Source organism: Magnolia sinica, chromosome 6 (assembly GCF_029962835.1).
Source record: "Magnolia sinica isolate HGM2019 chromosome 6, MsV1, whole genome shotgun sequence".
Classification (NCBI taxonomy): Eukaryota; Viridiplantae; Streptophyta; class Magnoliopsida; order Magnoliales; family Magnoliaceae; genus Magnolia; species Magnolia sinica.
Window position 1 is genome coordinate 64,082,094 of NC_080578.1, and position 144,179 is coordinate 64,226,272.

General features: G+C 39.1%; 1 protein-coding gene across 2 annotated transcripts; it reads right to left on the reverse strand.

The window, feature by feature from the left end:
- Nucleotides 1-14,260: 14,260 nt before the first annotated feature.
- On the reverse strand, nucleotides 14,261-102,428 carry LOC131248813 (uncharacterized). 2 transcript variants are annotated; one of them, XM_058249284.1, is made up of 13 exons: nucleotides 102,237-102,421; nucleotides 102,061-102,081; nucleotides 101,862-101,962; nucleotides 101,707-101,764; nucleotides 100,167-100,210; nucleotides 99,977-100,057; nucleotides 78,358-78,428; nucleotides 78,160-78,270; nucleotides 75,940-76,022; nucleotides 75,018-75,234; nucleotides 47,367-47,450; nucleotides 29,310-29,425; nucleotides 14,261-14,708 (listed from the first exon to the last, which is right to left on the reverse strand). In XM_058249284.1, exons 1-12 carry the CDS (start codon nucleotides 102,256-102,258, stop codon nucleotides 29,356-29,358), a joined length of 963 nt encoding a protein of 320 aa, XP_058105267.1. In that variant the 5' UTR covers nucleotides 102,259-102,421; the 3' UTR covers nucleotides 14,261-14,708; nucleotides 29,310-29,355. The 2 variants fall into 2 exon arrangements, with proteins under 2 accessions (XP_058105267.1, XP_058105268.1); XM_058249285.1 differs by lacking the exon at nucleotides 14,261-14,708 and adding an exon at nucleotides 49,238-49,332 and having other exon boundaries at nucleotides 102,237-102,428.
- Between the last annotated feature and the right edge of the window lie 41,751 nt (nucleotides 102,429-144,179).

The window sequence follows — 144,179 nt, forward strand, 5'->3', positions numbered from 1 at the left end:
TAAATAAGAATGGAGAGGCCAAATCCACTAAAAAGTCTTGTGGGTTAAGCTTAACCTACAACATGATGTGTGTAGCCGTTTTAGTATATCAGCCAAAGAGGCTATACAGTCAGTGTTGGTTTTTGAGTAGTATTTGCAAGTGATTCTGATTATCAGGTTAATAGACATTTATGTTGTATAAGTGACATTTATAGATTGTAAAGACTATCATGTTCACAAATATAGCACTGGACAAATAGCTATTGCGAGCTCTATCCACACACAGATACACACAACACTAAACAAATAGCTAGAAAGAATATAGAAAGAAAACAGAGCTCTTGGAAAGAAGATAGAAAGAAAACAACCTGGTAGGTCTTAATCTTCAAGCTTTATTGTAACTATAGGTGTTACGATTGTAGGTGAGTTCAAGTACTCTTCCCAATGCAGAAACATTGCTTCCCATCAATTCCATTCTCAATATAGATGGGCTTACCCACTTTCTAATTACAATCATTAAAAAAACGTATAATGAAGGTTTTATTACAATTCACTGTCCTAACAACATAATAATACTCTTAGGATTAATAGTTATATAACATTACATTTGTGGTTAGAATGGTACTCTTGAGTTGGTGCATTATGGAAGTATTTGAAAGTAAGATGGCCCACCAACCTTGCCCCCTCAGGTGGGAGGCATTCCAGTTCTTTGGGTCATAACTTGTTGTCTGTTGATTTCCTTGTTGTGGTCCACTTCCTGACTGAACTGGTCTAATTAGTGGTCTTCATGGTCGGGCCCCCACCTTGTGCACATCTCAGGTGCTTGTCAATGAGGAAAGTCAATGTTGTATGCGAAGTTTCGAACGACGGGATGTATATTTTGTGTGTATTGCTATTCTGTTTGAGGGAGGAGCTTGTTTTACTCTCTCACTTGCTGTTATCTTTTCTTTCCTTTCCCACTTTTCCAAACCAACTCTCTTTCAGACAACATAATAAGAAAACTTTTCACTGTAACTAAATGTAACTAAATGTGGCTTCAGACAATTGAAAAAAAAAAAAAAGGCTTGTTCTATTTACTTATCCATTTGTAGCCCGTGGATTGGATGGTTAAAATTGCCTCATCCGTGTCGGCTAGCTAGAGCACTTTGACTTCTTGTATTATCTGAGGAAGATAGATCAGACATGATGTCTCCTGTTAAGGAAAGATGATACATTAAGAATTCCTTTCACAGCATTACTTTACTTATTCATTTGTAGCCCGTGGATTGGATGGTTAAAATTGCCTCATCCATGTTGGCCAGCTAGAGCAATTTAACTTCTTGTATTATCTAAGGAAGATAGATCAAACATGATGTCTCCTATCAAGGAAAGATGATACATTAAGAATTCCTTTCACAGCACTACTGTTTGAAGCAGCCCATGTGATTCTCATTATCAAGTTAATGGACAATGGGAATGGTCCATCTGCGATGGTGCATGGTGTACTAATGGTCTACATTATAGATGATGAACGGGGTTAGCATAGGCAAATTAGCATACGAAACTGACTCGGTGTTGCAGAAAAGTTATCTAAATTATAGATCTGAATGTTCAGCCAATACAAGTGTAAGCATAGAAGCACTTGCATTCTATGGTTGAGTCAATCTATTTTGTGTTGTTCTCTTAACTGGAAACTCTTGATGAAAGTGGTCTTGTTTAATTATTATTATTTTTTCTTTTCTTTAAATGTTGACTCAAGATTTTAGTCCCACCAGCACAAATTATACCAGAATGGTTGTATTTTGATGAAAGTGGTCCTCCCCTCAACTTCGTTTACTTAAATTCTTAAGTTTTGTTTTACTTTGATGGTTGTATTCCATTGATGATTGTCCTTCTGTGTATCTCTTTGAATCTTGATCTACGATGTTGTACTTGAATTTATCTTCTGCACTTGCATCTCGTATAGTTTCTTGAATTGTGAATGCATTCTTATTATATTGTTGATAGCCTAAATTGTGGAATAAAATACCACCCTCTATAACGAACATGAAGATCTAGTGAACTCTTCACATACCTTAATGATCAATGGGAATTGATGAGGACAGATCAATCTCTATCACATATCAATGAGGGTTGGAATAATTTAACTTATCACGACTACCCTTACATAGCCTCCACATTTTAAGAGTTCATGTCTCTTTGAAATATTGTACATATGTAGCGTGGTCCAAGGGAAGCATCCCTTCAATTGAACTGATCACAAATATTGTAGGGTCCACTAGTATGTTCAATCAAATAATCCAACAATCAAATCCAAACCATTTAGCAAGTACTGGGAGCATCCAATGGTATAAAACTCAATGGAACTAGAGCCATACCATAGGGAACAATTTGGATGGGGATGCTGACAATTAAAAACCTTTCAGATGTGTGCGTGGGCCGCCCTGTTTTGTATATGCCATCCAATCCATTCACATAGCATAGTTTAAGGCAATCCGGACCATCCATATCAATGACCCATTTGTGAAGAGAGCATAATAATAATTAAAAAAAATCGATAAGGTAATGGTAATCATCTGATTTTTGCCTTTAAATTTGGCGTCTGACTATTTTACTTTTGACCACCTGATAGCCATTAATTGGATGGTTATGATTGATTGATCAGCGTGATTTTAGCTATTGGTGACCTCCACAGTGGGACCCACAACTTTGATGGTCTGAATAGTTGTACATCAGTGCACATGTCAGGAGGATGAGTCGCCACCATTTTTTTAAATGGTGCAAAACGTAAATAAACTCACATCCTGTGGGCCACATGAAGAGGCGCTCATGATGAACTCTTCACTTTTTTTTTTTTGAAACGAAAAAATTGAACCCTTGATAGAGTGAAATGGAAGAACATGGTTCATGTAGCCAACCCCAGCTAGGCTTAGATGATGATGATGATGACAACGATGATGAGAGATACAAATACAACCAACTCACATGGCCTGGTCAACTTCAATTTGAAAGTTTGTGCGTAAGAGTGAGCCCTCAAGATCCGACGGTCTACACAATATGAGACCTGCACAAAGCCGAAGATGAACTGTTCAAATCTAGCGGTCTATCTAACTACTACTGGAGCAAATGGGTCTAATCAGCCATCTGATTCTACGATACAGATGGCCTTGGATTACGATCTATGGCTTAGATCATCCCAAGAATAAGCTAAATGGACAATTTTCAATATATTACTTTCTTATATTTACTCTCGTTGTTGCTTAATATGTTATTCACGAGAGAGCCTCTTCCCATTTATAGGGAAGGATGGGGAATTTGGATGAGACCAGAAATTATCCGTTCTTATCCCTATCTCCTCATCTAAATCTTCATTTAAAGTTGAATTTGAAATTCAACTTCAAACGGAAGAAAGAAAAATGATTAATAAAAAGAGGTCAAACCTTAAGGGACCCACCCACTAGTGATTCCCCACCAATGGGCCTCACTGGCCCATGTCCAACATCTCTCACTCGATTACATTGTGGGATAGGCACTAAAAAATTTATCCATCTAACTCGCCTAATAATAATCAAAACCAAATATCGCGATCAAAAGAATCAGAGGCGTGAGAACAGCTGGATCACCGTAATCTTCTCATAGGTTTAAGTACTAACTGACCACCTAAATAGTACTCAATAACCCAAGATTTACAATGCCTGTTCTAGTCCGCATGACCACACCAAATGGAGTTAACTCCTAATCTGAAGTACTCGGCCAACATACGCACTCATCCAACTTATCGAGTTATTCTGAAAACTCGATTTTCACAAACTTCAACTTAAATCAATTTAAATCAATACTTATATATATATATACACACACACACACACACACACACAATTAAGAAAGAATATCGTTTGCAAAAGTTTATAAAAAAAAAACTAGATACTACCAGCAGATAAGTCTCCTAGTACGTATTTATAGTTATAGAAATTTGGTATAGCTGTTACGAGATCTTCCCCACATAGATGTGTAATTTGGAATCAATCAAGTTGCTTTCCTAGTGCAACTAAGTCTGGTCAATCAAGGACATTTCGTCATAGTATATTAAAATAGCGACACTCAATCTCATCCTCCTATAAACAAGAGGAGGGTATCTAAGGACATAAAGAGTCAACTATGAGACTAGCTACTCGATGTGCTTGGACTTTTGTTGGTGTTTAGGGTCCTTTGCCAAGTCAATGACAGAAGTATTGTCTATCTTCAGCGATATAGGCTGATGAACACTCGGTACAACACCTAGACCTAGTAAAAATCTACGAACCCATACACACTCTTAAATCGCAGCATAACATGCAATGTACTCGGCCTCCATATATGAAAGAGCTGTGGATGTCTATTTCTTACTTCACCATGAGATAGCTCCCCCTCTAAGTAAGAAGACATATCCTAAAGTAAACTTTCTCTCGTCGACGTCATTACCCCAAGCATCATTAGAAGATCTTTTGAGCTCGAGACTTGTGCCTTCATAATACAACATTAAGTCTTTTGCTCCTCTGAGATAGCAAAATATATGTTTGATGACTTGCTAATGAGACTATCCTGGGTTACTCTAATAACGGTTGACTATGCCAACTCCATAACTAATATCTGGTCTGGTGCAAAGCATAACATACATTAAGCTCCCTACTGCTCTTGCATAAGGTCACATAGTTAATTTCTTGGCTTCAGTCTGGGGCACGATTTTCTGTCTAACTTGGTAGCTTTGTCAATAGAGATTTCAATAGCTTTTGAATTTTTCATTCCGAATCGCTCTACGATCTTTTGTATATAGGTGGCTTGAGACAAGCCTAAGAATTCCTTAGGGCGATCTCTGATGATTTTTACCCTGAGAATAAAGTTGGCTTCACCAAGATCTTTCATCTCAAAGTTTGAAAATAGTCAATCTTTAGACAACATCAACAATTGCATGTCATTACCAGCTAGCAGTATATCGTTTACATATAGAGATAGTATCAAAAAAGATCTTCTAAAATGTTTTATGTATACACAATGATCTTCTTCACTCGTTGTGAATCTGAAAGTAGTGATGGCTAAGTGGAACCTCATGTACCACTGTCTTCAAGATTGTTTCAACCCATAAATAGATTTCAATAACTTACAGACTTTCTTTAGATGTTTTTTATCTACATAACCCATGGGCTGTTACATGTATATTTCTTCATCCAAGTCACTATTTAAGAATGCGGTCTTTACATCCATCTGATATAACTCTTAGTTTAAACTTGCGACAATGGACAAGATCATGCAGATTGAGGAGAATTTTGCAACAAGTAAAAAAGTCTCATCATAATCAATGCCTTCTTTCTGTGTGAAATCTTTAACAACTAATCATGCTTTGTACTTGTCCACTGCACCATCTGCCTTTCTTTTGATCTTTAGTACCCACTTATTACCTGGAAGACAGATATACAAGTTTCCGGACTTTATTCTTCTTTATAGAAGCGATCTCTTCGTCCATAGCAGTCACCTAATCGGCTGAGTTAGAAGATAATAATGCATCCTGATAAGAATTAGGTTTACCATCGTCAACCGCAACACAAGAGAATGACTGCCCCTCAATATCGAAGTATCTTCGAGGAATCAATCCTCTTTCACTTTAATGTAACTTAGGAGCCTACTGAGATGTTCTCTCACTATCCTGACGAACTATAAGAGCATCATCATTTTGAGAAGCGGAACTCCTGCTCTCCTAAGATACATCAAAAATTTCAAATTTTTCTATTGTAACATTTTGCTTCATTCAGTTGGGGTATCTATCTTCGACGAAGGTCACATCCCGAGATTTTATCTCAATCCATCGTCCATGGTCCTCATAAACTAGAACGTATCCCTTTGAATGGTACCTTATGAACACGCATTCAATGGTTTTACTACCAAGTTTACTTTTATGCAGGGCAGGCAATAAAACATATCCCAAAGATCCCCAAGGGCATAGGTTGGCTAGAGAAGGAATCCTCCCAGACCACATCTCATATGAGGTCTTAGGAATAGATTTAGATATGACTCTATAAAGGATGTAGATGACTATTAGTAGTGCGTCTCCCTAAAATATGGTAAAGAGATTGGCTTGTGCCATCATCAATCTAACCATGTCCAATAGTGTCCTATTCCTTCTCTCTGCAACACTATTTTGTTGTGGAGTATAAACCATTCTGTATTGCCAAACAATGCCAATGTTTTCACAATATGATTTGAACATTTCAGATGTATACTCACCACCTCTATCGAATTGAAGGATTTTAATATTTTTCTTAAACTGATTTTCTACCTCAGCGTTATAACTAAGAAAGCAATCAAAAGCCCCGTATTTGTGTGAGATGAGATACATATATCCATAGTGCAAGTAATCGCCAATAAAAGTGACAAAGTATTGACATCCATTTGTAGCATGTATATAAGGAATTGTTTATCGAAGTCTTCCTGAACACATAATGTTTACAAAATAGTAAATTAACTTTAGATAAGGAATCTAACAGACCAGAACATACTAGTCTTATCATACGATTCTTTCCAATGTGACCTAACATTACGTGCCACTTTAGAGATTCATATAATACAGTTTCATTCGACTAGCAAATAAAGCAAGATGTGCATTATCACTATCTATGTCAAAAATAAATAAATCTGAAATTAAATTTCCTCATATAAAGATGAGGTTATCGAGTCTTAAAGAAACTCGTGTCCCGGAAAAACGAATATCAAAACTATCAATTAACAACCTAGAAAAAGAAATTAAATTCCGACGCATGTTCGATGCATAAAGAGTATCGCGGATGATTATTGTTTGCCCTATGCATGTATGGAAATGGTAAACGTCAATCCCTAGTACGTCTTCAACAACATTATTTCTCATATACACCTTGTAACCTCCCGTAGCTACAGGTCAAAATTCCTTAAGTCCTCAACGACTTTGTGTCATGTGCTTTATTGTGCCTAAATCCAAAATCCACTTGTTAGATATAGTATCAACGAAAAGGATTTCAAAACAAACGCCTACATAAAAAGTATCTAGTGACTTAAGAATTACCATTTTTTTATGGGCACTGCCGGACATAATGGCCAGAGTTTCTACAAACGAAGCAGATTATGTTTGCCTTTTTATGATTCTTCTTTCAATTCCCCTTCTTGAGATTTGGAGGAGGTATTGCGGACTTCTATCCTTGGTCATTCTTTTTTGCCTTCTTACGAGCTATGTACCGATTCTTGTTAGCTTTTCGCTTTTGGGTCTCTGCTGTAAAGGCCTTGGCCAAACCTGGCTAAATTGCATTCATTTTAACCTCTTGTGCCAAATGGTCACAAAAGTCTCTGAACACAGTAATAGAATTAGTATGGTTCATAATCATTTTGATTGGGGCCTAAGATTCAGGCAAGGAATGGTGCATTGCTATTATTTTTTGATTTTCAGTCAATTTACACCCCACATTCCTAAGGGCACCCATCATCTGCTCCATCTATAGGACAGCCGACTGGTATCCCATATTCCTGTAATCCTAATTCCATGGCCTAAACTTTTGCATATGACTTCTGTGCATAGGCATTTGCCGGTGCTTCCCAGATCCCTTTAGCGGTGTTATGCACTTCATACGTCGGTATGAGTTCTTTGTGCATTGTGCTAATTAAGACATTATGGGTAGACCAATTCGATTTATGCCACTTATTGTAGCGGTTCATTACAGCTATATGTTCTCCTAAATTTCCGTTCTTAACCAATATAGGTTCCTCTTGAACCTCATCGAGTGTATGCAATATGTTGTACTCGTCCAGAAGGCTTCGTACTACGCGGGACCAATATTCATAATTATTACCGTCGAATTATTGACCTTTGAACGGTTTAACGATTAACGCTTTGGTGGTTATCTCTACATTACATCAAGTATCATTACTTAGCTATGATCTAATGTATTGGCACTAATCATCAACATTTCTACGTATTATTCAAATTTTCAAGGTATAAAAGTAGTCAACTCATCTTAACGAGATCTGAAAGTCCACATACCTGAATGGGCAGTATAGATCAATTAAGCTCTTATACTTAAGATGAATATGATGCTTTTATAATAAAAAAAAAATATTTGTATAATGTGCAGCCTTCCATTATTGGTTACATGCATCATTTGATGGAAAAGACTTAACTCCCACTTAGGTTATGCATAACCTCTATATATAGGGAGCATTCTAGCACTAAGTTTTCCATTTTCTAATGAAAATTAGGCTTAGATCTAATTGCATCAAGTATAATTATATCACACATATAAATATTATCATCAGATTTTTTTATTTTTTAAAAAAAAGTGCTTAAATATAAAGAGAGTTCTATCATCACCAAAGATCATGTCCATTAGCAATGGATTCGATTATTACCGTTAATGATCACCGTTGATGATGGATCATCTCATCAACATTGATCATTACGATTTATGATGCTTCTAATCACTAATGGTCCCTTAATCAATAGTGAATTGAAGAATATATCAATGAAACTATATTCACATGCATGCATACGTACATGTAATAATCAAGAAACACGTGAGATATACATTTTGCTTGTCTAATGTAACGTCTCAGAAAAATCCGTGTAAAGACCCGAGTACCACCTCAGGCAGAAATTACCCAAGACCAAACCCTTTAGAAATTAGGTTAATATTAGCAAGTGTTAAACTAGAGTGCTTGTGAAATTAGCACTAATTATTTTAAATATGATATGTAGGATCCAAAACGTGCAGAATTATTGACGCTACATTACCCTGAAATCTAGAATCCGTCATTAAACCCAGTTGCCCTCGGGAGCATCTTGAAACTCCGTATCAGACATGGACCACACGTCGAAAGTCCGATTACCCCGAAACTACACGTATATGACGGCATTACTGGACTTGACAACCCCTTTAGAAATCAAGTCCTAACTGTGTCTAGAAATGCACAACTTGAGCCCAGAGCGAAGAGTGTGAGAAACTTGAAAATATTTAGAAATAAAATCCAAATTTAAGTAATTTGAGTCGTGTCACTTGCGGGTCAAATATAAGGATTCAGACCGTCATAATCTGCCCAAATACATCCTCAGATTAGGAGAAATGTCCCACACATGTCGATGTACTTGTGGTCCTGATCGAGTGACTGTGACCGTTGAACTAAAACTGGTCCGCCACAGCTGATCTACAAACCCGATCGGAACGAAAACTCACCCTGACCTAGATCCATGGTCAGGGAGCTTAAGTCCGACCGCACGTAGAAAAGAGGCCACCAGAAGTGCTCCGTTGGACCGGAGCGGTCCTTATTTAGATATAACCTAAGTATACCTTGGCCCTGGGGCCATTTCTATCAAACCTGGGCCTATATAAGGACCTTAAACCCTCTCTCTCTCACCCCATACGAATTTGAGAAAACCCTAGGAAAGAGAGAAGAGAAAAGAGAAAGGAAAAGAGTGAAAGTGAGAGAGTGAGTTGGAAGATCTTCCTAGGATTCGATCCTATTGCTCCTTGGCCTTAGCTACCGCATCTGCATCATTAATCCGGCGATTCCGACAACGTACTTGGGTAAGAAAACCTAATCCTAATCTGTTTTAGGGTTTCAGATAGTGTAAGTTATGAAATATCTAACCTAATTTATGCTATAGGTAGCCAATCTGCCGTAGACAAAGACTTAGCTTTAAAACTGAGTTCATTACGAGTCTATCGGCGAAAGGTGCGGACTATAAATGTATAGGTTATGGTTTTTAAGGCTTTCAATGTCAGTTAATGGTTTATTATTGATGTGGGTGGAATTTCACATGCCAAATGTGATGTTTGTATCGCGTTTCTGATATATATGAACTATATTGAGTTTAGTGTATTCCATGTATATGTACAAAGTATCGTATACGTATGAAATTTGAACATGTGTTTGCCATGATTAATTGTCGTATGTTTATGCTAGTTGTATGTGTAACAACTCCTTGATGAAAGGATTTGCCCTAATACGTGCTATACCCAACGTACATAATATAGGTAGGGATATGTAGTCTAAGTGTTTGTAGAAATGTCTGAATGATCAGGCATGTAGTAAATTGTACTTTATACGGGCGTTGAGAAGAGATTCTCAACTACCATAACGATGTGTATGATTTCCTCCATGTAACTTACATTCTTTGTCCGTTTACTTAAACAATGCTTATGTGTGAATTCATGTTTAAGTTGAAATCCATCAAATGCTCACATGCTTGTATGATTGGAATTATTGATCCATTACTGTTCTGATTAGCTGTATGATTATCTGTTATAATTGAATGTGTTTGGGACTACAAAATAGTCCAGGTAATCGGTAACAGGCACTGAATAGGTGGCTGAGGTTGTCTCGCCACATAAGACGTGTTCGATAAACCCGAGTCGTACCTTGGTTGTTGGCAGTGGTTAGGCCACATGAAGTGCTTACGCACTTCATGTCGGTCAATTCAACATGCGCTCGTACTAGTCAAGCTCGTCAAGTAACCCGATTGACCCGATGTATGTTCACCATGTATGGACGCTACTGCTTGAATCTAAGGTACCAAACTCACCAGTGAAAACCCTTTAAACCTTGGTATCTCGATCCGCTAAGACTCATAAGCCAGGCATGGTGGTATGAGACACCGTGGTCGAGTTGTCGACCTACGCTGGGGTGACGAGCCTCCCTGTAGTGACCAGTGAGCAACCCAGACTCGTGAGCCAAATACGGTGGTATGGGACACTGTATTCGAGCTGTCGGCCTACACTGATCAGGTAACGAGCCCTTTGTAGTGACCTCCAGTATACTCTGAGACTGCGTAGAGGCGACGAGCCTTTCCGTAGTAATAAGAGTACAAACTAGGCCTGCACTGATCAGGTGACGAGCCCTTTGCAGCGACCTAGAACCGTAACATCGTATGAGACTTACTAAGACTAACGACCCTAGAATGGATCATCGTTTGGGAATTAATATAAGGGAGGTACCTTAGCTTCCCAATCCTGCTGTATGAAAAGAACTAATAAGAACTTAGAAATCACACTCATACACCACATTACATGTGTCGTTTGGCGATGTGTAGAGAGCACGAGGAAGTGACTGACATGCGCGACCGTTAGATGAAAATCGCTGAGGGAGTGCAAGCGAGAGCATGCATCATTTATTCATACCATCCTGCATTAATCAGAGTATTTAGGGATGTTCGATTGTATTACTTTATCATTATTGCTTGACTGAATTGATAACATGTTAACCTTTACTTTATTATTCCACTGAGTTGATCACTCACTCCCACGTTACGGGACGGTGTTTTAAACACCAACCAGACCCTGTTGTAGGTCCTGACGATGGCGCAGCCTGCGAGGCGGAGCCGGACTTCGAGGATGATGAGGAGGCATTCTCATATATGCACTATTCAGGCGGGTTTACATAGACCGTTCTGAATCGTCGGGGCTTCAGGGTTATACTTGTAGTGGACTATTATATTTTGACATTTTGTAATTTCAAACAATGCATGTAATTATTGACCTGGCAATGCACACATACTTTGGGGACTTATACTAATTTGTAAACTTATATATATTTGTTTCAGTCTTCCGCTTGCTTATTACAACTGTCCCTGGATTATGTTTTGCAGTTTTGGCTTAATCTTATTCATGTTTATGCACTAATATAGACAACATTTAAATCATCATTAAATATGTTGCATAAGTAATGCGTTGGAACTCGGGAGTTGAACTCTTACTCGACCCCTGATTTTCAGGGCGTTACATCTAACTATAAAAATGTGTAGCTCACCTTAAATGATTACATTCATGATACTAATATATCATAATCAAGATTATAAAAATTTATTTATTATTTATTTATTTTAATATATACATCGATCTTTATCATTTCAAGAAATCTTAACCGTTAATCATTAAAACGGACGACATTATAGGTTAGATCTTTCTTTTAAAAAAAAACCCAAATCACTTCCTACTACTTGGTTTAAATCAACCCACAAATGGCTGATTAAAAAACTCTTAATAAGATATACTTAATCTTTAAAGAAAGTGAATTGGGCTTCTATTACAACCCATTTGAATTTATAGATTAATATGGGATTCATATGAGCTTTCCAACCACTCATGGATTGCTTATTATGGTTCCTTTATTTTTGATACAAAAGGCATATTCGAATAGTTTCATAAAAATGCTACTGCATGAATAAAGGGTCCAAGTCCATATATAAGTCTACCTGACTAAGGAGGCTTTAGACAACAATTACTTAGATAAAATTGTTATCTATTGATTTCACTAAATAGGATTTCAGGCCTTCAATAGTTATGGAATACTCTGTAGTAATTTATCTACGGTAGTAAATATATATCTCAATCCTTATTATTCAAAACACGGGGCCTAAAAGCGTCACCAAAAAAATGGATTTCACTAAATGGGATTTCAGGCCTTCAATAATTATAAAATAATTGGTGGTAATTCATCTACAATAGTAAATATATACCCCAATCCTTATTATTCAAAACATGGGACCTAAAAACGTCACCAAAAAATGGATTTCAATTACTGATGATTTAACTTTTAGTTGTCCATTTCGTACCCATCAATTTGATAAGCTAATTTTCTGGGCCATTAAAAAAAAAAAAAAAAAAAAGGATCTCACAATTATAACAGTGCAGATTGATACACATTCTAGCTACATATTCATTAGAGGAACATGATAAACCTACATCGTCATCAGTCCCTTATGATTACTGTTTCATAAGAGATAGGTGGTGCCTATTAAAAACGCTTCCTATAAAAAATGCCTTTTTTTTATTCGACCCTCAATATTGCCGTTATCATTAATTTCTATCTCATATCAATTTATGGTATGCCATTATATTTGAGCTTAATCAAATCTCCAATGTTTGATTTTATTAATCCTTAGGATTGACTCCCTTTAATAAATAAATTTCTTCTCAGGTCAATAGGATGTAAATTCAAATATCGTTTATTTGATATTACGATTATTATTATTATTATTATCATCATTATTTAATCCCCATACCTCAAGAATAGAATAAATAATAATAATAATAAACGAATATTTAAATGATCGATGTATAATTAAAATAAAACATAGACTATAATAAAAAGGGCCACTGACCTTTCATAATTAAAACAATAAATCAGAGATCCGTCATTGAGTTGCTCTGATACCATTGAAAGTTTGTGCGGAATTGTGAGCCTACAAGATCTGATGGTCTACATGATATGAGACATCCACAAAGCCGAAGATGAACAGTCCAGATCTAACAGTCCACCTAACCACTACTAGAGCAGATAGGTCTAATCACCCCTCTGATTTTACGGTATGGATGACCTTGGATAACAGTCTATGGCTTAGATCGTCTCAAGGACAAGCTAAATGGACAAATTTCAATATATCACTCTCCTTTTTTTACTCTCATTGTTGTTTAATATGTTATTCATGAGAGAGCCTCTTCTACTTACAAGGAAAGATGGGGAGTTTGAATGAGACCGGATATTATCCGGTCTTATCCCTATCTCCTCATCTAAATCGTCATTTAAAGTTGAACTGAAATTCAACTTCAAACGAAAGAAAGAAAAATGATTAATAAAAAAAGCCCAAACCTCATGGGACCCACCCACTAGTGATTGCCCACTAGTGGATCCCACTGGCCTATGTCCAACACAATCTTGGCAGGAACAGCAAATCAAAATCCTAAGTTGGGTGTTACTATTTGCCCTTTAACCTAAGTACACTGCCTCATGGAGATGGAGATTACTTCAGCTGGGGCCTTACATGGATGAAAGCCAAACTTGAGCAATTATACAATTTTTTTTTTCTTTCAAAAATACAGTTTAGGTAACTAGGATTCTAACATACTTCCATGTCATTTTTTATCCATCTGCATATTCTTCTTCTTCATCATCCCTCATTTTGGCATGATATTGTGTTTTACTTGTAGTAACACCACGAGAATATTTAAAAAAACAAGAAAAAGAAAAGAAAAGAAAAAGAAAAAGAAATGGAAAGGTTTCCATAGCACATTCTACCAATAGAAAAGTTTCTTCCCACTTGGAAGGACAACATCTTTGAAGACATCTTTAGTATTCTGGTTTAAGGGCATTTTCGGATTTCCCATGTTAATTAGGGGGCGTATCATGGAACTCATAAGCAAGCTGACCTATTGGCCCATCTACTTGATGGAGCTTGTATTTTGTTTCTGGGATTTCGAATGTTGACCTTCGGTTGGTTGTGAATATAATAGTGTTCCCCTCATTGAACTTACTGTTCAAATGTAAAGAGCTTCCAGCAACTTCCGATTTCCCAATCTAGAACCACAAAAATAATACAGCTGATACCAAAGAAAGACCAGATCTCTAGCTTTCATGGCAATTCTAGGAAGATAAGAATTACATGTCACAACTTCCTCAACAATACCATATAGGGAACCATAATGTCTTCCATCGAAAATGAGCAAATCCCAAGTGTTGGTACTACATCAAATCGGTAAAAAAGCAACAAGCTTATCACCGGATATCATGGCCACCTACAAGATGAGTGTCTGCTGCCGAGTCCAAGTCATGGATAGAAGCTTATCACTGTATATCATGGCCACTTGCAAGTAGAGCATCCCAGCAACGAGTCCAAGTCATGGATAAAAGCTTATCACTGTATATCATGGCCACTTACAAGAAAAGCATCTGCTGCTGAGTGCTAGTCATGGGGAAAGAACACCCTACAAAACAAAGAGGCCTTCGTCAACAGGAATGCAATTTCCTGCAATGCTTCAAGAAATAGAAACAACTAGCCACAGCCATGAAAAGAATATTCATCTTGAATGAATGAGACCCGAAAGAATTTCAAAAATTTGAAAGAGACTAGCTAAAATATATGGAATCGATTTTTTGAGTGAACTAAATTGGTTGCTCAGGGGTGAAACCTTTTTGTCAATCACATGCGTTTATGTGTTAGGGAGTCAGTTGAGCCCTTGGAAGCTGAAGACTAAAGACACATGAAGACTGGAACATCAAGGAAGTGAAGAATATATATATGAGGTGCCTTGGTGACCCTAACATTGCCCAAAACAACCCTTGAACTTGTAGATGATCATGGCCCAATAGGTAAACCTTGTTTGATCATTCATTAGCCTTAGAAGCCCCATTTAAACATGCTTAGATAGGCTATAAAGGTTGTGAGTTGCTGTTAAACCAAACCAACCAAAACAACAGACTCGTAGGTGTTATCGATCGATCCTCAATCAATCAATCGATAAATCGAATTCGAGCGATCGAACATGGCCCAAATCGTCCCACAAAGAATTCTCTATAAGCTGGAATTACAACCAATCAGACCGGCCGATTTCTGTCTATTTTTTTTACCGTTGGAACTAGATTCCTTTATAAGGGGCATACGGGCCTTCGGAAAAATGATGGTTTTTGAATGAGTTTGAAGCCCAGTGTATCCCAATACTTCATAACAATTTTAGGCTCTCACTTTAAGGGATTTAAATAATCTTGCATGTGTTTAATCACTCTAATGAGCACTCCAAGCTCCTTATAAAAATGAACTTATTTCCTAGCATTCTTTAGATGATAGATACCAATCCAATAGGAAAACTCTTCGTCTTTCAAACCTCTAGAATACTCATTTAGGTGAGTTCTCATTTGAAAACCAACTAAGCCTTTAGTCGTAGGAGATTCAACCAACCCCCTCTCATTACCTTGGTAGCCTCATTGGAGCATTAATTGCAAGGTAGTCGATTCAAGGAAGCGGAAGAAGACCGACTTCAACGTTTGAGGGAGCATAAGGGGAATTGATTGGAGCACGGGAGAACATCGATCAAGCAACCCAAGCACAGCGCATCAACAGGACTCAATCCGATAAGTTGTCAATTAGTGAGTCCATACTCTCTTTCCTTGTGTAGGATTGAGGGTAAAGGTTTGTGACCCAAACTCGATAGGTTCTTGTGTAAGACCAATGTTCTTGTGTATGGCCGAATTCACTGGACACTGTTGTGTATGTGTTAGTCTCCGTGGGAGCCTCCGGCGGGAGTAAACGTAGGTCCTTTGACTAGGACTACGGTTATTGGTTAACCGATAGAAAACCAATTAAAATCTCTTACGGAAGCCTCAAATGGGAGTGTATGTTTGGTAGGTCATTGTGCAGGGCTGTATAGGTTAGAGGTGAACTTGACTTAAAACCTCTAATAATGAATACTGATACACTAAAGGAGAGTGTCCACCGAGAGTGGAGTAGGGAAACCAAATCACTCTATATGCTTGTTTTTGCGATTGTAAATTGCGTACATTTCTAATTACACTTAAGTAATTGATTGGTTGAATTATTTGAATGCATGGGTTATATTGTATGCTAGGTACTCAACTTGTGAAGCACACACAAGTTCACTATCAAATATAGACTAGTTGCTCTAATTGGTATATCATTGGTAGTCTATGTGATTGGACCGACCTTGGCTTGGAAGCATTAATGTTAAGTTGCCTTAGTTTAATTTGGTATAATAGTTTAAGTAAACAATTGTGATTTGAATTGGCATAAATTTTCAGTGGTCATATTCCCTCCTCCGCTAGGACTTAGCCATTCATTCCTTGGCTCTGCCAACCTTTTGCACGTGTATGCCGTGGTAGACAATCCAGGCAATTTCAGGGAGTTCATGTATAATAGAGTTGGCCACGCCAGAACATCAGGTGGGTCGATGACAAATTCAGAGGAAACATTGCAAGTTCAGCAATAAAAATCAACGGACCTTGGTTGCTCAAAGCAAGGGCAGACCATGGTGAAAGAATGTGGAAGTGGCAACAAAAATAAACATAAAAAGTAAGATTGTCAAGGTACATCTGCATGAAGTATAATCAAAGAATTCAATGTCTGTATCTAACAAACACTTCCTTAAATAGAGAATCCTCCACATCATTGACCTCTACATGCATGACTAAATGACATATTTGAGTGAAAAGAGATTTTGTGGATATCATTAAAGCGAAAAAACAAAGGTTCCATGATTCTGAATTTGACTTTGCTACCAAACCAATACCACACTAGGAATTACGGAAATCAAAGAGACAGGCCTGGTTGATTTGGGCCCAGATTTTGTAGTCATACTTGGCCCATCAAAGTTTTGATTTGGAGTGCACCTGGTTTGATTTGGGCGCAGATTTTGAATCAGTCAGACTGGCCTATTCAAAATTTGATTTACTCAGCAAGTGCATTGACAAGTATACTTAGAATACCCTCAACGAAGAGACTACCTGAGAAAAGAAAATTGGTCCTTTGCTTCCATCTTGTTCGAATGCCCCCATCTAACAGGATGCAGGAAGCTTCAAATCACACTTGCATAGAAGAAGAGACCTAAAGTGGGTCCTACTTGATCACTAGTGGCAGAGAAATCTTTTTTGAAAGAAGTGCAGAATAATCTTCACATCAGATTATATGAATGATTGTGCCTAGAAAAAATTACAACAGTGTGCTATTGGGTCATGTTTTAGTTTTAGAGTTACTATTGGAGTTTCTTGCATGGTTAGTTACAATTGTTTTAGGGGAATTTTCCCCTTCTTTAGCTATGCTTTACAATTCAGATTCTGAGCTTGTTTGGAAGCCAGGGGAAAAAATGTTGGAAAACCCATGGAAATGGAAATGGAAATGAGTTTTTTTTTTGTTTTTTTTGGTGGAAATGAGTTTTTTTTTTCTTCTATTTATCCACGTAAAGAAGCAACGCCCAAAAACGCCAAAAGGAGTGGTGAGAAGGATTTCTTGTGTGAGTGATGTAAGGGGTTATAGCTAGCGACAATAAGGGAAGAAGCGACATCCTCAGAGGACGGAGATGCATCGGGAAAAAGGGAAATGGTATCTGGTAAAAAGAAGATACAAAAAAATGGAAAGAAAATGCACTGCTTTTGGAATACCCAACCTTGTTTGTAGAAGGTTTTCCAGAAGCATGGAAACCAGTAAACTTCAAGAGGGTCTTCTCGAGTGCAAGAATAGTTAAGGAAATAGTAATTCCTCAACAAAGAAACTCCAACGAGAGCAGAGCGTTTGCATTCGTCCGAATGAGTTTGGAAGAGGAACTGGTAAACGTAGTCCATGAACTCAATGCAGAGAGTTTGGGGGGAATAAATTGAGAGTTCAGAAGGTGAGATATGGGCCAGAGAGGAACAACGAAGTCGATACAGGGGTCAATATCCTTGAAATGAAAGATGGAGGTACAAAGAACAGCTATATCGGATAGTTCGGGCCCTTCGAAGATAGTTACAGAAGCGGCAGCAGGAAGATCTTTCAAAGACGCAGTGCTTAACAAAACAGAACAGAGAATCGAGGCAGCAAACGTTTAAGATGATTCAGATAACAGATAGGCTTGGAGGGCAGTTACAGAGGAAGGACCAGAAGTAAGGATTCCTACAAAAGTTCTAGACAACTCGTGGAAGACCTTTGAGCATTGCTTCACAGTCGTCGTAAGACCTGGAACAGGAGAAACGGATCTTCTAGAATGGCTAATCTGCAATTGTGATGGTATAGAGGAAGAAGATTTAATCGCTGAAAAGCTACAGGAGAATGCAATGTTAGTATCATTGGGATGCCAGGAGCATGCTGAAAAGGTTTCTTCTGTATGCAGATCAAACAGAGATGGTATAGTCACAAAGATTCAGAAATGGGAGAACTGGTCAATTTTTGGTTGGGAGGAACATTGGTATCAAATATGGTACAATTTTATTTTATTTTATTTGTTTGGGTTAACATGTTAGCACACACTCCACTGTTAGCCACACCCCGACTTACCAAGACCTCAGTGTTGAAATGAGGTTATCTTCACTCAGTCTACCACTTAAGCTATGGATCTGTGTGTATATTGTACATTCCTTTGGAATTTTGGATTGATGACATTATAAGACAAATCAGAGCATGTATTGAATCGGTGGTGGCCATCAATAGTCGCACTGACAGGAGCGAGGAGTTGTGTTTTGCGAGAATACGAATTAGAAAGAAAAATTGGAATTGGAAGTTCCTGAACAGGCGGCTGGTATACCACCATAATGAAACTGCCTTTGATTTTTTGTTTACGGATAGGATTTCTGTTGGCTTCATCGGGATGCTCGTGTAGTTTGTTAACACAGTACCCGATTTCAATTGGGCTAAAGGTTGGTCCCACAAAGCTTAAGGTGGAAGTGTTACAGGAGCAGGACGATCTACAGAGGACTGAAGGAGAAGAGTGATACTGTCTGTTAATGATAGCTGGTCGAAAGAATGAAGAAGGAAGTCCACATTCCTACTCCAATGGAGCACCATATTTTGAAGGGAAACAGTGTCACTAGATTACTAGCTTTCGAAAAGAGGGGGAAAGCTTTTCGCTGGAAAAGTTGACACACGGCAAAAATATCAATGATTTTCAGACACGTAGAAACAGTATTAATGAAGGGGATGAAAGAGTCGTCTTCCCCACTAATAATCTTCTGACACGTGGAAAGCTAACCAAAGGCATTAATGAATCGATGGTTTTTCAAAGCCCGAGTATACATGCTAATACTCGGCCTCGTGCGGAGAGTCAGACACGTGAAATTTTAAACCTTAGTTTCGCACAGGTGGAAGATTGCTTAAGCCATTCCACATGCGACAACCCTTATTCTTTTAATCCCGTATACGAATCAAATCGTCCAGAACGCCTGATAGAAAAACAAAAGATGAGTCCCTCTTCGACTCGGGCAGAGTAGAGAAGTCCCCACCTACAGCTACTTCCTCTCCAAAACGAGGCCGTGCATGATAAAAGCAGGAGAGATCCTCGATGGAGATGGCGACGATGGAGTGCGGTAAGTGCTCAGTCGTGGATGATGATGTGGTTGTATGTGCTAAGAAAAGTTCGGAAGAAAGATATATTGCAAGGTCAGACAATTTCAAGAGTCAAATCCCGGTTGATAGACCTCAGATAGTTCCGTTTGTGGGAAAGGAGAAAGAGCTCTCTACAGGAGAAATCCTCATTAGACCTCATGACCCAAAAGAAGGGAACCCAAATAATGGAGGAGGATATTTTCAGCGTCAACATGGGCAGACAAGTTGGGGCTGGGAGGGTTCAAAGACCTAGAAACTTTAACCCCTTTAGCAATTGAGCATCAGTCGGGCACAATGGTGGCAATGGGCAGTAGGTTGTCACGGAATAACCAATTGAGGACAGAAATCTCATACCTGGCTAGCTGCAGACCAGAAGGATTACAACGGCACAAGGTATGAAAAGAATAAAGTTGGTAATGATGGAGGTTGTGCAGTTAGTGGGGGTCACCTTTGGGGACAGACCAGAAGATTATGTGTCCTATTTTGAGTTCGTTGAAGAAAGGGGAAGACTGATAATTCCAAATCAGGTCCAATTTTCTGTCAGAGATATGGTGAGCCTAGAAGAGGAAAACACAAATGCGGCCAAAATAGTGGTGAGACAAAGGGGAGCAATTAGTTGTAAAAGAAGATTTTGACTTGGAATGTCAGGGGTTTGAGCGTGCACAAAAACGAGAGCAATTCATAGATGTGTAAAAGACACAAAATACAGTTGACAACGATTTAGGAAACTAAGATGAAGTGAACCAAGGGCTGATTAATTCGATTTGGTGGGGTCAGCAAAAAGAATGGTTAGCGGCAGATGTGATTGGATCGGCGGGAGGTATATTAGTAATCTGGAATTCGACAATTTGGAGTAAAGAGGACAGTTGGACAGGGAATTTTTCGGTGTCAGTGGTGTTGAAAGAGAGGGGGTCCGGTTTCAGATGGTGTTTCTCAACAAAACGTCACGACGAGTTCTGGGCAGAATTGGACACATGTCATAGCAAGTAGGATGTTCTATGGTGTGTGGAAGGCGACTTTAACATAGTTCAAGTTCTTCATGAAAAATCAAATGGGGAGCAAATCTCAAGAAGTATGAAAAACTTTTCTGAGTGGATATTGAAGAATGAGATGATAGACCTTCCATTGGGAGGTGCTAAATTCACTTAGTCCAATGGACAAGCATTGCCAATAAATTCCAGGCTAGACAGATTCCTTATCTCCTCAGAATGGGGGGAGAACTATCCGTTGATTCACCGATGTGGATTGCCTAGATCTTTTTCGGATCATTGCCCAATTCTTCTAGAAGTGGATGAGGAGGATTGGGGGCCGCAACCGTTTAGGTTTGAGCTAGCATGGTTAGAAATCGAAGGTTTTGGGGAAAAAAGAGTGGAGTGGTGGTCAAAGGGGGCGCCGGTTATTCCCTCTAAAGCGACTGAAACAAAAAAAATAGGGGAGTGGAAAAAAGAGCACCTAATTGGCCAAAAGGAGGAAAAGACCAAGTTCCTTCTAGAGATTCAAAGAATTGACTCGAAAGAAGAGGACCTATCAGCAGAGGAAATAGCATGGAGGGAGGTGCATAGCGCAAAATACAATGCTATACTGCGAGAGGAAGAGATTAAATGGCATCAAAAGTCTAGGGCAACCTAATTGAAAGCAAGGGACAAAAATACCAAGTACTTTCATGTGATGGCTAGTGCTAGAGTGCGATCTAATAAGATTATATCGTTATTGGTGGACAGGGAAAGGATAGAGAGGAAGTCAAAGATTTGTGAAACTATAGTTAATTTCTATGAGGACCTTTTGTCTAAAGAGAGGAGACATAGGCTGACCCTTGATAACATGCATTTTGAATCAATTACGTTAGAAGCGGCAGATGTGTTGGAATAGGCTTTTCCTGAAGAAGGCATCAAGGAAGTAGTGGCAGAGTTGGGCGGTGATAAAGCTCCGGGGCTAGATGGATTTCCTTTGGCATTTTATCAGAAATTTTGGGAGTATGTTAAGCGGGATGTGTTAGGCTTCATGCACGAATTCTATGAGAAGGGCTTAATAGCGACAAAATTAGGGGCTACGTTCATAGCGATGATTCCCAAAAAGAAAGGAGCTGAATGTTTGAAAGATTTCCATCCCATTAGTTTGCCAGGTGGTCCATAAAAGATTTTAACAAAGGTTTTGGCATCCAGATTTCGAAAGGTATTGGGAGATGTTATCTCGGAGTCTCAAGGGGCCTTTGTGGATGGAAGACAAATTGTTGACTGTTTGTTATGGCTAACGAATGCGTCAACTCTTTTTAATTTAAAGGGACAAATGCATTGTTTGCAAGCTTGATATGAAAAGGCATATGACGATGTTGATTGGGCATTTCTAGATTACATGCTGGGTAGGCTGGGTTGTGGACCTAAATGACGCATTTGGATCCAAAAATGCATGAGATCGACAAAAGTTTTGATAATGGTGAACAGTTCGCCGAAGGGGTTCTTTGTCCCTTCCCGTGGGTTACATCAAGGCGACCCTCTATCTCCATTTCTATTCGTAACAATAATGAAGGCTCTTAGTAAAATGATTGATAGAGGTGTTTAAGTCGGTTTGGCTAAAGGTTGTGGGGTGCACAACACGAACTTTCAGATTTCACATATTCAATATGCGGATGATACGCTTTTACTATGCAAGGCGGACGATTTCTTTGTGCAAAATCTATGTTCCATCATAGTCAGATTTGAGGTAGTCTCCTGTTTGAAGGTCGAGATCTCCAAAAGTGAGATTTTAGGGGTAGGCATCTCCAAAGATGAAGTTCGGGCATTTGCATTACTATTCAGATGTCAGGAAGCTTCCTTTTCTGACAACTTACCTTGGCTTACCGTTACGCATAGGGAGACTGGCGAAACACATGTGGGCCAAAGTTGTCGAATGATGTGAACAAAAGATGTCCAAGTGGAAATCTGGGTACTTATCAATGGGCGGGAGAATGGTTCTGATTAAAGCGTCTGAGTCAACTCTTCCGGTCATTTCATGTCTCTCTTTAAATGCCCAAAAGGTCTATTCTAAATATTTTGGAAAAACAGAGGGATTTCTTGTGGAAAGGGTTGAAAGAGAAACAAAACTTCCATCTTTTGAAGTGGGATGAGGTTTGTAAGCCAACGAATCGAGGAGGTGTGGGGTTTAGGAAGTTAGAGGAGATGAATTTAGCGTTGTTGGGGAAATGGGTATGGAGGTTTGGGTCGGAGAGGGAAGCTAAATGGAGAGAGGTCATATCAAGAAAGTATGGGGTTGTGGAGGATCAAGACATCCTCACTGTATCGATCTTCTAACTTGTGGAAATCAGTGATGTCCCTAAAAGAGAGTGTGGGAGGGAATGGTTTTAATTTGGGAGACGGTAAAAGTATTAGATTTTGAGAGGATAGGTGGGTAGGAGATTTCAAGTTGTGTGAAAGGTTTCCATCATTAGTGAGACTAGCTAGGGAATGAGGGGTGAAGGTGAATAATTGTTTTTCAGTTACAGCTGATGTAGTAACTTGGGTTCCTATTCGTGGAAGAAATCTCGTGGACGAAGAGATTGAAGAAATGGTTCAACTCCTTCACTGTTAGCGAAGGTCTTCCCGGTGTTATCAAGGTATTCAAAATCGATTACGTAACGACCATTGTGTAACGGTAACGTTACACAACATTACGCATTACAAATGAGTAACACCCCGATCTAGAATTTTCGACAATAACAAACCGTTATGCCCTCGTAATGGTCGGAGTTTAATGGTTTAAAAACAATCATTTTTTTTTTTAATATAAAAATTGGCATTGCAGATGGTTTTTACAATTTTTCTCAGTTTTTTTTCATTGTGATATTGTTTCTAAGTTGATTTCGACCACTCTTGTGCAATCTTTTTTTTTTTTTTGTGGAGTGTGGATTGTTGCAATACATGTATAACCTTTAGATCTACACATGTATGTAATAAATAAGAGTTTTTCATCTGATTTTTTATTTTTTGCTAATTTTTTATGTCGCTTATTTTTGGAATGAATTGTGCCCATTTTATAGCTTTGTTTTTTCTTATAATTATTTGGGAGGAATGATGTTAAATGCTTATGGATATGCATTAGTAGGATGACAGCCATTGATTACATGAATTTGGGGCCAATTTGGGTGCATTCGAGTGGTCCCCTAAATCGGTGCTAGTATACATCCAAATTTAATTTCGATTTTTTTCTTGTAATTAGTTGGAAGAATTGTGTTAAATGCTTGGGGATATGTATTAGTAGGATGATATCCATTGATTGCATGAATTTGGGGACATTCAAGTGGTCCTGCAAATCGACAACACTATTCATCTTAATTTAATTTCATTTTTTTTTCTCATCTTTTAATTAGTTGGGGGGAATGATGTTAAATGCATACGGATATGTATCAGTGGGATCCATTGATTGCATGAATTTGGGCCAATTTGGGGGCATTCGAGTGGTCCTCCAAATCAGCTGCAGTATTTGTTCGAGTTTAATTTCGATTTTTCTCATAATTAGTTTTTTTTTTTTTTTGGTGTGTGCGTGTGCGTGTGTGTGTGTGTGTGGGGGGGGGGGGGGGGGGATGGGGGGATGATGTTAAATGCTTTAGGATATGCATTAGTGGATGATAGCCAATGATTGCATAAATTTGTGGCTGATTTAGGAGCATTTGAGTGGCCCGCTAAATCGAAGGTACTATTTACCCGAATTTAATTTCAATTTTTTCTCTTAATTAGTTGGAGGGAATGATGTTAAATGCTTAAAGATATGTATTAGTGGAATGAAGCATTCGAGTGGTCCCCCAAATTGGTCGCACTATTTGTTCAGGTTTAATTTCGCTTTTCCCTTAACTAGTCTATTATTATTTTATTTTATTTTCGGGGGGGGGGGGGCAATGATTGCATACATTTGGGGTCGATTTAGGAGCATTCGAGTGGCCCCCTAAATCAATTGTACTATTTATCCGAATTTAATTTCAAATTCTCTTAATTAGTTGGAGGGAATGGTGTTGGGTGACTAGCAAGTTGTAGTAGCGACTTTTGTTTTGTGAGCAGAAACAATGGCAGGCCAACTGAGAAGTGAGGATATTGGATGACAACATTGTGAGAAAGTGGGTGGGAGTAGGCACTCAATGTAACTACTATAGCAGATTAATAATTGGAGTCACACGAGCGAAACAACATTTGGCACGTCAAAAGAGGCAAGTCGTGGAATTCACAAGTTTGCCAAGAGAGGTAATGCAAATGATGTGGCGGAATTTGGAAGAGATGAAGGGAATAAGAGCTAGCATGCAAAAGAAAAGGCATGATGCTCTTGATGCGGCCTGACAAGAGGTGTTTGGTTCTGATTATATGGACTTTGGTCATAATGAGAATGTTGAGTCCGATGAAGATTCAAATTGGGAGGTAAGGAGGATGAGGAGATGGTGCATTGCGCACTACTCATGAAGATGAAAGGCATGGGCACATGTTTGGAGGGAGGGGATCTGTTCATGACATAGGTAGGGGCAGTGGGAGTGGAGCTGGGGGTGGGGGTGGGAGATGGGGTATGTTTGGTTATTGGCATGCCTTTAACTGGTGAGAGGCTTCACGTGCTCCCCTTGTGACTAATGATGTAGATGTGGTGGAGCCTGGGAAACCTTAAAGTGATCCGATTATGCTTAGGAAGGAGACGAGAAAGCAGGAGAGGTTAAAACAAATGTGAGGTAAAAATGCATTTGAGAAGCTTGGTAGGGTCGTGGCTACGCTATTCATATATGGCAATATAGCCCTAAATGTTGCTAGCTGCCCCTATTGGCAAGTGGAGATAGATGCAGCAACAGAGGCAGGCAAAGGAGTGAAGGCACCCACAGCTCGTGAAATTAGGGAGAAATGAAAAGATGTGTGGAGGCATAACTGGTCCCCTTGAGAACCATAGGATAGACTAGAGGATGTGTTATTGTGTGTGATGGTTGGATTGACTCAACTAGACATAGTATGATAAATTTTATGGTGTGTTGCCACTTAGGAACGGTGTTCCATAAATCAATTAGTTTTTTAAAGATGTTCCATAAAGCAATTGATGCATCGGAGGTAACGAAAAATGCAAATTATATTTTTTAACCTTATGAATAGGGATGAAATTGGAGAGCAAATTGTGGTGTAGATTGTCATCGAGATCAGTGAGAAAAAATGTTGATGGAGAAGAGAATTTATTCTGGTCACCATGTGCCGCACACTGCATCAACCTTAAAGATATTGGAAATAAAAATAATGTCACAAAATTGGTTGAAAGGGCAAGGCAAGTGATGACATTCATTTATAACCACAACTAGTGTCGAAGTATTGGTATTGCTACAAGTTTCGCTGGCCGTGGATACGGAAACAATATCAATATCGCCGATAATATCATTGATAACCAAAAATGTGGGGAAACATGGGAAAACGATGGATTTTTTCAGTGAAACTTCAAGAGATGCTAAAATACACATATTTGCATATTTAGGAAAAGAATTATAAAAAGAATGCATAGATAATAAGTTTCCATTTAATAGGGGCCTAAAAGCATGTGTTGTTGTAAGAAACCAGTCCAACCATCCATCCATCCATCCAAATATCTATCGATATTTTAGAATATCAACAACACACGATGCTTCACCAAGAAATCATCAATAACTGGAAAGGAAATGAAAGATTGTGGTCTCGATATCATCCATGTTGCGATATGATTGATATTATCGTCGACAATTTGAACACCGCATATAACCATGTGCCCACAAAAAAATTGAAATGAAAAGCATTTTAACAAACAATTTTTGACAATATTGATACATTGGTGATATTATCAAAATATCACCAATACACTTGGAATTTATATGGTCGAAAATCTTGGCAATATTGATACATTGGTGATATAAGCAACACCTAGAATTTACACAGTCGAAAATATTGGTGATATCAATACATTGGCAATACTTAGTAATGCATCACCGATACCAAGAATTTCTAAGACTACCAGTGTTACCGGTAACGCTGAGCTAAAGATAGAGATAATATCGGGGATATTGCGAAAATATCGAAGATACTCCAAACAATGACCACAACCAAGCAGTCACCATAATGAGGAAGTTCATGAAGGCCTGCAGTGACTCAATTTGCGACAAGCTTTACTACCCTAGAGAGTTTGTACGAGAATCGGGGAGTGTTGGGCAAGATGTTTGCTTCTCGGGAGTGGCTCAACAAAAAAAACATGGGCTGAAGACAATAGGGACACAAATTGAGATCATCACGGATAACAAACACTAAAAGAAAGTAATTTTAAATAATAATAATAATAATTTAAAAATAAATTTTTTTTTTTAAAAAAAAAAAAACCCTCTTAACAATGGAACCACTAATGAGAGTTCTTCAACTTGTAAAATCTGACAAGATACCTACCATGGGCTTCCTCTATAATGCCATTGATAAAGTAAAGTGTGCTATTAGTCATGATTGTAATAGCTATAAATATTACTAGAAGATGATTGACAAGCATTGGATGAATCGGCTTCACCACGAACCTCATGTGGCAGGTAATGTCTCGTGCACATTCAACATGCAATTGTTGTTAATAGTTATTATTAAGTTATTTTTTGCAAAATAATAGGGAGAAGATTGGAGAAGAGGAGAAGAGAGATGGGGGAAAAGGAAAAGAGTGGGAGAGAGCAACTAAAGAGCTCTCACTCCCCCACCACTTGTATTATTACATAAGGGCTAACAATAATAATATTTAATTACAAAATTGCCCCCTTAATCCATTACAAAACCAAGGTGCATGGGCCTAAAACTTAACCCAAAAAACATGGAACCCAAGAATCAGAAGTGGACCACCTAAATGTGACCACTCATCGCCACACATGATACATGTGGACCACACATGTGGTCTACACATGCTCAAGAAAAAAGACAACTAACAATTTTTATGATGTAATCATTAGTCTTTGTTTTCATTATTGTAATGTAGGATACTATTTAAATTCGATATACTGATATACCTCATCAATTGTTGAGGATGAAGAGGTTCGTGCCGGGCTGAAAAACGTTATAAAGAGATTGGAGCTCGACTTGGATTCACGAATAAGGGTGTTGAACGACGTGAGTACAAGCCTTTATTGGTATTTAATTTTGCTATTTTAGTACTTCAAACAATATTAATTCTTTGGCATATTGTCTATAATTGGAAAAATATGGACTTTGAATGGGTAACTTCTCCAATGCACTTACACAAAGGGTAATCTTTCAGACACCTCTACATAAGAAATTAGTGTTTTATTACTATTACATAATCGTCGAAATTGTTTTATTAGTGATGTAGAATGGTGTATAACATAATTTTTTTAATTAATTTTTTATATAGTTGATTGGTGACTTCATTTTGGAAAAAAAAAATGCAAAGGCTTTGAAAATTATAGTAGTGAAAGTTTTGAGCCAGATACCTTCCTCTAGTTGCGAGAGGAACTTGAGTTGTTTTGCACTCACCCATTCAAAGCAAAGGAATAGGTTGCAAGCTAAGACATTGGATCAACTTGTCTACATGCACTACAACATGAAGTCAAGTTTATGAAATGCAAAGCGTGTGGTGAACTTAATTGAAGAAGACGAATTTTGTCCAATAAGCTCTGATAACATTTACAATAAAGAGGATCCAAAAAAAAAAAAAAAAGGCTAAAAGAAGACTAAGCAAGTTGATATGCACGACCCAGTATAATGTGTGGGGTAGCAAGAGAGTCGTGCAATTGTTAGGGAGCCAGTGAGGGTTACAGAAGATTTGACCCAAGGAAAGAGTAGCAAAAAAAAAACCAAGACGGAATAGAGGAGGCTGAACTTGTGTACTGATTCACGATACAACCAATTAGGGGAGAAGCATCATGGCGAGGCCGGTATTACTAGTATTGGAGGAATTGAGGCACACATTGGACGACTTATGGAAATGGATATGACCATGGACAACATAGGAAGCCTATTGAGACACTTTCATATTGGAATAGTCCTAGATATGATCCATATAGAGCAGGTCGATATGGAGGATATAGATATCCATTTCTGGATCCGAGTAATTATTCGTCGCAATCTCACTCTCAGTCTCGGTAGTATTGAGCAGTATCGGGAGCAATACGGGTACAACTATGGTGGGGGCTATGGCTATGGATCTATTGTTGGCATTAGTAGATATTCTTACTCAGATTCGACACAGCAGATGCCTAGTGGTAGTGATGTTCATGATTAGTCATCCTCGGATTTCATGGACATGGTCTTTCCCTCTGGCTTTGGTTGTTGTGGATATGCGGCACATGTTCTATAGCCACAGCCAGATGATGATGACATGGAGGTTTTCATGGCAATTCTAGAAAGATAAGAATTACATGTCTCAACTTCCTCAAGAATACTATATGGGGAGCCATGATGTCTTCCATCGAAAATAATCAAATCCCAAGTGTTCGTGCTACATCAAATCGGTAAAAAAAAAAAAAAAAAAAGCAACAAGCTTATCACTGGATATCATGGCCACTTACAAGATGAGCATCTCAACAACAAGTCCAAGTCATGGGTAAAAGCTTATCACTGTATATCATGGCCACTTGCAAGAAGAGCATCTGCTGCTGAGTCCAAGTCATGGGGAAAGAACACCCTACAAAACAAAGAGGCCTTAATCAACAGAAATGCAATTTCCTGAAATGCTTCAAGAAATAGAAACAACTAGCCACAGCCATGAAAAGAATATTCATATTGAACGAATGAGACCCAAAGAATTTCAGAAATTCAAAAGAGGCTCACTAAAATCTGTGGAATTCAATTTTTAAGTGAACCAAATTGGTTGCAAAACTCAGTTTGCTCAGGGGTGGAACCCCTTGAATGGCTACCAAGATTAGCCACAACACTTTCACTCACGCTAGTATCAAGTGAGTTCATGTACAATCGAGTTGGCCACTCAAGAACATCAGGTGGGCCAATGACAAATTCGGAGGAAACTTTGAGAGTTCAGCAATAAAAAATGGACAGAACTTGGTTGCTCAAAGCAAGGGCAGACCATGGTGAATGAATGTGGAAGTGGCAACAAAAATAAACATAAAAAAGTAAGATTGTCAAGGTACATCTGCATAAAGGATAATCAAAGAATTATCTGTCTGTATATAACAAACACTTAAAATAGAGAATCCACCACATCAATGACCTCTACAAGCATGACAAAATGACATATTTGAGTGAAAGAGACTTTGTGGATCTCATTAAAGTGAAAAAACAAAGGTTCCATGATTCCAAATTTGACTTTGCTGCCAAACCAATACCACACCAGGAATTAGGGACATCAAAGGGACGGGCGTGGTTGATTTGGGCCCAGATTTTGAACTGGTCAGACTTGGCCCATCAAAGTTTTGCTTTGGAATGCACCTGGTTTGATTTGGGCCCAGACTTTGAATTGATCAGACAGGCCTATTCAAATTTCTATTTGCTCAGTGATTGCATGGACAAGCCTACTTAGAATATCCTCAACAAAGAGACTACCTGAGAAAAGAAAAATGGTCCCGCTACCATCTTGCTTGAATGCCCCCATCTAGAATGATGCAGGAAGCTTCAAACCACACTTGCATAGAAGAAGATACCTAAAGTGGGTCCTACTTGATCACTAGTGGTCAGAGAAATCTTTTTTCTCTTTCTGAAAGGAGTGGCAGAGATAATCTTCATATTAGATTATATAAATGATTGTGCCTATAAAAAATTACAACTGTGTGAATGAAGAGCCAGTTATTATTGGGTCATGTTTTAGTTCTAGAGTTACTATTGGAGTTTCTTGCATGGTTAGTTACTATTGACAATCTTTGCAAGAGGAATATGGTCCTTCGGAACATTTGTTTGCTGTGCTATAAAGATGCAGAATCCGTGAATCATTTGTTCATCCATTGTTGCTTTACAAGGGACGTGTGGAGTCTTCTTCTTCATTCCTTTGGGGTTCTATGGGTTTTCCTCAATCACATAGAATATTTTTTTTCTTCTTGGCATGTGGGGGGATAGGAAAAATGGATAAGAGGAGGTGAAGGCTAAGTTTTGTTAGCCATTTTTTGGGCAATTTGGGGTGAAAGAAATGAGCGATGCTTCGGGGATAAGATGAGAGGAGTTCCAGATGTTTGCGGTAGGGCTACTCTTTATGTTAAGGAGTGAGCAGAAGCATAGAGTGGCTTGCTCTTCATTGTCTCATTTTTTGGGAGGGCGTGTATAGTTGTTTTTTAGTATATTTGTATTTTTAGGCTGCGGCCTTTCCTAATGGAATATAATCACAGTTAAAAAACAAAAGTTACAGTTGTTTCAGGAGTGTTTTCCCCCTTCTTTAGCTATGCTTTACAATCCAGATTCTAAGCCTGTTTGGAAGGCAGGGAAAAAAATGTTGCAAAACTCATGGAAATGGAAATGTGTTTTTTTTTTTTTCCTGGAAATGAAAATTGTTTTCCTCTATTTGTTCTCATAACGAAGTTTTCCGTGGAAATTTTCTTGTGCCCTCTTCCTACACCACTAAAACCACCACAAAACATTCGATTTGGATCATAAATCAATTGAGTATAGTGAGAATTGGGCAAGGTTTGGCTAGGGCATCCCTCAGAAGAGACACACTGCAACAATGCTCAGTTGCTGTGAGAAGTAGGCAAGGGTTCCTGCGCCATTCTAGATGTGGGTGGGTAAAGAAGCTAGTCCAGGAGAATAGGATTTGTCTTGCCATATGGAATATAGGAACATTGACAGGTAAAAGCATAGAGTTAGTAGATAAAATGAAACAAAGGAGAGCTAACATAGCTTGCATTTAGGAGACCAAGTGGAAAGGGCCCAAAACCAGAGAAATTGATGGATATAAACTTTGGTATATAGGAAATGACAGTAATAGAAATGGTATAGGGATAGTGGTAGATAAATGTTTCAAGGATAAAGGTGTAGATGTTAAGAGAGTAAGTGATGAAATTTTATTAATAAAACTTGTGTTAGAAGAGGGGATAATCGACATTATTAGTGCATATGAATAAAGGGAACGGTTAAGAGGATAGAATCAAGAGAATTCTGAGAGGATATGAATAGACTAATGCAAGGAATTTGGAATATAGAGAGGAATAAAGGATATCTATAGGAGAAGATTTAAATGGTCACGTAGGAAAAGAAACGAGACAGAGGATGCCATTCCTGTGGCATACAATTTAGTTATAGCACACACATTCTTGGCATGAAAATTTTCACTCTTAGTGAAAATGGACCTTCACTCATCTGATGGCAACATTGCACCATCCTAGGACTATCTTTTTTGCCTGCGGTGAAAGTTGGTGACAAGCTTCAATGATTTAAGTGCCAGGCCGATTAGTAACGCTTTTGCACCATGTGCAAAACCCTCTGGGCAAGACTACTAAGATAGGCGCAAAAATCCCACCGTTGAGAAAATCAGGCCCCACAAGCCTATAAATTCCTCGGCACTCATTCCAAGGACAGAGACAGTCAGAGATATAGACACACAGAGAAAAGAGCAATTTTTTTGCGACAAGGAGCTTTAAGCGCAAATGCTCACCAAGGTGAGCCTCACATGCCTGAACATTTCATTATGCTCCAATGGAAGGACCCTACGCAACACACATGGGTCTTCTAGGGTAGCCATATCACTATACACCAGGCCAATAAAGGGGGAGAGTTCAGTGTTATGGCACAAACCTATCACGACATCAACTACATATTGTGGAACTCATCCCTAGCTCCTCCTCTAAGGACTAAAGGAATGCAACCTTGAGACCAACCTCTCTCACAACCTGACTCTCTATGCTAGGGCACAAACTTATTGCAACATCTTCTGGAATGAGACTTGGACCTGGCAAGACCAAAACATGGTTAGTGTGGGTATGGGTGTTAGATATGTGTGCCATGGAAAGCCAATGATTTATATGTTGATCAATTTGGTTTATTGATGACCACTTATTTGTATGGAATATTCTTTTCCTATTCATCATTAATTGTGCATGGAACTCTTGGATTAAATATGTTTAGTGGGTAACGGGATGTCCTTATGGAATCTCTTATGGATTCTTGGAGAAAGAATGAAGTGGACACAACAACAACCACTATAACTACGGGATAGTTGTTTCTCCATGGTTCTTGAGTACCTTAAATTCCATAACCATTGCATCAGATTTTGGGACACGGGATTAGTTTTGTGGTTATCCTCTTTGTGGAACCAATGACAAGTTAGGATGGATTAATATCCACCATCAAGCCTCTTTTAGCCGCTGCCCTTCTCCACAGAAGAGTGTAATTGTTTACTTGTTTTATGAGTAACTGTTGGGTTCGATTGGACATTCGCATTGGTGGATTATATCAACTCTCTTAACTGAGAGACCCATCATGCTCAAATTGGCTTTGACTTGATCATGTGCTAGGCTAGTAGCCTTGACTAATCCTTTGACCTGAGGTCATGGAGGGATGAACATTTTCAATTATTAGATCAATTTCACCATTAAAGGGGTTTGATTAAATTTGATGGAGATACAATGGTTAGATCTATCTATAAGGGTGTGGAGCACCATACTAGTATTTCACATGAAGCCTTAAGACTCCTTATAAATAGATCTTATCTCCACAATGGAAAGCCTAAGGGCTTCGACCTTCCCCCCAAAGAACAATAATAAAAGAGAGGAAGAGGCAAGGTATTCAAAATCAGTTGTGTAACAACCAATATGTAAAGGTAACGATAACGGTACACACCACCATTACGCATTATGAGGGAGTAATGCCCCGATTCGATTTTTTTTTTACTATAATAGAGCATTATGCCCCGTAATGTTCGAAAAACAATCATGTTTTTAATATAAAAAAACTAGCAGCACGAATGCCTTTTTTTTAAACATTTTTCCCAAATTTTTCATTGTGAGATTATTTCTAAGTTCATTTCGACCTCTTGTGCAATATTTGGAGATTAAAACACTAAATCAAATCATCTTGGAAGAGCCAAAGCTATAGGGACCAAATTTGAGGAAATTAGAAAAAAAGAGGAAAAAAATACTATTTGTTTTGTTGTTTTTGCTAGAAATCATTAGATTCAACGTTACCACAGCAAATCACCATATTTTGCTAGATTTATGGTCGATTTGGTGTTATTTTTCTAATTTTCATTTTTTAATATTTTTAAAAACTTAACAGAATTTTCCACATTTTTTTTTTGGAGTGTGGGTTTTTGGAATACATGTATACTCTTTAGATCTACACATGTATGTAATAAATAAGAGTTTTTAATTTGATTTTTTTTTTTTTTCTTGTAATCAATTGGGGAAGATGATGTTAAATGCCTAGAGATATGCATTAGTGGGATGATAGCCACTAATAGCATGGCCAATTTGGAGGCATTTGAGTGGTCCCCTAAATCGGTGGGAGTATACATCCGAATTTAATTTTTATGATAATTAGTTGGGGAATGGTGTTGAATGCTTAGGGATATGTATTAGGAGGATGGTAACCATTGATTGCATGAATTTGGGGACATTCGAATTTGTAGATCGATACTAATATTTACCCGAATTTAATTTTGATTTTTTTTTCTTGTAATTGGTTGGGGGGAAAGATGTTAAATGCATATGGATATGTATTAGTAATATGATAGCCATTGATTGCATGAATTTGTGCCAATTTGGGGGCATAGCGATCCCCCATATCGGCTGCACTATTCGTCCGAATTTAATGTCAAAATTTTATTTTTTTTCGTATAATTAGTTGGGGGGAATGATATTAAATGCTCAAGGATATGCATTAGTGGGATGATAGCCATTGATTGCATGAATTTGGGGCTGATTTAGGAGCATTCGTGTGACCCCCTAAACTGATGGTACAAATACAATTTATCAGAATTTAATTTCAATTTTCTCGTAATTAGTTGGAGGGAATGATGTTAAATGCTTAGAGATATGTATTAGTGGAATGATAGTCATTGATTGCATGAATTTGGAGCCCATTTAGGGGCATTTGAGTGCTCCCCCAAATCGAACACATTATTCATCCGAATTTAATTTCATTTCTTTTTAATATATATATATATATATATATATATATATATATATATATATATATATATATATATGGGAAATGGTACTATAAGGTCGAGCGCATAGAACCATAATATAAGGTCGAGTCGTGTCTTAGTCCGAACCATTGGATGATAAATTTTCAAAATATACAGCGAAGATGTCATCCCCAAAAAAAAAAAGCAAAACGGGATAAATCGGCATTATACAACCTTGGGATGCGTTGCCGTCACCAATTATGTGGTCCTCCATGATACATGTGTTATATCCATACCGTCTATCTATTTTGAGATATCATTTTAGGGCTTGATCGTAAAACTGAGGCAGATCCAAACCTCAAGTGGACCACGGCATATAAAGCAGTGGGGACAATGATGCCCACTATTGAAACCTTTCTACGGCTCGTCATGATGTTTATTTTACATCCAACATGTCCGTAACGTCACATAGAACTGGATGAAGGGACTAAACAAATATCATCTTGATCCAAAACTTTTGTGGCCCCAAGAAGTTTTCAATGTTAGGCGTTCAATCCCTACTACTTTCTATGTTATGGTCCACTTGAGCTTTGAATCTACTTAATTTTTGTGCTAATGCCCTAAAATGATTTTTCCAAATGGATGGACGGTGTGGATATAATACTTATATCATGGTGGGGCTCACGGAACTTAGCAACGGCAACACACCACCAAGGTCGGTGGCGTGTGGCACACCAGCCTTTCCGCTTCCCACGCAGAAGGGGATGCAGATTAGACACTGACACATTGAGTAGCGAGTCGGCTACTGAAGTGACGTCACCAAGTTCTGTGGGCCGCACTATGATGTATGTGTTATATCCACACAATCCATCCATTTTTAGATATCATTTTAAGGTATGAACCAAAGAATGAGGCAAATAAAAATCTATAGTGGACCCCACCAAAGAAAACAATGGGGAGAGTGATTCCCACCGTTGAAACTATCCTAAGGCCCATCATAATGTTTATTTGAAATCCAACCTGTCAAAAAGTTAAAAAAGACATGAAATAAGGGAAAACACAAATATCAATTGATCTAAAACTTTTGTGGCCTTTTAAAGTTATTAATGGTGGTCGTCACTGTCTCACTATTTTCTGTGCTGGGTCCACTAGAGCTTTGGATTTAACTCGTTCTTTGGATATTGCCCTAAAATGATCTCTCAAAATGGATGGAAGGTGTGGATACAAAACATACATGATGGTGGGGCCCACGGAACTTGGTGACGTCACTTCAGTAGCTAGTCTCGCTACTCAACTTGTCAGTAGCTAATCCGCGCCTCGTGGAAGGGAGCAGATTAGGTGTGGCCTCCGCCTAACATACGAAAGTGCATCCTCATCGTGGGGCCCAACTTGATCTACATATTGTGTACCCACACGGTCCATCTGTTTTGGAAGATAATTTTAGGTCCTGATTCCAAAAATAAAAAAGATCCAGTTCTAAGGTGAACCATACTATCGGAAACTGTAGTGATTGAATACTCTACCATTACAAACTTCCCATGGTCCACTGTAACGTTTAAATCATGCTTATTTTCCATCTAACCTATTGATACATTACATAAACCTGGATGAAGTAAAATAAAAAATACATCAGCTTCATCCAAAATATAAATGGCCCATTAATTGTCAATCACAACCTTTTGCTATGGTTTGGTCCACCAGAGAATTGGATCTACTTCAGGTTTTGAATCATATCTTAGAATGATCTATAAAGACAGATGGGTGGAGTGGATATAAAATTCATAAGTCAATGTGGGCCTACAATAAGGGCCGCACCGTCTTGGGTCAAGCCTGAGCCGCACCTAATACACTCCCATGCAGATAGCCTGTCGTTTGGATTGTGTGGGAAGGAATTTTTATCTACACATATATGTGGGCCCCACAACAAGAAAATGTGAGTAGTTAAATGCCTACTGTTGAAACCTTCCTAAGGTCTACCATTATTCTTATATGCCATCCATACTGTTCACAGGGTCATTCTTACTAGGATGAATTGAAAATAAAAAAATATTAGCCCAATCCAAAACTTCTGTAACCCCACCAATGTTCACCAGCAGACATCCATTCCTCACTATTTCCTGTCATGAACCCTCATTATTTTTGGATCTGCCCCACTTTTTGTCTCATATCCTAACGTGACATGAAAAAACAGATGGACGATGTGGATTTCTCACAACATGATGGTGGGCCTAACTAGCTTCCTATCACATTAAGCTTCCCTGAGAGGTTGTCACATATTCCCGTCACACCGCGCATTTTGAATGTTTATCATCCAACGGCTCACACTAAGACACGACTCGACCTTATGTTAAGGTTGCATGCGCTCGACCTTATAGTATCATTTCCCTATATATATATATATATATATATATATATATATATATATAGAGTTGGGGGGGAATGATGTTAAATGCTTAGGGATATGCATTAGTGAATAAGCACTGATTCCATAAATTTGAGGCTGATTTGGGAGCATTCAAGTAGTCCCCCAAATCAGCAACACTATTCATCTGACTTTAATTTAAAAATTTTGGTTTGTATTTGTTTAATATTATCTTGTTTTAATATCATAGATTTATATTCTAGAAGGTAAGGAGCTTGGTTCCTTTAGAAGTAGTTTGGGGTTATGGTGATTAGTGAGTTGTTGTAGTAGTGACTTCTGTTTTGTGAGTAGGAAAAATGGCAGACCAACTGGGAAGTGAGGATATTGGATGGCGGCATTGTGAGAAAGTGAGTGGGAGTGGGCACTCAATGCAACTACTTGGGCGGATAAATAATTGGAGGAATCACACAAATGAAATAACATTTGGCACGTCAAAAGGGGCAAGACAGGGGATGCACAAGTGTGCTAAGAGAGGTAATGCAATGAATTTAGAAGAGATGAAGGGGAAAAGAGTTAGCATGCCAAAGAAAAAGCAAGATACTCTTGATGCTGCCCAACAAGAAGTGTTTGGTCCTGATTATATGGACCTTGATCATGATGAGAATGTTGAGTCTGATGAGGATTCAAATTGGGAGGTAAGGATGGTGAGGAGATAGTGTGCGTGCACCACTCATGAAGATGAAGACCGTCAGTGCATGTTTGGAGGGAGGTGTATGTTCATGATGTAGGTAGGGGCAATGGGAGTGGCAGTTGGGGTATGTTTAGTTGTTGGCGTGCCTTTAGCCAGAGATGTCACATGCTCCCCTCACAACCAATGCTGTATATTTGGTGGAGCCTGGGAAACCCTCAATTGATCCAATTATACTTAGGAGGGAGACAACAAAGTAGGGACATTACAACAAATGTGGGGTAAAAATGCAATTGAGAACCTTGGTAGGGCAGCGGCTAAGCTATTCATATGTGGCAGAATAGCCCCAAATGTTGCCAGCTCCCCTATTGGCAAGTGGAGATAGATGCAGCAACAGAGGCAAGCAAAGGAGTGAAGGCACCCACAACTCTTGAGATTAGAGATAAATGAAAAGATATGTGGAGGCATAGTTGATCCCCTTTAAAACCATATATAAAAAAGGAGATGCGCTATTATGTATGATGGTTGGACCAAGTTAACTAGACAACATGATAAATTTTATGGTGTACTACCACTTAGGAATGGTGTTCCACAAATCAATTGATGTTTTTTGAAGGATGTTCTATAAATCAATTGATGCATATAAGGTAACAAAAATGCAAATTATATGTTTACTCTTATGAAGACGGATGAAATTGGAGAGAAAATTGTGGTGTAGATTGTGACCGACAATGAAACAACGTATAGATCAACAAGAACAAATGTTGATGGATAAGAGAATTTATTCTGGTCACCACATGCCACACACTGCATCAACCTTATCTTAGAAGATATTGGAAATAAAAAGAATGTCACAAATTTAGTTGAAAAGGGAAGGCAAGTGACAACATTCATTGATAATCATAACCAAGTAGTCACCATGATGATATTTATGAAGGAGAGAGTTACTTTTAGGCCTGTGACAACTCAATTTGCGAGAAACTTTACTGCCCTAGAGAGTTCGTACAAGAATCAGGGAGAGGTGAGCAAGATGTTTGCTGCTTGGGAGTGGCTCAACATAAAACATGGATTGAAGACAATGGCTGAGGTTACGCAGACCATCATCGACAACAAATAATAAAAGAAAGGAAAAGACATCCTCTTGACGATGGAACCACTAATGAGAGTCCTTAGGCTTGTAAAATCTGACGAGACACCTACCATGGACTTCCTCTATACTGTCATGGATAAAGTGAAGCTTAATATTCATCGTGATTGTTACAACTATAATGATTATTAGAAGATGATTCGCAAGCATTGGACAAAGTAGCCTCACCATGACCCATGCGGCAGGTAATATCTCATGCACATTCATCATGCAATTGTTGTTATTAGTTATTACTAAGTTATTTTTGTAGAATCGTAGGGAGAAGATTGGAGAAGAGAAGAACAGAGATGGAGAAAAGGAAGAGAGAGGGAGAGAGCAACTAAAGAGCTCTCATGCCCCCACCACTTGTGTTATTCGATTAGGGCTAACAATAATAATGTTTAATTACAAAATTGTCCCCCTTAATCTCTCACAAAACTAATGCCCATGGCCCTAAAACTTAACCCAAAACACATGGAACCCAAGCATAAGAAGTGAATCACTCATCACCACATCTGGCACGTGTGGTCCACACGTGCTCAAGATAAGGACAAATAACAATTTTTATGATGTAATCATTAGTCTTTGCTTTCATTATTGTAATGTAGGACGCTATGTAAATTGGAGATACTAATATGCCTCATCATTTGTTGAGGATGACGAGGTTCATGCCAGGCTGAAAAACGTGATAAAGAGATTACAGCCCAACTTGGATTCGCAAAAAAGGCATTGAATGAAGTGAGTACAAGTCTTTATTGATCATTAATTTCGTTATTTTAGTGCTTAAAACAATATAAATGCTTCAGCACATTATATACAATTGGAAATATATGACTTTGCATCGGGCAACTTCCCCAATGCACTTACACAAAGGGCAACCTTTCAGACACCTTCGCGTAAGGAACTGGTGTTTTATTATGATTATGTAATCGTCAACATAGTATTATTAGTGATGTAGTGAAGTGCATAACATAAATTTCTTCTTCTTTTATAAACAGCTAATTGGTGGTTTCATTTTGGAGAAAGTGCAAAGGCTCTGAAAATAATAGCGGTAAAAGTTTTGAGCAGACAATTTCCTCTAGTTGCGAGAGGAACCAAAGTTGTTTTGCAATCACCCATTCAAAGCAAAGGAATAGGTTGCAAGCTAAAATACTAGATCAACTCGTCTACATACACTTCAACAAGAAACTAAATTTACGTAATGCAAAGTGTGTTGTGAACTTAATTGAAGAAGGCGACCTTTGTCCAATAAACTTGGATAACATTCACAATGAAGAGGACCAAACAAAGAGAGAAACACGTAGAAGAGGACGGAGGAAGTTGATGTGCATGGCCCATTATTACATGTGGGGCAACGAGAGAGTCGTGTAGCTATTATGAGTGAGGGTTAAAGAAGATTTTACCCAAGGAAAGAGTAGCAGTAGTGAAACCGAGATGGAGAAGAGGAGGTCAAACTTATGTTGTACTGATTCACAATATAACCAGTCAGGGGAGGAGCATCATGGGGAAGCTAGTAGCAGTGGTATTGGAGGGGATGCAACACACATCGGACGACTTATGGATATGGGTATCGAAATGGATATGACCATGGACAACATAGAGAGCATGTTGAAGTACTTTCATGTTGGACTAGTCTTGGATATGATCCATATGGAGCAGGTCGATATGGAGGATAAAGATATCCATATCTGGATTTGAGTGTTCTTTGTCATAGTCTCACTGTCGGCCTCAAGACTCTCAACAATATGAGTAGTATCAGGGGCAATACCGGTACAGTTAGGGTGGTGGCTATAACTATAGGTCTATTACTGGCATTGGTAGATATTCTTACTCTGGTTCAACCCAACAGATACCTTGTGGTAGTCATGATCGTGATTAGTCATCCTCGGATTTCATGGACATTGCCTTTCCCTCTGGCTTTGGTTGTTATGGATATGTGGCACATGTTCTACAGCCATAGTGCGATGATGACAGCATGGAGGTTGAGCAACCACAGGCAACTCGATTTCATTATGCTAGTGACATGATCGGTGTGTATCGTGTAAGGTGTCCCGTATCGTTATCGGTTGGCGTAACGGTACCCTCCGAAACCGATACGGATACAGGAGCGTAACGGCGATACGGGGGCATAACGGTCCGTAACGGCGCAATTTTTTTTTCCCAAAAAAATATGAAAAAATATGGATTAAATCCAGAATATTCTAAGCATTCCAAATATGCATTCATTTATAAATTGGAACATGTTTATCGTGGTGTAACGGTCCACTCTTTGGTGAGAAGTTGTATCGGACTGTCTGATGAATTTATGAACCAGATAACCTGAATTTGACTATAAAATTCATATATTTAATTTCCTAACTATCTACTATCAATGATAGATATATAAGAATGAATGTAATATGAAAATATCTTACATTTAGGTGTTTGCAATTATTTTTAAGGGCCAAAATTCATGCATAAATAGAAAAAAAAAATATTAAAAAAATATAAAATGGCACCCCAAATATGTAAAATGCACATTAACATGTTCTACTATGATTAACACATCATATGGCATCATTAAAACAGCAAAAGAATCATTAAAAAATGATTTTTTGAATTTTCAAAAAAAGGGCCAAAATAAATGCGTAAATAGAAAAAAATATAAAATGGCACCCCAAATATGTAAAATGCACATTAACATGTTCTACTATGATTAACATATCATATGGCATCATTAAAACAGCAAAAGAATCATTAAAAATTGATTTTTCAAATTTTCAAAAAAAGGGCCAAAATAAATGCGTAAATAGAAAAAAATATAAAAATAATAAAAAATGGCACCCCAACTCTGTAAAATGCACATTAACATGTTCTACTATGATTAACACATCATATGGCATGATTAAAACAGCAAAACAACTACTAAAAAGTGATTTTTCGAATTTTAAAAAAAGGGGCCAAAATTCATGCGTAAATAAAACAAAATATATAAAATATATAAAATGACACTCCAAATCTGTAAAATGCACATTAATATGTTCTACTATGATTAACACATCATATGGCCTCATTAAAACAACAAAAGAATCATTAAAAAATGATTTTTCGAATTTTCAAAAAAAAGGCCAAAATAAATGCGTAAATAGAAAAAATATAAAATGGCACCCCAAATCTGTAAAATGCACATTAACATGTTCTACTATGATTAACACATCAAGTGGCATGATTAAAACAGAAAAACAACCATTAAAAATTGATTTTTCGAATTTTAAAAAAGGGGCCAAAATTCATGCATAAATAGAAAAAAATATTAAAAAATTATTAAATGGCACCCAAATCTGTAAAATGCACATTAACATGTTCTACTATGATTAACACATCATATGGCATGATTAAAACAGCAAAACATATTTAAAAAAAGTATAAATACCTATTTTTGACGAATTTCTGAAAAATGGCCCACCGAACTTTGATTCAAGAAAATTCGTAATATAATGTGTTTTTATGTCAAATACCTAGCCAAGGTTGGTCGAAATTAGTAGTAGAAGGAGTAAGAAACAGTTTGGAAGCAAGAGGTTTCAAAAAAACAGCAAAAACAGATCTTAAAATGAAAAAAAAAAAAAAAAAGTTACCGTTATTCGGGCGATACAGGCCCGTAACGGCCATTACGCCCAATAACAGGCCCATATCGACCGATACGGGTACAAAATCGGGTAACAGCCGATACGACCCCGAAATGCGTAATGGTTCCCACCGTTACCGTTACGTATCGGCCGTTACGGCCAATACATAACCCTTTTGGCACACCATGGTATCGTGTAATATTTTTGTAATTATGTTTGTTGTTTAGGCTTCGACATCATTTTCAAACTTATATTTGAACTATTTAAACTTACGAGTTCTCTTTATAGTTGATACTTCATGTATTAACATCTAATGGTTATCTGTGGTAAAATGGTTATATAAATATAATCAGTGTTCGAATTATCTCCGATATTATCTTTATCTCCATCTCAGCGATACCGATAACATTGGTAACGATACCAATAATGCTAGTAGTATCAGAAATTCCAGGTATTAGCAATGTATTGCTAAGTATCACCGACGTATCAATATTGCTAATATAATCACTAATATAATCGACTATGTAAATTCTATGTGTCGCTTGTATTGCCAGTGCATCAATATGGCCAATGCATCGCCAATATTTTCGACAATGTAAATTCTGGGTAATGCTTGTATCATAAGTGTATCAACGATATTTCAATAATATTGCCAATGTAATGATATCATCAAAATTTTATTTATTAGAAAATTTTTTATTTCAATTTTTTTCTTAGGCACATGGTTGTATGTAGTGTTCAATTTGTCATTGATAGTATTGATAATATCTCGATCTTATCAATATCACAACATGTGCAACACTAAGACCACAATATTTCTTTTCATTTCCAATTGTTGATAATTTGTTGGTGAAATATCATGTATTGTTGATATTTTGCAATATCGATGGATGTTTGGATGGTTAAATAGGCTGGATGGGATGGTTGGACTGATTTCTTACAACAACACATGCTTTCAAGGCCTCATTAAATGGAAGCTTGTTATGTATGCATTCTTTTTGCAATTTTTTTTTAATTTCTAAATATACAGATATGTACATTTTAACATCTCCTGAAGTTTCACTGAAAATTCCACTGTTTTTCCCATGTTTCCTCATATTATATTGTTTTCATATCCCTAGCCAGCAAAACTTACAGCAATACCTATACTTCAAACACTGAATATAATATTGTCTTATCACTACATTCGTGCTCATATAATCTTATTTGCATTGAATAATTCATAACAGATATTTAGGAAATTAAACGTTGGAGTTTTGTAGTCAATCTAAGCTTGTCAGGTTAATAAATTTTTTAGAGAAAGCCGAGACAATTCTTACCAAAGAATGGACAGTTACACATCATAAACATGTTTAAAACTAGAAAAACAAACACATATTTAGAACCCTCTCAATATTTGGGAATTTTCCCAATTCTTTTTTTTATTTTCTTAAAAGAATTTCAACCGTTATAGGGGCGTAACAATTATTACATCCCCCATAACGGTAATGGTTTAACGGTGACTATTATGGCCGGAATTACTGTTACGGAATACCTTCAGAAGAGGCGAGTGAAATCTCTCATTGTAGCCCCCCCCCCCCTCTCTTCTCTCATCACATGTGGTCCATCCTTGGACGACACTCATCCTCACATGCCCAAAGCCTTATAATGTGGACATGCGAAAGCTTCAAGGCATCCCTTCGATGGAGATAGATCAAGAAGAGACCTATGTTGTAGGAGAAGCATCGGATCTTCACACCATCAAAAGAGGATACAATCACATCACCTTTAGTGGTGCACTGCAGTATTCCTTCTTTCCTTTTAATAAAAATTACAAATTATAGACAAAAGAAGAGCTGTAGAGACCTAAGATCTTGCAGTTGTATATGCATGGTTATTTGAGTTTTTTGGGCTCTTCATTTCGTTTCCTTATTTAGCTTCCTTTCTCACTCATGAAAACTTTAATAAGATGCCTTTTTAAACCAGCCTAGTTCAGTGTGGGCCAATAGGAAATTACATAAGGATTTTATTCTAAGAGGGATTTCCATTGTATCGGAGGCCTATATACATCCTACAATGACCATATTTCTGAACCATTCTATATATTGAGTCATTAACTGTTGTCATAAAGGTATCAGCTAGTTTTTGGAGCTCTCTTCTACTTGGTAATTTCTGGTTTTTAGAAGGCAACTGGATTTGTATTCAAAGTCCAATATTTTCATCATGTGTGGTGCAACTAGGTGTGGGTAGAGCTATACACGAGTCGAGTTAGCTCGCTCGACTTGACTTGGAAAAGCTCGACTTGCCTCAGCTTGAAATTGGATTCGGATCGAGTCAAGCTAGTTTTTGGAGCTTGGAAAATTTTCGAGCCGAGTTCGAGCTTGCCTGAGCTCAACTCGACTCGGATCGAACCTCAACATGAATCGACTCGGATCGAATTGGCTCGGTGACTCGGTTATTTTGACATCAACGCTGCTCACCAAGTGTTTGATGAAATGACTCAACCTAGTGTTGTTTCAGGTGCATAAATTCTCTGTGGGATCAGCTGGTGGCAAGGAATGGATACAAAACAAATCACTACAAAAAATAAAAACTTCACATTATAAAAGATGTTGCCCGCCGAGTGTTTGATGAAATACTTGTAAACTGTTGTTATTGTTTTGCATTACGTGAAAAATTGAATATGCACTCTATGTGTTTGAGAAAATGTTGCACTGGCTTGAACTCGGCTCAAACTAGTCCGAGTTGCTGACCGAACTGAGCCAAGCAGGCCAGTCAGGCTCGAGGATCAAGCCGAGCCGAGTTCAAGCTGGTGTTAGCTATTGGCCGAGCCGAGTCGAGCTATGCCAAGCTCAAATTGGTTCGACTCATGTACAGCTCGAGGTGTGGGATTGATCTTCTTAAAGTGAGACGTATATTTTATTCCCTTTAATTAAGTTCAATTCACCTATTTGCTACATCAGTGAGCTTAGCAAAACTTATTGAAAGACCTTGAGCCATGTTTGGAATGGTGGAAACCAAAATATGGATATGGAAAACCAAACATCACATCAAAAGAAAGGGAAATGTGTGGAAAAGAATCACGTTAGCCGGTTTGTTTTACCCTATGTTTCAAATTTTGGTGCAATACCATCCGTATTGTCGGGTTAGTGATACCGACACCCCAAGTAATACAGAAAATTCCAATTCCAAATATCACCGATAATTTTGACACTGTCAGTGATATTTGGCACTACCGGCGATATTTTGGTCTCTGGACATAATACAAGTAACAGATATCGTCGATACTAGCAATAATATCGCCAATACTAGGGATACTTCTGTAAAATGCCGGAAATTTAAGAGAAAACAGGAGAAAATCCCAAACCTAAAAAATAAATAATCATAGTTTTTTTGTGGGATTTTGCTCCTTAGGTGATTTCGACCACTCCTTTGGTTTTTGTTGAATCAAAGCGTCAATTTAAGAGCAAGGTGTTCCGTAACGGTAACGATGGCCGTAACGGCCGCCATCGTTACCTTTACGATACGGGCTATAACGGCCGTTACGGTCTCTCTTTTTCATTTTTTTTATTTATTGAAAAAAACCCCAAAAAACATATATTTGCCCCGTAATGTTGATTAAAAAGTATGAAAACCCTGTATATGTCCCGTAATAGACCATTACGGGGCTATTATGGCCTTTATAGGGGATGTAATATGCTGTTAACGGCAATTACAGGTCATTTTTTTCCATAGCGGCTGTTACGGCCGTTACGACCCCATAATGTGTAACAGTTGCCACGTTACCTTTACGTAACGGCCTTTACGGCACACCACGTTTGGGAGAGAAATCTCAATTGGAAGCGAAGACAAGTTGGAATGAAAATGTGACAAAAGATCCGTAGAAACTTCATTTATTTCAAATTAGCAATGTCTACACATGATTCACATTCATTGACATGGATTTGGAACAAATAAACAACATTTGAGTGGGTGAATGGGGGAAATCCTAATTTCCTCCATATTTACTCCTTAAATTGGGAACAAATGTTTTATTACTCACATTATATGGTATTTGAATGATATGAACACATTTTCGACATAATTGCTTTGTGTTTTTCCAACAACACATGGTGATGGCTCCTATAAAATGAAAAGTTCTGTACAATTGTTTTTGTAATATGTTGATTCCTAAATGCATACACATGCTTTTTAACTTCTCCTGAAGTTTCATTAAAAAAATTCCACATTTTTCCTAATGTTTCCCTTAGTCACCAATATTTTTCTGACTATCAGCAATATCAATATTTGCTTTCGTATCTCCGGCCATCAATACATGTAACGATACCCAAACTCTGAACATTGGTTTTAACACATGATTTCCATGGAAATGTTACTAAATTGTCTAAAAGTGAGAGCCATCTCCCATATCCGTGGAAATCTAGATTACACTTCTTCTTCTTCTTTTTTTGAGGAAATGAAAGTTGCCATTTTTGGAGGAAAACCATGGAAATGGAATTTGATTTCCCTAGGATAAACTTGTTTTTGCAGACGGGAAACATCACAACTATGGAAACCAATTTCATTTCCATGGTTTTCCAGAGGATTCCATTAATCCAAACAGCCCCTAAATTTTGGATGGGTGTGGCAAAGAAGTGTCTAAACCTCTCCAAGACCATTGTAGAGAAACCATTCTAGCTGTAAGCACTTCTATCAGCTACATGCATTACCTACATACAAATTCAAAAGAATGCAAAATCTTTCCAGAAAAGGGGGGCAAAAAAAAAAAAAAAAACATGAAATCCAATTGCTGAAATTACCTGCAGGTGTTGTGGTATAAAGTCTTACTCAATTGATCTATATCAGCCACTCCTTTGCAGCCTGCCACCACCTCAAGGACTTGCCTGGATAGGATGACCATATCAGTCCAATAATAAAAGGGAAATACATTATGCAAACAAAAGTGTCATTTCTTTCTTACATAATTCAAGTAATATTTTGAATGCCATTGCATAACATATGTTGCTACAGGTAAGCTGGCAATTTAGGGGCCATCTCACATTCATGTAGCCTTGTCCTCACATCATGGGACTAAGAACTCACATGTCAATGCATTTGATGGAAGGAATGCAAAGGCAGCAACATATAACTACGACAGTTTGACGACCAACCCATATCCATAGAAAAGCATCTACTTCACATGGTAAATTGGCAAGTTCTGGAGTAGGTTATAGTTCTCTAAGACGTGCCAGATGCATATTTGTGTGAGGCATATTTATAGTTGGTTGGCTTGGTTTCACTTCAACTTGAACAAAGTTTCTTATCCACTTACTGAAAAATGTAGGGATAAAACCGAGAGAAAGAAATGATTGATTAAGGGTCTAAATGTACCAAAAATTCTTTCACAATAGCACAACTGCAGGGGCAGATCCAACTTCCAGGACAGTATAATGGCATCACCATCATAATCCAAGAGACTTGAACATGATCATTAAAGTCTTTTCAGATGTTTTTGGTACAGTAATGGGTATGGTTGACGAAATTGTATGATGTTGGACTTGCTAGAGAAAATGTAGAAGATACAGGATAGACAGGATAGACAGAAAGAAAGATAGATGTTAGGGTTGGCAACAAGTCAAGTCTTAAGGTCAACCCAATAGGGAAGGATAAGGTATTCACAATTGACCATTTAAGGAATAGAATGAATGATGCCAATGTTTATATCACATACCTGAGCGATGCAGAATCAGTGAATCTTTTGTTTGCGCACTGCAGTTTTTCGAGTCAAGTGAGTTCCCAATTACATTAGGCTTGCACCATGGGTCAGCATTAAGCCCATAACTTTTCACATTGGTTATGGAGAAGTTAATGAGGCAATGCAACAAGAGATCCTATGGTGTATGTTATTTGCAGATGACAATTTTGATTGACAAGACAAAGGAGGGCATAAACACAAAGTTAGATTGATGGAGGGGTGCTTCAGAATCTAAAGGATTTAAATTACTTGGACTAAAACAGAGTACATGGAATGCAATTTTAGAAACAACAGGAGTGGGAACGAGGAATTAGTTAAGATTGTTGATCAAGAAGTTTCCCAAAATAACCAATCTAATATCTTGGGTCGATAATTCATGAGAGCTGAGAGATTGAGAAGGATGTTAACCGTATAACTCAAGCAAGGTGGAAGAAATGGAGAAGTGCCTTTGGAGTCTTATGTGATCACTATGTACCACTCAAACCGAAAGGGAAATTTTATAGGATGGCTATAAGACTAGCCATGCTTTATGGGATAGAATGTTGAGCAGTTAAGGAACAACATATTCAGAGGATGAGTTCGGCTGGAACGAGGATGTTGAGATGGATGAGTGGCAAGACAAGGGACGGAAGGATTGAATTAGAAATGAATGCATCCAAGGGAATTTAGTAGCACCAATAGCTAATAAGATGAGGGAAAGTAGACTCAGACAATGTTCGAAATATCAGGCAAGTATGTTTCTCATTTTGGTTCACCTTCATATTTTTCATGGTCTATATCATTCGAGTTATAGCAGTCTTAGGGAATTTGTTCGGTGTCTCGAAGTTGTGATCTTCCTATTAATGATTGTGACAGCTTTTACAGGATACGTACCACCTTCGGGTCAGATGAGCTTTTGGGGAGCTACAGTAATTACAAGCTTAACTAGTGTCATACCTATAGTAGGTATCGCATTACGTATCACACCCTTGGGATACAGATACGTATCAGTTATCCCATGGGATATATCGGTTGTATCGCGTAATGCATCACTGTTGTTGGCAAGATGGGGAAATATTAGGAAATTGGTCGAATTTTTTAATGAAACTTCAATGATTGTTAAAAAAGACATCAACACACACTTATAAATCAAAACATTACAAAAACAAGTGCGCATAATAGGTTTTCTTTGAATGGAATCTTAATCTATGCGCCGTCTAACTGAATTGATGCAAGTATATTCAAAAGTCTATTCATATAATTTATAAATGTAAGAAGGCGTGTGGAAACACAAGCAATACATTCAAAAGAAAAAGAAGAATCACTATCGAGTGACATGTTTGATTTTATATTTGGACACAGATTGCAACCAATTTGAGAGAAATTGGGAAATTTTAATTTTAAAAAAAAAAAAAAAAAAAAAAAAAAAAAAATTGCGCAACTTGGCCCATCTCCTCCGCATCTTGAAATCAAAGCTCCTAATCCATGATTTTTCATGCTTTGCATGAAAAATCATGGATTTATAACAATTTGACACTGATTTAACATAATTTACAGAAAAAATGATCAAAAAACGAAAATGCTCACCGGATCGAACATGTTGGATAAATATCGCTACTTGTGTGTTTCGTATCGCACAGGTGGGATACAAGATATATTGTGGGATATATCAGCCAATATTGTCGATACTTAAAACACTAGACTCAGATGGTTTAGTCATGTGCAACAGAGACCAGGAACCGTGCCGGTTAGGAGTGAGTTGGTACAAGTTGAAGACTCTGAAAGGGCAAGGGGAAGGCCCAAAAGGATGTGGGTGGCAATAGTGGAAAAGACTTGACGACCATCCGATGTTACGGTCTAACTGAAGTTATGGCCATTGATAGTTGGGATAAAGCTTAGACGATGATGATGAGTTTTTCAAGCTCAATCAGGCAAAAGTCTTTTGTTCACTTCAGATTTGAGTGGGTAATGCGTAGTTCAGTCAATGCTTATCCAAGCGGAGCACGAGGGATGTACAAGGGAAGGTTCTGTGAATGGTAACTTTGCTTGCTGGTCTTCGGTCTATCTGGCATGAATGCAACAACAGAAATTTCTCGTATAAAAATCAAGTTCCTTAGCCAAGGTTCTTGTGAAAGCTAAGTGGTAGGTGGCAAGTTGGGCAAAATCATGGTAGTTCCTTTTGCTTGGGGAGGCTTTTGAGGTTCCTGAGAGGAGAGAGGGATCTCTGTTGTATTGAGTAGATGATTCCTTGCCATCTGCTCCTTTCTCGCTTCTGTTGTTTTTCAATTCCATTTTCTTTTGACAACAATTCGGTTACCATTCAAAAAGTTGAAAATGGAAATGTTTGCAGGGCCAGCAGTAGTAAGACCTATTTTCCTTCTGAAGCCTGTCACTACAAAGCATATATAAACATGGGACCCATTTTAGCAAACAAAAAACCCCATTCACAGTTAACTTAAAAACATAAAAACGACTAAAACTTCTAAAAATCCCATAATTATTGGAAACAAACTCTGGTTGTCTATAAATCAGACCTAGAAATCAATATTTAACCACTTATTTGTAATAGACAATTAAAAACTGTTGTTTAAAACTGATAATCAGCCCCCTTTTAGGACTTAAACATACAAGTTCATGTGCCGCCTGCTAAACAGGCCATAGGACCCACAATTTGGATCCTTCAAACCCACGTCTTCATCCATCACTTCTTATGGTCATCCCAGTTTGCATTATTATATAGAGGAAAGAACATCCCCGTGATTGTTAGCATTTTCATAACAACCTTTCAGAGAATATCAGGATGATTTTCCCTCTTCCTTGAGTCAATGCATTCATTTGCAATCAAGACGGACATCAACAAAAAGCCCTTGATGTTGAGAGATATTAAGGCCCAACAACTTAAGCCTTTTGGCCAAAGCCTTAGCAAGAATCCTATACAAGCTCGCAGCCAAACTTGTTGGGCAGAATTCTAGGCCCTCTCTTTTTCCCAAACGATGATGAAGGTAGTAGTTAAACCTCAATTAAATCTGCGCCTCTTTCATGAAATTCAAAGATGCAACCAAATAGGAAAAAGGAATATCTCAATTTGGATAAGTACCTTTTTCTTGAAGATCAAACCATAATATTTGTAATGCAATGGAAAAAAAGAGTTGTGAATTGATATCCAACCTACTTGCCATGATGCTAGAAATCACAACATTCCCCCTCTTCTTCTACCATAGGTAATACCAGTGTTTCAAATAGTGCCCGTAGCGTAGCGATAGTGTACACTACGTAGCGTAGCATGGCTATAGCGCTACGTAGCATCCTAAATAGCGTAAATCCCCTATAACATACACTACAGGGGTCGTAGCGTATGCTACAACTACGAAGCGCGTAGCATACGTAGCGTAAGCTACAACGTATTTTTTTACTATTTTAATTTTTTTATTACTTTTTTCATGTTTTCTTTGTATCTAATGTTGAGGAATGTGACACTTGTATTGTACTTGATACTTTTAACCTATGTAATTTTTATTTCTTTTCATAATTGTGACTTATGGTTTCAATTAGACATTATTAATTAAAGTGGTTTGCTTAGAAAATTGTTGATGTGATAATTATTTGATTAGGCTTATATATGTGGATTGGCTTTTGATAAATGATAACTAATAAATCATTTGAACATGCTTATAATTGATAAAATGAGTCATCTTTTAGGCATTTTTATATTTTTCTTTTCCTTTTTTCTAATATTTATTATATTTGTCCTATTTTTAAACTAAAAAATAGAAGTATTGTGTAGCTTACACTACACACTACGTATTTATGCTACACGCTATAGAGGGCTGAGCGCTATGCATCATGCTACCGCTATTCAAAACACTGGGTAATACATGCCGAAAGGGAAACAACTCATGTTTTAAACCCAAGGAAAATAATTCCATTCAAATAACCATCACAACTCCTTGCGGAAGTCTTTACATGTTTATATATTTATTCTCAAAGAAAGGAAACCTTAAGATAATCCTAACCATTTATTACTTTTAATAAGTGTTCGAAATATCGGTATCGCGTTATATATCGCACCCTTAGGATACGGATACGCATCAGTTATCGCGTGGGATATATCGGTTGTATCGTGTAATGTATCGCTGTTGTTGGAAACATGGGGAAACATTGGAAATTGGTCGAATTTTTCAATGAAATTTCAATGATTGTTAAAAAAGACATCAATACACACTTACAAATCAAAACATTCTAAAAACAAGTGCACATAATAGGTTTCCTTTGTATGGGGTCATAATCTATGGGTTGTCTAACTGAATTGATGCAAGTATATTTATATAATTTATAAAGGTAAGAAGACGTGTGAAAACACAAGCAATACATTCAAAAGCAAAAGAAGAATCACTAGTTTAGGTTACATACATGTTTGATTTTATGTTTGGACATAAAGATTGCAACCAATTTGCGAGATATTGGGAAAATTTTTATTTTTTTCAATTTTCTGCAACTCAGTCCTTTTCCTCTAAATCTCGAAATTGAAGCTCTCGATCCATGATTTTTCATGCAAAACATGAAGATTTATGGATTTGTAACAATTTGACACTGATTTAACATAATTTACAGAAAAAATGATCGAAAAAAAAAAATGCTCACCGGATCAAACATGCGGGATATATCTCACTACTTGTGTGTAGCATAGGTGGGATATATCGGCCGATATCATCGATATTTAAAACATTGCTTCTAATCCTAACAACCTATTCAAGAAATTATAAAAATGACCAAAATATCCCTTAATTCCATCACAACCATACACACCTTCTGAAAATCAGTCATAACTTACTCAAACAACATTAGAATCGCATAATCATGAGATCATTTAAAAGCTAACTCAATTGGCTTTCAAACAGGGAGAATTTCTTGTCATTCAAAAATTGTTTGGTACCTGAAGATGGCCAATTAAAGAAGTGACGAAAATATTTAGGGAAACTTGTTGAACAAGTCATACAACAACTAACTAGATGACTCTAATCTAGTCAAAATGAACATCCAAACCATTGATCTTCCATCAGACCAATCTTGACCCTCCCAAGCCCAAATCCTTGGTTAGGATAGTTGGGCCTAATCTCCAATCAACCAACTTGCATGTCCTAGATGAATCCTTCGATCGTTTGTGTAAACTTTTGGATGCATCATTCAACAAAGACAGTGTAATGCCATCTTTAGGAAAACCCCAACAGTCACTAAAGTCAAAGAAAAGCCATTGGGTCCTAAAGCTTTATCTCCATGTAGAGGGAGGGGAAGAGGGAGGGAGGGGGAGAGAGAGAGAGAGAGAGAGAGAGAGAGAGAGAGAGAGTGAGAGAGAGAGAGCCTCGCCACTTGGCTCTTTTGAGACCAATAGCACTAAAGGAGACCATGCACAGCGAAGGCCTACCCAAAGGTTCATGAAATAATTTTTATTTTTTTTTTTTAAAAAAAAAAAACAACAACAAAGCTTTTTTCAAGCACCTCATCTTCAATGACTCTATTCTCCACTGGAAACCTGGATATGTCATTCTTCCTTCGCCTCACATTGGCGATGCAGTAGAAGAAAGACATATTTTTGTCCCCTTTAGCCACCTCTCTCGGTTGGATTAAAAGAATATGGCAAAATGGATTCAGTCAATGAAGATGCTGCCTGCAAGATTGGATTAAAGAGAAAATTCTGGAATCGTGGAGGATTACTTTTCTTAGTGATCAACCAAGGGACTCACTCATCTTCGAGGATAAAAACCTTCTCATCCAGTTCATCATGAGTTTCCAACGAAGAGGGTGATATCCTCAGCTACTAGCAGGATAGAGGGTGTGGTGACATGTGTTGTGGGATTGTTTTCTGAAGGATTCAATTTTATTGCAAAAAGGAGGATGACAAGGAGTCATCCATGAAATAGAACAAATGGCCCAATGGGCTTCTAAAAAAGCCTCCCATCCCTAGATACATTTTCTAGATTGCCCCATTCCCACATTAGGCACTTGGCTTTAAGAAAGACTGCAGTAGGGTGGTTCTCAGAGCTATTGAAGATCCGATTGTTGTGCTCTAAGTCTAACCACACTGACCACAACTCAGCAAGCAGGAAGGTTCGCCACAACACCTTTCTCCTCTAGCATTCCATTCCCATGCCATACCAAGCATGGATTAACCCCTCCACAGATTGAGGCATTACCCTACCCTGAAGAATGAAAAGACTTTCCACCTAATAGATTGAACAAGCGAGCAATGCATGAAGAGGACAACCATTGACTATTACAAGGCCTCTTATTCTTAGGTTTTTTATCATGAAAACCTTGTTTTTAGCCATAAGCCACAAGAAGGCAGGAACACGCCAGGGGTGGGGGACATTTAAACTTCCAAATACAACTACAAGGGTGAGCGGGTGTGTGGCGTTGATGCCCAATTAATACCAAGTAAAAAGACTTAACTGTGAACCAAACCAATTTTTCCACTATCCAAACCCACTGATAGGGTTCCTCCAAATTCAAACTTGAGCTGAAGAAAGCTCATGAGATTGATCACAACTTCTATTGCCTTGTCACGGAGATTTCCTTGAAACTGTGGACACAAAACAATTTTACCCCACTCACATGAGACAAAACTGGAAATCAGGCCATTCTCCTCTACCAACCTAAATAATGAAGGAAACTCTAGGGATAGATTTCTATCCCCACATCAATTATCCACCCAAAATCTGACTCTCGAACCTTTCCCCTAATCTAAAGATGATCTTCCTTTTGAAATACTACTTTTAGCACTGCTTTCTAAGTGTCCGAAGTTGTATATCGAACTATGGATTTTGAAAACCACCTGCCTTCCTCTCCTCCACGTTTACTAACAATTACACAGTTCCATAGGCAGCCCTTTCTCCTCCCCAAGACTCCATAGCCATTTACCTAGAAGAGCCAGATTCATGAACTTGGCATTTCTAATTCCCAAATCGCCTTGTCTTTGTTTGGCTTACAGAGTTCTTCCCACTCACCAAGTAGAACTTGTTCTTGATCTACGCTCCTTGCCCAATGTAAATCCCTTCGGAGTTTTTCAAGCCTTTAAATCACGCTAACCTAGAAGAGCTAGATTCATGAACTTGGTATTTCTAATTCCCAAATCGCCTTGTCTTTGTTTGGCTTACAGAGTTCTTCCCACTCACCAAGTAGAACTTGTTCTTGATCTACGCTCCTTGCCCAATGTAAATCCCTTCGGAGTTTTTCAAGCCTCTAAATCACGCTAACCTATCACTAAAACATCGACATGAACATAATAGGCATACTTGAGAAGGCAAATTTGATAAACATGATTCTCACACACAAATAAATGACGACTCTTCCAACTCAATAGTTTATGTCCCATCCTTTCAATCAGTCTTCCACATATGCCAGCTTACCAATACAAAGAGGTAACCCAAGCGACATTGAAAGAAGACTACTCATAAATAAATAAATAATGTGCATTTTGTCAATTGAAGTTGTCAGAGGGCATCATGGCATCTCTTTACCTATTGGTCGGGTGTCTTATATAGTCGTTGGACATCAAGCATCTCATATAGCCAACATTGGTGTCATGGGTTTGTCCATGAGCAGTGATGGCATCATATAGCCATATAGTCAGCAAGGCGTCAGATAAACATTTAGTTACAAGGCGTCGACAAGCCAACATTTTGCAGAGCCCTTGAGCTCTGAAGCTAAGGAGCTTGAGTGTTTGGTATTTTGTTCGTGAAGGTAAATAGTGTATGCATGCTATGCACCCAAGAAACGTGCCATGCTAAGTAATTGCCATTAATTTCATTCTAGGTTCTGGTTTGGCATAGGCACTTAATTACATCACTAGGGAAAAGCCTTGATTAAAAGGTAAAATCAGAGAAAGCTATCCTTCTTGCAGGATGGCGTATTAATCCTAATCTATGATCCGTTGTCTATGGAGTGTCTAGATCTTTGATCAGTGAAGCTTGTGTTCCTCCCCACTACGGCCGTACCCTGCTACGACCAATTAGAGGAGATTACGTGTGATCTGTACGGATGCGCCTGGTGCACCCAGAGATTTGCAGATATGTACGAAGGAGATTTCTCGTTAAGCAGAGCCCAAAATGTATCAGGTGGTGTCATGCGTTACTAGAGTGGCCGAGAGGGAGGCGGTCGAGCTTGTGTGATTGCATGACAGGTGGTGAAAGAGGAAGCAAAGGAAGCAGAATGTGGGAAGTGTCTAGAAGCCAAGTAGTGGAGAATGGTTATAAAAACCATCAGAATGTAGTAAGGATCCAGAACAGTTGATCAAGGCTATAAATAGAAGTGGAATGCAACAAAGAAAATGGCCTCACACCAACCCAAACAAACCAAATCTATCTTTCAAATTATCCTGTTGATTTACATTCCTTAGTGTAATCTGTTACTTTCCTTGTTAAGTAAATCATATTCCTTAGCATAATCTCTACTTTCCACGCTCACTGATTTACATTCCGTAGTGTAATCCGTAGCATTAACCAAGTAACCGGTAATTCTAGTTGTAATTCGAGTTTACGCTCACGTGCTAGACTCAAATCATCCATTGAGGAGGCATCCTTCGGATGTTCTTCACGGCCTATTATAAGGATCTCTTCCTCATTTTCATTTCATTTGTATCGAAAGTCCTTTCGTACAGAAGGCAAAGGTGTAACCCATCATCAGAGGACGAGCCCCACCCTTTGAATTTCACCTGATCCAATTTACGCATTGAGCGAGTGGTTGAATAGGCGACCGATCTCTCCAGATCTCAGCCATACACTACGTGTCTGCCTACCTCAGCGCTCGGGGTCATTGTTGTTCAGTTCAAATTGGAGCCGCAATTCCAATTTTGGCACGCCTGCATACCCAGTGCAGAAAACAACAGCAAACAGCTTGCGATGGCCTTAGCACATACAAGTGTTTTGTTCAGTCACGTTGTCGGCTTATGCCAGAGATAAAGGGATGATTGCCCTCTAGCGCTTGCCTGATGGAGATAGGGCTCTCAGCACCAGACCTAGATGCCACATAGGTTTGTGCCCTAGTGCAGGAAGCTAGGCTATAAGAGAGACCAATCTCGAGGTAGTGCGCCTTTGGTCCTTAGATGAGGGACTATGGATGAGTCTTACACTAAGTCACGTAGCACAAAACTCCCCTTCCTTGGTGGCCTAGTATGTTGCGCAATGGCCACCTAGAGAGGCCTATTAGCATGGCATAGTGTCCTCCCAAGGGAATGGTGTAATGTTTAGGCAACTGAGGCTCACTCTGTGAGTGTATGCACCTGAAGTTCCATGTTGCAAAGGCTTCTTTGTTTGGCTATCTGTGTGTCTCTCTTTGTATATATTAGTCTTCAGATGAGTGTCAAGGTATTTATAGGCTCTGGGGCCCGATTTTCTCGGTAGTGGGACCGTTGTCCCTGACTTAGCAGTCTTGCTGCAGAGGGCTCTGTGCGTAGCGTAGAGAGGTTGTTGTTTGGCCTACTACTTGGTCATGGAAGCTTGTTGTTGACTTTTGGTGAAATGATGATGTCTCAGGATGGCACAATGGTGCCATCAAACACATGGGGCCCATTTTCACTAAGTCCGATAATTTCCATGTCAATAGGTGCCCCCCACTCATTTGACATGAGCAAAGTGGCGTTTGCATTGTTTGGTTCATCAAAGTGATGGGTTGGTGTTTTGCACGAGAGCGTCACATTGCATTCCGGCCACCAGCTACAAATAGCCAACCAATCTCTCATTTTTACCATTTGAGTTCTTAGCTCTCTACTTTCCGCCTAACAACAGGGCATAGAGTAGTGCAACAAACTTAGTTGTTGGAGCGAGCGGGCTCATGATGTGGCAAACTTAGTTGTTGGAGCGAGAGTGCTCAGGGCGTAGTGTAACTTGTTGATTATTACTTAATAGCTTATAGATGGTCTAATAGTCATTTAAATGTAATATAATCATGTTGTAATTAGGTAAGTACACAAATTATAATGAAATAGGTTAAAACAATCCAATCACTCATAGTAACTACACACACTTTATCATAATTTTTTCCAATTTTTTTCTAATTTCCCCCCTTCTGCATTTTTAATTTTTTTTTTTTTTACAAAAAAAAAAAAAAAAGAGTGGGTGATTGCATAAGCAATCAGGCCAACCCGATGGCTCAGATCGTTAATGCCATTTCACAACATTGCATGGCATTGATGGCAGAGCCTTCCTCCACGGTTGATGCCAAGGCTTAAGCGTTGAAACTTAATGTTTGTGGAACATGCGCAAGCGACAGAAGGCGATGTGTTGGTGTTGGAGTGGCTTTGTGCATGCACTGGAAGGCTATGACAGAGGGGACCTCTGTCAGAGTTGCGGTAAAGGAGCAATAGGCGCATGCTTCTTCACAAAGGAGGTAGTGGTATTGAAGTCGTAGGAGATTCAATCAAGGAGGATGGTACAGAAGCGATGGCTAACTTTGGCAAAGGCCATAGCTTTGCTGCAAGTTTCGGGGTATGACAAATGGTCTTCTGTTTTTGTTCAACGTAAACTTCTTTATTAGACAAGCATCATGAGGTGTAAACTTCATCGGGTTTACATTGAGCTTTGCCACCTCAACATTGACCGGATGTCTTTATCGTCCCCCTACGAGAATGGTTAAAGACCTCTCAAAGATACATCAAAGAGAAATGATAGGCGATTAGTGTTGAGGTCCTAGAGGCAGGCCTTGACAAGCGCTACACTAGCCATTGTGGAGTGGTATCTATACCTCAACTCCACAAATGAACTTCAATCAAGTTGTGATCTCTATGGTTAGCCAAGTAGTCCGCCTTATGCCTGTTGGCTTATGTCTTCCCCTTATTCTCTTCTTTCAAGTCAGTCGCGATAGTGGCTTCATCAGGCCGTTCAACGAATCACTTGCTTTGTAACAATTTCATGTATCAATGATGTGTTTTGGAATGAAATGAATTCACTTTTTTTATTAAAAAAAATAAATAAATAAATAAAATAAAATAAATCTTTCTTACATTGTTTGCTTCTTCCCTTGTTTACTTGTGTTGTAGCTTTGTCATGGTTGTCGCGATAGGTTGATTGCACAACAATGCATGTTTCGTTTGTTATGGCCTAACCGTAATCACAATGTTTGACTGTTGGGGTGAGGCTTGGTTACTATACAACACTTGGTTGTGACCAGTGTTCGAAATATTAGTATCGCACTATGTATCTCACCCTTGGGATACAGATAAGTATCGCTTATCGCACGGGATATATCGTTTGTATCGCATAATTTATCGCACTTTTTGGGAAACATGGGAAAACATTGGGAAAATAGTTGAATTTTTCAATGACACTTCAAGGATTGTTAAAAAAGACCTTAATACACACTTCTAAATCATAACATATAAAAAAAAAGGTGCACACAGTGTTCAAAATATCGGTATCGCGTTACGTATCGCATTCTTGGGATACAGATACATATTGGTTATCGAATGGGATATATCGGTTGTATCGTGTAATGCATCATTATTGTTGGAAACATGGGGAAACGTGGAGAAACATTGGGAAATTGGTTGAATTTTTCAATGAAACTTCAGTGATTGTTAAAAAAGACATCAATACACACTTATAAATCAAAACATTACAAAAAACAAGTACGCATAATAGGTTTTCTTTGTATAGGGTCCTAATCTATGCATTGTCTAACTAAATTTATGCAAGTATATTCAATGTTTATTCATATAATTTATAAATGTAAGAAGACGTGTGGAAACACAAGTGATAAATTCAAAAGAAAAAGAAGAATCACTAGATTAGGTTACATACATGTTTGATTTGATGTTTGGACACAAAGATTGCAAACGATTTGCAAGAAATTGGGAAATTTTGATTTATTTTTTTCCCAATTTTCCGCAACTCAGCCCATCTCCAACAAATCTCGAATTTTCGAATTTCAATCCTTTTATTTTCTATAAATCATGTTAAATTAGTGTCAAATTGTTACAAATCGAACATATGGGATATATCGCACTACCTATGTGTTTCATATCACACTGGTGGGATACAAGATATATCGTGGGATATATCGGCCGATATCATCGATATTTAAAACACTGGATGCACATAATAAGTTTCCTTTGTATTGGGCACTAAGCTATGTGATATTTAATTGAACTAATGCATATTTAAATTGAATGCATGACATTTATAAATGTATCAAAGACATGTATGAAAACACAACCAATTCATTGAAAAGCAAAAGAACTAAAAATTGAGAAAAATATACATATCAATGATGTGGACAGGTTGTGGCTTAGAACCACATAGAGTTGCGCGGTGGCTCATAATCATCGTCTTCATCTCAACGAGGCTGGGAATAGTACTGCTCCTCCATAAATCGATAATACCATGCCCAAGTCATAGTAGATTGGTACCGGTTAAGATATTCCCTGACATAACATTGATACTCATCCTCTCCAAACTGAATCAACACACCCATACGTGGGTACTGCGTAATCTTCACATTCTGTGGCTGATATGCATCTGGGAAGGGCACATATGAAGTTCCTTGGTATCCATATTGCTGGCCATATCCATATTGTTGCTCATAACCCTGCCCATATACATAAGTGAACTCCTGACCATAGTTGAAAAGCGATGTGCCGTAACTGCTAAAGTCACTTGCCACGTATCCACTAGGTCCATATTCATACCCATACTGTGGTACAAAAATCGAGCTACTCTCCTGTGTTTGTGATCCATAACCATTTTGTGGCATGTAACTCGAGCTCCCCTCCCTCGTCCGTGATCCAAATCTAGAGCCACCTTGCTCGTCACGAACGCATGTATCCCTCATGCATTTTGCCAAAAATCTAAAAGGTTCTGAGTCTGCTTTTTCTTCAGTAGCCTTTGACACTCATATGTCTTATTGTAGATAAGACGGGGACGTGGTTCTCCGAGACGAGAACCATGGTTAGGGTCCTGCGTGGCATGATCAAAATCTTCATCCCCAGTGAAAAGGCTAAGAGGCCTCTGATCCTGACTCCCACCCTCGTCGCCATCATCACCACTATCGTTATTGTCATCAGAGTCATCATCACCCTCATCGTTGACATCACCATTAGAGGTGGGCAGGACCCGACTCGACTCGAACCGAATGCAAGGGTCGGGTTCGGATCGAGTAGACCCGCCCAGATCTGAATCCCGACCGAGTCAAGTTTGGGTTACATAGTAACCCAATCCAACCCAATATGCAATCCAATCCGGTCGGATCCGATCCAAACAGAAACCTGACTCGAACCGGAACCAGGTACTATAAAATCAACTATTCTTTTTTTTTTAAACCTTTACCATTCATCTACCCTAACCCTACCCACGTCGACGCCGCACCGAACCCGATTGGAATCCAGGCCAGTCAGCAGCCCAGCACCCTATCTTCACCGGTCATCCTTGTCCATTCATCAAGTATGTTAATTTTATAAGTTTTTTTCCTATGTTTTTTCGAGCTCCCGATCTCGGTTGCAAGCCGTTGGTGGCCCGCCCTGGCTCGGGACCTCGAGTGCAGGACACTAGTGGTCCGGCCAAGCTCAGGACCTCAGTCGTGGCCCGCCCTGGCTCGGGACAGATGCGTATTAGCTACTAAACACGACAGTAGCGAGTCGGCCCCACTGTTTTCTATGGTGGGGTCCACTTGAGATTTTTATCTGCCTAATTTTTTCCATCATGCCATAAAATGATCTCCCCAAATGTATGGATGGTGTGGATATAATACATACTTCATGGTGGGTCCCGCCCTAGCTCACTGGTGGTCCGGCCGATCTCATGACCTCGCTAGCTCGCTGTCGCTGGTGGCCTGCCCTGGCTCGACCTCGGTGGTGAACTGTACTTCATGGTGGGTCCCACCCTGGCTCGCTGGTGGTCTGGCCAATCTCGGGACCTTGTTAGCTCGTTGTCGTTGGCGAACTGCCTGGCTCGGATGCAGCGTCTCACTGGTGGTCAGGCTGAGCTAACCCTAACCCTACCCTACCTTAAGCCTAAACCCTAAACCAAAAGCCCAAATCTTAATCCCTAAACCTTAAACCTAACCCTAACCCTAAACCCTTAACCCTAACACTAACACTAACCCTAATCCCTTAACCCTTACCCTAACCCTAAACCCTTAACCCTAACCCTAACACTAACCCTAACCCTAACCCTAACCCTAATCCCTTAACCCTAACCCTAAACCCTAAACCTAATCCCTAAACCCTAATTCCTAAATTGCAAAAGTGTTTTATTTATTTGAAATTTTGAATTAAACAATTAGTCGTAATTTTTTTGGAATTACCATTTACATTGCTTATTCCTTAGCTTCTTAGTTCTTATTGTGCATTAGGTAGTTAGCTTAATATGTTTGTATAATTGTATTACATTGCTTTTTTTGCTTATTTTATTTTTGTACATTATATAGTTAGCTTAATATGTATTACATTGCTTTTTTGCTTAGCTTATTATTGTGACTTGTGACTTGTGATTGTGAGTTAGATAATTAGTTGCCCATTTGAGGATTTCTATGTGGCCATGCATAGATATTGTGTGTTTTTGGTGCCATAGAAATCGCTCAAATTGTCCTATTTTGGACAGTTCAAGGTTAGATGGATAGTATGCTTTCATATAACATATTTAAATGTTCATGCTTGATCGGCGCTCTGCGCTCCATTTCCTCATTGATCTATGGATATATTTCTTCCTTTTCATTTCTAATGTCAAATATCTTCACATTGTTTAGATATTTGGCATCAGAATATAACGAAAGATCAACTTATCTGGAGAGACATGGGGAGATGCTGCCAAATTTTCGGAGTGGGCGTTTAAATGAGAATATAAAAGTATTATAATTTATCCAACCTTGGATGGGTAACTAATTTAGGGTTTAGTATAACTCTTTTCGCATTAGATTGCTAATACTAATATGATTTAGTATCTTTCAACTATTATGTGGCGAGTGAGGGTCTTTCCAATACCCCAGGCGATTTATCAGTTACATTATTGATGATCTTAGAAGATAAAGGATTAGGACTAGAAGATGAAGACGTGCCCATTGATATTAGTACCTCACAGTCACATATTACGAGAAAAGCAATATATATACATATATATATATATCAGTAGTATGGGAAGATTTTGAAGAAGTAACCCTGAAGAACGGCACAGTGAAGATACACTGCAAGTACTACAAGACTCAATATGCTAAGCAAGCAGATGGGTCGACCACAACTCTGAAGAAACACAGTCTAAAGTGTTTTTAAAAAGTGAGAACTCAGACCTCAGGGCAACAGACACTTTCATTTACCCAATCTTTAGTGGGTCCGTCACAAGGTAAATTGTCCATCTACAAGTATAACAAAGACCATGTGAATGAGTTGACGGCCAAATTTACTATTGCCAATGAAAGACCATTTCAGATGGTAGAGAGTCCTGCTTTTGTCAAATTAGCTAGAGGCCTTAACCCCAGATACGAGAAGGTCTCCCATACAACAATAAAGAGAGTGTGCATGAAGATGTATGAAAGCGAGAAGCTCAAATTCAAAGGACAGTTGCAATCGATTTCCCGAATTAGCCTGACATCAGATTTGTAGACGGCATCCAATCAACGAAAGGGGTATATGTCACTAACTGCTCAATACGGTGATGCCGAATGGAGGCTCTGCAAGAGAATCATAAACTTCCGTTATCTTGGGCCTCCTCATACTTGATTGATGATTTCAGACTACATGTACAAATGTCTTGTGGAGTGGGGCATTGGGAAGAAAATCTCGTCAATAACTTTAGACAATGCATCTGCAAATGATAGCGTGATAACGAATTTACGGAACCAGTTTAGAGCCACTGGTTACTTGTATTTTGGTGGAAAGATATTTCATGTTAGGTGTTGTGCCCACATCCTAAACTTGATTGTACAAGATGGCCTTAAAACAATTGAGCCAACGATCGTGAACATAAGAGTGTGAAGTACATATGGGGGTCACCTTCACGATTATATACATGGAATGAGAACGTGAAGCGATTGAATTTGTCATCTCAGAGAACAATGAAGCTGGACGTTATGACACGTTGGAATTCAACTTTTGAAATGTTGGATTCAGCGATAGCTTTCAGAGATGCATTCTTTCACTATGCGGAGCATGATAGTGTATCCTTGGTTACCTTATGAAGATGATTAATCAAGAGTTGAATCAGTTCGTAAGTTCCTTTCAGTTTTTTACGACACAATGAAGAAATTTTCAGGAAGCAAGTATCGAACAACAAATATATTTTTGCCAGAACTTTGGAGGGTAAAAGACATCTTGCACAAAAGCTGTAGTGGACCAGACTTTTTACAATTAATGACCATGGGTATGCAGTTAAAGTTTAATAAGAATTGGTCTGAGTGCAGTCTGGTAATGGTTGTAGTCGTTCTTGATCCTCGATACAAGATGTTCATAATTGTATTCATATGTAATAAGTTGTATGGTGAGAAGAGTGCCTCTGAGGTCCATAAGATTCGTAATGCAGTCAATGATTTGTACAATTTCTATGTGGACATCGCAAAAGACAAAACTCCTCAAGTGGGTTCTAGTTCTGCTGTTGATGAACCGCGAGAAACAATCAATGATTTCATGTCTTTCCTGGCACAAGTTGAGACTCAAACGCAGACAACCCAATCAGAACTTAAAAACTATCTTAAGGAGCCACTTGTAAAATACGAAGGCAGAGACTTTGATGTTTTGAACTGGTGGAAGATGAAATCTCGTGATTTACAATACCCTGTGCTCTCGTTAAAGGCACGAGACATATTATCAATTCCAATTTCAACTATGGCTTCAGAATCTGCTTTTAGTACGAGGAGTAGGGTCGTGAACAAGTATCAAAGCTCACTTACACCAGAATCAGTTGAAGCGCTCATTTGTACACAGGATTGGCTACATCCGATCTGGGGGAAAGGGAACTCTGTTGATGAGGAGGTCGAGGAAGAAGAGAGTGACAAGCAAAATGAGACAATACCTGCAACAATTACATGAACTGCAAGATAAGACACTGCCTTCTATTTCTCTTGCATTTGCTTACAAGTTACAGCGGGATATTTGTAATTATTTTTTGTGAGCTTAAATTGTAATATTTTATGGGCGGATGGATATTTCTCTCTTTTCATTTGCACTATTCAATTAGTTAATGTTGCTTAAATCTCATATTATATGGTTGGCTAATTCCGTTCGTTCATCACTATTACTTATTTATTTATGTTGCCTTAACCTAACCAAATATTTTTCTTTCAAAAAATACACTTGTAGATATGTCATCGAAAGATGATGATGCATCAGCAGATATTTGGGATTATGGAGTCCAAGTCTACTCCTAAGATGGAAAGATAAAGTTACAATGCAAGTTGTGTGGAAAACAATTTGTAAACAAAACAAATCAGCTGAAATTACATTTGGCTTGTCGGGGAAGAAACGCTGCACCATGTAGCAAAGCTCCTCGAGAAGTCCGGGATTTATTTGGAGCCATTCTTGACTCAAATACAAAGACTTTCTACACCCCTCCCTCTACAATTACAATCAATACAACCAGCTATAGAATATATAAAAGTAGGCCTATTATAAATGAAGAAGGGTTAAGCAGAGGAACTGCCTCTAGGCCCTCCACAGTTAGTAGAGAAGAAGAACAAGAGAGAATTTTAAGGGAACAAGAAAAACAATATAATAAAGATGCCATAAAAGAAAGCTTGAAAATGGCATCCAGAACCAGACAACAACATCCACCCCCTCCGAGACAACATAATGCTGAAGCAGGCACGAGTAAATCATCAAAGTTTCTTAAAAGTCTCGCAGCATTTTATAAGTGGTTGGGAATCCCGTACAAATCGGATCATAAAAAGCGGCTGAAAAAACTTGTTCAATCTATGAATGAGGAAGATGGGAAAACGTTTCTACAATCCGATTCAGCAGAGGTAAACGACCATCTTTTGGACACCTCCAGCTCGGAGTCAGCCCAAAGTTCTCCTGCAATTGAAGCCGTAAAAAGAAAACCAAAGGATGATTCTGGCGACGAAGGTGGAGGTGGAGGAGGGGGTTACTATTACGGACAAGGTTCCTCTGGTTACATGCCACACAGGCATTCATCATACAGAGGTCATTGAATGAATGAAAGTTTTATTTGTCTCATTGTCTGTATGTACATGTTTGGTTTATTTACTTTTGATTTTTAACAGAGTTTATTTACTTTGTTCGTTTTAGGGACGTAGTTTAGTTACTTTGGAAGTTGGATCTGTGATATTTTAACATAAATGGTCCAACGTATTGATATCATGCGTCTCACCATAGATGATGCTTCATGAAATCTCCCAAATTGAAAGATCTTACCTTGGATCACCCAAATAACAGTTGAATGACCCATTGCGTGCCAAGTGTGCAAATGTGTGATGGTTTTAGTTAAAGCTCTCCACTATCAATCTTCAAGTGCCCAACATATGGCACTTGTGTCAATACACAACAAAGACCTGCATTCACATTATGCTTCCTACACGCGCCATAGTTAGGGTTGCAACTCGGGTGTGTTGGGTGGAGTTGAGGTCAACTTGAGCCTAATCCGACCTCAATAGGAGCACAAGACCCAACTTGAAAATCCGGCCCAACATTTCTAACCCTAACCCCACCTAAATTCCTTTTTGCTCAGCCCACCATAAGAACCCAACATTATTTTGTGATTATTCCTAATTCAACCCAACCCAACATTAAAATTTAAAATGAGTCAATGACCCATTAACCCGATCCGAATTGTAGCCAACTTGATCCGAGTTGGTTTCTCTGACCGAGTCGGACTCGGTTCGGGTCAGCCCAGCCAAGACTCGGATCGGATTGAGTCAGGCCTGCTGGACTCGGTCCCGAGTCGGATCGAGTTCGGGTCAGGGAGTTGGCAAAACTGGATCGAGTTGAGTTGAACCTAACTCGGTCTGACTCGACTCGATGCCCACCTCTAATCACCATCACCGGACCCATCTGCTGCATCACTCTCTGACTCAGTATCGGTGTCAGACAATGTCTCCCCGCCACGTGTCTCGCGTGATAGTGACTGTCGTGGGCTGCCCTCCGACTCCTCATCAATGGGTCGAATGCCTCATCAGGAGACCTCTACTGCTCCACATGTGTATCAACATCAATCATTTGTGTCACTGCCTCCGCCGTAACATGTGGCTCTGATCGCACATCCAACATATCCAAGTAATCTGACCTAACCCACTAGTAAATTGGGTCCTCCTCATCCTCAACATATGCATGTTTTCTGACCGTCATTTGGTCCAATAGGCCTTCCTGCGCTTTTTTTCTTCCTTCTGTGCAGAGCAACCTCTCTTGTAACTTCATATTGTAGTGACAATACACTAGCTTCTGAAGCCTCTCATACCCTAGCCTAATGCGCTTATTTGTGTGGATAAGGGAGCATGTACTCCAATTCCTTTCACAAGGTGACGAGGACACCGTCTGCACAAGCACACAGACAGCCAGTCGCTGTAAAACCTCGCAGTCAGTCTTGTACATGGACCACCATTCACCTGTGTATCATAAAATTCTTTCATTAGTTTTAGATTTTCCAAAATAATATGAAATTTAAGTTTACCGCAGTAACTTGCATGCCATCATGTAGTTCCTTGACTTCACGACAAGGGGGCACCCAAACATTCCAACCGTGTCGCGGAATCTAACAATCTATTGATGGCATACAACAACCAGGATAAGTATGGAATGGTTGAGATGAAGATAAGGAGAATGTAAGAGTGGAACATATTTACCTCACTACTGAATGTGCATTTCCTCGTACAATCAGGGAATAAGTGATTGTACACCTCATGTACAACCACCCTCTTTAATGAATTGTTTTTCGTAGATATTCCGACAGTAGTGGTATCTGGGATTTAGGAAATACGTTGAAAACCAACATCTACACATCAATACAGTTGTCATTTATTATTGCATATAATTTAAAAAAAAAAAAAAAATTTCATATAAGTACTTACCAGCCTGATGTAGTGGGTGAGAAAGCATCATTTCCTAACGGTCGTCTATTATTGCATGCACCCACTTATATGCGTTGGGAGCTTTAGCCTTGATGGCCTCTTTCATCAGTTGTATGGACGGATACAATGACCCCATCGACGGATTTGTCTTATTGTCCACCATCCTCAACACCACATAAATGAGCTCTAGAATACCCACCACACTATGCACGTGATCCCAGAATGTATTTGTCAATACCAGCTCCTCGATTCTCCAAGTTACTCTCTTCACCCTCATTTTCTATTCTTTGTAGTCATGAGAGGCAAAAAGCTCTCGTAACCCATGTTTGTGTTTGAGGATGCTACTTGAGGCGATATAATTTGTAGCAAATCGTGTCGCCTCGGGGCGCACTATATCCCCACCACACCCCTCACGCATTGTGGCTAATAACCATGTATGGTTGGATATGAAGTTTGTGATGAGTCGTGCATCAGTAATGACGGCCTTCACCGACGGCCTATCCCCAATCGCCTCCAACATGAGATCAATGCAATGGGCTGCGTAAGGGGTCCAATACAGATACTTATTCTGCATATTCTTCCCCACCTTGACAAATGCACGCCCATTGTCTATAACAAATTGCGCACTGTTTCTCCTCCCAACATCTTACATGACATTGTGCATTAGTTTGTAAATGTAGTTCGAATCTTTAATCTTATTAATCACATCTACAGACTTAAGGAACATCGACCGTCCCCTGCAATAGACCATAAACTTTATGAATGACAACTTCGTCGGTCCGGTCCAAACGTCACACATGATAGTGCATCTGTACATCTCTCATGACTGCTTACATAAATCCACGTATGTCTTTATCTCTGCAAATTCATCATCCAATTATAATATTCATCTCTGCATATTCATATCCACTTATAATATTCATCTCTGCATATTCATCACCCACACTTGAGCTTATTAATCCATGTGTGCCACCCCCTCGTGTAAGATGGCCATATGCTTGGTTGTTGTCAGAAGCAACATTGGAGAGGCAAAGGCAGTGCAGTTTATCCTCGTGCAAGAGAATGAGTTGATCCATCAGGGATTCCTTAGATATGACAAGCAATGGCCATGATGGCAGTTGGTGACAGAAGATTGCTTCACAGGAGAATAGGCCAAAGGATGGCCGATGGTGCAGCCATAAGTTCAGGCTTGTATGTAGCTTTTAAGCCTTCTGTCTTCTGATACTCGTTGGGGAATGGGTGCTCCATGGGGATATTAGAAGCCATTAGCACATGGTGGTCGTGATGCTGCTGCAGTTTAGACTTGTGCATAGCTTCGAAGCGTTTGTCAATGGGACAATGGCTGATTGATGGATGTCATGTTGTCATAGTTTAGGCTCATAAGTAGCTTTGGAGAGATGTGACACATGAGACTAGATGGTGGTCATTAGGCTGCTGCAATTTGGGCTTTTGTGGGCCTTTGTAGCATTGCAACACTCATCGGTAGTACCTCTTAAAGAACCGTCCATTGACTGGGAAGCCGATGCCAATACCTTCGTGGTTGGTGACTCTATAGGCTCTATTAGAATAGACTTCCTAAACCATGTATGGTCTAGTCCAATTAACGTCAAATTTGGCACCTATTTTGTGAGTGATAATCATTGGTCGCTTGGTGAGCATTATGTTGCCCTTCTTGAAGGAGCGGTAACATACTTTCTTGTAGAAAGCTACAGATGCACTGGCCTAGTATAATTTGAGGCACAGCTGAGCATCAACTCATTTTTCATCGAGCTCGTCTAGCTTGGCAAGGCAAATCCCAGCGTTCTGGCTGTTGTCAAGCGGTTTCCTGTATCGCAATCCTTAGAGACGACACTTGCACTTCCAAGGGAAATATCCATAAACCAAAGCAAAAGGCATGGCCTTAGTGTGCATTTAGTACATGGTCTGGTATACCTAGAGCGCTTCGGGAAGACATTCGTTCTAATCTCGCCTATTCTTGGAGATGATTTCCTTCAGCAGCTTGATAATCATTTATTAAACGCTTCAACTAGTCCATTGGCCAATGGATGATAGCATGTGAAGAATTAATGCTTGATCTTGAACTTCTCGCACAGCTTCTGCATGGCAGCGTTTTTTAACAGCATGCCATTGTCTGTGATGATCCATTGAGGAACACTAGAACGGTAGATGATCTTATGACGGATCAAGTCAATGACATCTCTACCTGTCACGTGCTTTAGAGGCATGGCTTCAGCCCACTTGGAGAAGTAGTCCTTGGTGGTTAGTATGCACCGATGATCATGAGATGATACAGGATTTATAGGACCAATGATGCAGAGGCCCCACGCATCAAATAGCCAGAAGGAAACAATCAACTGTAAATCCTCCAGAGAAACATGAATAACATATTCGTGTATCTAGCACTGATGGCCATGCTTCGCAAAGTGCATTGCATCAGCTATCATCATCAATCAGTAGTATCCCATGTGCCTGACATGATGATACAAGTTTTGGCAAGCCTAATGCTCACCGCATTCTCCCGAATGGGCTTCTCATAGGACATGCCTGGCCTCCTGCTTGTCCAAGCATCATAGGAGGATGTCATCGCAGGAACGACGGTAGAGGATATTGTCGTGGAGGTCGAAAGCGATTGGCTCACCGTTGGGCCTCCATCTGTTGCTTGGGGTTTATCAAGGAGACGCTTGTACTTGATGCAATCAATGAAAGGTTGTCACCAATCATCAACTTCAACCTTGAGGCAAGAGATTGAATCTATTGGGAGGACCCCGTCAATTGGATTGGCGAGCGATAAGAATCATTGCTCCTAAATCAAAATCTTGAGGCAACTACCCATAGGTTGCGCCATTGTTGTGGCGAGGTTGGCCAACATGTTTGTTTGGCATTGTTACAACGAGAGATGTGTTAAATGCAGATATCTTGGAAGCACTCGATAAGTTGTTTAGCCTTTCAGTAATAAGGTACAAGCCTCGTACACCATTGACAATTGATTGATGATCAACTTGTAGTCATCGAAGAACCTAATCAAGCAGACCATCCCATGTGTAATTTCCAAACTGATAATAAGCGTGTAGTACTCCACCTCATTATTCGAGCATGCAATAGCTAAGGTGGAGTAAGGCATAAGATCCCGTTGAGGACTGATAAAGATAATGCCAGCACCAACATCGATTGTGCGCACAACTTCGTTGAAGGCATCTGCCAGAACGTGTGCTTCTTAGCAAGCAACACTTGCTCATTCAGAGGGACCTCTGAGTTCCGGATGGGCTATTAGGAAGTCAGTTAGGGCTTGTCCCTTCACAATCCTCTGAGGCACATACGTGATCCTTAAACGTAAAGAGAAGCAACGACTACTTGGCAAGGTGACCTGAAAGCATGGGTCGCACCATCAAGAACTCGATTGGATCAGCTCTCGATATCAAGATGATGCCATACACTTACTAGTGGTGTAGCGTTTGTGCTACAAAGACGAGTGTGGGGCATATCCTCTCAATCAACTAGTAGTTGTACCGTGCTCCCACCATGTGTTTGAGATAGTAAAGAGCATTCTCCTTCTCGGCATCACTGTTTTGAGCTAGGAGCGCGCTAAGGGAGTTTTCACAGGCTATGATGTAAAGGATCAAGGGCACCCTTGATCAATGCTGCTAGGATTAGAGCCTATTTAAGCAACTTCTTGATGGTGTCGAAGGAATGCTAGCATACCTCGTCCCGCTTGAACGGGACATCCTTCTTCATCAAGTGCAAAAAGGGTTAACGACAAATAGCCAAGTTAGAGGGGAAATGCCGAATGTATACCCATTTCCCTTAAAGGCTCTTGAGCTTTATGAGCATCTTGGGGTGGCGTTTCCTTGATTGTCTTCATTTTCACCAAGTTGATTTGGATTCCAAGTGGCAGATGACAAAATCCAAGGAATTTCTTAGAGGAAACCCCAAATGCACACTTCAACAGGTTCATGCGCAATTGCTTCTTGCAAAGTTTGAGAAAAACAGACCGAAGATGTTGACGATGCTTCTCATGTCCGTTGGAGTATATCACTAGGTCATCTACATAGAACTCAATGTATTTGTGCATCGTGTCAGGGAAGATGACTTGCATGGCACATCAATAAGTTGCATTGGTGTTCCTGAGGCCCAAAGGCATTACTTTGTAGCAGAATATGTCAATCAAAGTGCAGAAAGTCGTGGCCTCGTTCACGGGGGCCATCTGACTGTACTCAAAATAGACGTCCATGAAGGACATGGTAGAGTAATCGTTGGTGCTGTTGATTTAGAAGCTCTATGATCGACAATGAGGTCGTACTTCAGATAAACTTCGCTGAGGTTGCAAAAGTCTATGTAGACCTTTATATGTTCGTTATTCTTCTTGACTAGGAAAAATTTGGAGATCCATTAGGGGCATTTGACCTATTGAATGGTTTCGATAGAGTTAAGCTTCTTGACTTCCTCCTCGATCTGCGAGGTTAACTCAGGATGGAATCATCGTTGTGCCTGGTTGACAGGTTTCTTCTCCTTGGAAATATTGAGCCTATGGACAGCCACCTTGGGGTCCAAGCCCAATATTTTTTTAGTATGTCCAGCTAAAGACATCTTTGAATTCTTTCCAGAGATCAACGTATCTGTCAACCTCAACTAGAGGAATGTTGGTGTTGTTGTACGTGAGGCTTGACAGCTAAGGTTCACCCCTTTCAAATCATCGATGGTAGGCTGGTTACCAACCGGGATTCTTTTCAAAATATCATTGTTATTGATAATATTGGTTAATATAGCCGATATTATAAAAAATATCAACAATATTTGGAAAGTTTTTAACTGTCAGTAGTCTTAGTATCATTGACCTAGTGATACTGATAATATCGGCGATATTATCAATAATATCACGATATTTAGACACTCCTTACAACAAATGCAAGGCCATCTCTAACCAATCACTATGGTTGGAGGCAATAATATAATTAACCCACTCTAAAACATCTTGTTTTTCCCTCTTAAAAACATCTGCCACCAACCCTCGATTGTCCCCAAAGATATGGTTGTTCCCCTCCCCCACCAAGGGCCACATTATTGCCAACAAAAATAACCTTCATACCACCCATTCTTTGCCTCCTATTACTCCCATCTACCACACAAGGAAAAGAGCATTGATAGACACATGCATCACCCAATAAGTGTTGAAAATAACAAGAAATCTATCTCACACAATCCAAGCAAATGCACAGTGAACGAACAAGTGGTTCATCAACTCTGCATCCCTCAAACACATTATGCAACAATTGTGATCACCATCCCTCACCAACTCCGTTAATTAGAATGGAGAAAAACTAAACCAGTACACTCCCCTATCCACTTACACCGTTTGATGTCAAAAACTCATCTGCCTCGCCATATAGCAAAGGAAGATCCAATTAGTGTTTGAAATATCGGTATCGCGCAATGTATCGCACTCTTGGGATATAGATATGTATCGGTTATCGCATGGGATATATCGTTTGTATCGTGTAATTTATCACACTTTTTGGGAAACATAGGGAAACATTGAGGAAATGATTGAATTTTTTAATGAACCTTCAGGGATTATTAAAAAAGACCTTAATACACACTTTTAAATCATAAAATCTCAAAAAAGAAGTGCACATAATAGGTTTCGCTCTAAGCTATGCATTGTCCGATTGAACTAAAACAATTATATTCAAATATGATGCATAACATTTATAAATGTATCGAGACATGTATGAAAACAAAATTATCATTAGGGCAAAAAAAAAATTTAACCTCTGATCAATGGACAATTATTAAAATAAGACCATTAGACACAATTATTATTATGTGGGCCCCACCTCAATGTGTGTGGTATATCTACACAGTCCATCCTTCTTGCCAACTCATTTTAGGGCATGGGCCCAAAAATGAAGCAGATCCAATTCTCAAGTGGACCACACCATAAGAAATAGTGGACCTTAGGAAGTTTTTAATGGTGGACCACACCACATGAACTAGTGGTTAATGACTATTGAAAACCTTTTATGGGCCACAAAAGTTTTAGATCAAGCCGATGTTGCTTTTTCTTTTCATCCGATTTGAATGAGCTTATCAATAGGTTGGATGCTCAATAAATATTATTCTGGACACTAGGAAGCTTTTAATGGTGGAAGTTCAATGATCACCTTTTCCAGTGGTGTGGTTTACATGAAACTTGTATCAACTTCATTTTTGTGATCATATCCTAAAATAATATGGAAAAACAGATGGACAGTGTGGATGTATAATACACCTATCGAGGTGGGCCCTATGGTTCCCCCCCAAAAAAAAACTAACTTTTCCTTTTACTTTCTTTGAGACCATTCTACATTCACCTTCAACTTTGCCTCCACCACCACTTCCGCTACCATCTCCGCCATTCTCCACTATCTCAGTGAGATCACTCAACTTGAAAAGATCATTTGGGGTTTTCTCAATTCCATGTCTATGTTTGTTGACCGTGGACTCCGTGGGAATTCATTCCACTATTGTGATCTGCTCTTCATGTATTCTTTATTTTGTCCTCTTTGTTTGACAAAGAATTCTTATTCATTAAAAGAAATGCAATCAATGCCACAACATTTTCAGATTATGGACAGGAAAATAAAAAAGATGAAATAGTACAGATTCACATTCCTTCACAATCAAAGTAACAGTATAGGCTATCTAATCTGCAATTACAACATCATGGCACGAACTTTGCAAGACATGCCAAAGGAATGTTTCAAGTTACCTGACCAAACAGGGCTCATTACGACCTTTGACAGTGCAGTCCTGCTCATATTTCTCTTTCTTCTTTGAAGGCCACATAGATTTTACAAAATTTATTCCAGCATGAGTACTCTTAATTTCACAATATGGTGAGTCTGTCTCTATCATCATTCTCTCAATAGGAATAGCTTTTAGAACATCAAGATTCTCTGCCGTCTTTAAAGAGCAACCGTTGATACCTGTTCATCACCAGAAAAAGAAAAAGGAATATAAATCAAATGAACAAAAGAAACTGAGCAGATTTCTCTTAGCACCCTTATTTCCTCCATCCATGGAGCCAGGTGCCAAGAGATAAGGGGACGAAGAGAGGGCCCAGCTGATGGCAAGATATGGAACACCTTCAATGATCGTCTGGGGGGATTCCTACTAGACAGCCTATTCAAACCAAACCATAAAGCACACACCTCTGCTTCATTGGAATTCCTAACCCCTACAGGACCCGAAAAGGGTCTCAGCACTTCAACATTTTGTTTATTTTGTTATATTTATAATTTGATCCCAGGCTAGGGTTAAGTGTGGATATGCCTTGAGTGGTATTTTTGTACATTTGTCATTGTATCTTCCATATTGGTCATTTTACCTGAGGGACTGGCAGATGGTTTTCTGCATTCTCTTATTGTTACATAAGCATCAATTTTATATTGCATCTTTAACAGTAATGGAGGATTTACACATCATTGTATATTGTAGAACAGTCTTTAAGTCTACTCAATCTCTCTGGTATGTTTCTTTCCATTTCTTCCCTGATCAGTCATCACTTTAATCTTTATCACTCTTGATAATTTTCTACTGGTAGCAAGCCAACAAATCTAGTTCTACATGTTCTTGTAGCCTTTGCAGAGATGATATGGCATATAAATTCCATCCTGTGTGAGTAGTCTCACCTATAAATAGATTATCAAACAGTAAGAGTTTATCACGATCTGCAGCACTACCAGTAAATGAATGGGCAACCCCAGCAATGATCCTGTTAAACAAAAAGAAGAAATTTTATTATCTCTGTCTACATTAACATGCTATTTAGCCTGAGAAGGCAAAACAAGCTTCATTCAGCACTATAGAATTATCTATTTAGCATATCAGTTCAGCCTTGGAATATGAAAATATGTCATGTAACTGGATATCAAAGAAAATAAAGTAAAATAATAAAAAAAGTCCATGCCCAACCAAACACTGATGAATGAACAGAATGTAGCATGGTTTAAAACTTGATGATTGATTTGGATTCAAGTTGCATCGAGTATAGTCAAGACAATTGAGTCAAAGTTGCCTTAATGATGCATCCAGGCCAACCATCAAGCAAACGTACGAAACGAAATACAAGATTGGATCCCACAATTGGTCCAATTGAAGAATGAGCATCCAATTGATTTGTGGACCACACGAGATCAATCAAATGGTCTTTTAGCGGTCTGGTTGGAATGTGGGGCCCACAAATTCAATTTGAATGGGTCAAATACAGGAAATGATTGGACTGTGGGGTCCACAACCCAATCAAGTGGTTCCTTTTTGGGTCTATACGAACTGCAATGCACGTTTAGGGATTTAGTACCAATCGTACAACTCTGTAAAGTCATGGTTCAGCATATAGATCTCTTAATTTCCTTTCTTATTACAACTCCCAATGTTAGTTTGAATTAAATGAGTTATAAGAGGTCCAATAAGAAGATCTAGGCTTCGGAGTATGGAAGATCGCTTCTTGGGTGGTTGATCGGACCTCCTGATTTAAGGATTTGGACGCTTTTGTCCTTATTGCCCTTTTGTGTTTGTAATTGCTTTGTTGCTTATTATTATTTTCCGCCTTCATTTTGAGGTGGCTTCTCAATAAAAGTTGCCTTTCAAAAAAAAAAAAGCAGTCAAACCATTAACAAGCATGATGTTATTCTAGGCTATTCTTTCTAGAAAATTGTGGAGAAGGATTGTAGGCAACACAAAGGCAAGAGGGGGCCATATGTATGAGCATACCATGAATGTTGGTTGAATCTATTGGTTATTCATGTTTTCATTGAAAAATCATGGAGTTGGAGCATTGATTTTGAGATCCATTGGTTTGTCACGTTCTCCCTGTTTTTTACGAAGTTTTCCTTCAACCAGCTATCAATTGATATTAATTTCAAAGTATTTAGGAGTATTTGATGAAATAATCATCACATACACTGAAATTTCGAAATTTGAGTGAAGGTGGTCTAATTTGGGAAAAAACTGAGAAAAATTCAAAATGTAACATTCAATTTGAATATAGTTGCATTAGTTCAGTCAGACAGTACGTAGCTTAGGACCCTATACAAAGAAAACCTATTATGTGCACTTCTTTTTTGAGATGTTATGATTTTAAAGTGTGTATTAAGGTCTTTTTTAACAATCCCTGAAGTTTCATTGAAAAATTCAACTATTTTCCCAATATTTCCCCATGTTTCCCAAAAAGTGCGATAAATTACCCGATACAAACGATATATCCCGTACGATAACCGATACGTATCTGTATCCCAAGGATGTGATAAGTAACACGATACTGATATTTCGAACACTGGTTGAATGAAAGTTTTTTTTCTATTTTCTTTTTTAGTTTCCTGCAGTGGGATTCTAGCCTAGGACAGTAGTACTTCTAGAATCTAGTGGTGAGATCCCTTTGGTGCGACTCCTTGGGGGTTTCCTTTGGGGTGTGACTCCACATATTTATCATTATTCTATCTATTGTTATGCTGCAATTAAGATTTTTTTCAAGTTTGCAGCAATTATTTGCAGGATTGATATTCAATATAGGTACATCCTTGCTACATCACTTAACCAAGTTATAGAGATCTACTTCTGTTTCGAATTTTATGCAAGTTCTCCCCAATTCAATCTATTTTTAAGTTCTTGATTAAGTATTCTGACGTTTCCAGAAATCTAGCCAAAACAAGTTAGCGTCTGGTTGTAGGGAGGATCAAGCTTGAGGCTTAACTGACTCAAGTCAACTCATTCAACTTTCTACTCAACTCATTTACAGATGTAGCTATAAAATATAAGGAAATCAAATGTTAACAGTAAATTTAAAGATATACAGAGACCTGCCGCATCCAATTCCAAAATATAAGACAATATAAGCGATCTGGCAAACTCACCTGTTCTTATTTCGCGAAAAAATTTCACCAAAATCTTCCGCAGCAGCACGCATGTGCAAAAACATGGGTAGTTTCACAGCCTCCGCTAATTCAAACTGCTTCTCAAAATACCTGACAGAGAAGTCATTAATAGATAAACATGAAGATTATCTGCAAACAAGATCTTTTCTTCAAATTATATTCAATACATTAACATACTTTTTCTGGATCTCAGGTTGGCAAAAGTGAAGCCTATCATAGTCCAATCCACATTCACCAATTGCCACCACCTAAAAGTATCAAGCGCAGTTACTAGAAATAAAACATTGGAGTCGTAAGATTTGATGAAAGGAAGAGTATGAGCTATTTGGTGAGGAGTGTGTAGAAAGCATGAGATTCCAAAGTTAAATGGCCATAAATAGAGTATCAATGCAACTACTCGTGAAAGTAGAAGGTTGAGCAATTGACTTTTTTAAGTTTAGAACTAAGAAACCCCATCGTTTCTATTTTTTGTAATAAAATGTAATGAAGATCTGCCCAATTAAAGAATAGGACAAAGCCCCCTAACATTATTACTCAACAGAACACCATGCCTTGGTGTTCTGTTGAGTAATAATGTCAATATTAACTCATAGAGTAATGCACAAAGCACTATAGCAGTTTTAATTCTTTCAACAATATCAAAAAACCCCTAACATTTTTATGCCATTTTTGTCAAGACAACTTTTCAAGTCTACACAATTCAGCACGATCTTTGCAATAGAAATGCATTATTGTTGGCAAGGGTAGCCAAGAATTCTTTTTTTTTCTTTTTTTTCCTTTTTTTTCTTTTTTTTTTTTGGTGCCCACGTGTGTGGGTGGCAGGCGTGCATGGTTGTGGGGGTTGGTGGGTGCATGCATGGGTGTGTGTGTACACGTGTGTGAGGAATGATCACATACAAACATGGTCAACTATATGCGTTGGGCCCAACATGACACCTTGCCCATTGATTGTGCCCCAGTAAATAAATAAATAAATAAATAAATAATCACCACCAAGCCGATAAAACAAGCCAACTAAAAATTCAGGTGGGCCACACCACAAAAGACAAAAAAAAAAAAAAAAAACACACACACACACACAAAAACCTACAAATTCACATGGTGTCGCACACCTGAGCTTTGGATCAATCTAATTTTGGGGGCATCCCTTCATCTTGGTTAGGCTCAACCATTGTTCGAACTATCCCCAATATTATCTCCACCTATTCCAACAGCACCTGAGAGAAATGAGGAGGTAATAAACAATTTTGGATGAGCATGGATGAGCAGGTGGTTTCCACTCGCCATGGTGGACATCAAAAATTTCTAGTTAAATGGAAGAATCGACCTACATCTGACAGCACTTGGATTACAGAGTCTGAGCTACAACAGATAGATCCAGACATTCTCAAGCAGTATCAGAGCTTTATTTCGCCAAATGTGAATTCTTCCCACCCGGGGAAAATTGATGCGGACATCGCACCACCACTCTGTACATATCAAAGACGTAGGCATCAACAGGCTACATTGGCACTTTCACTTTAGCTAGGCAACTTATGGTGATCACCAGTGGTCATCGGCGAGCATTAGAAAAGCATGCATCGCATGGATCATATTTAGAGACCATCCCACCGTTGATCATGGTCTCCATGATCATCCATCCATTGGATCATCTTGTGTCCCATCATGGGGCCATCTGATGGTTAGATTATGTTGGACCCTTTTTTTAGTTAGTTCTTTTATGTTATTTGATTATTTGGACATTTTGTTTTGTGATTGGACAGTGGACATCTATTTGTTACATTTTTTTTTCCTTTGGGAGGGTAGATTAGATTTTTCACCTTTTAAGACATAATGGGTATTTTGCTTTTGTTAGTAAAGGGGCAGAAATGTCATTTCAATAATTTTTTTGAATAATATAAAGCAAGTGGGGCAGAGACATCCGACCCTAATGTGAGTTTGGAGAAAATCTTGAGGAGGCATTGTGGGAATCCCTTTCTTCTTCCTTTGTTGTTGTGAAGGCTAGATCTTTGGATAGAAGCTTAGAGGGTATGAAGTCATTCTATGCTTCGTCCCTAAGATTCTTCCTCTTCCACTTCATGCTTGATGAACCGTAGGTGATAGGTCTTTTTGAATCTTCAATCCTAAGGTAAGATATTTTCATTGTTTTCACTTGGATTTGATTTTACTTGATCCTACGGGCCACCTAAACCCATCTCCATTATTAACGGACCCGACCCACGCGTGGACCACACGATCAACCCACACGGGTGGTCGTACGCCACCCATGTGACTGCCACATGCACGTGTGGGGCCCACTTGATCTGATTTTGAGTCAATTGTCTTCCCTTGTCCACAATAGGCAACTCAGTTTCGGTCGTTTGCATTTAATATTCTTAGATCTCAACATTTTTGCTTTAAAACTACCTTGGTCCAACCCAGGAAACATCAAACTTTCATACGATTGCTACCCCTAGAGATGGTACCAGCTATACCTTTTCCTTTCACATCTCTAGGGTTAGGCCGAGACTCCTAGGTTTTGGTTTGGCTCCCGAAATTGGACTTGTTGGCCTGGGTATTGGTCCTGGCAAAAGAAGTACAAGAATCAAACCTCCCTCCATATTGTGGTCAGGAATACAACTCAATCTCCCGAGCTGCCTGATACACTTCCTCTAGGGCAGTAATCTAGCTGAGATGGAAACCTTGTCTTATTTTCGGTCGGAGACCCATTCGAATACGAGACAGTACGCTCATCGGATTCTCCTCAATTTCACACCGCATCATAAACTCCTCGAATTTAGCAATGTAATCTGCCACAGACATGGTCCCTTGATGTAGGGAAACCCATTGGTCCATCAACCTCTAACAGTATGTATAAGGTACATACTTCATCTTCAAGATCTACTTCATCTCTCCCCAATGAGTCATGGGAGCATGTCCTTCCCTTTCCATCCGCCTCTTTGTGATTATCCAAAACATTTTGGCTTTCCCCTCTGGCTTCATCTTAGCAAATCTCACCCGCCAATCGTCGGACATATCATACCACTCAATAGTGGTCCATGCCCGCCATCCAGTCGATGAAAGCTTTTAGGTCAAGGCAACCATTGAAGCTAGGAGCCTCCATTTTCACGCTCTTCATGATCCGCTCATCTGTTTCAAGACGGTCACATCAATCCGCGGGTGAGAGTGGAACTCGATGAACCACCTTCCTCTCACGTGCGCCACCATTACATTGCCGGACCACATTATGACCATTGCGTGCATCGACTTGATCACCCGCCTGTGAATGGGCATCGTCCCCGGTGTTGGGGTTTGGCTAATGGGGCACTTCTACCGCAGCGACTCGACCTGCCAACACAGTAATCCGCTCTGTTGTGGCCTTGTTGTGGGCATCGATCTTGTTAAGGCGCCCCATAACCAGTTTAAGGATTTCATTCAATTGCTCTAAACTCATGGTCATGTTTAGTCCAATGTTGCGGCTGAATCGAGTGGGCATTGAAGATTAGGGAACCAAAATGCACCTGCGACTAGTGTTCCCATTGTCAACGAAATGTCGATATTATCAGACTAGCGACACAGATACCCCAATTTTCTCTCCGGATTATCGATGAAATATCAAAGATATTGTCGATAATTTTGTGTTATTGCCGAGAATTTCGATTGTAGCCACCAACCACGTAACCTATCACGGGAAAACTATAGCCAACAACCACTTTTTCGATAAATAGGTAGAAATCGGGAAATAAAATCGGAAGATCACTTTGATTTTGCTATTTTTGTAAATATGTGAGAGTGATCTTGTACCTGGTTGATCAAAACTCAGAAGTCAGAAGAATGCCTCGATCGACAACGCCGATCTTCGAACATTGCACACAGAGGTAAGAAAAACCTCGAAATTTCCCTTTTCTTTCTCGATTGGAAGCTCAAAATTCCGGTGAAGGAATTTCCTCATGATTTGGGAATCATTTAGGGTTTTGAAACCCTCCCTCAAAAATCCCTCTTTCTTCAGTGAGAATCCCCCTTCCGAACGAAATTTGAGGGTTTTTTTTTTGTGTTTTTTTACTTCAAGCCTTCGACGATATAGGGGACGCGGAATAGGGAAGCAGATTTCCTTCGAAAGCCTTTCGCATCAAGTTCCTACGCAAGGATGTTGGGTGGGGCACACTGCGATGTTTGTGAGAAATCCACCCCGCCATCTCTGAGAGATAATCTTAGTGTGTTCGATGAAAAATGAGGTGTATCCAACACTCAAATGGACCACACGAGATGAAACAGTGGGAATTCAGTGAGCACCATTGAAGCATTCTTATGGCCATAAAAGTTTTGTATCAAGCTATCTTTTTGGTCTTTTCACTTCATCCCATTGGGAATGACTTTATAACTATTTGGATAGCATATAAACATCAAGGTGGAGCCCAAGAAGGTTTCAACGGTATAAATTTCTTTTCCCGATTTTCCCTATCGTGTGACCCACTTGAGTTTTTTATCCACCTCATTTTTGGTCTCACATCCTAAAATGAACTCGCAAAACGAATAGACGGAATGGATTCCTCACATACATCGCGGTGTGCCCCACCATTGCGTAAGAACTTCCTACAAAAGGCTTTCGCAGGAAATCCATGTCCACGGCCTTAGTAGTGATTCGCTACATAACCAAGTTTGGTGAACCCCACCATGATATATCTAGTATATCCATAACGTCCATCCATTTGGTGAGATCATTTTATGCCGTGAGTGATGCAGGACAATTAACCATTTGCTCTAAAAGCTCGAACTGTTAGAGTATGGCGAATTAATCCCCTTATCTCATAGCCCACGCTCCACATCGTATTGGTTAGGACCTCGGCCGAACCCCCCTCATGGGCCCCAAATCACATGGGTCACCCACCCCGAGTGTGTCCCCACATTACATAGGCTACCCTACTTGAGCCCGATGTGAAACGCGCATTAATCACCCTCGATGGGGAGTCTCAAACACGAGACCTCCCCCGTGGGCCCCAAATCACATGGGTCACCCAACCCGAGTGTGTCCCTACATCCCACGGGCTACCCCACTCGAGCCCGATGTGAAAATGACCCTGCATTAATGAGTCAAGAAAAGAGGTATATCCAAAGCTCAAGTGGACCCCACCATAGAAAACAGTGGGGACAGTTACGGCCAACAATGAAACCTTTCTAAGGCCCACAATGATGTTTATTTGAGATCCAACCTGTTCATAAGTTCACACATATAGCGAAGAAGGGAAAATCATAAATATCATCTTGATAGAAAACTTTTGTGGCCCTCATGAAGTTTTTAATGGTAGGTGTTCAATCCCCATTGTTTTTTCTATAGTGGGGTCCACTTGAGCTTTGGATCTACCACATTCTTCGGGTCGTACCATAAAATGATCTCTCCAAATGGATAAACAATTTAGATATAACGCATACATCATGGTGGGTCCACATAACTTGGTGACTTCCCTAGATTAACACATTTTTTTACTAAGTAACTTGTACGCTTAATCGTACCGAGTAAACTCTCTTGGGCCCACTGTGAATGTATGTCGTTTATCCACACCGTCCTTCCATTTTCCATATCATTTTAGTGGTTAATCCCAAAAATTGAAGCATATCCAAAGCTCAAGTGGACCACACCGAAGGAAACGGTGAGAATAATGATTCCACCGTTGAAACCTTCCTAGGGCCCACAGTGATGGTTATTTGTCATCAAAATTGTTAATCATACAGCCATGGATGAAGGTAAAACATAAAAAAATCAGCTTGATCCAAAACTTATGTAGCCCCAAAGAATTTTTCAACGGTATACATTCAATTCACATTGTTTCCTGTGATGTGGTCCACTTGATGTTTGGATATGCTTCATTTTTTACATGAATCCTTAAAATTATATGGTAAAATGGATGGACGGGGTGGATAAAGTACATAAATCACAGTGGGCCCTACAGAGTTTACTCAGTACGCTCAACGTACTAAGTTAGTCAGTGCGCAATCTGAGATTTTTCCCGATGAAGTCGTGGGCATGCGACTTCCATGGCCTGATGCTCTGTGGGACCCACTATGATGTTTTTATGCCATCCAACCTCTTGATTAGGTCATACAGACCTAGATGAGACGAAAACACAATTATCAGCTAGATCAGAAACTCTCATGGCTCCTAAAAAGTTTTTTTATGGTGGGATTCAATCACTATTGTTTCCATTGGTGTGGTCCACTTGAGATTTGGATCTCTACTTCATTTTCGGGACCATGCACTAAAATGATTATCTGAAACAGATGAACGGGGGTGGATTTGTCACAGCGATAAAATTGGGCCCCATATGGTCAAGATAACACGACGTTACTCGGGTAACATCGAGCGGCTTTGGGATCCACCAGGTGCGTGGAACCCTAACTCTAGGGCCATCTTGATGTATGTGACTACATTCATGACGTCTATTTGTATTGGAAACTCATTTTAGGGCATGATCCAAAAAATTGAAGCAGATCCAAATTTTAGATGGACCATAGTATAGGAAACAGTAGTAATTGACCATTAAAAACTTCCTATGGACCACAAGCTTTCGATCAAGCTGATATTTGTGTGGTCTCTTCATATAGGTCTTTGTGACCTTATAAACAGGTTGAATGGCGAATAAACATTCTGGTAGACTCTATGAAGTTTTTAGTCGTGAGGATTCAATCACGATTGTTTCTTGTGGTGTGGTCCACCTAAGATTTGGGCATGCTTCATTTTTTGGATTATGCCTTAAAATGAGCTTTGAAAATGGTTGGACGCTGTAGATTTAAGGCACATGCATCACTGTGAGCCCCACTATCAGGGGTCCCACCCACCTCAGTGGATCCAGGGGACCCACCATGATGTTTCTGTTTATCCATGTCGTTCATTCATTTTTTCAGATCATTTTACGGTATGAGCCAAAAAATTAGGTATATCCAAAACTCATGTGAAGCACACCACAGGAATCAATGTGAATGAACGCCACCATTAAAAACTTCTTTGGTGTGATAAAAGCTTTGGATGAAGCTGATATTTGTTTTTTTCCTTCAATCACCATTGTTTCATGTCCACTTGAGAAGTGGGTCTATCTTATTTTTTAGCCCAAGCCATAAAATAATCTTTAAAAATAGATGGACGGGGTGGATAAAACACATATATCAAATGACTCTCCTTAATGTATACTATACATGTCATCCCACTAGCCTGATTTTTTCACGCCAGAGCACCAAATTAAGGGACCCACCTAATGGATGGCTTTGATCTTATGCTTGATTTAATTTATTCATGCATTTCATACTCAAGTGAATTGGATTGAAAGGAGTCAATTCAATGCTCGGCCCATGGTTCAAGTAATTCAATTTGTTTGTGGATGGCCTATACATAAAAAATCTCCTTGATGGAAAATACTGATTTGGGCTTATTACACTGAATAGGAACCGATGTTCTTTTTTTAGTCGATTATTGCAAATTTGTATGCTACTAAGGAGCAAAATGTCGTCTGGATCGGGAAAAGGTGGAGCAAGGGACATTGGATGGAAACATGGACGGCCAGTGGAGGGAAATAAATATGGAGCCGTATGCAACTAGTGCGGCCAAGTGATATGGAGTGGGGGGGGGGTGTCTAGGCTAACGAGCATTTGGCAGGGGTGTATAAGAACGTGAAAGACTACCCGAGTGTAACAAAGGCAGTGAGAGAAGAGATGAGAAGAGTTTTGGTTGAGGCAAAGTCACATAAGCTACAACAGAAGGATTGTGAGAGGGATCTCAGGGAGCAGCTATGGGGTACTGGACGTGGCCTAGGTGTTGTCGAGGAGGAGCAAGATGATGCTAACGACAACGAGGGGATTGCATATCCCGATAATTGTGTTACAACGCGGGATAGGAGAGAGTTCAGACATGCAATCCACGATTCACAAGCATTAGGGTGGGACGGGGAGCAGAGGAGACGACTCGACGAGACTAGGTCGTTGTTTGGAAAATCCCAACATGAGGTTGGTGGGAGCAGCAAAAGGTTTGGAAGAGGCAGTGTGTAGCCTACAATGCACACAAAGCACCCGCATTATAGATGAACCCATTGCAGGTGTTAATTAGAAGAGGCTGAAAAATATATGAAACAAGGGGATCAGGGAGAAGTGGGGATTGCCGTATCTAGGTGGTTCATCTCAAGCCACATACCGACCAATGTAGCCACCAGTCCTCACTTCATAAATATGATTGAGGTGCAGCGACACAGGCCCGGCGTGAAACCTCTGACGCCAACGAAGATTCTTAGGGTCTACCTCGATCAACAGTATGAGGAGATGGGAGCTTGGTTACGTAAACTCAAGCCGAACTGGAAGCAGTATGGGGTCACAGTCATGTGCGATGGGTGGACGGGACCCACAAAAATGTCCATTATCAATTTCATGGTGTCATGTAGAGGGCAACCCGTTTTCCTCAAATCTATTGATGCATCCGCCAAAATAAAAGATTACAAATATATATATATATATGAACTCCTAGTGGAAGTGATTAGCAATGTTGGGCCCCAGAATGTCATCAAAGTTATCACGAGCAACGGCAGTGCATTCATTGAGGGGAAGAAATTGATGAAGAGGTACCATCTCTATTGGACCCCGTGCGCACACACTGCATTGATTTAATGCTAGGCAATAGGCCAGAGGAACTCTGTCAGCAAGACCATCGATGATGCAAGAAGAGTGATGAACTTCATATACAATCATTCGTGGTTGTTGTTTGCAATGCACGAGTGTTGTGGAGGGGACATCGTTAGACCGGGTGCAACACGATTCAACCATGAATTTCATTGCACTCAACAACTTGTACAGGAACCGTGCGGGTCTTAGAAATTTGTTCAAATCAAAGAAATACTTAGAGTGGAACCAGAGGAAGATCGATGGTGCAAAGAAGGTTTTGAAAACGGTATTGGTTGAATCCTTCTGGGATAGAGTTCATACCATTGTCTCCATCCTACATCCAATTTACAAGGTCCTATGGGTCATACATAATAAGATGTGGCTTTTGATGGGGTTAATGTAAGGCTTATGAGAATTATAAGAGAAGGGATACAGATTGCAATCCCCACCTCGCATCAGTGGGTGATGGATATCATTGATAATAGATGGACCAAGACCACAAGCATGCACTCTACCAGGCTGGTAAGTTTGTTACGTTTACTTGTATTTTTTATCACTTACACTTTAAGCATCACTTCTGTTTGCATGTCAATGCAACTAAGTAAATAATATTTGAATTTCAGCATACTACCTAAATCCCAAATACCATTACAAACGCCGGCTCCATGAAAGAAATGATTTGAAGATGGTTGTCTAAGAAGTGTTTGAAAGTTTGTTCCCTAAATCACCGGCACAAGGAAAATTTGGTGACCAGGTAATTGAATTTGAGCAAATTTCATTAATGAGCATATTTCCTTATAGCCTCTAGAAATATGAGTAGTTAAAAATGGTGACCTGTGAATCCGTGTTTATAGTTGTTGCAGTTAGGGATGCTAGGGGTACATTCCGCACTAGTAAGAGCATCGACAAAAACGATGATGTCGTGTGAGTATAATTTTTAATTTATTATGTATTATCGTAAATGTTTAGTAATTGCATTCCCCATTTAAACTTCAAACTAAAACAAGCTCTTCATGGATATAGAGGCGAGCGGTGGGTGATGTACGGAAGTAACACACCCACACTACAGTTATTGTAATTCCGTGTTCTCGTGCAGACTGTAACCTCTTCACCATGTGAGAGGAATTGGAACATGTGGTCACCCATACACACTAGCAAGAGGAATTGGTTAGCATATGAGAAGTTGCAGTAGCTTGTTTACTGCCTGTTGGAACACAAAATTAGTAAAGGAGCTATGAAAGTAAGAACATTTAAGAAGAAAAGGAAGAGAAAAGAGCAAGTGATATAGCAAAATAAGTCATGTTGCGCGTGACCGTGCAACAGAGGTACGTTGCGCCGCTCCGTACAACATGGTGTTGATCTGTGATCCATTGCACGCGTAAAAGTAAGTCTGTTGCGCACAGTGGGCCATTCAGCACGAAGTTCGAGACTTCACGGGTGTAGAAGCCTATAAGTATCCCTCTACCCCTTCATTTGAGACACATGCAAGTTCGGAGCTCTCAGAGAAAGTCATCTGAATACCCTCCACAAGGTATTTTGTGAAGGAGAAGGAGAAAGGAGCTGGAGATCTGTTGCGCCGCGCAACAGGGCTCTGTTGTGCACACAAGATGTGAACAACACATATATGTTGTCGGGTTTTTACAAAGTTTGCAACTCTCATTGGAATTCCATCATTCCCTTCAGGATTGTCATTTCAGATGAATCGAGGGAGAAACAAAGGATTCTCGAACCCGCCTAACACTTCTTTCATTGAAATGAGTGCATCGCAAGCCGGAATGTTGTCGAAATCATCATTTGGATCATTCCATATGCCTTTATTTAATTCAAATGTTTTGTACTTTATATTGGAATCAAGGGAAATATGGGGATGTAAATGAATTCCACAATCAATAAAACATATTAGATGATGAATGTTCTCCTATATTGTTTGTTATTATTGCATGATAATTCCCCTATCAAAATACATTCGTCTCTTGTCGAAACAAAATGGCAACTCTGCTAGGGAATGAACATACAATACTAACTTAAAAATCACCTGGAGAACTTTTATCATTACCTAGCGTCACAATAACAACAAAATGGCGACTCCCAACAGGAACATCCTCCCCTTCATCTCCAAAATAAAGTATAGCTTTGATCTAACATATTGTTGAATGTATCAGGAACTGTAACTTTTATCCAATCGCAATGGCTTTTGCTTCGAATCGGACAGTCATCTACTTCACACCTACAGGCTTCATCATCGACTGTGTTTACAATGAACATATGTCATTTGAATCTTCAAATCAAGAAACTCTACCGACCCTGACTAAAGCTGCAGCTGAAGTGATATTTGTATCACCTATACATCAAGATAATAAAGATAAGTAGACTGTAGTATCACCAAGAAGATCAAAGGCTCGGTCTCACACAATTACCAGCCCGGTCCCGTTGCAGATGATTAGAGGGCCAATTACGCACAATGCCGCGAAACGAAATCCTGCACTAGCCCCACCTTCATTATATCCGAGACAGCTTGCCAGTTCTTTCACTCCGCAAGATTTTTCGACTTTGCCTACAGTAGTCGCCCGACAGACCAGAAAAGAGAGAGAGATCCCTTGTAGAGAATGCATCCTTTTCTCAAAGGCCCGCTGCGTTCACACTATCGCAAACAATTTCGCCACAATTATCAAAACAAAACCATCAGAATCATGCGAAAGTGTTAAGGGGTCAAGTCAGAATTCTTTTTCTCTATATTCTCCTTCGACGACATATCCTTCTTCTATCTCAACAACAGAACAATCAGTCAACAAAGAAGCTACAGTCTACATGGCAGGCACCAGTCAGAATCAAATGCCATCTACAGATGAGCGCCTGGTTGAGATGGCCCATGCACAGACAATTCTGATGGAGGAATGCAAAAACCTCAGGGAAGCACTAGCTACTTTGGCACATAATGTCACTCAAGTCGTAGCTCCTCCTGTCGTGGCTACAGTCAACGGTCAAGAACAACAGTCGGAAGGTTCACAACCACCCAGGGCAGGGTCACATAGGTCAGCCCTGACAGCACGAACCATAACGCAAGAAGAAATACGACAAGCAGTGGCAGAGGCTATTAGAACTGAAAGAGACTGAGGACATCCTGAAACATTCTAATACAGAATGTCGTATCTCCAGGATATTGAAGATGTACCATTCCCCGCAAATTTCAAATACCCAAATTTTCAAAAGTTCAACGGAGATGGCTCGCCAAAAGAACATTTGATGCATTTCATCACTACCATGGGAAACTTTTCGACGGTGCTGCAATATTGCCTACGGTTGTTCGGATTATCTCTTACAAGGAAAGCATTCCGATGGTATTCCAATCTGGCACCTGAATCTATATGAACTTGTGATCAAATGCAGGATACTTTCATGGCAAACTTCTTCTCGTCTGACCGAGATGTCAGCATCACAGAACTAGCGTCCATACGGCGAAAACAAACTGGTAGAGAAATTTATTGATAGGTGGAAGACTCTAGGGCATCATGTAGACAATTGCCTAAAGAGAGAGCAAGTTAAGATGTATCCGAACTCAATGGAAATGGGAATGACATTCGGATTAGCAAGCGGCGATATACGGACCTTTCGTGATCTTGCTACGAAAGCCCATACACTAGAGATAATGACTAAAAAGATGCCGGCTTTTCAAAACGAGACGGCACAACGAGGTTCAGGTCGACGAATAGCTAATCTGGTTGACCAAGAAAAGAGGGGAGATCCCCGTAGTCGACGAAGGACAGAAAGAAGAGAAGACAGACCGTTATCGAGGTCAAGCAAACGATAAGCGACCCAGACCATATGATTTTCATGAAGGGTATTGTTTCGACAAGAAACGAATGCATTTCGATAAGGGCATTATCATTCAATAATAATGAAGAAAATAGAACAACATTCATCATCTTAAATTTTATTAATTCTGCGTTTCGATTATATCCTCATATTTCCCTTGATTCAAAAACAAAGTACAAGGAAAGAAACGAAAAGCGGTTTAATAATAATTTCGATAGCATTTCATTTCAAAAAGTGTCTGTTGTGGTGACAAAGAGTTGCGCGGGCTTGAGATCATTGGTTCTTCACTCATATGCACATAACATGTATATAGAAGGACAAGTCATGTCAAACTATCTAGCAAATAGACCACTAAAAGCATTATTCATGCAAATCATGGAAGGCTTTCCATTATACAAGGAACACATGGCGTGGGTGAGTCCATTGCGCAGACATGCCTGTTGCGCAGTGGGACCTATTGCGCGATAGGACTTGTTGTGCGGGTGGACTGGTTTTACATGTGCAAAGGCTATTTCCGCGCAATAGGTTGGATTGCAACCTAATAAGGGGTGCACAACAGAGCACCCAGCCTGAAAGACTGGGCGCACAATAGGGGATCCAATCTGGGAGACTAGCCTCGCAAAAGAGAATCCAGTCTGGGAGACTGGCAGCGCAATAGGAACCAGGGAGAGAGAGAGGGTGTGCACAACAAGGTTTCTAGGGAGAGGTTGTGCGCAACAGGGTTTCCTGGGAAAGAGAGGGTGTGCACAACAGGGTTTCCTAGAAAAGAGAGGGTGCACGCAACAGGGATTCCAACAAGGGACGTTGTCCGCACAACAGGGAATCCAGTCTAAGAGATTTGGAGCATTTTTTGTGCCCCAACAGATGCCCCCTCGATCCTTCTTTGATTGGTTTTACAAAATCAAACGGAGGATCGATTTTCTTCTGGACAAAAATCATTTCACGACAGAAAAGAATCACTCGAACGAAGAACTAAATGATCGCGCTAGATCAGAAGACTGAATGATCATGCGTGAATGGAAGACTGAATGCCCCCAATCAGAAGCACCGAATGAATGCTTCGATAAGGAGGACAATGACGGCAATGAAAGCATTTTGTTTTCATAGCGATCGATCATACAGAACGCCTTTTTATGAACAGGGCCGCAATTGCATCCTCCATAGTTTTGATTCCCCTTGTTCGCACAATTCTCTTTTTATTGGAACTTGCCGCTATAACAGCTGTGATAACTCTATCTTTGAGCAACTTAATTAGAGAACTGTCTTTTAATGCTACTCCTGCTGCAACGATCTTTTCGATCACCTCCAGCAACTCTTTCTTTGAGCTCTGTGGCCAGGGAATTGTTCTTTAATGTTTGTTCCTATTGCAACAATCTTTGAGAATGTCTCCTTTATTCACGGCCTGCATAATCCAGGATTTCGAGTGATAATCTTTCCTGCCAAATTAATTGGAATTAGTATCTCAAGTTATCACAACTTTCCAGTCTAGTTTCATGATGTATTGATAGATTCAATATATATTAATAGACTGAGAATAATTATTAACAATTCTAAAATAATCATAATGCATTGATGACTTTGAAGTAATTAGAATGTATAATGATTTGAACTGCATGTTCCCTTTCTTTGCGATATGTAATATGACAATGATTTAGTCATTTCATTTTCCGTGCTTGTTAGCGTTCTTTGCGTTGCATTTGTTGTATTCTTTGTTTTATAATTTAGTCTGTAAGATTAGTCATATCAGTATCAATTTCGGGCCACAGCTTAAGCTCATAAGGTGTTGGAGCGAATGTAACTTTGACTCGGCATTCCTTCATTGGACTTAACTTTGACTGGAATTCACTTTGACTGGACTTGAATGGACTTGAGGAGCTCAAGGAGCAATTATAGTTGACTGTCGATTTCGGGCTGGGCTCAAAGAGCAATTATAGTTTACCTCCAATTTCAGGTTGGGCTCAATGAGCAATTATAGTTTACCGCTGATTTCGGGCTGGGGTAAGTCGGAGCTTTAGATATAGGTCTCATGTGTGATTGACCTTCTTGGGTGCTCGCCGCTGGCAATAGTATCAAGGTGGCTTTGCTCTCGTGGCTTTGCCTGGCGATAGTATCAAGGTGGCTTTGCTCTCGTGGCTTTGCATGGCGATAGTATCAAGGTGGCTTTGCTCTTGTGGTTTTGCCTAATGATAGTATTAAGGTGGCTTTGCTCTCGTGTCTTTGCCTGACGATAGTATAGTATTTTAATATTTCTTTGATCGCGATTTTTCTTTTATCAACGACTGAATTTTGATCTTAAATTGACGATAATGGCGAGAATCAATGATATTTCAATAACTAGCCACGCTTCGTATGAGGCGATAATTCTTAGGCAATTGTGCTAATCGTTATTGTTTACATCGTCATTGTCGTCATCGGAGATCCTTTCGACCGTTGCTTTACGCTAGGCTTTCATGTTGGAGCTTTAGATGGAGTTTTATGCTGGGGCTTTCACGTTGGAGCTTTAGATAAAGCGAGCTTTAAATGGAGCTTTATTGCCACTTAAGATGAATTAGTAAATAAGATGAATCAGTAAATAAAATGAATTAGTAAATCAATCGGTCACAATATCAATATGTCGATAATAGGTAATAATATCTATTTGGCAGCGCTCAACGCTAATAACAGCTCAATAATAACTGCTAATATTATCTTGTCGAGGCATATATCAGTTTGGCAATAATAGTGGTAATATCAGTGATGATCTGTAATAATATTCCGCAATAAACAATGTCTTAGCGATGACCAATGATATCTTGATAATCAGCAATGCTTTGTAATGTATATAAGGTGATAATTCTAAGGATGATTCTATCGGTTGACCGATATAATATTCTGTCATAAGAATGAAATAAGGTGATTATCGTTTTGTTGCTTGTCCCAGAAGGATCATGCTTATATATTTATTCCTTTATAATCATCGCTTGCAGAAAATAGTTTGCGACTTGATAGGGCTTCAGGCTATTGCGCGGTAGTGTATAAATGTTACCTAATCTGCCCCCTTTTGATTGGGTGAGATTTTCTCCGAGAATCTTCACAATCAAAACTATTTTACCTTTCGAGAACAATAATTTTTATAAGATGAATGTCTGCAGGCATTCCGATGCCCTATTCATTCTGATCCATAGCTTGATAAATTTTGTTGATATAATCTTCAGTGATAATATACTGATTGTCTCATTTAGGATTTGAACTTGGCCCTGGTCTTGTAAGTGACTTTCGATAAATCACAGTATATCACTTTTCTTGAAGAATATATTTGTTAAATATCTTCGTGTCTTTAATTGGCATTATAAGCTTGATAATTAGTGATAATCTAGACAAATTGTCACTCAATAAATCTTTGCAGATAACCGGCCAGGGCTCAGAGATAGTTGGCGGTAATCTGAAAATATTTCAGGATATATAATTTCGAAGATACTTTTGAAGGCACATCAATAATCCAATTGCGATAATAATCCCAGGCTTGAGTGTCGATATATAATAACTCAACCACAGTAATAATTTTGGCCCCAGTGTTGGCCTATAAAAATTAGTATCGACAAATTTCATCTCAAAAAATCAACAATTACCTTCTTTGGAATTAGGTGGATTGAGAATTTCGTCCCACTACTTAAAAAGTATATAAACGGATTTTTAAAAATTGTCTTTCTTTGATTCTTCCATTTACTAATCATTCTTCATTTTTTTGCTTCGCGGAGGAATGAAGACCCATAAAGATGTATGACTGAAGATTATTTGACACTAGAATCTTGTTCTCTTTCTCAAAAGATCATCAATGCTTTGGACTTGTCATTCTTCTCTTTCTGTCATGTTCTTTCATCACAATTTCTCCCTTATTAATCATCTTTTGTAGCTTTTTCCTAAGGGCATTACAATTTTCTATATGATATCCAAATGTACGGTGATGATGACAATAATCCTTTCCTCTTGTCTTTTCAATTTCTTCAAGGTGTTTTAGCCGAAGTAATTCGATACTCTTCATAGCCAACAATCGATTCATCATAGGAAGTACGTCTTTTCTTGCGAATGCATACTTCATATGGTTTTTATATTGTCTAGACCTTTTATATGTCATCATAATCACACGACCGTTTTTACCTTCTTCATCACTGTTTCTTTCGTCATCCTGATAATCTTCTTTCTTTTCTTCCTTGCTAGTGACGTTGGCCGATGTTTTATGAAAACTCTGGCATAGTGACTTCATGTAAAAAGAGGACACATTTTCAACCATTTTTTCAAGAGCATGAGCCTTGGTAGCAAGATCACGAAAGGTCTGTATATCTGCACTAATCAGGTTGCATGTCACTTCTGGTCTTATGCCTCGTAAACATAGCTTAACTTGTTCTGATTCTACTGGAAGATATCGACATGATGCCCCCAAGTCTTTCCATCGACTGATGATTTCTTCGACTAGTTCATTTTCTCGTTGGCGAGCAGAGGCTGATTCAGTCAAACTGACTTCTCTGTTGGAAGAGAAAAAGTTTGCCATAAAAGCATCTTGCATCTATTCCTAAGTATGAATAGACTCTGGATTCAAGGTCGAATACCATCTGAAGGCTTTCCCTGTTAGAGATGACCCGAATAATCGCAAACAATATTGAGTAACTCTAGAGAAATTTCTCATCCTTGTTATGAAATACATCATATGTTCTTCTGGTGATCCATCCCCATTAAACTTCTTAAAGTCCGGGTGTTTAAAATCAGCGGGAAATGACATTTCTTCTATTTCAAGGAGATATGGTGTCTAGTATCGGAACCTTTTATTCTAATTTCGTTCCTTTTCTAGATGAATGGTTTCGATGATTTAAGAAATATTAGGCGCAGGCCCTTGAAATCTAACTGCTTGTGGTTGTGGCCTTTCTACTTCTGGTTCAATGTTGTTCACGGCAGTCGCTGCTGGAAGATTAAGGATTTTTTCAGCAACGTGCTCATCTGGTGAAGGCTGATTACGCTGATTAATATCTGCCGACAAGACTTCTATTTCTTTATTCTTCGATCGTCTTGAGATTGAAGGAGGAAACGAACGTTGCATTGCTGGTGTTGTTGAGGAAGATGAACTGTTGTTTGATTCGAAACCAGCATATTGTCGCTTCAAATGGCTAACTGACTCAGATCGCGGTATTCTTAATGCATGAGTTTGCTTTAAATCTTTTACAGGGGGTGCTTCTATCGCTTGGTAGCAAAATAACATCGAGTCAGTTTTGGCGAGCATGCTTGAGCACATGTTATCCATCCTTTGATGCCCGATAAAGGTTGTAGATAAGATCAAGGCCATCTAAAGTTGGTTTCAATGGAATGATAGTGAAGAAAACAAGTTCCTTGGCAAATGGTGGAGGTTAGGCTCTGATAAGGGCTCTCTTCTCAGAAGTACCCTAATTGAGAAATATGGCCAAGCAAGTAATGGTTGGGTTGTGGTGGTTACCTCCTGTAAAGTTTGGTTGCCAATCTAGAGAGTTGTCTACTGGGCTCTACAATTTTGTTCCAGTCATCTTCAATTCAAAGTCAAAGATAGGTCTAAGGTCCAGGGTTTTGATAGGACATATGGTGCACAAAATCTCCTTTGTATGTTCAACTTGAAGAACTCTATGTAGTGCCTTCCAAGTTCCAATAAAGGGTTTTGGGTGATAGTGCTTTCAGCGAGTTGGGTGTAAGGTGGTGTGGGAGGACTGCTTTTACCAAAGTCAAAAAGATATGGAGATAGCTAATCTATTGTCTACGTTGGACAAGGATTGACGTATCAGATTAAACCATCATTCTCATGTCCAAACCAAGTGGCTTCTTCATCTTCAGATGTTGGAAAACACAACAATCAAGATAAAAGGTAACACTACAATTCAAGCCCTTGGTTACTTTACTAACTGATAATAGATTACATGAAATTTTAGGCAGAAACAAGACATGATAGGGAAAAAGACAGAAAAACAGAGACAGTATCCTTACCTCCAATAGGAGTAAAGAGTACCATATGCCAGTTTCACGTCGTAAACTAGAATTGGGAATAAATGAAGGAAAAGAGCCATAATGCAAACCCCGAAAGGGGAGGCAAATAGATCAAAGAAAAGAAGAAAGAGGTTGTGGGAAAGGACCCAACAATCCTCTAGCCGAATGCTAGAGACCACGAATGCAAGACTATGAGCAAGCTCAAAAGTCCCCTTTCAACGACTGCCGTAGAGAAAGAAGAGACATTACTCAAAAGAAATTTCGTTCAACTTGTCTTATTCCATAGGCCATTAGACTTATTTATAATCCGTCCTTACAATTTGCAATAGAAGTCATGGAATCTAAAAATAGAATTCCTAGCTATCCAAGATCTGAGAAAATAGAAAACTACCTAATTAAGAAAGCACCTAAATAAGAAAAATCTAAAATTACTTCTTGCCTAATATAAAGATATGAAAGAAAAAGGAAATTTTCTAATCTAAAGATTTGAAAGAAAATGCAAGTGGTGATGGGCTAAAAAGGGAAAGTGATCCTTTTCTTGTACACACGTGCGAAGCTTACACACATAAGATGTGGGCCTTTTCTTCAAATCTTGATCAATCCGCTTGTGTGGCCATCTAGTTGCATCAATTCCACCCAGCTTTAAAAAAAAAAAAAAAAAACTTGTCCTCGAGTTTAAGTTGGAAGTCATAATCTCCTGCAAAGATCCTCGTTTGTAGCGCGTCTTCTTTGGCTTCGCTGGCAATTGATGGTGGAGACCTACACGCCTGACAAGTAGCTTGTGCATAATATGGTGTTGAAACACAAACCATCTTTTCTTCTGCTTCTTGTTGGTCCTCCACGTTCTAAACGTCGATTGTGGCCCCTTCGTCAGAGTCATCTTTCGATCTGTGAAACTTGATTGAAATTGAGATGGCATTATGGTGATTGTGAAAGTATCCATCTCTTCGATCATCGGATCGTGCATATCTGTTAAACCTTCAGTCTCTTCAATTGGGTCATCCGTCAACTAATCTTTTCGATTAACTTGAACTTCTTTCGATATGGCCATTGATCCATCCCCATCCATGGATCCATCAAGCAATCCAAATGAGGATTCCCCTTAGGTCGCCACATTGTCTACAACCACGCCAACCACGCCATCTCTAGGAAATCCAGATAAAATAGATTGAAACCCAAAGTGCTTTTCCTATTCAATCAAGGGCTCAAAGCAAGCTCTCACCAACTCCTTAAGTTCCTTGAATTCTTTTGCAATATCTTCCGCTTTTGAGTAGACAACATGTGGTTGGCGTTGCTCCATGATTTCACATTGAAGAAAAAATATATCATTTAATCTTTTATAAAGAACAAATAAAATAATTTACATTTTCTAAACAATTCTTAAAGCCCCCAACAATTTAAAAACATAAAATGAAAGTCAAGTTGTTTCGACAAGAAACAAATGCATTTCGATTTGGGGGATTTCATTCAATGATAACAAAGAAAGAATGAGAGAACAATGATCACAAAGTATTCTATTCAATCTGAGTTCATTTACATCCTCGTATTCCCTTGATTCTAAGATAGATTACAATGAACCAACAATGAATGAAATAGAAAGCAGTAGTTTAATGGCAATTTCAGCAGCATTGATCGACCTTCCATTCATCCTTTCAATCATAAGGACAAACTCTCTTACTCCTAGGGTTCTATCTCTGCACCTGCCCTTTATGAATCCAGCAATTGAATTGTACAGGTGCGCAATTGAGGAATTTCTCTCCTCTATGGACTTCTTGAGATCCTCTAACTTCTATCTTTTCTCACTTCTCCTTCTTACTTCTTTCTCTCACTACCCTCTCCAAATGTAAATAGGAGAGAGGTATTCATAGTCATCCAACAGATGTAGAGGCCGTCTGTCTAAACATAGGACTGCACAAGCTTAGATAGGGAATGTGGAGTGCATAAGGTTTATATTAGGACCAGAATACTGCAAAAGCCATGTATCAGGACATGTCTCCACCAAAAGTGGCGCATGGAGGTTCATTCAGGACACATGCCCATGAGAAGTGGCGTTGGACCCTTGTGTCAGGACAAAGAAGTGAGAGAAGTGGCGTTGGAGCCTTCCCTCTAGACAAACCTCCACATGAAATGGCGCATGAAGCAGGGTGTTAAGACATGGGAGAAAGGGAGGTGTTGTGCGCTAATCCCATGGAAGGGGGTTGTGCACTGGATTAAGACAAGATCCCCTTTGAAATGGCACACAAAGCCCTCCTTTAGGACAAACATCCAACCAAAGTGGTGCACAAAGAGTGGTTGTGCGAACAAGGTTTCCTTTGAAAGTGGCGCACAAGCGATGTATTTGGACAATGCTCCATTGGAAGTGGCACACAAGGGATGTCTTAAAACAGAGTTCCCACCAAAAGTGGTGCACAACAAACATTAGGACAAGTGGCCATTGAAAGGGGCGTTGTGCGCAACCCCTTGTTGTGTGCCCCATTGAATACCTTGCGCATAACACCAATCTCTCTCAACAGGCGGACAAGAATCTCTAACTTCTCTCCCCTAACTTCTCTCCTTCTTCTCTCTTGTCCAAATGAGGAGTGAGGAGAGCTATTTATAGGCCTCCCAGGCTCCTCCCTTCCTTAAACAGTGGTGATCACCACCACTTCTCCCTTTATATAACTTCCACCCTCCTTACATAGTGGTGTTCACCAACCTCTTCCTTAAATAGTGGTGTTCAACCATTCTTTCCTTAATACAAGGCAACTTCCATTCCTCCTCCTTTCTTTAAGACAAAGGACAGCCATCCTTTATACCAGGTGGCCCATAAGGCTTCCTTCATTCAAAATAACGCCCATCCATTCTTCTGTGCAAGACAACGTCCATCCATTCTTCTGCATCAAATGACATCCATTCATTCTTCTATCCAAGAATGAGATTTCCAGAGAGAGAAATATGGAATATTTTTGTGCCTCAACACAAGTGAAGCTTAAAATAAAAGAGAGAGAATAATTTGAATCGTAAATCATTGGATTCAAATCATAGAATTGTAGGATTCATATAAAAAAGGATTCAAGGTGAGATTCAAATTGTTTTGCTTAAAATTCGACTCAATAGGATTTTGACAACACTGACCGTTACCATTATGTAACAGTTGTTATGTAACCGTCTTTGCACATCATGAACCGGGCTTTGTATCACACACATATGTACACCACCTACAAATACTAGGGGAGTGCACATGACAGCCTATAATTTGAGCCAATAAAATCCACGTCAAGCACAAAAAAGAAAAGACAAAAAAAAAACGATACGCCTTATAATTTGAGCCAATAAACTCCAAATAAAGTACAAAATAAAAAAATAAAAAGAAAAAATGCCACGTTATGTTAATGAGAAGACAGCATACCTTTCCTTTTTCAATCCCCTCTTTAGCCAATGACAAGAGTGCTTGGAAGTGTCGTTCCGGATCACCACTTTCTTCAAATTCCTGAAATTTAATGTTAAAGGAAAAACAGTAACAGGTAATAACCAAAAGGAAAAAGAAAGTGCTATGAGACAATTAATTAACTAAAAATAAACTGCATGGGAGAAATCACCTTGCATCTGGTAGGATGCACACCTACAGTGCAGAAGAGCCGCCCTAAATGGTGAAGAAAACAATTGGACACAAAGGCGCTGAGAATATATAGAAGGAATTTAATACTTACACCCCTTATTTTTATTCATAAGCCCATCTTTCTCTTTGGCAATGCTGTGTCTACACTGCAGAGAGGTTTGTGCACCAATAAGAGGGGGGGCATTCATCTCTCAAGAAGGGCCTATTTGGATGCCTGTAAGTTGGGTAAGTGGGAAGTGACTTACAGGGAAGTCACTTACAGGTGGTGTTTGGGGGAGAAAAATCACCTGTAAGCAACTTACAACCTATAAGTCACAAGCAAATCTACCAAAAAACTGCAGGGGGATGGGGGTGGGAAGTCACTTCCCTGTAGGTGACTTACAGGCTCAACGATCAGATTTTTAAAAAGAGGGGAAGAGGGAGAAACGCACCAACCCACCAAATCTCTCTCCGTCTCTGCAATCTCTCGCTGCAGTTACCGCCTTCCATCTCTTCTCCTCCTAAAACGGTAGGGTTGGTGCATTTTTCATCTACCCTTTTTTTCTCCTTTGAAAACGGGAGTAGTTTGACGTTGCTCTATAAGGCACGCTGGCATCCAAACAGTCACTTATATGCACCTGCGCACATGCACATTTTTTCACACGTGTCATAGGCCTCGAATCCGAACGGACCAAGTGATGCAGCATCCCATGAAACCGTCAGGGACTGTGGCCTGTGGTTGGTGATCCTGTAGATCATTTATCTAGTTGGTCTCAATGTGGCATGTGGTTGGTGATCCTATGATGTACTCGCAGTGTTGGTGAATCTCTTAGATTGCATAGTTGGAATGCAAGTAATTTAACGATCTACATCAGTGTTGGTGAATCTCTTAGATCCCGGGCATCAAACTCCTTGTTAGAGAATGAGAAAAACTTTGATGATAGAGTGGGATTGATTATATGCTGGCCCTTGGAAATTACATCAGATTGCACAGTTGGAATGCAAGTAATTTAATTATTAGATTTTCTATTAATGTTTTTAAGTTTATTCTCAATGCTTGAATTGAGTTATTACTCCATATTATAGATAGTTTGAATTCGTGGGCCCACTTTTATAGCTCACTTGATGATTGGTTTAGCTTAATGATTATCTCAAATATTCATCTTGATGGGCTTAACAAAATAACATATTTGATCCATGTTTTTTTTATATGATTATAACATTTTAGAACGATTCCCCAATCTAAGCTCTGTTCGATGTGAATATACAGCTTTCTACCTGTAAGTAACTTACAGGTTATCCAAACAGAAAAACTAACTTACCTGTAAGTGACTTACAACTTACATCCAAACAGGTTACCTGTAAGTAACTTTCACCTGTAAGTAAGTTACTTACAACTTACATCCAAACAGGTTACCTGTAAGTAACTTTCACCTGTAAGTGACTTACAGGTAAGTCACTTGTAAGTCACTTACAACTTAAAAGAACTTACGGGCATCCAAACAGGCCCTAAACAAGGAAGAACAAAATCAACAACAAACCATCAGTTTCTGCAATGGCTAGGGCTTCCTTCGATTCTTCCAGAGACCCGCCAGTAACCTTCTCCAGAAAATGGTGATGGTGTAAGATAATAGAAAATGCAATGTACAAATGCAAAGTGAAAATGGAAAAGAGGATCCCGATGGAGATAACTGACAATGATTCGGTCAACTCCGGAACTCCACGCCCTTGTAAGCACAGCAGGGATGTCCGCGGCATGGCATTGCCTGCCGTTGTAGATACCCTTGAACATGTTGTCTGCACAGGGCCCCGTTTTTTTTTTTTGTTATGTTTGAGGGAATAGCAAATGAGAAAAGGAAAAGTTGGGACAGCAGATCTTGGTTTAAATGCCTCACCGGTGAAGTTGACGGCTATATCTGATTACCCCATAGATAGTGAGAATACAGAGACAGGGAGTTAGGAAAAGAGCAGAAAAGTCTCTCTCTCTCTCTCTCTCTCTCTCTCTCTCTCTCTCTCTCTCTCTCTCTGTGTGTTTGTGTTTTGTGAGTGTTATGGAGGGTGTGGAGCTTGCCTATCATACGTAGAGACGCCATGGAAAAGCTGTCGAAGCTCTGGAGAGAAAGGGAGAGACTAAAGAGACCGACCTGCTAGAAAGAGAGACGCTAAAAAAAGAACGATCCACGCTATGGGTTATCGCACTTGATACTCCCCGGGGTATGACAGGTGGGGCTGGGCCTCCGCAGCGACGCTTCCGATACCGAAATCTTGGGACTTGATAGGTTCTGTGAGCCTCGCTATTATGTATGTGTTTAATCCATGATGTTCATCCATTTTTTCAGCTCATTTTAAGATTAAAAAAAATGAGAGGTGAACCACCACAGGAAACAAGGGGACAATGACAGCCACCGTTGAAACCTTCTTAGGGCCACGGTAATGTTTAATTGCCATCAGAACTTGTCCATAAAGTGTCATGGAACTGGATGAATGGAAAACACAAACGTCAGATTGATCGAGAACTTTTAAACAGTGGGCGTTCAGCTACCCCTGTTTTATGGGGTGCGGTCCACTTGAGCTTTAGATCTACTTCACCTTTGGTTTAATGCTTTAAAGTGAGCTGGAAAATTGGATGGAGAATTATACAAGAAGGTGAACTTGTTTTCACCGATTGTAAGTAATCTCGTAAAGTTTGAACCAATAGAACCTGATGCACTTCATTCTCATCACGCACCGTCCTAATAAATGGTATGTGATGCACAGGATCCTCATTAACCCGATGTTCTTAAGTCATTCTCTTAGATGAAATTTCAAAAATATTTGAGGATTTTCTAACTTGTCAATGGATTTTTCTACCAAACCTCCTTCTCTCAAAGGTCTCAAAGTATGGTTCCTTACCCGCGTGGGCATGAACTACACCAAATTTCTAATACCTACAGCAAGTATGGAAAGCAAGTATAGGGAAGAAATTACCAAAAGAGAAGAACTAGAATTGAAAATCCTACAAAAACAAAACTAATTTAGCAATGTTAGAAGAAAAAAGAATAAGGAAAGAAAACAATTAAAGATGAGTCCTAAAAACTAAATCTAAAAACTGAAAATTCCTAAAAACCCTAAATTAGAAAATTTTAGAAAATAAGAAAAATCCTAACCTAAATTAACCATAATCTTAACCTAATTCTAATACTAATTAATCTCATAAAAACACAACCGTAGTCCCCAGCAACGACGTCAAAAACTTATTCACAACCCCAAGTGTAGGGTTGCAATGTAGTAATAATCTCGATGAGACCAAGGTCGAATCCACATGGACTAATCTTGTACGTTTCTGAAAGTAACTAGAACTAGAACTAGAGAAATATATATAACTATCTAAAATAGGGAAGGAATTGTGAATATTGTAATTAAACTATCAATTTAAAGGTGGGAACTGTAATGACCCGGAAAATTTCGTACAAAGACTAAAGTACTACCTCAAATTCCTTAGAAGTTATATGTGGGTTAATTAGCGTTAAACTCGATTACTTGTGAAATTAGCACTAATCACTTTAAATTTGATCTGCAGGACCCAAAACCTGTAGAATCATTAGCGCTATATTACCCTGAAATCTTGGATTCAACGCTAAATCCAGTTGCTCTCGGGAGTACTTGGAAACTTTGTATCGGACCTGTACCGTGCGTCGAAAGTCCGATAGCGACGATCTTAGACAATTATAATCTCTTTGTTAGGCTTGACCATCACCTCAAAAATCAAGTCCAGACGTTGTCCTGTGTCGATTTACTTGAGTCCGAAGTAAGGAGTGTGAGAAAGCTGAGAAATTAAATATGAATTTATGAAATCTGAGTCGTGTCGCTTGCGCACCGATTCTAAGCTTTCTGACCGTTGGATTCTGACCCAATTTTACCCTTGGATTAGGGAAGATGGCCCAGGTATGTCATAGTGCCGGTGGACCTAATCGAGTTTCGATGACTGTTGAATTAAGATTAGTCCGTCACGGCTGATCTGTAAATTCGATCGGTACTAAAACTCAGCCTGACCTAGATCCATGGTCAGTGAGCTTAAGTTCGACCTCACGTGGAGAAAGGACCACCAGAAGTGCTCCGTTGGACCGATATAGACCTGATTTGGTTATAACCTAAGTATACCTTGGCCCTGGGGCTATTTTTATCCATATTAGGCCTATATAAAGACCTTAAAACCCTCACTCTCAATTCCATACGAATTTTCTAACCCTAGCTAAGAGAGAGAGAGAGAGAGGAAAAGAGAGAAAAAGTGAGAGAGAAGTTGGTGAATCATCTTGAGATTCTCCCCTGTTATTCTGCGTTCATAAACCATCACTTCTGAATCGTTATTCCGGCAATTTAAGTTCATTCTTGGGTAAGTCAATCAAACCCTAGTCTGTTTTAGAGCTTAGAATAGTTTTAAGTATTGATGTAGCTCATTTCTATTCATGTCTTAGGTTATCTAATCGCCGTTGACGAAGATTCATCGTCTGAATCAGATCTGTGCGCATTTTCCGGTTTAAGGTGCAAACTATATTCGTATAGGTTATGGTTTTCAAGGCTTTCAATGTTGGTTGATGGTTTATTATTGTTATGGGTGCAATTTCACATGCAAAATGCGATGTTTAAATTGCGTTCCTGATATATATGAGATATATTGAGAATTGTGTATTCCTTGTATATGTAGAAAGTATTATATACGTATGAAATACGAACATGTGTTTACAATGATTAATTGTCGTGTAATTGTGCTAGTTGTATGTGTATCAACTCCTTGGCGAAAGGAATTGTCCAAATGTGTGTTATCACCAACATACGTCATGATGTTAGAATATGTAGTCTAAGTGTTTGTAGAAATGTCTGAATGATCAAGTGTGTAATATATTAACTTGTTTTTACGGGCGTTGAGAAGAGATTCTCAACTATCCTATTGGTTTGTATGATTTTCTACATGCAATTTACATTCTTTGTTGTTTAACTTCAAGTACTACTTATGTGTAAATCCATGTTAAGTTGATATTCATAAAATGCTTCCATATTGTATGATTAGAATTGTTGTTCCGTTACTGTTTTAAATTGTTAGTATGAATATCTGTTATAATTGAAGATGTTTGGGACTATGAAATAGTCCAGGAAATCGGTAACAAACCGTGAGTTCGTGGCCGAGGTTGATTTCGCCGTATAGGACGTGTTTGACGAAACCGAGTCGTATTAGGGTTGTCGGCAGTGGTTTGGCCACACGGAGTGTTTGCGCACTCTATGTCGTTCAACTCAACGTGCGCTCGTACTAGTCGAGTTCGTCAAGTAACCCGATTGTCCCGGTGGATGTACATCATGTATGGACGCTATTGCTTGAATCTAGGGTACCAAACTTACCAATGCAATCCCGTTAACCATTATACCTTGATCCACTAAGACTCATGAGCCAGGCATGGTGGTATGGGACACTGTGGTCGAGCTGTCAGCCTACGTTGGGGTGACGAGCCTCCCCGTAGTGACCAGTGAGCACACCAGACTCATGAGCCGATTATGGTGGTATGGGACACTATATTCGTGCTATCGGCCCACATTGATTGGTAACGAGCCCTTTGTAGTGAACTCGAGCATACCTTTCTACTGCATTAAGGCGACGAGCCTTAGGGTAGTAACTAAGGTATGATAGGCATGCATTGATTGGTGACGAGCCCTTTGCAGTGACCTAGAACCATATGATCGTATGAGATTGTCTAGGACTGACGACCCTAGAATGGATCACTGTTTGGAAATTGATATGAGGAAGGTACCTTAGCTTCCCAATCCTGCTGTATGAAAAGGACTAATAACAACTTGGTAATCATGTTCATGCACCACATTGCATGTGCGTTGGCGTTGTTGGCACTGCGAGAGGTTGTCATGCGTACCATAAGATGAAGACGCTGAGGGAGTGCAGGCGAGAGCATACATCATTTCTACATACATCCTTGCATTAACAAGAGTAATTAGGATGTGTTTGATTGTATTGCCTTATCATTACTGCTTGATTGATTTGATAACACGTTAACTTTTACTGTATAGTTCCACTGAGTTGATCACTCACTCCCACATTCTGGGACGGTGTTTCAACACCAACCAGACTCTATCTTAGATGCAGATGATAACGCGACCCCTGAGGCAGAGTAGGAGTATGAGGATGACGAGGATGCATTTTCTTTTATGCAGTTCTCAGGCGGGTTCATGTGAGTCGTGTCCTAATCTACGGAGATTCTGGGTTTTCTTTGTAATAGATGATTTCATTTTGATACTTATATTTTGAAACAACACTTGTAATTATGACCTGGCAGAGTACACATATTACAGGGACTTGCACATGTACACATATATTTCTTTAAGTCTTCCGTTTGCGTCTTTCACTTATCCCTGAATTATGTTTGCAGTTTGGCTTAATCTATTCCATGTTTTATGCACTCATACAGACAACATACATCCATCATTAAATATATTGCATAAGTGATGTTTTGAAACTCGGGAGCTGAGTTATGCTCGACCCTCGAATTTTAGGGCGTTACAGGAACTAAGGTGCCAAGGATTCACATGTAGCAGTTGAGATGGCACCTTGCTTGATTCAAGAGATCCAATTGGAATCAGAGTCTTATCTTATCTAGTTAGAGAAAAGAGATGAACAAATCTCTAAACTTCTCATTGATCCAAACTCAATAGAATTGTGGAGTTTGGAAATGATTTCATCACCCAACCATGCCCAAGGGACGATGGTGAACAACATGATTTACCAATCTCACAATTTCTAATAGGAAAAAAAGATATTCAAAGCTATCGCAGACTCAATTGTAACTGCAATCACAACAAACCATTGAAAATTGAAAATATTCCTTAAAATCAATTAGAAATCAATGAAGTTCAAAATAAATATGAATCAAAGCAATGCAAACATCTCAATCACGCTATAAGCTTCACTTCTTAGCCCTAGCTAAGATGTTTAGCCAACCATAGACATGATTAAACTAAGAACTCTTACACAAAACAAAAGGACCAACTAAGGAAGAAGAAGAAAACTCTCGAGCGGCGGATCCACCTTTTTGCTCTACTCTTTGAACCTTAAATAATGCTTAAGAACATTCTAGGGACTCCTATTTATAGTTGTGAAACACCTTCTTGCACACTAACTTGGAATTTCTACAAACTGACCTTAAAACCACTTCACATTTACGCAAAAAGTTACGCTTCGGTCGCACCGAAATCGCATCTAAAATTTATGTGCAAAGTACTTAGGTGGGACCGAAGTTGTCTTTGGTCGGACCAAAGTTGGCTTATGTCGAACCGAATTAAGCCTGAAAATCTTGATTTCTTGCTGGACTGTTTTGTGCGATTTCGGTTGGACCGAAGTTAGCTTAGGTGGGACTGAATTGTTTGATTTTTCTTTTATTTAATTTGTGCTTTTGTTAATCTTTTCTCCATCCTTTGTACTTGGTTTTCTTGGATCTTTGACATGAGAATTCTTTATTCTTGGTCTCATAATATTCATCCTTAGCTTTGGTGATTCTTGAGCGTTAAATTCATGCTTTTAGCATTCTTTTCAATCCAAGCTCTTGAATTCACCTTGCAACACAAACATATATAAAATATAACATTAACCAATATCATGTTCATAAAACCAAGATATAAATGAGGAAAAATATGCAATATTTGACACTCAACAAAGTTTGCTCAATTTCATGTTAGGCTCGCTCAATTTCATTTGAAGCTTGCTCAATTTCATGTTAGGCTCGCTTAATTTTATTTGAAGCTCGCTCAATGTCATTGAAGCTCGCTCAATTTCATGTTAAGCTCACTCAATTTCACTTGAAGCTCACTCAATTTCATTTGAAGCTCGCTCAATTTCGTGTTAAGCTCGTTTAATTTCATGTTAAGCTCGCGAATATTTTGGTGACATTTTTTAAAAGCAAAAGGACCAAAAGGAGACCTACAAAGTACCTAAAAAATAAAATTTCCTAAAACAAATAAAAAAGAATTAAAAAAAATAAATGTTGCTACACAAAAACAGGAAGCAGTCATCGCTTGTCGCCGCCACCACCAATCTTGGGGCCCTTGGTTTGGGTCTTCTGGGACTTAGCCATCAGCTTTGTCTTCTTCGCTTTCTTTTCATCCTTTGTCTTATTTACCCTTTCTTTGACCTCACTGTTATAAAAAACCCACTCGGTAGCAAGCAACAGAGACTTGCCATTTGCTTGGCATTTTATATACACCAACTGTGTAAACAGTAGGTGTCAGAGGGTGAATGGGGCGCTCAAGAATTTCTACGGTACACTCAGGTTGCAAGTGGGGCCCATGGTTTTCCTAATGCAAGCTATTGATATGATTTTGGGGGAATAACTATCCAAAATGGGGGCCGTCACATTAATGGTTTTGGTTCACTGAACCATATGGCCCTAGCTATAGAAACTCAAAAACCTAACCATACTCTACAAACTCTCAAGCAGAGAGTTGTATAGAAACTCCTTAAGATGATAATATGGTTTGAGAAAAAATAAATTTGGTCTTGAAGAAATGACAATTATTAACTAAGTCCATAAAAGGAAGAACCAAAAATTTCTATCTTTAGGTTTCGGCTCATTTTTATATTTTTATTGCCACCTTCCAAACTACTCGTACAATCCCTTTATAACCTCCCATAAGAATACATTCCAATCTTGATTCCATTTCCCTAACCCATCTCTGCCAGTCATTCTTCACCTTAACTCCATCAGAAGACCAATCAATATGAAGATTTTTATGCATACTGGAGAGAGACCTTACTTCTTTCATGTGAAGCTCGCTCAATTTCATGTTAAGCTCGCTCAATTTCATTTGAAGCATGCTCAATTTCATCAAGCGCTTGATTGATTTAAATTATTTCTGATTTTTTTACACTATGCTCCACAAAACTAACTATTGAACTTTATTTTTGATATATTTTACTATTCATTCTTGTAGGTGATGATTCTTTTGCTGGATTCTCAATCCCTTCCTCCAAGTGTTCATTGAAATGGTGGTTTGATACGGTGAAGTGTGGGTTGGAGAAGAACGATAGTCGGTTAAATATTTTTAGGCAATCCCCATTTTCTTTTTTGTTACACATTTCATCATTTAGATGTGTAGGAGCTTTATTTCATCTTCTTTTTGTAAGATATGGAGGTGATCATGTATTTGAGATACGAGAGACACCTTTAAAATTCACGGAGATGGACTTCTCTCTTATAACAGGGCTTAATACTGGAGACCTTACTATACCGAAAAGTCATCGCATTACGAAGACAATAAGAGAGAAGTACTTTAAATAATATCCAATTTTTTAAAAACATTTAGGAGAGGTGTTTGAAAAAATAGTTGATACCAGTAAGCATAAGTATGTCGTGAAGGTTGCCCTAATTATGTGTGTAGAGTTAATTATTAGGGGAACCGACACCAAAACCTTGTGCAACATAAATTATATCGACTTAGTCGACTCTATAAAAGACTTCTATAGCTATCCTAGGGGTAGTTTGGCCTTCTACACATTGTCACAAGGGGTCGAAGGTGTCGTGATGGCATCAAGTGCGAATCGCTAGGATGTATATGGCTGCATTTTCCTCTATGAGTAAGGATTCTTTCTTTATTCTACATAATTAGAGTTTATATTGAATTATAGATTTTTAACCTCATGCAATTTCATTGTAACAAATATGGGCCGTAGAGAGAGTATAGACCCTTCAAGAGTGTATTATTTCATATGTTCCCACTCAAATTCCACGCTTCATTCAATATCGAGGCTGTAAGGGTTGGAAGTACAACACAATATATGAAACATTCAAGAGTAAATATGTAAGGCAATATATTTCTTCGCCATTCAATTTGCTTAATTTTACATATATGCTCTGTATATTAACATCAAACAAGTTCTTTTGCAAACTATAATAATAATGACCTTGGAACCTACCACTGAATAACTGGAAACGGATGCTGTTCGCTTGGTCCATGATAAGTTTCAGGTGAGATGTTATGAAAGAGTCTATTTTTTTTTACATATTTAATTCAGCCGGTCCGTATAACCAATGTCTTGGAAAAAGTATCTCGACTCTTATATATTCTTTGTTACATTTTGTAGGTCATTAAAGCTAAGGAAGAGGAGGAGGATGAGAATGATGATGAGGAGGAGGATGGAGCAGAGAATAATTATGAAAAAGACGAGAGGGAGAGTGAGAGGGGGAGGAGATTATGAAGCCATATGATTTGATGGATGAACTTAGGGAGGAGAAGGAAGAGTTGAAGAAGGAGAGGGAGGAGTTGAAGAAGGAGAGGGAGGAGTTGAAGAAGGAAGTGAGAGAAGATGAAGGAGAGGGAAGAGTTGTTGAAAGAGAAGAAAGTGTTGAAGATGGAGAGAGAAGATCTAAATAAGAGAGTGCAATTGAAGATAGAGATGGAATTATTTTTGAAAGAGAAAGAGGAGTTGAAAAAGTAGATGTGTGAGTTTTTGAAAGAGGGAATATTTAAAGAAGGAGAAGGAAGACTTGAACAAGGAGAAGGAAGATTTTTTTAGACAGAGAGGGTAACTTTTAAAGCAGAGGGAGGAGGAGGAGTTGAAGAAGAAAAAGGAAGTAGAGGATGTGGAAGAGAAAGAACAAGGGGAATGGAGAGTTGGATATTCAACCGTATACTATGGCGGAGGGTATTGTATTAGAGAAAGCACTCATGTCTACTCTTGTTTATCAAAGGAGACCTAAAATGACCTTGAAGCTGTCTTATTATAAGGTTTCTCTATTCTTGTCCCTGTCTGCAACTGATACAACCCCTAGCACCATGGTTGGATTCGAGGAAACCAAATACTTGCCCAGTTCTCTGATACCCTTTTAGACCCAAATGGATCCATTCAGGATGATATCAGCGGAGGAATTGCAAGAACTAGAGAGCTGGTATGAAGCAAACAAAGAGACAACATCGACTAGTTGGTTCAAATCCATATGGGTGAAAGATGAATGGGTTGATAGTGTGGTAAGTATTCTTAATACACACACACACATTGATTTACATATATTTATCTCTTATATTCGATTATGGCTGAATCATAGTATTATATGTATTAGGCTATTGACAAATACATCGATTTCCTTGAGGAAAGGCGGTCTGAACTTTCAATAGTATGTCCTCAATATTGCAAGTTCCATCCCACTTATTTTACCGTAAATTTTTACATCGGATTATCGTTAATCTGTTTTCTATTTTTTATTTCTTGTAGTAATTTTAATTATGTTTGTAATAGCAATGTCTTGAAGCTAGTATGTTGATTTTGAAAACATATCGGGACTCGAACTACAACTCGGATCGAACAAAATTACAAATTGAGAAGGTCGCTGTCTACGAAATTGCTAAGCAATGAGAAAATGAAGATGCCAAGACCATGTGGTGCTATGAACGGGTAAGTAATTCGTTGAAAACCATCAACGCTGGCTATAACGTATTTTATCATGTCTTTAATAATATATTATTTTGTCAAACATAGATACGTTTATTACCCATCAACCATGAGAATTCTCATTGGCTTTTGATGGTCATCTATCTAAGAAAATGAGAGATCATTGTTATCGATAGTTTAAATACGAATGCACTCATGAAGTACAAGCAAAAGATTAAAATGATGAGCGAGGGTGATGAGGACATCCCGCGCACGCCGTCCACACGTGCATGCACACCACCACCCCTACGCTCGTACGCCAGAAGAAGGAGGGCCCCACTGTCGATCTGGATCGATGATGACGTCCAGAGAGGGCCTCTTAGCCAAAAGACAAAGTTTTGATTTAAAAGAGTGGGCCCGTTAGTCAAGAAAAGCCCATCATGGGATCTCATGATCGTGGCCCACTAATCGGATTGATTTCATATTTTAGGTTTTGCTTATTGTTATTATTTAGAACATCATGAATGCTTTAGATTTCTTTGTTTGGTTTTTATTTTAATTTACTTCATCGCCAAGTAATAGATTGCGCACATAGCGCGAGTTTTAGAGTATAGGGTTTTCCTATAAATAGACACCCCTTGTAGTTCTTTTGATTGATTAAAGATTAATAAAAATTCTGCATTTTCCTACTATCTAAGTTGTGAAGCCTAATTGGGTGCAAAGCCCTCCCTTCATCGAAGGGTTAACTACCGTGGTGCGAAGCCACATCTATCCCGATTCACCCCCATCTATTGTCATCTCTACTACCCATCTTCTATCATTCCTTCTTCTCATCTCACCCCATCATCTACACTTCGAATCAATCATCTATTGCAGCAATTCTCCTCCCCACATCAGAATTTCAGAATTTGGCTCTACAGGAGGGCTGAAACTTCGACGGAGCACCATGCACAAACCGTACATCGGATCGAGTTGAGATTTGGGAGTTTTGGAGTCCATTCCTGGCCGACCAGGGCCAAGGTGGCCTTTTTCTGAATAGTAGGCCCCACACACGTGCGGCCGAGATCACACACATGTGTATCTGGGCCATTATTGTTGTTCACGCGTGCGGTACTTCTCTGGTTCGTCTCTCTCCTCTCTTTCACTTCGCTTTCACCCAAAATCCCTAAACCTAACCCTAAATTACTTAAATCTTCAATTTTATGCCCCTTTTCTTACCCTAGGGTTCCTCAAATTGGAATTTCTGAATTCCTTGGATTAGGGACTGATTACTATGCATGTGTGGACGATTATTTCTTATCTTTGAGTATTGTTTGGTTCATAATTTTTATTGATCCAGCCCTATCAAATGTAGGCTTATACCCGCATAGATTTCCCTTAATTGAATGTTTGGACTTTCATGTGGGATATGGAATTTGTGTAATTGTTTCTGAACTAACATGATCTTAAGCCTGAAATCTCGCATATCATATTTAATTTTCATGTCCTGCATCAAATTTGGTATCAGAGACTAGGGTTCTTGTAGGGGAATTTATTACATATTTAGGGTTTGGTTGTTTATGTCCATTACGCACCCATTCTCATCATATATGGCTGTTTAGAAGTCCATAAACCCTGACATAAGCTGCTGAAATTTTTTGTTATCCCCTTATTTGATTTATTTTAGAGATTAACTTAGCTTTCTATTTCTAGGTTTAGGAACTTTTCTTTTCTGTTTTTTAGAAATTAATTTTTTAGAAAATTTCTTAATCTGTTTTTAGAAACTAATTTCCTTTCCTTTTTCTTTTTTAGAAACTAATTTACTTTCCTTTTTTCTTTTTTAGAAACTTACTTACTTTCTATTTTTAGAAACTTTCCTTTTTCTTTTTCTTTAGAAACTAGGTTGTTTTTTTAGAAACTTTTTAATTTTTTTTTTTTAATTTTTTTAAGAAGCTTTCCTAATTTATTTCTTTAGAAACTTTCCTAATTTGTTTTTAGAAACTCTCCTTTTTCATTTTTAGAAACTAGGTTGCTTTTCTTTAGAAACTTTCCTAATTTTTTTTTTTTTTTTTAGAAACTTTCCTAACTTGTTTTAAAAACTTTCCTTTTTTGTTTTTAGAAATTAGGTTGTTTCTTTAAAAAAAAAAACTTATATTTTGACAATTATATTACTGAATTTTGATTGGCACCCTACACTAAACATGGAACAATTGCAAGAATCACTAAACAAGCTGTCCCAGAAGTTAGAGTTTATGATTAAGCGCATGGAAATGGACCAATGCTTTGAATAGCTTGATGTACGCATTACCCAACTAAAGACCATCGCTAGGACAAACCCCACCATCAGGGTAGATGTCCAATCTTAGGCAAGTGACCTGAAGGATAGACCAATGAATGGAGTTAGTCAAGGAATCAATTATGGGTGTGCATTCATGCACCCACCCCATGAGAGACATCAAGACCACTATTTTGAGGGGTACAACATGTGCGGCCTTGTGGCTGGAGAGAGTGCATCAGAGGCTAGTGTAGAGTTACTTACTAAAGCCATTCTGGTAATGGATGAGTTACGTAATGTCTTTCCTGATGATTTACCGAATGAGTCTCCCCCTAGGAGGGATATAGAGCACACCAAAATGTGGGATACCGTAATACCTACAGTTGAGTTTACGTTGAATAGTTCTGTCGATAGGTCCACAGGTCTAAGTCCTCGTGAAGTCATTACTAATAAACCTAGAAAACCTATTGATCTTATCCTTATGTCACTGTCCCATAGGCTGTCAGAGTCTGTAGAGTCTTTTGCGCATCACATTCATTCATGACATCAAGAAATCATGCAAAAGATTATAACTAGTAATGAACATTGCACATTTTCTGCAGACCAACATAAACGTTTCGAAGGATTCAATATTGGGGACTCCGTGATGGTTCGCATCAGCCCTGAGTGGTACCCTCTGAGGGCCGTTTGTAAGTTACACATGCGTAGCGTTGGACCCTTCAAGATTATAAAATGAAATGGTCTCAATGTGTATGAGGTAGATCTTCCACCTTTCATGGGAATTAGTTTCACATCTGATGTGGAGAATTTAGTTACTTTTTAGGGGACCACTGATACTTTGTTTGGCCCTTTGCCCACCCATCCTGATTCTCCATATTTATCCCTTGAACCATGGCCCCTTCCCGACTCATTTTTCTAACCTCTACCTCCCATACCTACCCTTCCTAAACCATTTTTCCAGCCTCCACATCTCATACCTACCCATCCCGACCCATTTTCTCAGCCTTTACCTCCCATACCTACCATTCCCAGCCCATTTTCCCAACCTCTATGTCCTATAACTACCTGTCCCGACCCATTTTCTCAGCCTCTACCTCCCATACCTACTCGTCCCAACCCATCTTCCCAGCCTCTACATCCCATACCTATCCTTCCCGACTCATTTTTTCAGCCTCTGCCTCCCATACCTAACCTTCACACACATAAAAAGGAAATAGAGGATATCCTGGACCATCAGATAGTTTCAACATCGGATGGTAGGTTTCAGAAGTACCTGGTCAAGTGGAAGTCACGTCCAACTTCAACTAATACGTGACTCGCTAAGGAGCTTTAGAGACTTGATCCTTACATCTTGGAGCAGTTTAGGAGTTTTATTTCACCAGTGGCAAAATCTTCGCAGCCGGGGAGAATTGATGGGGACATCCCGTGCACATCGTTCACACGTGCACGCACACCACTCCCACACTCGTATGCCAGAAGAAGGAGGGCCCCGCCGTCGATCTGGATCGATGCTGATGTCCAGGGAGGGCCTCTTAGCTAGAAGACGAAGTTTTGATTCAAAAAAGTGGGCCCGTTAGTCAAGAAAAGCCCATCATGGGATCTCATGATGGTGGCCCATTAGTCGGATTGATTTCATATTTTAAGTTTTGTTTATTGTTATTATTTAGAACATCATGAATGCTTTAGATTTATTTGTTTGATTTTTATTTTAATTTACTTCATTGCCAAGTAATAGGTTGCACACATGGCGTGAGTTTTAGGGTATAGGATTTTCCTATAAATAGGCACCCCTTGTAGTTCTTTTTATTGATTGAAGATTAATAAAAATTCTACATTTTCCTAATCTCTGAGTTGTGAAGCCTAATTGGTGCGAAGCCCTCCCTTCATCAAAGGGTTAACTACCGTGGTGTGAAGCAACATCTATCCCGATTCACCTCCATCCATCATCATCTCTACTAACCATCTTCTACCATCCATTTTTCTCAACTCACCCCATCATCTACACTTCGAATCAATCATCTATTGCAGCAATTCTCCTCCTCATATTAGAATTTCAGAATCTGGCTCTACAGGAGAGCTGAAACTTCAACGGAGCACCATGCACAAACCGTATATCGGATCGAGCTGAGATTTGGGGGTTTTGGAGTCCATTCTTGGCCGACCAGGGCCAAGGTGACCTTTTTCTGAATAGTGGGCCCCATACACGTACGGCCGAGATCACACGCATGTGCATCTAGGCCATTATTGTTGTTCACGCGTGCGATACTTCTTTGGTTCGTCTCTCTCCTCTCTTTCATTCCGCTTTCACCCAAAATCCCTAAACCTAACCCTAAATTACTCAAATCTTCAATTTTATGCCCCTTTTCTTACCCTAGGGTTCCTCAAATTGGGATTTCTGAATTCCTTGGATTAGGGACTGATTACTATGCATGTGTGGATGATTATTTCTTATCTTTGAGTATCGTTTGGTTCATAATTTTTATTGATCCAACCCTATCATATGTAGGCTTATACCCGCATAGATTCCCATTAATTGAATGTTTGGACTTTCATGTGGGATATGGAATTTGTGTAATTGTTTCTGAACTAATGTGGTCTTAAGCTTGAAATCTCGCATATCATATTTAATTTTCATGTTTTGCATCAGAGGGGCTCTGAAAAAAGGGTGAGCTCTCAGTCCTATAGGGGGGGGGGATAGGTCTATGCTAAAATTAAAAAATACTGAACAGAAATAATAAATATAACTGAATCAATCACAAATCTAAATCGTAATAGTATTGAGAAATTGATTCAAACCTTGTTCAAAGGACAACCTTACACTAAAAACAAATGTTTATGGTAGGACAACCTGATTTCTTGAACACGGTAAGGATCAAGATTGCAAACTAAAACAAGAGGCAAATAATGGAAGCTATTTATTACACGCATTCACCACATGTACATGAAAGAAGAAATTATAAACATTCAGCACACATCCATCATATACATAATACATCATCACTCACCTCAAACACCAAGAGTTATGGTGGTTCGGTGTGTATACCAACTGTTCTCAAACAGCAACACCTACACCACTCCCAATAATCACAACCCACATGATATAGGCATTCACAATGAAACAAGGTTTTCTCAGGTTCACCTTAAAACTATACAGTTGTGTTTTTAATTGGGCTATCACAATCAAACCCTACGCTGAGATTTTTTGGGTGATCTTAGTCAAAACCAATATAGAGATTTTTCTAGCTAATCTTAAACAAAACCTAAAAATAAATAATAAAAGTACTTATCTTCTTCTTGAAGACGTTACTTGTTGTAGCTAGAAGTGCTTGTTGTAGCTAGAAGAACTGCTTTGCTTGATGTAGATATTCAATCTCCAACAAATATAATCAAGGGTTCTAGGTTCTAGATAGATTTTAAATTACCTTAAACCTTGGGCTACTTGTTTGAATTCCTTGGATCTCAAAGGGTAGAGTAAAGACTCCCTTTAATCAAATTCACAATGCTGAAATCAAGGAATTACAAAAACAAATAAACTATTTAAAAGATCTATAATTATCGGACTATAGCTTGATAATAACGGGGACTTTTCTCTCAAAGTGCAAACTTTCTGTGACTTAATTGAACGATTTGGAATGAGAAAAGACCTCTATTTATAGGCTGAAAAATGGTTCCTTCAACTGGTTTAAGGTCTCCCTCGACTGGTCTTAAAATTAACCAAATTTTAAATTTTCTGGTGCGATCGGATAAAACTAACCTTCGACTGTCGAGTGGCCTACTCGACTGGTCGAGCACAGACCTTGACTGGTCATGGGATGCAAAAATATGTTGCTAGAGTTTGAATCGAGCTCCCCATGACTGGTCGAGCAGATCTCCATGACTGGTCGAGCAGGGTGCTTGACTGGTTGAGGATCTACCAGAAAAACTCGAAATGTGAGTTTGAAATTTGGACTGGTCGAAGCAAACCCTGGACTGGTCGAACTAGAGCCTGGACTAGTCAAACATAGGCTAGGACTAGTCAAATTTTAGCCCATTTAAAGTATAATCACACTTAGATAATATGCCTAAGAAAGGACCTAAACCTAGGGTCTTTCTAGGGTCACTTATACCTGAATCATTGGACATTGAACTCAAATCTTCAGTAGCTTCATAACTTCTAATTAAGGTAGATTGGCATAAGATGCTTGATCTTGAAGTAAACTTGTATTAGTAGCTTGATCTTCATGTCTTGCACTTTAAATCTTCACATGATGACGATCTTGAAAACGAACTATCCACCATACTTCACTTGAAGGTGAACTTTCCATCATATGACAAGTCATGCTCTAAATAGTTTTGTCTCACAGAAATTTGACAACAAAGGGTGCTAAAAATATCATAGCACTTACAATCTCCCCCTTTGTCAAATTTGTGACAAAACAAACTTAGAATATACAAACTTCACAACTTCACAATCATTCACAACACTATCATTCACAACACATACTCCCCCTCAATCTACTCTCCATCAATCTAAGCTTTGACTAGACTTGTGTAGGTTACCTGTATTAAGACATATCCATATATCCAAAATATACATTCCATACAATCCACACAATCTAATTCATTTGCGCATAAGTTACCATGACAAGCAAATGAGCCAAACATCATAACCATAATAACAAGTCTCTCCCCCTTTTTCTCACAACTTGACAAAGGAAGATAAAAATCTAATTAAAGCACAAATAGGATTAGAGTAATATCAAGGGAGTGTCATAGAGATAACAATTTATTTTTATTTTTTAAAGAGTGTTATCCAGAATAATCTCATACAGACCAAGTGAAATAGTGAAAGTAAAGTTAAGTTATATAGATCCAACATAGAAAATTCTAATCAGAACCTGAAGAAGAAGGAGGTGGAATGGACGGATCAGTCAGATGAAGTCCCCTGGTAATGCGATGGAAATATTTATGCATATAATTCATCAAAGATTTATGACTTTCATTCAGATTGTCCTAAGACATTTTTAACTCACCCACCTTCTCCTCCAGTGAGCGAAGATGCTCATCAAACTGAGATGGTTAAAAATCAAGGTCAGCCTCATCATTAGTTTCCAATTCATCAAAAATATCATCCATAGTAGTATCATTTGGCAAAGTGTCTTCTTCTTCAACTTCTACTTCCTCCTCAACACGTTGGCCAGGTAAGAACTTCAAGTTTATCTTGTTGATATTGGAGTTGTTGAATGATAGAACCGCTATCGGTGCCTCAGCAGGCGGCATGACCACATTACAATGATGTGCTAATGTAGTCATCAGATAGGCGAAAGGTATGTAACTATGGTCAGGATGAAGACAGAATTGAATGATAATATAACAGATCAAGGAAGGAAGACAAATAGGTATGTTAGACACAACAGAATGGAGAATGCGACACATAAACGAGGTCAGCTCGGCCTTGTTCCCAAATCTAGGATATCCATTAGCAATAAAGATGTGGTGAAGAATCTTGTATTTGAGCAACATCTGATTAGCACGGAGGGCATTACCTGGAGCCCACAAAAATGGATGGGAAAACTCAAATCAACTTCAAGATGTAGCACAATAAGCATACAATGACCCAAATCTAGAAGGAAAATGAAAATGGAGCACTTACAATGATCCTTAGTTGATGGATCCGACGAGTCGAGAGGAGGGCCAAAAGAGGAAGATGAGGAAATGAGGGAAAAAGTGATTTCTCCTCTTTTAAGACTCCTACCCGCGCTCCACAACCGGTCGAGTACATTCTCGACCCGTCATGGCTCGATTGGTCGAGTACATGCTCGACCAATCATGATACATTGAAAAATTAAATTTTATTTAAAATTTTTGTAAAATATATACATAAAATAAAATAAAATTAAAGGTGCAAACATAACATAATCCACTTAATTTGAATTACACATACCAATATTAAGTTTCAATTTGGAAAACCTATTCCTATCAAGCGGTTTAGTTAAAATGTCAGCAAGCTGATTCTCTGTCTGAATATATTCTAAAGAAATGCTTTTATCTTCAACCAATTCCTAAATGTAGTGATAACGAATGTCAATATGTTTTGTTCGAGAATGCTAGATGAGATTTTTTGAATATTACTTGCACTAGAGTTATCGCAATACAAGATCATAGTATCCTGCGCAATTCCATAATCATTAATCATTCTTTTCATCCAAACAAGCTGGATACAAGCATTACCAGCTGCAATGTATTCAGCTTTAGCTGTGGAGAATGATACTGAACTCTATTTCTTACTGTGCCAAGAAACTAAACAATTCCCAACATAGAAACATCCACCATAGTAGATTTTCTATCATCCATGTTTCCTGCCCAGTCAGCATCTGTATATCCAGCTAATTGAACATTTGTATCATGGGGATAACAAAGGCTTAAGCTAGCAGTACTTGCGACATATCTAATAATGTGTTTAACAATAATAAGATGTGATTCCTTTGGATCTGATTGATATCTAGCACATATACCTACATTAAAAGCAATATTTGGTCTACTTGCAGTTAAGTATAAGAGACTACCAATCATGCTACATTATAACCGAGAGTCTATACTTTTATCTATTTCATCATTTGAAAGCTTAAGAGTCGTACTCATAAGAATATCAAATTTCTTACCATTTTCAAATCCAAATTTCTTAACCAGACTTAAAGTGTACTTGGTTTGAGAAATGAAGATACCATCTTCTAGCTGTTTAACCTGTAAACCTATAAAGTAGTTCAATTCTCCCACCATACTCATCTCGAATTTGGATTTCATAAGTTCTACAAACTCAATAGATAGGTTAGTGCAAGTAGAACCATAGATAATATCATCAACATACATCTGTACAATTAGTATGTGTTTATTATATTTTTTAACAAATAGGGTTTTATCAACGCTTCCCATAACAAAATTGTGACTAAGTAAGAACTTAGTCAACTTCTCATACCATGCTCTAGAAGCTTGTTTCAGATCGTAAAGTGCCTTTTTTAAGACGATAAACATGATTAGAGTGTTTAGGGTCCTCAAAGCCCTTAGGTTGTTCAACATAGACCTCTTCCTGTAGATCACCATTTAAGAAAGCACTTTTAACATCCATTTGATATATTTTAAACTTTTTAAACAGGCAATGGATATAAATAATTTAATAGATTCAAGACGAGCTAATGGAGCAAAGGTTTCATTAAAATCAACTCCTTCTATTTGAGTGTACCCTTGTACAACCAGTCTAGCTTTATTTCTAATTATATTTCCCAATTCATCAAATTTGTTCTTAAAAATTCATTTGGTTCCAATTATGTGTTTATCAAATGGTCTTGGAACCAAATACCAAACATCATTCTTAACAAGCTGATTTAATTCATCTTGCATAGCAACAATCCAATTTTCATCAGTAAGTGCTTCTTTTACATTGGCTGGTTCAACTTGAGAAGTAAAGCAAACATAGTTGCAAATATTTTCTAATTGTTTTCTTTTACGCACGCCAGTGAGAGGGTTGCCTAGTATTAGATCAATAGGATGGTCTTTGATTGATCTTAGTTCAGTATTGACTGGACTAGATGAGGAGTTAAGTATTTCAGTTATATTGACTTCATCATCTTCTGAACTAGGTGAGGGTGTGTTCAGGTGATCATCAATTACCACATTTATAGATTCCTGAATTACACTTGTTCTCTTGTTAAGAACTCGATATGCTCTACTATTTAGAGCATAGCCTAAGAATATCCCTTTATCACTTTTGGCCTCAAACTTCCATAAGTTTTTATGGTCACGTAAGATAAAGCACTTACTTCCAAAAATTTGAAAGTATTTGACAGTAGGTTTCTTATTAAACCACAATTTATAAGATGTTTTATCTTTAGATTTTCTAATGTATATGTGGTTTATAATATAGCATGCAGTGTTTACAGCTTCAGCCCACAAATTCTTTGGTAACTTCATGCTATTTAGCATAACATTGGCCATCTCTTGTAGCACTATATTTTTTCTTTCCGCAACCCCAATTTGTTGAGGTGTTTTAGGAGTTGAAAACTCATGCGATATGCCATGATCATTATAAAACTTCTCAAAATTGCTATTTTCAAATTCTATGATCACTTCTGATCTTGATAACATTCATTTCTTTTACCGTTTGAATTCGTTTTAGAATCTTTTTAACTTCATCGAGAGTCTCGAATTTTTCTCTCATGAATGCTACCCAAGTAAATCTGGTAAAGTCATTAATAATCACCAGAAAATACTTCTTACCCCCTCTACTCTTCGTTCTGGTTGGTCTAACAAGATCCATATGAAGAAGTTCAAGGGGTTTGGATGTGGCAGAGAAGTTCACTTTCTTGTGACTACTCCTTTTTTGTTTGCCAATTTGGCATGCACCACATATTTTATCCACTTTCTTTAGTGTGGATAGACCTCTAATAAGATCAATTTTGCTCAGTCTATAGAGATTTTGGTAGTTAACATGTCCAAGGCGTTTGTGCCATAATTTAGTTTTATTAGTTTGGACCATGTAACATGTGAATGTAGATGAACAAGACTCATTAATGATATAGCAATTTTTAGACATTCTACGACCATTTAATATCACTCAACTTTTCTCATTTGAAATCTCACATCCTTTATTAGTAAATTTAACACTATGTTTGTTATTGCCGATTTGAGATATACTTAAAAGATTGTGCTTAAGACCTTCAACATATAAGACATTTTCAAAAGGAGGAAGGTTAGAAATTTGTACGGTACCTTGGCCAATAATCTTGCGGTTGCTTCCATCACCAAAAGTGACTGAGCCATCAGTCATATCTTTGTAGTTGGTGAACACATCTTTGTTACCTGTCATGTGTCTTGAACAACCACTGTCTAGGTACCACTTTGAATAGCTAGAAGCCTTGAAGGCGGTATGGGCAACAAGACAAGTAACTTTAGGAACCCATTTCATTGTTGTTCATTGTTGTTCTGGGTTTTGGAGTAGTTTTCCTTGCTTTAGTAGAATTGAAATTTCTCTGTTTATCAAGTTTGATATTAGAGTTAGATTTGAGAAGCTCTTTTAGTAAGTCCACTATCTTTTTAGCTAAGTGGTTATAACTTTGTTTTTGAAGGCTAAAGTTATTTAGATTGACTTTAGAAGCTTGAAAAGGTTTTGAATTTTTTAAGTTGTTTTGGTTATTATTTTTCAAGCTCTTTCCTTTTGAGTTTGAGGATTCTCCCCTAACAAATATAGAAGATACATTCTTATGTTTTAGAGGTGTATCTTTGATATTGCACAGACTTGTTTTATCGCCACATTTTCTAGATGTGGTTAATAATTTTTCAAGCTTAGGGTCTCCATGGGCATACCTCCAAGTATCCTTAGAACTCAATAGAGAAGAAACTTCAAGTTTTAGTTTCTCATTTTCTGTTCTGAGTTTTTAAAGTTCAAAAGTTTTGAAACTTAAATCACATTTAGCTTTTTCATAGCAATCAGAAAGATGAGATTTTTCCAAAACAGAATTTTCAAGTTCTTCTTTTAATTTAAGAAAATTTTCTTTTTAAAGCTTTAATTTGACAACAATCTTACAACTTTCCCTGTATAGGGCATTATAGGCATCCTGAAGATCTTCTTCATTTTCATTTTCAGGGTTACTCCTGAGATTCTCATAATCAGATGAATTACAACTATCTGAGGAGGTGACTCTGGCTATAGTCATTAGAGCCTTTGCTTCATTTGAAGTTTCTTGTTCTGATTCATCTGACTTAGAAGAAATTTCAGAGCTGGATGATTCATCCCAAGTGGCTAGCATGCCTTTTCTTTTTGGCTTGTCCCTTTTTGGACACTTATTTGCCAAATGCCCATATTCATGCAGTTGAAACACTGAATGTCTTTTAGAGATTTGCAATTTTTAGATTTTCCCTTTATCTTCTCAGAGGCTTTTTGAAAATCTACTCTTTTCTTACTTTTAAAAATCCTGTAAAACTTTTTAGTAAGTAAAGCCATATCATCCTATGAGTTTTCAAAATCTGAATTAAATCACTATCTTTTGAAATAGATTTGGATGATTTAAGAGCTATGGACTTACCTTTGGGAGCTTTAAAATTTAACTCAGAGGTTTGAAGTGAACCAACTAACTGCTCAACCTTCATTTGGTCGGTCTCTTAGTTCCTGAATGACAGTAACTTTAGAATTAAACCTCTTAGGAAGCGATCGTAGTATTTTAGCACAAACTTTACTTTCTGGGATCTCATCTCTTAGACCCCACATAGAATTGACTATGTCATTTAGTTTCGTATAGAAGTCCATGAAAGACTCATTTTCTTCCATACGAATTTCCTCAAACTTAGTAGTGAGGATATGAACTTTAGACTTTTTTACAATAGTTGTTCCTTCGTGTGTCATTTCAAGAATGTCTCAGGCTTGTTTAGCTATATCACATGAAATGATTCTTTTAAATTCATCAGATGATAAAGCATATGTAATTGCATTAAAGCCTTAGCATTAGCACTACTTTCACTTTTTTGAGGTATGATCTATAAATAAAAAGGCGTTTCTTTAATGGACTTGGTTCCATCACTGCCTAGAACCTCAGACATTGGTGGTTTCCATTTGGTTATCGTGGCTTGTCACACGCTTTCATCAATGGATTTCAAGAAAATCCTCATTCTGGCTTTCCAATAAGCATAGTTTGAGCCATTAAAGGGTGGTGGCCTAGTAATAGACAAGCTATCAAAATTTGACATAATGAAAGCTCTAGATCGATAAGCTCAAGGAAATTAATCCAAGAAAATAAGCAACTTATCTCTGATACCACTTGAAAAGGGTGAGCTCTCAGTCCTAGAGGGGGAGTTGAATAGGACTATGACAAAATTAAAAAATACTGAACAAAAATAATAAATATAACTAAACCAATCACAAATCTCAATTGTAATAGTATTGAGTAATTGATTCAAACCTTATTCAAAGGATAACCTTACACCAAAAACAAATGTTTATGGTATGACAACCAGATTTCTTGAACGCAGTAAGGATCAAGATCGCAAACTAAAACAAGAGGCAAATAATAGATCTATCTATTACATGAATTCACCATATTACATGAAAGAAGAAATTATAAACATTCAGCACACATCCATCACATGCATCATCATTCACCTCAAATACCAAGAGTTATAGTGGTTTGGTGTGTACACTAACTGTTCTCAAACTGCCACACCTACTCCACTCCCAATAATGACAACCCATGTGATATTGGCGTTCACTATGAAATAAGGTTTTCTCAGGTTCCCCTTAAAACCTGTACAGTTGTGTTTTCAATTAGGCTATTACAATCAAACCCCGCATTGAGATTTTCTGGGTGATCTCAGTCAAAACCAATACAGAGATGTTTCTGGCTAATCTCAAATAAAACTAAAAAGCAAATAATAAAAGTACTTATCTTCTTCTTGAAGACGTTGCTTGTTGTAGCCCGAAGAACCACTTCGCTTGATGTAGATGTTCAATGTCCAACAAATATAATCAAGGGTTCTAGGTTCTAAATAGATTTTAAATTACCTCAAACCTTAGGCTACTTGTTTGAATTCCTTGGATCTCAAAGGTTAGAGTAAAGACTCCCTTTAATTAAATTCACAATACTGAAATCAAGAAATTACAAAAATAAATAAGCTATTTAAAAGATCTAAAATTACCGGACTATAGCTTGATAATGACGAGGACTTTTCTCTCAAAGTGGAAGCTTTCTGTGACTTAATTAAATGATTTGGAATAAGAAAAGACCTCTATTTATAGGCTGAAAAATGGTTCCTTTGACTGGTCTAAGGTCTCCCTCGACTAGTCTTAAAATCAACCAAATTTTAAATTTTCTGGTGTGATCAGATAAAACTAACCTTCGACTGTCGAGTGGCCTGCTCAACTGGTCGAGCACAGCCCTCGACTGGTCGTGGGATGTAAAAATATGTTGCTGGAGTTCGAGTCGAGGTCCCCACGACTGGTCGAGTAGGGTGCTCGACTAGTCGAGGATCTACCAGAAAAACTCAAAATTTGAGTTTGAAATTTGGACTGGTCGATGCAAACCCTGGACTAGTCAAACCAGAGCCTAAACTAGTCGAACATAGGCTAGGACTAGTCAAATTTTAGCCTATTTAAAGTATAATAACACTTAGATAATATGCATAAGAAAGAACCTAAACCTAGGGTCTTTCTAGGGTCACTTTTGAATCATTAGACATTGAACTCAAATCTTCAGTAGCTTCATAACTTTAAGAAGCTTGATTTTGAATATGTATTAGAAGCTTGATCTTGAAGTAGACTTGCATTAGTAGCTTGATCTTCATGTCTTGTACTTCAAATCTTCACATGATAACGATCTTGAAAACGAACTATCCACCATACTTCACTTGAAGGTGAACTTTCCATCATCTGACAAGTCATGCTCTAAATAGTTTTGTCTCACCGAAATTTGAGAACAAAGTGTGCTTAAAACATCAAAGTACTTACACTCCCCATACTCTTCCGTGACACCGGAGACACGACTATGCTTGAAGGGAAGGTATGGACTCAAACCAATGGTTATGACTGTGGCATATTTGTAATGAAATATATCAATACATTGTGTAGCTGGCTGGAACAGATATGAAAAAATTTACTTCAATTTGGAGGAATTCAATAGCGTATGATTGTTTGAGTGTTACCTATAAATGATATTTGTCGTAGGTATGGGAGGAAGAGGGAAAATTTGTGAAATATTGTATTCTGTTTAGTGATTGATATTTTGTATAAAATTTATAACAAATGGAAATTTGTCTTGAATAAAATTTTTATTGAATGAAAATTCTGTATATTTTGTTTAAATTGTGAGCTTTAAAAGATTGAATGGAGACACTGACCATGAAGACTTTCGTTAAATGCATAGTCAATTTCAAGAAGTACTCGTTCAATTTCACGAAGAACTCGCTCAATTTCATGCGAAGCTCGCTCAATTTCATTTGAAGCTCGCTTAATGTCATGTTCGGCTCGCTCAAATTCATTTGAAGCTCGCTTAATTTCATGTTAGGCTCGCTCAATTTCATTTGAAGCTCGCTTAATTTCATGTTAGGCTTCCTCAATCTCATTTTTGGCTTGCTCATATTAAATTGAAGCTCGCTCAATTTCATGTTTGGCTTGCTCAATTTCATTTGAAGCTCACTCAATTTCATGTTAGGCTCGTTCAACTTCATATGAGGCTTGCTCAATTTCATGTTAGGCTCGCTCAATTTCATGTTAGGCTCACTCAATTTCATGTTAGGCTCGCTCAATTTCATTGGAAGCTCGCTCAATTTCATGTTAAGCTTGCTAAATTTCATTTTCGGCTTGCTCAATTTCATTTGGAGCTCGCTCAATTTCATGTTAAGCTTGCTCAATTTCATTTAAAGCTCACTTAATTTCATGTTAGGCTCGTTCAATTTTATTTAAAGCTCGCTCAATTTCATGTTCGGCTCGCTCAATTTCATGATTCGCGGCAGCCTCACGCCTGCGTCCTTTGATCCGCGACATCCTCATGCTTGTGTCCTTTGATCTGTGGTAGCCTCACGCCTGTGTCCTTTGATACGTGGCGGCCCCACACCCATGTCCTTTGATACGTGATGACCCTATGCCTATGTCCTTTGATAAGTAGCGGCCCCATGCCTGTGTACTTTGATTCGGCTGAGGGACCCCTGACCGTATCACTAATGGTTAATGGTAGATCATCTCAGTAGGGATCGTGCACAAATATCAAATTTAACAATATACTCATTTTGGCATTTTTTGGAACATGCATGCATTACTAAGCTAATATTCGCAATTTATGGACAGAATTTGTAACACATAATTTATCACGCAACTTTCAAATTAACAAGTACAAATCATTAACTAAAGCGTAAGGTATGATAAGCGATAACCTAAAAATAATAATCCACAACATTCCTTAGCTCATCCGACTCAAACTTGCTTCTAGGGTTAGCTTTTTTTGGAAAGATTGTCGACCAATTACATGATTTTTTCAGGTTTTTAAGTATTGGATGAAGTCCATTAGAAAACCTACATGTACAAACGAGATTCACAACCTTACCCCTAATCATTGCCATAGAAGTTCTGCTAGCAATTAGTTTTTTGGTCGAGAGGGAAAGGGGAAACATCTTCCAAGTAGCCACACCCTCACTCTTGCTCCTCCTTTAACTCATTTCTCTCACTTTATTCCAAGTCTAAGGTTGCAAACTCGGATCAGGAGATAGTGGGTGAAATTTGAAAGCTATGTATAGTGCCACTTTGTCTATCATACCTACCCTAGGAGAGGTCATCATTAACTAATGGGTTGACCGTGATGTATGTGACTTATCCACACCGTTCATTTGTTGTTTTAGTTGAGTTCAGGGCATTAGTAAAAACATGAGGCAGATCCAAAGCTCAAGTGGACCACACCAAAGGAAAACAACGGGAATCGAATGCCCATCATTATAAACTGCTACGGAACTTTAAAAGTTTAGGATCAAGCTGATATTTGTGTTTTCCCCTTATTCATGCATGTGTGACCCTATAAATAGTTTAGATTATAAAGATACCACAAAGTGGGCCCAATTTGGGTAAACAAATTACTTATGAAAGTGAAAGCTTCACGGTGCCACCATGGTGTCCACGGTGCCACTATGGTTCTCTGTGTCATCCAAGGTGGCACCGTAGGATTTATAAAAACATATCGTACAGTGCCACCATGGCTCTTTATGTCATCCACGATGGCACTGTGGGATATCTGTTTGTAATGCCCACGGTGCCACCATGGACGACATAGAGAGCCACGGTGGCACCGTGGACGACACAAAGAGCCATCGTTGGTCTTTCGATTTTCAATCTATAAATAGATGTAGGGCTCATTTAAGCCCCTCTTCCAATTTTCAAAACCCATAAACCCTAAACCCTACCTACCCATTCCCTCCCGACTTCCCTCCAAACCCTTTCCAACTCCAAACACTCATAGCAATGGCTTTCCTTTCATCCGTTGGTTCATTTTTCTTCATCCATTTGCTTTTATTGCTTATGGGGAAGAAGAGAGTGAGCTGAAAGGAGGATAGCTCACAGTGGAGTGTTATACAAAGAAGAAGCATGATAGAGGGGCATCCACAAGCGAAGCTAGCCCATCTGATAACCTATCGGCCGCCCGAGAAGGTAGATTTGCCGGGCGGGAAGTGATTTTCGAGATGTATGTCGATCACGATTTGTTCAGTGATTATGAATTGTTGGATCGGCTTTCACATCGTGGATGGGAGTCCATTTTCAAGGGTAACACACCAGCTACTAAAGGTCAGGTTAGGGTGATCTACAACCTTATCCACAACCCTTGTGTAGACCCCCTTTGTAAGACCCGTATCCTAGACCATACTATTCCGTAGGCTTTCGCGGTCCTCCCCGTCGAATTCCGGCAACCCTCGATCTGTATCCGACGTTTGTGCGCAATCCTAAGCCGAGTCCTACATGCCGAGGTCGGTTCGACCCAAAACTTGTACCTTAGCGACCGCATCGTCACTGCGGTTCTAACGCTGCGACTCGCGCATCGATCCGATACCCGAGCCTGAAGATATGGGTTTGCGTTCATTCCAAAGAAACACCGCGCGTTGTAAATTTCGAGAGAATCTCTACAACATGTCACATCCATCAAGTCAAGTACATTACCCATATCCCATGCCAGCTCACCCTATCTTAAGTATAAATGACTACTCCCTCTTTTCCCATAAGTCAAACTTTCTCTTTCCCTACCCATCACTCTTTTACCAAAATTCAAACAAGCCCATACCATCCATATCCTTTTCTTACAACACCCATTCCACCCACCCATTCTCATCCGATCCCTCTCTCTCTCTCTCTCTCTCTCTCTCTCTCTCTCCATCTCATTCCATTCCAAGCTTCCATGAGAGGAAATCTCTAAGGAGAGAAGAATACAAGAGAGGGCCCATTGTCCTAACCCCTCATCCAACCATCCAACCCTTCAAAATTCATCTCACTCCCTTAAAGAAGGAGCTTAGGAGCCAAGGAGTCTAAGGAGCTAAAGAAGGAGGCCATAGGTTGGTGATTTTCTACCGTTGTTTTTATGATTTGAGGGCCCACATATGGTGGGACCCATCTCGATGTATGTGATTGTAAGCTAGAGGGGCCCATAGTGGCGGGGTCCCTCTTAATCCCTCCGATCTCTCTCTTTTTCTCTATTTCTCTCTCTTTATCTCTTTTGATATGTGTGGTCCACCCTGATGCAATCCCATCATGATGTATGTGTTAGACCCATGCCATCCAACTAGTGGGCCACCTTGATCTCGGTTGGGGCCTACATGATCAGATGGTTACATAGGCCCAGATGAGAGGGAAAGTCGAATATCTGCTTGACTGAAATCCCATGGCCCACTATGTGGGACCACTATGATGAAGTGCATCATCCAACCAACGCTGGATACTTACTTGATATAAATATGTATGCACATATGTAGTATATAATATTATATTATATTATAATATCATGTAATATTATATTACATATATATATATTCATGCATATGGACGTACGTCCGTACGTGTGGGCCACAGGTGGGACCCACCTATTTTGGAAAGTAGGTTGGCTAGTGCAGCTAGCCACATGGCTGCTGTATGCAACAATTGCAGTGGGCCTGGTGCATGCGCCTCATCCCAGCCATCCATCCATTCTAATGGTGGAAACCACCTGGTACAGGTGCCTCATCCCAGCCGTCCATTCATTCTGACGGTGGGATCACCTGGTGACACGCTGAGATCCACCATCCATGGCACCATCCAGCAAGGGACGGTGCTGGATCACTAAGATGTATCTGTTTCATCCCCCGCCAGAAGGGACGGTGGGGCCCCTACTTTGCTGAATGTGTTAAATCATCACCGTCCATTGCTTGGATGGTGGGACCCACCCTGCACGTGGGCATGTGTGAGGTTTGGGGCCTACCATGATGGATGTGTTTGTACCCTCACCGTCTAGGGAAAGGACGGTGAAAAGCAGATTAGCTAGTGTACTTCACACCAGCAGAATAGCTGGCGTTGACGTCACTAAGTTATGTGGGACCCACCTCGCTGTGTATCCACACCGTCCATTTGGACGGTGTGCTGTGAGTCACACCGTGCTCTGCAGCCACACCGTCCATCTGACATGTGCTGGGTGAGCCACTAGGATGTGTGGGTTTGATCCACACCGTCCAGTTTATTGGATGCTGGGACCCACCTTTGATGTTTATGTCTTACATCCAGCCGTCCATCTGGATGTGGGCCACCTCGATGTATATCTCTACTGCCCACTGCGGTATGAAGTCCAGCATGATACATTTGTTTCAGCTAGATCATCCCTCTTGGGCCCTGCACGTGTTGCAATTCGCACCGTCCATTGTTTGGGACGGTGGGACCCACTATAGTGTGTGTTTTATCTTCACTATCCGTCAAGTCAGTGGGACTCCACCATGATGGTTGTGTTGCATAGCGTCCATCTATGGGGTCAGCTGTGATGTATTTGTTATCCATGCCGTCCAACTATGTGGACCCTACAGGCAATTCAATTGCTTTGTCAACGTCAGCAAGTTCCGTGGGCCTGATCATGGGTATGTGTTATGTCCCAACCTTCTAGCCCATTGGACATGGACCTCGCCTTGACGTGGTGTTCTATCCACCGTCCAGTCCATTGGACGTGGACCCCACCTTAATGAGATGCATCTATGGCCCATGGGCAAGGCCTTTGTGGTGTAATTGTGGCCCATTTGGTGTGGCCCATTGATGCGGCCGACTGGATGTATATGAGACCAATTGATGCGGCCCACTTGATGTGTATGAGGCCCATTAGTGCGGCCCATTAGTGCAGCCCACTTGATGTGTATATGGCCCTTACGTGCGGCCACAAGCTCATTATATGTTTTGGCTTTATATGTAGGCCACTCCTTGGGAGCAATGATGGTTAAATGTCCACATTGATGGGCAATGATGGTTGAATGTCCATATTATGACCTTCCATTAGGCCTTGTTAGGCCCATTCCGATTTCGATTGTCGTGACCGATTTGCCGACTCTGATTATCGATCGATCCGATTGTCATGACCGATTTGCCGACTCTGATTATCGATCGATCCCGATTGTCGTGACCGATTTGCCGACTCTAATTATCGATCGACCCGATTGTCGTGACCGATTTGCTGACTCTGATTCTCGATCGATCCCGATTATCGTGACCGATTTGTCGATCTGATTATCGATCGATCCGATTGTCGTGACCGATTTGCCGACCTGATTATCGATCGACCCGATTGTCGTGACCGATTTGCTGACTCTGATTATCGATCGATCCCGATTGTCGTGACCGATTTGTCGATCGAATTATCGATCGATCCAATTGTCGTGACCGATTTGCCGACTCTGATTATCGATCGATCTCGGTTGTCGTGACCGATTTGCCGATTTGATATCGATCGATCCGATTGTCATGACCGATTTGCCGATTTGATTATCGATCGATCCGATTGTCGTGACTGATTTGCAGATTCTGATTATCGATCGATCCGATTGTCGTGACCGATTTGTCGATTCTGATTATCGATCGATCCGATTGTCGTGACCGATTTGCTGATTCTGATTATCGATCGATCCGATTATCGTGACTGATTTACCGATCTGATTATCGATCGATGCGATTGTCGTGATCGATTTGCCGACTCTGATTATCGATCAATCCGATTGTCGTGACCGATTTGTCAACTCTGATTATCGATCGATCCCGATTGTCATGATTGATTTGCCGATTGTCCTGACCGATTTGCCGACTTTGATTATCGATTGATCCCGATTGTCGTGACCGATTTACCGATTTGATTATCGATCGATCCGATTGTCGTGACCGATTTGCCGATTCTGATTATCGATCGATCCGATTGTCATGACTGATTTGTCAATTCTGATTGTCAATTAATCCCGATTGTCGAGGCCGAGTATCGAGGCCGATTCCGAGTGTCGATTTCGATTGTCGAGGCCGATTTCAATTGTCAGGACCAATTGTCGAGACCTATATGACGTATATGCGACTCATAGTTGAGGCCCATTGTGATGTATTTGAGGGCTAGGCGATGAAGCCATTGTGATGTATGTTAGGCCCATGCGAAAGGCTCATCGTGATGTGTTAAGCTCTTGAGTGAAGCCCATGGTATTGTATATATTTAGCCCTTGTGTGAGGCCATGGGTCCACTATATGTTAGGCTCTATGTCAGCCATTCCTTGGGGGCGATGTTGGTTAAATGTCCATATTGTCAAGGCCGATAATCGATGCCGGTTATTGATACTGATTATGAGTATGTGACAGCATAACATCATCATACATGCCCATACGTATCATCTGCATGTTTGTTATGAGATGTGGTTGACCATTGCATATGTCGTTGGGCAGATTGTTATGAGACTTCCTGATAGGCGGAGGTTATCTCACATGAGTGCACGGTATGCACAGGATTGATGCATGATTGTATTGTATAACTCATGCATCTTGCATTATGTGCCCTAGCGACATTAGGATCGTAGCCTCCACAGGCATATCGTGGATGGCCAGATGGGACACCGAAAATATTTAGTTCTAGCATACGGGCGCCATAGATGTCCCTGGGTGAAAATTCCTAAACCTCCGAGGCCAGGAGATGCCCCAACGTCGAAACCGAGTGGATACATGAGCGCCCGAGTGACGAATACCAGGAGGCTGCGTCTCCCATTGTGTCGTGGTCGGTTGGGAGAGGGTGTGGCCTTACCCGCCCGAGGGTAGGAGGCATTACTAGGCTGAGTTTGACCAGCTCGTGAATGGGTCCGCTATCGACGTGCCGGATAGGTATTAGCAGACTATTGGCCAGGTGGATAGTGAGGTTTCTTACGCTCACTTGGACTGTGCTGCTGGGAGAGAGACAGTTCCATTTGGAGTGTACTAAACCCCGGTGATGATCCCAGAGATGAACTGTACTGATATGTGGATTTAGTGAGCAAGAGTTGCATACTCATTCATACATTCATTTTATTCACTATCCACTCGGGCTGGTGGGGCCAACTAATTGCTGTGTACCTTCGCATGGCCAGGATTTCAGTTGGGCGCGTGACTAACCTGAGATCAGGAGTCTACCACATTGGGTTTGAGTATCTAAATTTAGGTATGGGACTGGTTTGGATAGAAGTCCTTTGTGATGGACCCCATAGCCTGCGATACTACGTACTATCATCCCGACTTCACACTCCAGCATGGTCATTCCATTCGTACTGCATATTGCATTACATCCATGGCATATGTCATTTTCGATTACCATGTTTCTGCATTTATGTGGTCTCGGTACGGCTGACGCTATTCGTGAACTCATCAGGAATTACATATTGCATCGCATCCTCGACATCTGATATTTAGCTCTTTATGACTCCTCATTTGCATAGCTGTCCGATATTGCGTATTCTGATATTGATTGACTCATGGACTTGTCCATATTTTCACTTACTCTGTTATCATATGATTTATGATCTTGTCAGTGTTTCTGTTTACTCTGATAATTCCTGCTCTTGTCAGTATTTCTGCTTACTTTGATAATTCATGATCTTGTCCATATATCTGTTTATTCCGATATTGTATATTTATGGATTACCAGTATTTTCGGTACCGTATGATGATGACATTGTATTGAATACTTGGCACTTATCTTGTGCACACACTTACACTACCCTCTAAGCTTTCTATAAGCTTATGCACGATAGATGCGTGCAGGAGATGTTAGGTTGCAACATTGTTGAGCTTGGAGCGTGCAGCGGTCTTCTGGAGCTTGATTTTTAATATATGTATTTCCCTTTCAGCATTGTATTTAAATAATTATATTAGTGGATATGTGATGATGATGTTGCCTTTATGATTTGGGTATACTTGTGGTTATGCTTATTATGAGATAAATGTACAAAAAAAAACCTCCTTGTAGGATCTCAGGATCGGAATCTAGCGTATGGACACTAAGAGCCGAGAATGGGGTACTACGGAGGCTGTCAGCACCAGATTGACGATCGGAATTCCTGTGAATCCAATCTCTGGGTTTGGGGCGTGACACCCTTGGATTTAAAATTTCGTTGGACAACCATGTCATCAACACCAACATTGATGTAATCTCGGAGGTGCTTTAAATGCCACAAGGTACGGTTCGAATAAATGAAGAAAATATTAAATTGTTACAAAATCGACAACAGCGGACCCGATACTTATGCGGGACACTTGTCGATTGGAGGCCAAATGGTAGCCTATTGGCTTCAAATTTGATAGCGGATTTTAGGATTCTCCACCAAATCTTCACATTCAATTTGTACCTGAGGGCTGGAAACAAGACCGAACTCTCGGCCTACATGGTAGAGCTTCTCTACCAAATAGGGGCAGGAGGAGGATGGTTGCCTCCCTTCGGTGGTACTTTACCAAATAGTGAAAGCGGCCACTTACGCAGAGAAAGTGGGCCTTTCCATTCGGCTAGTTTATTTGTAAGCTAGCCCGATTTTACAGACTTAAAAGGACCGGCTGGCATCCTTGTGACCGTTAAGAATATAAGTAAAGACACCATCATTCACATGAAACTCGGTCAGAAGGCTCGAGGAGATGAGGCAGGGGATGAAATCGAGGAAGAAAAGGAGGATGGAGAAGAAGGAGGGGAAGCCGCAGAAGATGGTCGGGAGGAGTCAGTAGAGACCTGAAGTTTCGAGGATCGTCTAGCTACTCTCAAGGCCAAAGTGGAAGAGATTAAAGAGGATCAACAGTACCTGATGTGCAAAGTGTGCAAGATGTATTATACGCTTAAGACGATATTGTGATGCGTGCAAAAGGATGGAGCGCCCCCACCCTCTCCTAAGTCGATCGATCAGTAGGTCCTAGATTGTAGATGCTAGTCGTCCTTTGATGTTAATGAAGCACTTTACTAATTATGTACTAAATAATCAACATCAACATTCAATCTTTAGAGTAGGCACATCACTGATATTTGCACATTTGCAAACACTCGTGCCAATTAAATTATAGATGAGAAGTTTTATTGGATGAAGATTAGACTATATGTAGATGAGATGAACAAGTTGCTCGGTATGAGTGAGTGGTCAGCAATACCGCTTGTATTTCCAATGCATCAATATCGCCAATGTATTACCAATAATTTTTACTATGTAAATTTTAAGTATTGCTTGTATCAAATTTAACGAGCCTAACATGAAATTGAGCGAGCTTCAAATGAAATTGAACGAGCCTAACATGAAATTGAGCGAGCTTCAAATGAAATTGAACGAGACTTACATAAAATTGAGCGAGCTTCAAATGAAATTGAATGAGCCTAACATAAAATTGAGCAAGCTTCAAATTAAATTGAATGAACGTGACATGAAATTGAGTGAGCCTAACATGAAATTGAGCGAGCTTCAAATGAAATTAAACGAGGGTAACATGAAATTGAGCGAGCCCAACATGAAATTGAGCGAGCTTCAAATGAAATTGAACGAGCCTAACATGAAATTGAGTGAGCCCAACATGAAATTGAGTGAGCTTTAAATAAAATTGAATGAGCCTACAATTGAGCGAGCCTAACATGAAATTGAGCGAGCTTCAAATGAAATTAAACCAGCCTAACATGAAATTGAGCGAGCCTAACATGAAATTGAGTGAGCTTCATATGAAATTGAGCAAGCTTCACATGAAATTGAGGGAATTCAATCTTCAGTGTCAGTATCCCCATTCAATCTTTCAAAGTCTCGATTGTAGTAGTAACTTCGCAATTAAAAAAATTCATTCAAACACAAAATATACAATCGTTTTTGAATTAAATCATTCACCATCTTATTACTGAAATTATGCCAGATGGGCCACAATACATCTAAGTGCAGAATATGGTGGAGCTATAGAATGTAGACTAAGTCATAGAGGGGCATTGATTAAGACCAATTAAAAATTATGCTAATTTAAAATCCTAATTACCAAACTTAAACTAATTTGCGATTGAACTAAATAAGACAATTTCACTCTTTAGGCTTCTAAGCCAATAAAGGGTCCCATCACATAGGCTGCACTAGATATGCAAGTTAAGCAACTAGCCTATATAAGATAGTGTATATGAGTGTGTGGGATGTGACTCCTATCAATCTTGAACATTCATCTAATCATGCATCATATTTAAACATTCAAGACACATAAGCATAATTTAATAAATGCGCAAAGAGCAATCCCAAACACGATCATATATAGTGGTTTGGCTATGTGCCTACTCCACTCCCGGCGGACGCACTCAACCCATGCATGTACCAGATTTCACTATCGGAGGTTTTAAATTAGCTTAACCTCTAACCTTTATAGCCCTACACAAGGACTCTAAAATTTATGCCCTACATATGAGCAAGGGTCTTATATAAGCACCCAAGTTTATGTCCTACACAATGACAAGGGTCTTAATCCCAAACCCGACAATTTAGGCCACATAAGCCAAGATCCTATATAAGAACCTGACAATTTATGCCTTATACAAGAGCAAGGGTCCTACACAAGCACTTGAATTTATGTCCTACACAAGGATAAGGGTCCTAATCCAGAACCCGACAATTTAGACCACACAGGCCAAGGTCCTACACAAGAACCTGACAGTTTATACCCTACACAAGAGTAAGGGTCCTACACAAGCACCCTAAGGGTTTAGGCCACACAGGCCTGAAATTACGGTTTACACCGCTGATACTGAAGAAGGAATCTGAGTTAAGGTCCTAAAGGGGGGTGAATAGGACTTTTCAATCATTTTCTCTTATTTAAAAAAACTTGATTGCCTAACTCAAATGACTATTCAATTTAAAGCAAGTTAGGCATTATAACTCTAATGGCTTCCAAGCTAGTTAGAGGATCCAATCACAAAGGCTATTGGAGATATGCAGATATAATAACTAGCCTAGTGTTGTGTGCTTGTGTGTGGAATGTGCTCCCTATCGATGAATTGCATTTATTCAATCATGTATACTAAATTAAACATTCAAGCATATATAAACATGATTAAACAGATGCACAAATGACAATTTCAAACACAAGCATTTATAGTGGTTCGGCTATGTGCCTACTCCACTCTCAGCATCCACACTCAATCCCAGAGTGCACCGGATTTCACTATCAATGGTTTTAAATAGGTTCACAAATAACCTTTATAGTCTTACATTAAGGACACAATTTATGCTCTCCGCAAGAGTAAAGGTCTTACACCTAGAGCCCATGTTTAGGCCCACCGGCCAAGGTCCCATACTAGGCACCTACTGTTTAGGCTCACCGACTAAGGTCCCACACAAGACACCTACTTTAGGCCCACCGGCCAAGGTCCTACACAAGGAACCTACTTTTAGACCCACCGGCCAAGGTCTCACACAAAGAACCTACTTTTAGGCCCACCGGCCAAGGTCCCACACAAGGAACCTAAACGAGTTTGTTGATAGTAAACTCTTAGCCTCAATCCTACATGAGAAAATAGACTAAACTTTTGAACTCTTATAATGACACTTACTTGTCGGATTGAGTTCTGTCTTGTACCTTGTCTCGGGTTACTAGATCTTCTCGCTCTTGAGCTTGAATCAACTTCCCGGTGCTCCCCCAATCGCGTAGCTTGGATTTACATGTTTCCTTAGCTTCATGATAAAAGTCTTGCTAAGATGTACCTAAAAGGTGACCTAGGTTATGGGAGTTGGTTGAATTTCCTATCTAGGATAATGAGTGGATTTCTTAAGGGATTCAACCTATGAACACTCTAAAATATCAAAGAACCAAGGATATTCCTATTGGTTTGGTCTTTGTACTCTAGAGAAGGCACGAGTTCATGTTCTTCATTAAATATGTGCTTTGAATGCTCATAGGAGTGAAGGATCACAATGAAGGGAATATGAACTCGTATGGATAGAGTCTAAATGGGCTAGGATAAGCTTGTGATACACTAGAGACCTTATGGTGCCTATTTTCACTAATTTTGCAAGTTTCTACAAGCCGCTTTTATAGACCAAAGCTTCCAATAGATAGAAAATGGCTAGTTTATGGTGCCACCGAGTGACCTTCGGTATCACCGAACTTGCTTCAGTGGTATCAAATTGTCTATCAGTAGTATCGAATTAAATTCCCAAGTTGCTGGTTGAAAACAGTCTATTTCTGTGGCACCGAACTTTGTTCATCAGTGGCAGTCGTGTCACCAAAATATCCAGTCGGTGTCACCGAATTAACGTTGTAAGCTTGCTAAACTGTTTTGTGCCTCTTCGGTAACACCGAAGGTATCTTCGGTGGTACCGAAGGTGTTATTCGATGGTACCTTCATCCTACTAATAATGGAAATATTTTTCTGTTTTGTCCAATAAATCATTCAACAACGTGGGATATGCAAAAGCCAAGACTATAAGATATAAAATATGAAATTGGGATTGGCTTAGAATAGATGACCTAAGTAGGTATCTTATTTGGGTTGGGATCATCTATTTGTAACGTCAAGATTGTAGAAATATTTCTTTGTCTTCAATGTGGCATTGATGCTTCCGATCCAATTGCGTCACCGGTCTTCACTTGGCAAGAACTCATCTAACTATAAGACACAACTAGTCATGTAATTGACAAACATGGGTGCAAATAAGTGCACTAAGAAGGCCAAAGTCCTAATCCCAAACCTAAGTTTATATCTTATACAAGGACAAAGGTCTTGCACAAGAACTACGGATTTATGCCTTACTAAAGAGCCAAGGTCCTACACAAGAACTTACTCGAGTTTATGGATAACAAACTCTTAGCCTCAATCCTACACAAGGAAGGAGGTTAACCAATGGACTCCTAACAATGACACTTACTTGTCGGATTGAGTCCCTTTTTGTAGCACTTCTTGGGTTGCTTGATCTCCACTCTCCTGTGCTTTAATCACCTCTCTGATGCTCTCCCAATCATGTTGTCGCTGCTTCACCAAGGCTTCAGCTGCATGATCAATCTCATTGCATTTGATGTGTCTTCAAGATGATCAAGGAGATGGGAGTGGGTTGAATCTCCTATAACTAGTGGGTAGTTGTTTATCCTAGGGGATTCAATTAGATGGGTCTCCTAGAAGAGTTGGACAATGATTTACCAAGAATGCTTAAGTCCAATCTTTAGAAAATTGAGGAGTCCAAGCACATCTCAATGCTGAGGTTAGAATCCTTATTAGAGTTGTAATCTTAAAGGAGATAGCTTAGAACTTAATAGAATAGAGGCAAAGAATGAGAGATATGAATATGGAAATACCTTACCTTCTATTGCTCCAAAAACCCATAATAATGCCCAAAAACCGACTACCTTTTATAAAAATTTGAAGCTCCAATGGTAAAAAAAGGGCAAAAATGGCTCTTTCGATGTCATTGAAGATTCCTTCAGTGTCATCGACGGGTTCCTTGATGTCATCGAACAATCTAGATAAATGTGATGTTTTCTTGCTGGACAAAATCTGACTCTCAATCGATGTCATCGAGGATACTTCGATGTCATCGAAATTCAAGTTTTAATGTCATCGAAGGGACCACGATGCCATCGAGAATTTCAGAGAGAAATTCAGTTTAGTTGTTAGACTATCCTGACTCTCGATCGACGTCATCAAGCAGGTCTTTGATGTCATCGAAGACCATTCGATGGTAGCTTGATGCCATCGAACATCATAAAGAATTTGCTATTTTTGGCAATCTTTTACACAGTAGATTCGTACCTCTTCTAGACACCTATTTACCTGTTCTTACCACCTTGATGCTTTTGCTCCGCTGTATCTTTGATCTTTGCTTTTCAAAGGCTTAACTGACTTTACGACACAATGACTCACGTGATTAACAAACCAGAGTGCACTAACAATTACATCAAAACATAAAATATATTACAACATAAATCATACAAACACAAAATAAATTACAAAGTACATTATTCCTCGGATATTAGAAACTTGCACCTTTGGTGATTATGCCCATTTTGTTTGCATCTTTCACACTTTACTATTTTTCGTTCTTCTCTACATGAAAGAATTCTTATCTTTTTCTGTCTTCCAGCTGACCGCTTCTGTTATGAGGGTTTAATTCTTGCACAGCACTTCTTGAATTTGAGCTATATTTCCCATTATCTCTTGTCACGTACTGGGTACAAGGATTCATTATACGTGATATGGTAATTTTACACCGTGTGGAATGGGGAGCAATATCAGTAATGAGGAAGATTATAGTTTATACACGGTGAAAGGACATGCAAACAAGGGAACTCCTTTACGTTAAGCTCGTGACAAGCTCACTGAGCTTAACTATATCATTATAATCTCCCACAACATAGTACTCATTGTGAGAAATTGCATGACAACGGACATCTCGTACCTTCAGTACAAGATCCTTTAACTGTTCCTTGGCCCAAGGTGTTAACTGCCCTATAAATGATGATCCAGATTCTCATCTATTGTAGAACATATCTTGAATCTTAAATCTTACCGCATCTATCAATATAGTCATGGGATATTCTTGTGCTTCTTTAAAGAGAGCATTAATGCATTTAGATATGTTTGTAGTAACCAAGTTGAATTTTTTCCTAAAAAGTACGAAGATGACCATCTTTTGTACCCTATTTCTCTCAATCATGCATGTAATGGGGATTTGGCCATTTCAATATTATGAATTAACTTTTTGAACTCAGCCTTCTTACAGGTCTTCACAGCTCATCAATAATACATTTCCAACGACTTGTCTTTAAATGTGTCCACCAAGTTTCTATATATATAGTAGGCGCAGTAGCCATGGATTGCATGTTGGAAGACTTGGGGAACTTCTTTCATTAAACCTTTATGTTGGTCTGATATAATCACGAGACTCGGAAGAGCCCTTAACGTACAGTTGAGGTGGGTAAGGAACCAACTCCAACTGTTGCTGTTATCTGATTCTCCGATGCCAAAAGCAACTGAAAAAATATGATTATCTCCATCTAAGGCCATAACAACGAATATAACACCCTTATATTTATCCTTTAAGTGCATCCCGTCGATGGCCAAGACTCTTCGCATAGAATTTTGAAAACTTTGAATGCATTGTCTGAGTGCTACAAAACATCTCTTGAACCTGCTCGTCTCTGGGTTAACAAGCACGACAATCACCGTCCCCGGTTTATCCCTCCTCAACTCATGCAAATACATCGGGAGTTCATTGTAAGAGTATTCATAAGACCCCATAACGCGATTGATTGTGAGCTCCTTAGTGCGCCATGCCTTCTTATAACTGATAAGAATATTATATTTCTCTTGCATGACGAAGATAATATCACTCAGCCTTAACCCTAGGCGATGCTCAATTCGGTTAACAACCAGCTCACGAGCTAACTTACTACTTGCTTCCTAGTGATTGCTCTTCATCTATGACATGACACATGTGTGTTTGGACGTATAATTTTATATCTTGAATATCCCCACATCATTCACCCGAAATGCATGAACCCTCCATTTACATTTTTCTTTGAAACACATCACGGTGAATCTCCTGAATGATGAGTACAAGACCCTATACTAGAAGTTTTCGCGAATTGTAAATTGGCTCAAAACATACTCGCACCGGCTCTTGTCCTTAAACGCTTGGCTAGCGTTTATATCAATCTGCTCATCTAATGAATCTAAATATTCCGACAGATCTGCATTAGTGAATGCAGCATCTTCGAAAGGCACGTTAACTTGACTGGAGATGAAGTTTCATGGTCCAACAAACTCGAGCAGTAGAATGTCACTTACAAGTACAGATTTGGTGGTGGATGATGAAGGAAAATATGCTCTTGTAGATAAAGGTGATGTCATTTATTCATATTTGAGGTTAAGGTCACCTGCTTAGCTCACTTGGCTAGTTATAAAGTTTAATATTTGAAGTGGCTCGAGTAGTCGAGTGTTGCTTAGACTCACTTGTAAAGGTGATGCCATATATTCCAATTTCACAGCATGTTCCTCACCAAAAGGGTTCATGTATTGTCTCATTAATATGTTGCACTGTCTCGATGATTAAAGGGATGAATTTATTCGAATGCTCCAGTTGTGCTGCCAAGAACACTCTCACATCTTCATCGTCTTCGATTTCAGTTTGAGGGATTGCTTCATTTGAGTAAGGGTATAATACTTTCATCCTAATATCACAATCCGTTGGTGTACTCTTATTAATCCTGTACTGTAAGTGCCATAGTTTATAGCCCTTTGTGTTATCAAATTTGTGGTGCCAAAGACACTGTTATGAAGCTTGCATCTATGAAGAACAATGCTCTACTCAAGATCAACTTAGGTTGACGAGCACTGTTCACAAGTCAAGAATCTCAAGAAGCTTTCAAGTTCAATTTCAAGATCTCAAAAAGCTCTCAAGTTTAAATGACATCAAGACTTCAAGCTCTATTACTTTCAAAGGTCACTCGTCTTTAAAGTTTCAATGTCCTTACTTCACTATTGAGGTATGACTGACCTTAGGTTGACCTTTAGAGTAGGTCATTTTGGATACATAATTCATATGTTTTATATAAGTGAGTTTGGTCTGTTCTAAGATTAGTTCTAGACTTTGTTTGACTAGTCCTAGCACTGCTTCAACCTGTCTAAACATTTCCTGGATCAGTCGTAAGTTTGTTATAAAAATCAGAAAATTTTTGTTAGGCTTCGAGTAGTTCTAGGGACTGTTCGACCAGTCGTAGGAACAGTGTCAACTGCATCTTCGACCAGTCGTAGACCTACGACTCAAAGAAAAGCATTGAAATTCGACCACCTATGACCAGTCGAAGGAGACCTACGACCAGTCGTGAAACTGCCAAATCTTATCGCGTCCGAATTTTCAAATATCTGATGGTTCTACGACCAGTCGTAGAGGTCCTTAGACCAGTCGAAGACGTGATTTGTTCAACTATAAATAGAGCATGAATCTCAGAATAAATTAAGCAATTTAAGATAAATTAATTCGGTCTTCTGAGAGATAAGTCGGTGCTCCATTTAAGCTAAGTGTGCATATTTAATATTCTCTTTCTTTAGCTTCGTTAATTGATTTTGTTTCTTGCATTCCAATCTAATCTGAAAAGAGGAATTGTAGTTTTCCTTTTTTTAGAATCAAAATCAATTAAAGCTAGCCCTTTTATTTTAATTTAAAATCTATTAGAACTTAGAACCATTATAAAGTGAGTATTAGACATTGAACTTTGACATTCAAATCTCTATTCCGACTTGGTTCTTCTGGGCTACTACAACGAAGGAGAAAATCAGGTATTTTACAATTTATGTAATTTACATTGTTTGGTTTTATTTGAGGTTAAGCCAGAAAAATCTCAAAGTTATTGGTTATCTGAGGAGAGCCAGAAAACTCAGAAGTGAGGG

Bases quoted from the DNA above. Each gene is read 5' to 3' on its own strand.
- LOC131248813 (XM_058249284.1), bottom strand. From the start codon at position 102,258: ATGGCGTCTCTACGTATGATAG. The intron at 78,271-78,357 runs GTATGTTAATGT...CTTCTCTGTCAG, and splicing joins CAACCTGAGATCCAGAAAAA to GTATTTTGAGAAGCAGTTTG. The intron at 76,023-78,159 runs GTGAGTTTGCCA...TTTGTTTAACAG, and splicing joins TTTTCGCGAAATAAGAACAG to GATCATTGCTGGGGTTGCCC.